The sequence below is a fragment of the Urocampus carinirostris genome, chromosome 15 (genome assembly GCF_059441175.1).
Source record: "Urocampus carinirostris isolate Australia breed hairy pipefish chromosome 15, RoL_Ucar_1.0, whole genome shotgun sequence".
Lineage (NCBI taxonomy): Eukaryota > Metazoa > Chordata > Actinopteri > Syngnathiformes > Syngnathidae > Urocampus > Urocampus carinirostris.
In genome coordinates, this window is record NC_142363.1 from 9,214,913 (window position 1) to 9,359,091 (window position 144,179).

Genomic DNA, 144,179 nt, shown 5'->3' on the forward strand with positions numbered 1-144,179 from the left:
TATTGCAACGAAGAATGGGCAAAACTGCCAAAAGATAGTTGTGCTAAACGTGTGGGATCATATTCAAAAAGACTTGAGGCTGTATTTGCTGCCAAAGGTGGATCAACAAAGTATTAAGCAAAGGCTGTGAATACTTATGTAAATGTGATTTCTTAATTTTCTATTTTTAATAAATTCAAAAAAATAAAAAATAAAACTTTTTCACATTGTCATAATGGAGTATTTTGTGTAGAATTTTGAGATAAGAAATTTAATTAATACAATTTGGAATGAGGCTGTAACATAACAAAATGTGGAAAAAGTGAAGTGCTGTGAATACTTTCCGGATGCACTGTAGTGTGAAAAAATAATGATAAAACGGAAGAAAAAATAAATTAAAAATAAGCAGAAAAATTTAAATAAAAGAAAAAGGGGGTCTTTTTGATCAATGTGTTACCAATAATAATGTAATATCGCGCGCAAGATCCAGTAGCCTAGATGGTAGTGTGCCCGCTTCGAGACTGGGAGGTCGCTGGTTCGCGCCTCGGCCGAGTCATACCTAATTGGTAAAATGGCGGCGCCCTCTGTTGGCTGCGGCTGCATCGACTCGCTACAACGGGTCAGGTGTATCGACATTTCGTTCTGTGTACATTGTTACAAAGAATGACAATACAAAGGAAATTATTATTATTTTACAAAACTATAATATCATTTATTATTTTCAATCCTTACTGAACTTTTAACTAATTTAAACTTTAAATCTTTTTATATTAAGCAACTTCAAAATCAGACAACTGGAATCCCAACACGACACAACGAAATGTCAATAAATGTGTCTTGGGCAAGTACAGCCTGGCGGCGTGCATCACTCTCAGACCAACATGTTTCCACCCTGGACAATATTGAACTCAACATATTTTCCTATGTGAGGATAAGCTCAACACTGCCTTCTGCCGGAGAGAAAGCATAGTTGCAGTTTTGTAAGGTAGTACGCAAAGATGATTTGACGACAGTGAGACCCTGAAGCCAACTTCAGCGTCGTCAAAAAAAGGGCCCAGTGAATTACTTAGCGCCTCCTAGTGCTAAAACAAACCCCTTCATTAATTAAAAAAAACCCAATATTGGTTTGGATAATAAGTGAAAATACATGAACTATCATATAAATGTACATTTTGTAATTACTCGAAGGTCGAGAAAATGTCATTTATTTACATAACACGAGCCTCATCGAGAGGTAGCTGATGATATGGTCCGCCATCTTGTTGCTAAAGGTACTCAAGAGCCCCTAATAACGTCGAGGTCCCTGGTAGCAGTCATCAACGTCATCGTAGATTGTTAATATTGTCACGCCCCGCTAGCTGATTACATTCTTGACGAAGCTTTTATTTTTTCAGCAAACAAACACAAATTATTATTGTTTTTACTCTACTTAGTCCGTCTTGCTGTGAACAGATAGGTGCCACGTTGTTTTTGTAAGGTTCATTATCGCTTAATACACACCTGTCAACATATACAATGTATCCTACACGTCTTTTGATAATTTAAAAAAATATGTTTTTGAAATATCCTGCTACTTATAATAAGCAACACTATATTTACTGTGAGCGGTGGATGAAACAATAAAGATGCCGAAATAATTGGTTGGGTTGTTTATTTGGTAAATAAAATAAACGTGTTTTACACAAGTTGTTTTTATTCTACATAGTCTGTCTTGCTGCGAGTAAATAGGTGCTTTTTTATATTTGGAAGATTTATTATCGCTTAATAAGTTGAATTACAAACATTAAAAAGGGAAGCAATCAGCGATAGATAGATAGATGGGTGAACTCCCACAAATTTCCCTTTGCCATTAGGTTTTAACGTTTGTATTGATTAACATTAGTAATAATTTGTATAGCTGATTTCATTTGTCGAACTGAATGTCTGATGCATATATTGTGGTGTTACCACGGCAACTCTACAAAACGTCACCAAGGATGCGGACATGTACAGAGTGAGGTAGGGATGGGAATTCCGTCTTTTTTAGATAAATGGCTTTTTCAGCTCACCTCACTGCAAAGTGCCGTCTCTTTCGGCTCTCAAACGGCTTTTTAGATTTTTTTAAATGATATATTGCCAATAATATAAAAACATCGTGCCCCAAATTCGTCAATTTTGAAAATGTGTTATGCCACAACATTAAAAGATAAAAGGCAAAAAAATAGATAGAAAGGGATGGAATAAAAGGGAAGAAAAGAAAGACATTGAGAGAAAGTGAGACAAAGACATGGGAAAAGAGACAGGGACAGAGACAGAGGATGAGAGAAAGAGATGTTAAGAGAAAGAGAGAGTAAAAGGGAGACAAAGAGAAAGACATTGAGAGATAGAAAGATAGTGAAAGAGAAAGAAAGAGAGAACAAAGGAGAGGGGTGAAAGCAATCTAAGAGAGAGACAGCGAAAAAAAGAAAGTGTGAGAACTAGTGAGAAGGAGGGTGTGAGAGAGATAGAGAGAAAGAAAGAAAGAAAGAGTCAAAAAAAGAAGGAAAGGAAGTGATGCGATGATAAAGTGATACACCGAGAGAAAGATAGAGAGAAAGAAAGAGCCAAAAAGGGGGATGAATGAGAAACAGACACAAAGGAGAGAGGGGAAGAAATAGAGAGAGAAAATGAAAGATAGGGGAACGAGAGGGATAGATAGAAAGTTTGAGAGAGAGAGAGGGGGGGGGAGAAACCGGCTCCTTATTGATGTGGTTCCGGCACTACACGTTAAAAGTAAAGAGTCTGCTTATGTGAGCGTTTGGTTCACGAACGACTTATCCAAGTGACGGCGAGGGTCTTCGATCTGTGTGGGCGGCGTTCATAACTCATCTAAGAGGGGGAGCGCGCAACAATGCGCCAGGATTTTTAAGAAAACATTGGATAAACGCTTCATTTTGTACTCTATACTTGCTTGGGTAAATGGATGTGCTTTAGAATGCAAGCAGGATGGACACTCGGTGTTTGCGTAAGCCATTTTGATGCACCTGGAGCTTTATTTTCCGGAGCAGAAGAGGCTTCGCGTTCCTCAAGCTGGAGCGATTAATCGGCCACAAATGAAAGACAGACAGGAAATCTCGATTGCTTGTTTGATGCAGAGGAAAATTAACCCACACTATTTATAATTCAAAAGACAACGTCCTTGCATTTGTCTTTTTCTAGTACTTTGAGCGCTGTTGCTGTCATGAAGATGCGTATCAATAAAAAATACAGGCCTCCGCATAAACGACAAATGCATGCGAATTGTTAGCCTTTTGACTTTCTCTGATTTAAAAGTAAAACATTTTAGTGGGGTGACTATAGTGTGATAAATGTAGAGCAAACAGAACAGCAATCAATGAATATGTGCAATGCTTGTCACAGTTACCCCCTTAGCTCTACAAAAAAATGCATTTTTACAATCAACAGAAAGCCTTTTGTTTACTGACAAAATACTGATTCTGTTTACTTACAGTGGGTCAATGAAAACCTCACATGGGACCCATGGAACAGATAAACTATGATTAGCAAAAGCAAATATTGTTTTAATGAGCCATGTGAGTTCCTGGGGATGCAAAAAATATATATTACCATCGTTCAAATTGGATGAAATAAGCAGTCTTTGTGTTACTGTTACACATCGATACAGAATTGAACATCGGGGAAACACTTGGATTGTACTCTCATACTTTCATCAATGGGAGGTAGACTTTTTGACCTAGCATTTCAAACACTATCAATAAACGGAGACAATCGTCCGTTGTTTTGTGAGGGACAATGATGGGGACTGCGTGAAGGGATGGGCCCTATTGTTGTTTTGTTTCTCATCAATGGAGGTGGCCATTAGCCCTGCCCCATTTGGAAGCACTGGCAGGAGAACCACTGACATGTCCGTTTTAAGTGCCACCAACCAGCTGAACACCGATGCCTCAAGGTAATTCCTTAAAATCTTGAGCCCTTGTTGTCAATTTATTGTTGAACGTATAAGCCTGCACTTTGAAGTGAACGACAGAAGACGGCTACCCAAAACACTCTCTTTCTCTCTCTTTTTCTCCTATTTCCTCTTTATCCCTCTTTCTTTCTTTCTCCTGCTTTCTCTGTTCTTCTCTCAAAAAGTCATAAAGATGGTGACTACAGAAGGTATTAAGAAAATGATCACATATTTACGGCTACGCCGAAAGAAAAGTGAAAATGAGGGCTACATTGTGTAAAATTCAAGCCGTATATTTCTAGACAACCATATGGTGGAGAATAGTGCCAAATTGCAACACAGATTGGGTTTTTGTGATGTTGTCATTAGTGGTAACCCCGGTGACAGACCGAATTGCAATCGCTTGTCATCATTCCTGAGAGAATAAAAGCCACTCAAGTGGCCAGACAATGACTCGGATGCTACAGATAGAAAACTTAAGCGTTTTTGATGGATATCTTAGGCTAGGTTCACACTGCAGGTGAAATCTGATTGTTTTTGCACGGATGCGACCTGTATCCGATCAACTTAAGTCTGTCAGAACGGAACATATCCAATTTTTTCACACCAGGCCCAGGCCACCTTCAAATGTGGTCCTAAATACAATGAATATCCGCCCTTTTGAAAAGCGACTTCTGTGTGAACGGTCAAGGCACATTCATGTCACATACACATTATTGATAGGCGGCAGTCGTCACTATTTTGCCTTCAATTAGGTGGGAGGGAGCGGACGTATCAACATCCATGGCGGACGAAAACACTGAGTGTCAGGATTTCAAATATTCATGGTAGATGAACAGTTTTTTGGGGAACTCACGGAACAGCCAACATCCAATCGCATACAACTGGATTCATGACATGTTGACCAAACAACAGCGATAGTACCCTCTAGCAGTAAAAAACAATATTAGCATTAAGATTACACAGCATTTAATGGGAGGAAAGCGAGGTAAGATTTAAGCAATATTTTGGGAAGAATGCTCTGCTGTTAATGCTGCATTCCAGAAAAGTGGAAAGTGGGAAATCTTCAACCTGCGACCAGAAAAATGTCACTGAAATTACACTCTAGGTGGGAGGTCCTAGTCACAAAGTCGTAGCAAAAATATTTACCCTGACTTTATCGATTGCTTCAATTTGACTTCACTCGACAAAATAGTGATGCCGATGGACAACGTACGGAGAGTGATAAAACATAAATTAAGGACCTCAGCCGCCATTATTCCCCATCAATTTGAGCGCTGGCGAGAAGGCAGATGAGCAATATAAGGAACAACTTTTCGAGATCAGCCGTCTTTGCTGTTTACATTCGCCTGGAACGTTAAGGTCGGATCTTGTACCATCCGAGTGGTGGAAATTTGACTTCCTACATTTACGGAATGCAGCATAACATCCATGAGTACTTCCGCAAAGATGAGCGCATCACGCGTGACGTCACGTGTCCTCTTAAGCTCTGGAGTTTGAACCTAGCATTACGCTGCTGTTCAATTCTTACTTAATTATTTTAATTGAGGACTTGTTTGGTTGTTGAAAAAGTTGAAATATTGTAAGTACGTTGTATATATTCAGTAAAGTACTGTCAAACCTCCCATTTTGCTCCGGTTATGTATTTTATAAATTATGTTGGCAAGAATATTGACTAATTTATCCAAAAGGCGTCATTAATGTTTTCAGATCTCACCAACGTGTTTAATATTTAGAGCCCATGCATTATAAAAAAAGAGTAGCTCTTTATTTTTTTCGGCACTGCCACACAAAAAAAGAATAAGCCGAATTTTTTTTTAAAGATGCAGTGTCTGGTATTTAGAATTTACGGTTGTTCTAAAAAGTGAAAACATCACATCAAATTTGACGAAACAACAAAAAAGTCACAGAACAAAAATAAACGTTTATTTTATGACATTTACGCCAATGTTAAGTTTTCAATTCCATTGCCTTATCATAAAATCTCTGTAAGTTTATGTTTAAAACATTTGTAGTGCAGAAAATCCAAAGGTTTTAAGATTCAATTTTTTAATATATTTTAATATTGTCACAACCAGAACAGAAGGAGGACCCAGATGCGTAACGTTTCTCACAAGTTTATTGAGATATAGAGGAAAATCAGTGCCAGCGATCTGGTGCTCGCTGGAAGAGGGAAGCAAGTCGCTCACGGGATCGGAGCGTGTACTTAATGCGAAAGTGCCTCTTCCGGAGCAAGAGATTGTAGCGTGGTTGGACGGTAAAAACAGGTCGTTAGCCGGGACGGGAGATCAGAACGTGGTCGGGGTCAAAAAACAGGACGTTAGAAGGGACGGGAGATCAGAACGTGGTCAGGGTCAAAAAACGGGTCGTAGCCAGAGACAAACGGGGAAATCAGGAACGGACGAGTGGAAAACAAGTGACAAAACGGGACAGACGGGAGTCAGAGTAAAAACATGCTTGCCTCGTGTAAACAGAGGTTCGCTGACGAACTGACAAAGGGCGAGTGAAAGCGCTGAGCTTAAATAGGAGGGGGGACCGATCAGGTAACCAGCAGCAGCTGGTGCCAAACGAGTGGGCACAGGTGAGTGCAATGAGTAATCGTGACAAATATAGATTGCATTTGTGTTACAGGAAGTCAAAAAATGATTTCAACATTTATCTTTAACATTATCTTTAAGACAAAACTACTGAATTAAAGTATTTGAGTAGTGTTGTGCTTCTCGGGTCAAATCCCTGAAGCGTGTGCTGAGTAATGTAGATGTTGATGGCTGTGACATTTGAAGCCCTGCAAAGCGGGTACAATACGTGAACAGAAAAATGTATAACATACTTAGGCATGTCAATAAATGTGGAGTGTAAAACATGCTCTAATTACTAAATAAAACCTAGTTACACAACATTGATATCAATGACAATAAAGACAATTCAACTCTTATCTCGACTGTATGTACTGTATGCAGAGGTGGGTATAGTAGCCAAAAAATTTACTCAAGGAAAAGTACTGTTACTTCAGAATAATATTACTCAAGTAAAAGTAAGTCAAGTCATGTTAATTTATATAGCCCTTAATCAAAAATAGTCTCAAAGGGCTCCACAGACCACAGATTATTGCAAACCACAGACTATTATTACACCATTCCCTGATCAAAAACCTACATGAGGGCAAGGAAAAACTCAAAAACCTCATCATGAGGATGACCAGGCTGCAATGGATGCTGCAATAACAAAAAATACACAGATATTGTCAACATAAAATATAGGTTATTCATATGCTATAGAATACAAGTGTGTTCTAAGCCTAGATTTAAACAGTTCCCCTGAGGTTGGAGATCGAATCTCAGGAGGAAGAGCATTCCACAGCACCCGGTCCCGAAAGGAGAACAATCTTGAACCTGCGGATCCCTTCTTGGCTCTTGGGATCATTAGTAGACCAGCGTTTTCAGAGTGGAAGCTCCAGACCGGAACATAGGGGGAAATCAAATCTGAAAGATATGAGGGAGCAAGTCCATGCATGATTTTGTACCAACAGAACCTTAAAATCACATCTTAAGCTAACAGGGAGCCAATGCAGGTTAACTAAAATCAGGGTAATGTGTTCAAACTTTCTTGCCTTAGTTAAAAGCCTCGCTGCAACATTTTGTACCAGCTGAAGGCTCTTGATTTTGGACTTTGGGAGACCGGAGAGTAGTGCATTACAGAAATCGAGACAGGAGGTAACAAAAGCATTTATTTCAATCCCCGCATCCAACTGAGACAGCATAGGGTGAATTTTAGCAATGTTGCGAAGATGGAAAAAAGCTGTTCTAGTCATATTCTTAACATGTGTTTGAAGGGACTGTTCGGGGTCAAATATGACACCTAAATTTTTGACCAAGTCACTCTAGGTGATATTACATTTGTCAATGTTCAGAGAAGTTTTTGAGAACAAGTCACGGAATTTAGATGGACCGATAACTAAAATTTCGGTCTTCTCAGAGTTAAGGAGCAAGAAGCTGAGTGACATCCATTCTTTTATCTCAGTGAGACAGGCCTCCAAATTTCCACAGTTTAGTGTGGCAGATTCCTCCATCGGAAGATATAGTTGAGTGTCATCTGCATAGCAATGGAAACTTACATTATACTTGCAAATAATATGCAAATGCTGAAAAGAAGGGGGCCAAGTGTCGAGCCCTGCGGAACACCACAAGTAACACTAAAGGGTGTCAGATGTCATTTCAAAACATTTAACACAGTGCGTCTTATCTGAGAGGTATGATCGGAACGATAAGAGGACAGTTCCTGAGAGACCAATCCAGTAGTCAAAATTGCTCATGTACTAAGTAACTGAAGCAACGTCGTATTAATTGATTTAAAAAACAAACCCCCCCAAAAAAACAATCAGATCATCCAATTGCCAAAAAATACATTCATTTTAAAATCAGGTTAAAATAATCAATGTTAAATTCAAGTGCTTTGATTAACAATAAAATGAAAATAATACAAATCAAATAAATAAATTGAGCACATGTAGCACTAAGTACCACATTAAAAGCCCAAATACTTATCTTAAGAGGCTCTGCAAGCAGAACAACAAGCTAGCCTATGAACTCAAACAAAGGAGACATTGCATATTTTAGCTTGTGTTTGGCACCCTTTCTAAGGGGAACATGCTTTTGATGTGAGAGCAGGGTGCTCCTTCTCTTCTGTGTTTCCACAGTTGGAATTATTGGTAAGCAACAATTTCCATCTGTTTCATCCGTAAATAACGTTTCCCCCACTAAAGTTGAATATGGTCACGTGACGAGGCTGCTACGTTTGATTGGTTGAACATGGTAGAGCAGAGACTGACAGACGCTTACTTACGTGAAGGGAATTTATTAAGTAACGAAGTAACGACTTCAATATTGCCTAATGTAGCGGAGTAAAGTTACCGTTTTTGCTTCACAAATTTACTGAAGTGAAAGTAAAAGTATAGGGATTTAAAAATACTCCTACAAGTACAACATTTCCCAAAACTTTCTCAAGTAAATGTAATGGAGTAAATGTAAATGAAATGAAATGATCTGCATTTATATAGCGCTTTTCAAGTCATGGAAGACTTCCCAAAGCGCTTTACAATGTGCTTCACATTTACCCATTCACACACACACACACACTCACACCAATAGCGGCTGTGCAGCCATGCAAGGCTGCCAACCTGCTTATTGGGGGCATTAGGGGTTCAGTGTCTTACCTAAGGACACTTCGACATGTAACATGGAGGAGCCAGGATTCGAACTGCGATCTCTTGATCCCAGGACGAGTGCTCTACCTCCTGTGCGACTGCCGCCCCTAGCTGTCCTGCTTAATGGGACCTTGAAATCACACCAAGACTGATTCTATTGAACAGCGAATAAGCTCCGTTACTACCCACCTCTGTTTGTTAATCTGTCCAACCCAATCTTCAGCGATCCAAAATGTCTTTCATTCCAATGGCTTAAACACATGTCTTTCTTTTTTGTTTTTAAAGAGTTATCTCTTCAGTAACCATCCTCCTGAACACCACCCCAGAGGTCACCGTATCAAGCACTGAAAAAGTACCAGGAGGCCAGGAGTCAACAACTTCATTCGTTCTGAGTGCTGCGGAGGAGAGAACAGTCCTGAAGGGCATCTTGGTGGCAGCTCAGGCCCTGGTTCTTCTTTCAATCTTCCTTCTCTCCACTCTTGGTAACTTTGCAGTCCTAATAGTTATCATCAAACACAGACAGCTGCGGACAGTCACCAATGCATTCATCATGTCTCTGTCGCTGTCCGACTTCCTCACAGCCATCTTATGCCTGCCCTTCTCCTTTGTCATGCTCTTCAACAAGGACGGTGTCTGGATGTTTGGCGAACGTTTCTGCGTGGCCAACGGGTTTTTCAACACCTGCTTTGGTATAATCTCTACCCTGACAATGACTTTAATTTCCTTCGATAGGTACTATGCCATCGTCCGACAACCACGCGCTAAAATTGGACGACAGAAAGCCACAAAGTTGTTAGTAGCCATCTGGTTAAGCGCGATTGTGTTCTCCCTTCCGTGGTATGTTTTGATGCAGAAGTCAACACAAGTCCATAAGCAAGGTTTCTACCACTGTATGTACGTTTTCCACTCCGGGACCTCGCATCTAGGAACGGCATATAGCATTTCCCTTATCGTCATTTGTTTTTTATTACCCTTTGCTTTGATGTGTTTCTGTCATTACAACATTTGTAAGACCGTTCGTCTCTCTGAAATACGAGTCAGGCCGGTGACCACGTACGCTTACTTGCTACGTTTCTACAGCGAGATGCGCACAGCTACCACGGTTCTCATAATGATAGTTTTTATCATTTTTTGCTGGGGTCCATATTGTTTGATGGGCTTGATCACTGCTTTAGGGGACTACACGTTCAACCCTGTGATGGACACACTAGCCATCTGGCTGGCTTGGACAAATGGAGCCATCAATCCCCTCATCTATGCATTGAGAAACCCTAATATATCAATGCTATTAGGACGGAACAGAGAGGAGGGATATCGGACCAGAAATATAGCAGCATACTTGTCCAATCACAACCACAACCGGGAGATTTGTCTCAATCAAGTGGAGAGGATACGAGACCGCTACGTGAGTCGGGTCGGAGTGAATAATAACTGCAGACTGTCAAGCTCAAGTCCGGGAAAAGGTGCTGGTGGAGATGGTGCAATGTGGGCTTGTAAAAACCCAGCAGTGATTTTCTGTAGGGATGTCTATTCAGAGAATAGAACTCTCAACAGCTTTGTTAATGCACCAATGACAAAGACTGCTGACACTAGCCTGTGATGGATGTATTCTTAAGTTATGTCTTATTTTTTGTCTTGATTACATTTTTTTCAGGTTGCGTTTTGTCGTGGTTGAGCGGAGACACATTTCCATTTAAATTTAAGAAGCTGATTTCATCATCTAGATTGTTTTTGTTTTTTTTAATATTTATCTCATCAAGTATTTTTAACCAGTATCTAAATTCAAACTTAAAAGCAACAATGAAAATGTGTTTTTCTCCTTTGGGAAATTCTCTTTGTGTCCTTATGCTGCATTTAAAGTAAACTGACTTTTTCAGTTCCCTGCTATGAAGTGAACATGGTAACACACTTGAGAAGAATCAAAGTTAAAAAGTAGGGTTTTCGATTGCCTTTTCTAATCAAACTTCACTCAGTAACAGTGACCATTCACCTAGAATTTGAACGGCATAACAAAATAAAAACATTTTGAATCATCCATCCATCCATTATCTGCACCGCTTATCCTCAGTAGGGTCGCGGGGGTGCTGGAGCCCGTCCCAGCTATCTTTGGGCAGTGAGCAGGGGACATCCTGAACTGTTTGCCAGACAGTCGCAGGGCACACAGAGACAGACAACTCACTCGCTCATTCACACCAGGGTACAATTTGGACCGGCCAATTAACCTAACGTGCATATTTTTGGAATGTGGGAGGAAACCCACGCAAGCACGGGGAGAACATGGAAACTCCACACAACTCGATCTCATGACCTCAGAACTGTGCCTCACGTGCGCTAACCACTGCGTTGCTGTGCTACCCCATTTTGAATCAAATTCTGTAAATTCTAAACTTCAGTGCAGGTCATCTGTTTTCGGACCATGATGGCGATTACAAAGACAAGCACATATTTACTACTGTGCCAAAAGAAAATGCATATTAGGACTGCGTCGCATAAAATATAAGCCGTATATTTCTAGATGACAAAGCCAATTCATCCATACTATGCGGAATAGTGCCAGATTGTAAATATTGTGTTGCTGTAAAACATCTACCGCAGCGTGAGCTGCGACAAATATTAAAAAAAGAATCGATAATAACCTCATACAATTATTTAGGAGTATAGCCACATTTCATTCAGCAAAAATCCCTTAATTTGTGCACAAAATCCATTCCCATTTCTTTTCTCAATAATTTATTTTCTATTGCTATTCAAGCTAATGCTTGAGGTTTGGCCTGTCCCATTTCTGGCAGAGGTGGTCAGTGTAACTCCAAACTTTACTCAAGTAAATGTATTCTTCCTTCAGAATAATATAAATTATGTAAAAGTAAAAAGTAGTCCTCCCATTACTAGAGTAATAATTGAAGTACTTGGTGAAAACATTACTCAAGAAATGAGTAACGGCAGCAACATCTTAGTTCCCCAAACAACCATTTAATTGGATCATCATATCATCAAAATCCATCCCATCCAAAATAAATTGCATTTAATTATAAAATATATAAAAATAATCAAGGTAAGTACCTCAAAATAGTATACATTAAACAAATAAATTAAGCACAATAGCACATTTAATGCCCCAGTACGTTTTCAAATGGCTCTATAGGCAGAACGAAATCCTAGCCCCTGGGTTGGCAACCCAAAATGCCAAAAGAGCCATATTTGACAGAAAAAAAACACATTTGTCAGAAAAACCTTTTATAAGCCTTATAATAAACTCAACACATGCTGTATGTATATTCACTAACTATCGAAATGAATAAGTGGGATGCAGCACATTCTGTGGAGAATGACGCGACTCTGTTGTGGTTTATCGCCTTCAACTTTGCTATGATATTAAGAAATTACGGAATGTTTCATCCTTTCTATCAAATAAAGAAATGCAATAAAGAGATCTAATTGTTCATGTCATTTTTATTTTGAGGAAAAAAATGTGCATAATGTGCCCCTTATCTGGCCAATAAAGAGTGCAATAAAACACAGCATGCATTTATAGAAATAAAATGGCAATCTTTTAAGAAAAGATCCATCTATCCATTATCTGCACCGGTTATCCTCAGTAGGGTCGCGGGGGTGCTGGAGCCCATCCCAGCTATCTTCGGGCAGTGGGCAGGGGACACCCTGAACTGGTTGCCAGCCAGTCGCAGGGCACACAGGGACAGACAATTTGTTCACTCATTCAGACCTAGGGACAATTCCGACCGGCCAATTAACCTGACATGCATGTTTTTGGAGTGTGGGAGGAAACCCACGCAAACACGGGGAGAACATGCAAACTCCGAACAGGAAGGTTGGTAGTTGGATTTGAACCCATGACCTCATAACTGTGCCGCACATGTGCTAACCGCCGTGATGCCGTTTTGAAAGGATAAAGTGAATAAAATCACAAATACAGTTCTGTGTAGTTATTTTTCTCTTCTTACCTTCGGGGTCCATGGTGGATCACACGTGCACGCACACACACACACAAACAAACAAACACTTTTCTACCTGCACAGCTCCTTTAAAAGGGACGGGGCTTGACCTACACAGCCCGGCTCTCAGTGAGAGCCTCTCACTCAAGGCAAGGGGACACGGGAGAGCATAGAAGGAAAGGAAAAGAAAATAAGCAAAGAAGAAATGCGTGACTTACATAAGAAGCAAGTTCAATTTAGCCTTGTCCTGGTTTTGCACCCATTTTTCCACCTGTCCGTTCCTGATCTCCCCGTTTGTCTGCGGCTACAATCTGTTTTGATCCCGACCACGTCTGCTCTTCCGTCCCGGCTTACGACCCGTTTTTTTATCCCGACCACGTTTTTGTTTTCCTGTCCTGGCTATCGACCTGTTTTCCGTCCCTGACACCGCTACCTCCTGCTACGGAAGATCCACATCCGTTTTCGGATCACGATCCAATTGCGAGAGCGACTTGCTTCCCTTATCCAGCGAGCAACGGTTCTATTCAATAAACTTGTGGTTAACGCTACGCATTTGGTTCCTGATTCCGTTCCGGTCGTGACAATGTCCCTTTAACTTTCTTGATAAGGCAGGGGGCTAAAACTCCTTGTGAATTTGAGACCCCTGCTTTAAATTCTTTATAAGTGACTAAATAGTAGCATCAGTAAAGGTCATGTAGAGAAATAATTCACCAAAGAAATAAATACTATTTGAAAGTTTAAGTTTATACACAGAAGCACACAAACATCCTCCTCTTAATGAATATACTGTATATTTCGAGCTACGAGCCGGTGTGCCCTGCCTTCAAAATTTAAGTACGAGACACTATTTCATTTTTATGGCTTTATAAGCCTGCGTCCTAAAATCCGGTGTGGCTTGTACAAATACAAAATTAAGTTTCGCTCCTACAGTTAAGCACGCGGCTAATAATCAAGTGCGCTCTGTTGTCCGAAATTTACGGTACTAGTAACATGGTTAGTGGCCATGTAGAGAAAAATAATCCACTAAATAAATTTAGTTTGAGGCATGTATTATCAAAGCTGCGGTCTACATAAATTTAATCACAGGCACGCGTGTGCTCAAAACCTATTGGGTGAGGTCGGGTGTGTCTGCCTTAGGCAGGAATGCAGTAGCGTGTGTTTTTTGCTCTCTGCATAATTTCCTGCACTGTCTACAATGTGCTAGTGAAGGGAATTCCAACTCTCTTTAGAGAACCGGCTTTTTTAGCTAAGCTCTGTTAAGAGTGATCAAAAATATGTACTTAATAAAGCTCTTTTGACTCGCGAACGGCTCTTCAGAATTTTTCGTTTTGTTGCTTTAATCCATATATTACGGAAAGTGATGTAATATTAAGCACAGAATGATTGATTCATCAGTTTATTACATTTCATTTCACTACTGTATTACAATATCCTAACTTTAAACTCATTCATACTTTAAACCTTTGTGTACCAAGCAGGACTTTAATGTCAAGCAACACAGAAGCCCTGAGAAACACTCAACACCACAAAATGTAAATTAAAAATATGTACTGGGTTTAAGTATTCTTTTAAGAAAATAATCCTGAAAGCATTTTTATTATTATAAAAGGTTTAGCGGTCGCCACTGAAGATTGGCATTTATAAAGTACTTCATCATTGAGGACAAATTTGGCTTCTTCTGTTAGTGATAGAGAGAGAGAAGTTGAGAGAGAGAGAGAGAGAGAGTGAGAGAGAGACAGAGAGAGAGAGAGAGAGAGAGAGAGAAAGAGCGCACGAGAGAGGGAAAAATTGAGAAATTAACGACAGAGAAAGTGGGAGAGGGAGAGAGAGAGATCAAAAGTACAGAGAAAGGGAGAGAGAGAGAGAGATAGAGATAACCATAGAGAGAGAAACAGAGAGAGAGGGAGAAGAGAGAGACATAGAGAAAGAGAGTGAGAGAGAAATATAGAGAAAGCGAGAGAGACAAACAGATAGAGGGATAGAAACAGAGAGAGAGAAGAGAGAGAGAGAAAGAGAGTCTGAGAGAGAGAGAGTCTCAAAGGGAGCTGGCTCACTATAAAGTGCCAGCTCATAGAGCCGTTTCGTTCCCAAATGGCACATCACTATTACATGCCTTGATTTGTTAGTTTCGGTATATGTTAGGGAGTTAAAATGTAGCGTGGCCAGTTTCAAGAGAATACAGTAATCGAGAAAGAAGAGACATGGATTTATGGAAATAGATTGCATACTATAACTATTCTTTGGAAGTTTTTGGCACTTGTAGACTTCATTTTTTACCCAGGAACTAATTTTATTGGGGTTTTTCTATTTTCCTTGTGATTGGATCTCCTCTGCTGCTCCACTTCACAAGAAATATGTCAGCAAACGCTTCGGAATTGGGAAGTTTTGCTTTTCTTGAGGTACTTGGATGACACTTGTATACCATCCGCTGACATCACCCAACACCAGTAAAACCCTGGGAATGCTTAGGATAAATATGGTATTGCAGTGCATAACATTGATGCAAGTCTAATTCCACAAAGGTAAGTCAAGTCAAGTCATTTTTATTTGTATAGCCCTTAATCACAAAGAGTCTCAAAGGGCTGCACAGGTTATTGCACAGACTACTATTTCAGAATATTATTACACCATCCCCTGATCTGAAACCAACATGAAGGAAGTTGAAATTCAAATTTCATTTTTTTAATTGGTTCGTCTGTATTGTCATTGATGTCAACATAGTAAAACATAGAATGCAACGAGATTAGGCATGGCCCTCCTAGTAAACACGTACTAAAGAGAGAAAAATGTGATAAAAGACTGTCAAGAACATTTTACCTAGTTTGTGTATGCTTATTATTTTTATTACTATTATTACACCATCCCCTGATCTAAAACCTACATGAGAGCAAGTAAAAACTCAAAAACCTCACCTTTCTAATTTTCCAGAAAGAGCGACGTGAAGTTGTATTTCCAGTCCATTCAAATTATTCAATCTTTTTAGGAAATTTGTAATCAATTTGTATATAAAAACACTTACAGTAAAGCAATGGTCCCCGAATCACAGCCCACTGGCCGTAGTCGGCCTGCTCCACATTTGGTCCGGCACCTTGAACAATAGCAATAACAGTATTTTGATGCAAATTGTTTTTAAAAAATAAAATAAAAACTCAAACTCTGGTTTGTAATGAGCTCTGGACCTGGGGTGCCAAGGAGATAGCAACAAACTCTTACCACTGGACTACCAGTGACAGATGACGTGTGAAAAGGCATTGGCCGTCAGACTTTTGGTAAAGAAAGTTGTGTCTTTACAATGTCACCAGTCACATATCTTTGGAAAGTGCAAACACTTGGGGTTCAAGATATGATGACCATTTACTCATCACAGTAACATCACTATCTGTCTGAAACAGGATACCTGAAAAACTATAAAAACGGAATAGCTTACCCAAAAGCGCTGGGAACCTTGACTCATGATACAATTCCCCCAAAATCTGGTCTGGTTATATTCATGAAAGTCCAGTGAATCCTGTATTAGTAAAAAGGTCATGACCAATTCAGTTACAAAGATCTTCAGCGAATAGTGACCAATTCAACATGGATTGACACATTGGTTAGACAATGAACATCCCAACGGAATTTTACACAATGTGATGATCTGTATTGAGAAAAGAGGTGAACGCAGACATGTGCACATGCAACCAGGGATCAATTTTTACACCTGTGTATTAAGCGCAAGTGTGCGCAATAATGGATTGACTTCTAGTAAGAGAAGTCAAACATTTACAACTCTCTGACAATGTCTAAAACTTGGCCACCGTAAAATACACAAATGTTTTTATGGCTGTTACAACTGGTGTCAAACCTGTTGGAGATGTTTCCAGGCCCCAATTGGTTTCATTAGCCACTTACACACACACCATCCTGCCCCTTAAAACTCCTATATATATATATATATATATATATATATATATATATATATATATATATATATATATATATATATATATATATATATATATATATATATATATATATATATATATATATATATATATATATACCAAAAACCATACACTGTCACGACCAGAATGGAATCAGGACCCAAATGTGTAGCGTTAACCACAAGTTTATTGATAGAACAAGGAAGGGCAACGCCCGCGATCCGGTGCTTGCTGGATGCGGGAAGCTAGTCGCTCACACTATCGGATCGTGATCCGAATACGGAAGTGGATCTATCGGAGCGGGAGATGGCGGTGTCAAGGACGGAAAAAACAGGTTGATAGCCGGTACAAGAGAGCAAACGTTGTCAGGGTCAAAAACAGGTCGCAGCCAGAGACAAATGGGGAGATCAGGAACGGACGGGTGGAAAAAAGGGTGCAAAAAGCGGGATCGACGGGAGTCAGAGTCAAAATGCTTGCCTTGTAGAAACAGAGGTTTGCTGACGGACTGACAACAGGTGAGTGAAATGACTGGGCTTAAAAAGGACAGGGAACCAGGTAGCCCGCAGCGGCTGGCGCCAAACGAGCGGGCACAGGTGATCCAAACCAGTCATCATGACACATACCATCACCATTGTCTTGGCTTTGCAGGTATGACAATAAGCTTAGTATGAAGCAACATAATAAGAAACATTCCAGGACCTATTCATCTCCGAGCCACATGTACACATGAAAAGAGCCATTGGTTCCCAACCCATGTGTTACCCGATAAATCCAGTAAAATGGTCTATGAAAATGTATTTTTATTTGACGATTGAACTTCTTTATTTTTAGGTAAACACGTTGATAGGAGCAACGATGAACTATCAAGAACCTCCGCAAGAGCGGAACTTTTTGGCTACCTTATTTTCGTGCTGTTTCAAGAATAACGACCAACCGGAAATCACCCACTTCCAAGATAATGTCAAAACTGCAGCGCTAGAGCCCACTTTACCAATGCCTCCACATGAAGAGCTGGATTTGATGTTCACTGAGCTTGTGGTAAGTATGAGTACACAACTACCGTATTTTACGCACTATAAGGCGCACCTAAAAGCCTATATTTTTTTCAAAAGCTGCCCATGCGCCTTATAATACAGTGCGCCTTATATATGGATCAATATTAAGTCGCAAGGTCTCGCAACAAAGGCAAGCAGCCGCCGACTAGATTTTTCCTCGTAGGCGATGCAGTCCGCGGTGTATGCTGGGATACATATGCCGGCCTTTCATTTCCCAGCCAATGTGTCAATCATTATTTGAATCGATCACTATTGGCTAAAGTTATTCGGAGGTAAAGAAGGCGGATCCTTTTTATCATTTACAGGCTTGCATAGGCTAGAGGGGCGAAACAGAGCCTGCAATTGGCCAAAAAGATGAATGTGAATCACAGTTTGGTTGCACTGCGGCATTTGAATCAGTCACTATTGGCTAAAGTTATTCGGAGGTAAAGGGGGCTGGTCCTTTTTATCATTTACAGGCTCGCATAGGCTAAAGGGGCGAAACAAAGCCTGCAATTGGCCGAAAAAGATGAACGTGAATCACATGTTCGGTTGCACAACATTTTTTGGTCTTGTATTTGTAAATATTTTACTCTCCTGGATTTACTACACTCACGGATATAAGAGGACCATGGTTGCACATTATTATTGAACGCAACGACTTCAGTGACCTACTCCGGCTATATATTTTCCCAGTATCTTCTTTCAGACTGACCTCGATGTTTCTGTGATGAGTCTATTTTTAAATTAAACTCAATTCCAAGTGTTTATTGTCATATGCACAGTAATGTTGCGAGCGAAAAAGAAAATAGAAACTAAGGAATGGTTGGCATTTCTTGAATCCCAAGACTTTAACCTTCCGAGTGATATTTGGAACGATGCATTTGAGTGACATCGTACGGACACCGCATGCGCACGTGTCTACGACACATATTTGCTTCTTTGCAAGCTTTCGGAATGTTAAGGGGGTAATAAGTTTGACTGAACTATCTGACTGTGTTGTCGACGTTCCCATTGTAGCGCCTTATAATCCGGTGAGCCTTATGTATGGAAAATATTGGACCAAAAACTATTTTTTGGGGGTGCGCCCTATAACCCTGTGCGGAAAATACGGTACTTGGTATGCCTTCAAATTGATTCAACCCCAACTGATCTCGTTTTACAACATTTTCATTTATTTTAGGATGAACTGGATCTCTCCGAAGAGCACAGATCTGGCATGTTTGCGTTGCCAGCTGAAAAGAAATGGAAACTTTACTGGAGTAAGAAGATGGTGAGAAGCTATTAACCCTCTTATTATACATGGGGGTGCTTAGGGCCCCATTTCAAAAGCGCTATTTAAATTACCGTAACTCCGTGACCGATGGGCTATAGAGAAAATGGCAACGGTTCTGGGAAGAAGAGAACACGGGCTTTGCGGCAATAAATATAAAAAAAATACAATCTAAGTAGTTCTCTAAATTACCCACAAGGTGGCAGCAACTTCCCACAATGGTATTTCACAGGCATCCACGTGTGCCAACAGAGCAATCACAGGCTAGAAATGATACTGACAGGGCATAATAAACAAGTCCTTTAAAAATTACTTTACTAGTTTGGATTGTCATAGGGGCAATAAATAGGGGTACTCGTTTGTCATGTATGATGTGTGTCTCTATTTAAGGAATTGCTTCATCATCTTCCATACAGGCCCCTGAAAGAGCAAGACTCAAAACCATCCTTGGAATATATTTATATACAGTTCAAATCCCCAATTTATGTTCTCTTACAATGAGTTCATGTTCAGTTCCAGTACCTGCTTCTTTATAATCCTGAACTATCCAAACTCGTTTTTTGTTGTTTTTCATGGCAAACTGTTATTACATTGTCTTAAGACATATGTATGGTAGACAGATATACATAAAAAAAAATCTACTTTCGAAATACAGCATAAGTACTACAGAAATACTGAAAACTATGGAAATAAATACTACATACAAATGACTTCAGAAATACTTTAAGAATGGTACAAAAATAAAACTACAGTAACACAACAAAAAAACTAAAGATCTTCAATAAAATCAGACTTCAGGAATACTTAGAATAAGACCTGAAACAAAACTACAGTAATACTTAGAACTAAATAACAAACAAGGTGCTTAAAACGGGACCCAATATACGATTTTGCTCTAATTGTGGTCGTTTCAAAACCAATTTGATGAAACTAATCTATTTAAAAAGAAGTATAACATGTCACATGCGGCCCCCGGCTCCAAATAGTTGCCCACCCCTGGAGTAGAACATGGAATGAGTTCTCGTAGGTATGCAAATGAACAAGTAATAGGGGGCCCCAAATCCAATTCTGCTTAGGGCCCCATGAAGGCTTGAGCCGATCCTGATGGTGGATGTTGCCTTTCATGGCCAAAATAAGAAAACAATTTCCAAATGACCTGTATGATACTTGGTCAAAGGGTTTAAGTAAATTTGGACTTTTTATTTTTAGTATTACTATTTCTTACTTCATTATGGCAGGGGGGTTTTGGGGTTTTTAAAGGTTATTGATCTATATTCGTTATTCATTATCCATTATCCGTTATCAGTCAGTTCATAATACGCTACAAAACCTAGGAGCCGGGACACTTACTCTCAGCCAAAAGAGAAAAAGGTAGAAGCCTGTACAGGTGACAGTTATCAACATATGTTAAAACGTATCTTTAATATTGAAGCAACTGCTGAGTTATAGTCAAGGGTGTGAATTTGGTCTGGACGGAGTTGACGTGTCTCCACCAAACTAATGTGATCACTTAAAAAAAACAACGATCAATCAACGTCTCCATCACCCAGCAGCGCAAAAAGGGTTAAATAGCCTTTCATGCTAAAGCATTGACGCATAGGACCAACGGGATTGGCTTTGCTTTCCCCTGTTTCACGTGAGACTTATGTTTGGTTATGATTTGGTCCCCACCAACGTCGAAGTCACACTCACATAATTTTTATACCATTACTTCATTCCTCGAGGAAATATTTGCAAAAGACTGTAGTTAATCAGTGAATTACTGCACTATACAAGAAAAACAAAACAAAAGACTGTCCATGATGAGGAAAAACACATGACTTTTTGCTGATGATGAGAATTCAGCCTCTTTTTTGAGAATCGGCTATTGTGGCCCAGCTCACTAGAAAGAGCTACAAAACAGCTCTTCAGATTTGTTTTGTTTCTTTAAACCATATAAAACCATCCATCCATCCATTTTCTGCACCGCTTATCCTCAGTGGGGTCGCGGGGGTGCTGGAGCCCATCCCAGCCGTCTTCGGACAGTGGGAAACAGACACCCTGGACTGGTTGCCAACCAGTCGCAGGGCACACAGGGACAGAAAATTTGCTTGCTCATTCAAACCTAGGGACAATTTGGATCAGACAATTAACCTCACATGCATGTTTATGGAATGTGCGAGGAAACTGAAATGTCCAGGGGAAATCCACGCAAACACGGGAAGATCATGCAAACTGTACAGGAAGGCTGGATTTGACCCCATGACCTCAGAAGTATGCCACTGACGAGCTAATCACTCATCTATAAAAAAAAGAAACAAAAAGATAGATAAGAAACAAAAGAAGAAAAATGTAAAAGAAGGAAAAAAGAAAGGAAAAAAGAAGAAACAGGTTTTTTGGGCGTCCATCTCGTTGGCATGTTACCAATAATAATGGTAAATTATGCACTAGATGAAGTCCCAAAAGGGAAAAAAAGGAAAAGTGAGGGAAAGAAAAAAAGGATGAACATTTTTTTTTTTCAAGAGTTCATTGTGTTTGTGAGCCACACATTACTATCTGGAAGGAAGCCAGCTTCTGATTGGTGGGGAGGTGAATGATATCATTCACTTCAAAGAGACACCATTTTGAGCCGTTGCGTTTGTAAACAAAGCATCATCATATCAAAGGGATCCGGGTACTGGTTGGTAGGGAGCAGGCTCCTGTCGTTGATTTCAAAGAAGCGTCTCTAAGAGCTGTTCTCTTCACCAAGGACAACATCACCAGTTGGTGTTGTGTGGTCTCGGTGCGCAGCTTGTCGTGTTCTCAATGTAGGGATTTCATGCATCACAGGTTTCCTCTAAGCTGCCACGGGACTGAGTGTTGACACAAAGTCTGTGAGCGTAGCTCGGCACAATGGTAGGCAACATCAATTCCAAGTGTGGCAACTGAATCATTATCAAACATGTCCAAAACCAGACATCAAATTCTGCTGGCTTTCCAGCAACACTAATTAGTTCTTCAAATTTAAATGAATCGTCATATTGGAATGGTTGCACGGCCCACATTATTACATAAGATTTCCATCCATCCATTAGCTGCACCGCTTATCCTCAGTAGGGTCGCGGGGGTGCTGGAGTCCATTCCGGCTATCTTTCGGGCAGTGGGAAGGGGACACCCTGAATTGGTTGCCAGACAGTCACATGGCATAGAGAGACAGACAACTGACTCGGTCATTCACACCAAGGGACAATTTGGACCAGCCAATTACCCTGACATGCATGTTTTGGGAATTTTGGAGGAAACCGAAGTGCCCTGAGTAAACCCACGCAAGCACTGAGAGATGCAAACTCCACCCAGGAAGGTTTGATCTTAGGACCTCAGAACTGCGCCGTGCACGAGCTAACCATTGCGCCACCGTGCCACCATATCAGATTTTCATTTTTTAAAAATCATCTAATGTCGTGTAATACTAACATTTTTGTTGATTTATTTAGTCGGTTGCATAATACAGAACTGTATTTAATCGTGAGTACAATGAGCGTTCAAAGAGACTCCAAAATACGTGTTTTTTTTTTATTTATTTTCTTTGTTCTACTCTTAAAAAATGAAAAATTTAAAGAAAAAGTTTCATTTTTTTTCATTTTTCCCAATTTTTCCCCCTATCTTTTTACTTTATTTTCCTTGTACTTCTCTAGTTTCCATTTTTTCTTTTATTTGTTACTTCTTTTTATCATTTTCCTAGCTTTTACTTCTTTTTTTCTTAAGATTCCAAACCAGGTTTAAAGCCAGGGTTACAAATTGAAACAGGGTTCGTTTAGATGGAGAGCTAGGGTTTGGGCTGCAAGTTAAGGTTTTAAACTGATTTTAGGGTTTCAAAATAAGGTTGGGGCGAGAGTCAGGGTTTGAAACTCAGGTTTAGGGTCTCGTTTTTTTGATCGGTGTTGAATTTCTACTTTTAATGCTACTGGTAATGGTACTCTCACAGAAAGAGAGATAAAAGAACGAGCAGATGCTAACAAGCCATGCTAATGTCTGAATGCAAACAAGCATGTGCTAAAAACTACATTATATATATATATATATATATATATATATATATATATATATATATATATATATATATATATATATATATATATATATATTTGCAAACAAGCATGTACTAACAACTACATGCTAATGGGAAAAGGCTAATGAGTAGATCTTAACGAGTCATGCTAACGACTACATATAGGAGCCCAGCATCAACTCTCACATTTGCCCCTGGGATGTTCAAGTTATTTCAGGAAAATTAAAGTCGGCTGCTGTACATTTACAGTAAATGCTTGTTACACTCAGACGGTTATTGAATATAAATTACAATCTTAAATTAGAAGGGATTTTTTTTTAAAATAAAAAAAATGACCTATTAGAGTTCGTTTAAAGATGTGGAATGAGGTTTTTAAAAACATCTCAAAAATTAAGGCCAAATGATATTTACATTTCAGGAAGTAGAGGAAAATAAAGGAGCTACCAGCTGGCCAGAGTTTTACATCGAGCAGCTTCGGTCATTTGGCGCGGTAAGTAAAACGGAGGTAGCAGGAGCCCATTTCAAATCCACTTTTTGATTTGGCCACAGGACAGTAGATTAAGGTGCTTAGTTTTCCTATTTGTTTGTTGTCATGTCAGCGAAATAGCCTATTGGCCGTGGAGAATGGCGAGGATCAGGGAAGACAAAGGGTCGTCGAAGGCCTCAAGACAGCTCTGAGGACACAACCTATGAGGTACCTTGTTATTTGTGTCCACCGCCAATACTCTCATATCGTATTGCAGGGGGTCCCTGACGTGGGTCATTGTGATTTCCTAGTAAAATGTTGTTGTTTGCCTGTGGTTGACTGAGTCAAATTAACCCGACTCCCTACTTATCTCACTTTTCTCTTTCTATCTTTCTTTCTTTCTTTCTTTCTTTCTTTTTTCCCTCTCTTTTCCTTCTTTGTATTACTATTTCTCTTTCGTTCTCATAAAGCAAAAAAAGAAAAAAACACAAAAAACCCCCCAAAAGAATAAAAGACAAACTGAAAATCGGAACAAAAGGTAACTAGAAATGTAAACAGCTTAGGAAATAAAAAATAAAATAACAAAAAAAAGAAAAAAATAGGTAAAAGGCTAAAAAGTGTTGTCTTCAGATTAAAGGACATAATCCACTTTATTATTCATAATACTTTGTTGATATTATCGATATCAAACCTTTACTTGAAAATAATACAATAAACCCTCTTTTTTCGCAGGGGGTTGCTTTCCAGTCAAAACCTGCTAAGTAGAAACTTTTATTTATTTACTTACTACTCAAGAACAAACCCAATTTACAAGATGAAGTATTTATTTAAGAAATAAAAGTACAATACTTTATAACTTTGTTTTTAACAAATTAGTCAAATTAGAATTTTGAAAATAATCTTGCCATTTTATTGCAAAACTATTTGGAATACGGACACTCCACTTTACTTTACACGATACTTTGCCGCTATCATGTGAACGTTATGAAAAACTACATGTACCTCCTAATTCTGTCTTATAGAAACCACATATTTTTCCATTATCAAACATTTTTGAAACTGCGCTAGGGAGCCGATAGGGAGCGCCAAAAATCCGCTTGTGGCTCCAAGTTTAGTGGGTTGGGAAATCCAAATTTGTTGGAGATGGAAAGCATGCTTCTGTCTTTAGCCAATCAGAAAGCAGAATACAATGAAAGATGAAAATCCCCAAAGTACGCAGGGGTACTTTTTTGCATGTTTGTTGCTACCTGATTCATATTATACAGATTGACTTCTTTATTCAATCTTCCACAGGTTTGTCACAAGGTTTATCGACTTGGATGGCTTATCATGTATCCTAAATTTCCTGAAGTCAATGGACTACGAGACAACAGAGTCTACCATCCACACATCATTGATTGGATGCATTAAAGCTTTGATGAACAACTCACTGGGCAGAGCTCATGTCCTAGGACACGCTGAGAGCATCAACATCATTGCACAAAGTCTTGTAACAGAAAACATTAAAACCAAGGTACGCAAATGGACAATTATCGAATCCTATATCATGTTTTACTCCAGGTCCACTTTGGATTTAGAGCATAGCTCAATCTGATGTGGTTGTATTGGGTAGTACAATTAAAAATAAGGGCTTAAAAGCACAAAGAAGAATAGAAACAACAGAGACTCAAAGTGGCCAAACCACATTGATTTTCTTTTGTTGTTTTTCGCCAGGCCTTTCGCAATGTTTTTGTTTTACGGTTTGGTTTCAGATTCAAAATATTTATTGTCCTCGTCAAAGAGCAATGAATCTTTGCTTGGAGCATCCAGTCATTGATTCACAGAAAAAGCAAAGACGCACAGAAAACCCAGAATAAATAGCGCTAAAACCCAATTCCCATAAAAACACTGGTATTAAAAGTGCAAAAATGGTGCCAGCAGCAAGATGGCGAAAAATCCTGTCAGTACCCTCTAGGTGAGCCTCTTGTTAAGTAAAATAATTTGTTTAAATCTACAAGTATTTAAAAAAAATCCCCGATTATATGATGGGTCATGCGCTGGATTTTCCGCACTATAAAGGCGCCCCCCCTACATATTACATATAAGGTGCATTAGACTATAAAGCACATGGACTTAAATTACAGTAAAGGTTAAGGTTAGACAATAAATGGAAGTGCCGTATTTGCACATTTCTAATCACTAAGAATATAGAGATTCCTCGGTTTTCGGATTACCGGGAGAAAAAGTGAAAACCCGCAAAGCAGCGTCACACATTTATGAAAGCCCCCTAAACTTAAACTTACCTAGAGATGACATCATTATTGACTGAGAGTATACAACTGTCACAAAATAACAATTGTTGATCAACAAATAATAATACACAAAAAATAATTGTAGTTGATTGAATAGTTTTATTGTCATTACACAAAAGTCAAACAAAACTGAAGGGCTTCTAATTTTAGTGTAAGAAATCAATTTAGCTCGCATCGGGTGTCCTCGAATGGAGACAGATCTCCGCGATGATTAAAGATACCAGATCTTATCCACTAGTCCACTAGTGGCAGACAAACAGACAAAGACTTTCTTTAAACAGCCCAAAGCCACCCGCTGATCTGTTTGAGGTGCGCTCTCTGTTTTATTTTTTGTTGTCATCGTTATTGCATACAGACTATTTGTTTTTCAAAACGCTTTACCAAGGCAAATTCCTCAATCCTCTACGTTTAGTGAATAAAAAAGATGTTCTTTTTTTTTATCTCTTAAGTAATCATTTCCATTGTGTCATGCCAATTTCCGCTATCTTGGCTACAGATTTCCGCCCTAGAGATTCTGGGTGCAGTATGTCTTGTGCCCGGAGGCCATAAGAAAGTACTTGAGGCCATGCTGCACTACCAGACCTTTGCCTCCGAGAGAACGCGCTTTCAGGTGAGATTATGTTTAATTACACATACAAACACAGCATTATCAATCTCATTTCATATCGTTTAATCAACTAACATGTGTTAGGACGTATCACTTGCAGAAAAATGATTGTACCGTATCTATATTGCACCTGGTTTCTTCATGCAACGAAAAGAACAGGCTTTTCTTTGGCATTATTAAATATTACATTAAGTCACAAAAAGGTTAAATGAATTTCCTGTCTCATTGAATAAGAATGAAATTTGCAAAAAAAATAATAATTTGTTAACTGAATAGGCATTGAATGCAATTATGTATTCAATGTATTCACCTGTTCAAATCCTATCTTTCTATCTATCTACCGTTGTCATACCCCTCAAGAGGGGTGACCGACAGCAAGACAAACACATACAATAACAAAGAAAATAAAAGGGGAAAAAAATAGCAAAAAACACACACACAAATATTTGAACAATGGCCAACCCAATTGCCCAAACACCCAAACAAGTTAGGCACCTCGGCACCTAAGTTGGTCAATTTCGTCCCTCCAGATGAAACGGGACACCAGAAAGGCCATGTCAGTCGTGTCAGGGTGACACAACACACTCTTTTGTTCAACAGCAGGGCCCGACAGCTTTCACTGGTTTACCCCTGCCGCATCATACGGGTGCCCAGCCCATCTTTAAGAACGCGTCCACAATCCCACTATCCTTTCACAACACCTCTCCACTCCTTTCTATCTCCAACAAGAGCTCTAGCTTCCATTTTATTTAGATCTCTTTCCTGCAGTGTTTTCATAACACCATCCATCCACGTCAATCGTGGCCTTCCTCTTGGTCTCCTCCCATTGACTTCTGCTCTGTAAATCCTCTTCAACATTCGCTCCTCATCCATCCTCTCCATGTGTCCAAACCAACCGAGTACTCTCTTATCAACACGCTTGCCCAGTTCCACGACGACTCCAGTTCTGTCTCTCACAATTTCATTTCTAAATCTACATAATTTGTCAATTGCCCTCACCTCTGCTCACCCTTTCTGCCCCAGCTGCCACTAGTTCCTTAATTAGTCCTCCTCATATTCAAGCACGTCATTCTCGTTCACTTCTTGTCAGTCCGTCAGCAAACCTCCGGACATGCAAGGCAAGCATTTTTGACGCTGGCTCCCGTTCTTTTCCTGACCTGTCCTGCCCAATCCCATCCCCTGTTTCCTGTATCAATCCCATGTCCCTGGCTTCCCGATCATCTTCGGTTACCTGACTTGTTCCGATCTCCGACCACACTCTGTTCTCCTGTCCCGGCTACCCGACTTGTTCAGATCTCCAACCATGCTCCGTCTCCCGTCCCGGCTACCCAACTTGTTCAGATCTCCAACCATGCTCCGTCTCACGTCCCGGCTACCCGACTTGCTTCCGATCTCCGACCATGCTCCGTCTCCCGTCCCGGCTGCCCGACTTGCTTCCGATCTCCGTCCACACTTCATTCGCAAGGGCTACCTGCTGCTCTTGCCCAGCGAGCACCCGATTATGGTCTTTTTCTCATCGCCCTGACTTCCCCGATCCCTCAATAAAGCATTGTGTGAAACGTTACGCATTTGGGTCCACTGCTCGTACCGGTCATGACAGGCATAGTACAGAGAGGAAGAGAATGGCGTCTGAAGGAAAGCGAATCAACATTGTTATTATCATTGTTATAATATAATAGTAATAATTGGAATTATTATAACTGTCACTAATTGTTATTATTGTCATTACTGGTGACTGAATGATATTAGGCGACTACTAACACTATAGAGTTAATAGAGGGGTAAAACTAAATTCATCTGGTAGGATAAAAACAGTGATGGAGGTGGTGATGATGGTGATGATAATAATGAAGAGACTGTATCCACAGAGCCAATGTGTCGAGAGGTGTTAGATGTTTGTAAATTCACAAAAGAGCTAACTGTGGGACAATTATTAATGAAGCCAAAGCGGATGGATTTAATAAGCATATGCTTCTTCCTACTCCCTTTCGAACATGTACGATAACATTGTTTGTGTATTTAGTTTTTTCTATTTGTTGTTTTGTTTTTGTTTTGTCATGTTCGAAATAAAAGTTTCATTCAGTCATTCATATGTGACTTAACTATTAGAAGTTATTCAGTATGGGATATTTTTCTCTACACAATTATTTATTTCACGGTGTTGCATAAATGCATCCATTTTGTTGGTGTCTCATTTATTACCATTGCTACATTTACTAACTGTGATCTTCTAACATAAAATGAAAGCGCAACTGAAGTTACAAAATTACGGCTAAATAAATGAAAAAGATAAAAGATAATAAATGAAGAAAGTATATAACCATGACTGAATATATTTCAATATTTCAACACTACTTACACTTACTAAGGCATTCAGCATTCTGGTAAATCAAAACCACATAGCCACGATAGATTATCAGATATGAAAGTTGCACCGCACACGCTGACATCCAAATGATATCCTCTGTCCAGTCAGTTCTTTTGATGGTTTTGCAGCCTACATCCCGTTTGAAAAGGCCTTTTCTACCGAGAATTTCAAAAAAATTACATTACATCTCGTGCATCCGTAAGCACAACAGCTAGGATTGTAGTTTTTTTTAAAAATGCGACTCAATAAAAATGCAACTCAACATTCAAATCTTCACTCGCTCCATTCAAAGTCGTACGTTTTGGGTCAGCAATGTGCATACATTCTGTGGCGATCGGGTGATGACGTAGGCCTGTCTATAAGGAGCTTGATAAAGAGATGCAGGTGTGAAGAGTGAATAAACACAGGTGGATGACTCTCTTTCAGGTTGGCACCCTCTAGGGGGGAATGTTGTGCTAGAACTTTTAAGCAACAGTATTCTTCAGAGAAAAAAAAATAAAGCGGCTGAGATTTTGTATTATTTGAATTTGTTTTGAAAATATGTTAATGTCTTCTTTTCTGTCTTGTATCCAGACTCTAGTGACAGACCTGGACAGATCGACAGGTCGATACAGAGATGATGTTAACTTAAAGACTGCTATTATGTCCTTCATCAATGCAGTGCTGAGCCAAGGACCAGGCGAGGTAAATACGGCAATCCAAACTTTTCACAAAGCGGCCTAAATTTGGTAAGCTGAATATTTGTGAGGGCAAACTATTCAGCCTGTCATGCTTTGAACAGTCTTGATAAGTTCACCCTCCATGAAAGGTTTGCCGTGCCTGATGATTAACGTCGCTACTTTGTAGCTCGCCTATGTGGCTGCCCAGACTATTACAGAATAAAAACCATTATCACACCATCCCCTGATCTAAAACCTACATGTGGGCAAGGAAAAACTAAAAACCTCAGCATGAGGAAAATGAAGAAACCTTGATAAGGGGCTGCACATGAGGTAACCCCCTTTCCAGGATGACCTGGCTGCAATGGAAGTAGTGTTAACAAACAATAAATATAGTATAATATAAAATAAAGAATAAAATAAAAAGGATGACCAGGTTGCAATGGATGTAGGATTAACAAACAATACACAGACTGTGTTAACATGAACTATAAAGTCATTCGTAAGCTATAGAATATAAGTGGGTTTTTAAGATAGATAGATAGATAGATAGATAGATAGATAGATAGATAGATAGATAGATAGATAGATAGATAGATAGATAGATAGATAGATAGATAGATAGATAGATAGATAGATAGATAGATAGATAGATAGATAATATGCAAATGTGGGGGTGTGGTTTAATGTGGGCTTTTACTCCCCTGGGTGGAGTTAAAGAGCCCCATGGCATGAGGAAGAAATAATCTCCTCATATAAAATCTTTTCTTTTTTGTATTGTCTTTTTTGTGAATGTGTGTTTGTCTCCAGAACAGTTTGGAATTCCGTATCCACTTGCGCTATGAGTTCCTGATGTTGGGCATTCAGGCAGTCATTGATAAACTTCGCTCCCATGACAATGAAACACTGGACAGGTGCAACATCCCGGAAATCTTTTTACAATATAAACTAGGGAGCTACCTTCTTACCATGTCCATTTGTTTTCTTTCAGACATTTGGACTTTTTTGAAATGCTGAGATATGAAGATGAGCTTCTGTTGTCCAAACGCTTTAATGTTGTAAGTTGTGGTAATTCTCTGAACTATGAGGGTCAAATCCTTTTCCGCATCCCTAGGATTTAAAACATATTTCTCATAAATTTCTATTTCCCAAAAGGCAGAATTAGGACAAACTCCGACCACTAAAAGGTGCTGTCAAAGTTCCCAAAATTCGTTTTGGTTTTACAATCATAAATGTATAGTTTTTATGGAAATGAGCAAGTATTTCGAACAAGTGAATATATAAAATTGAATCTCTCTCTCTCTCTCTCTGTATGTGATATATATATATATATATATATATATATATATATATATATATATATATATATATATATATATATATATATATATATATATATATATATATATATATATATATATATATATATATATATATATATATATGGGCAAAAACTAAGAAAGTCATAGCCATAAAGTTTGTTTTTCAACATCAAAAATATGAAAGCCACAAGTCATGCAATGCATATTGTACCACGCGATACTCAAAATGTTGGAACAAAATAGTATGTCCCCAGCAATTTAGGATCTATTAAAAGGGAATGATCGCATTTATGAAGAGTAAAAATTGGCGATCAAAGTGGCTGAAACATTCCTGCTGTAATTCATATTTAAAATTGGCACCGCACAGCCTGAGTTTGTTTAAGGTTGTGTAAATACAATGATACATTTTATTTTTGGTAACCTGACCGCATACTGAGAGACAACTTCTAGCTGTATCATTGCTATATGCTTTTAGTTTATATTATTTACCCAAAAATCTTGATTAAACGATTTGCACAGAATATGGTCAAACAAATTATGGTTCTAGCAGATACTAGATAGATAGATATGTCATAAAGTAGAATTTTTTCAAACGTGTCATTATCACGGCAGTGTGGCATTGTGGTTGAGTGTTAAGAATATAAGTGGGTACCAAATATTGCGGTCAATTGATATAATTAAATAGTTGACTCATTTACTTGCAGGGATGGGTTTGATATACTGTATCTATTGAACTTATTCTGCTTAATTATGGTCGTAAGTAGTGAGTACCATATTTTAACAAGAAAAAGGATAAAAACAGACATTTATGTAAAGGTGGCTGCACATTATATGGGATGATTATTGTACAATTTTCGCGTTTCATTTCTTTATTTTAATTGAAACAAACTTACCAATACTAAAAAAAAGAAAATAATGTCTGAGTGAATCCCTTTGGATCAGAACTGATCACCATTTGCTTGTTAGAATTATTTAGTACATGATGATTTGAAAGGCTTAATTGATAATTCCCCCAAAATATTTTGGGGCCGGGTTGCCTATAAGCTTTGGCTTCATCTCTCTATGTGAAAAACTTGTATGCATAGATAATCCTTCTGAATTATACACTGGAAATCAAAATTAGAGAATAAATAATAAAAACCAAAACATTTTGGAATAATACCATTTTCACTTTTCTACATTTAAATGAAATTGTATTGCGTCTATATCTTGGTACTACAAAACTTCTTTCAAAAAATGACTAGAGGCATTTAAAAAAAAAATATTTTAGGAAACGCACTGACAAAAATTAAATAACACACTGATCAATTTTAGAGAACAATTGGCATGTTTTTTTTTTAAGGGTTACAACAGTCAATAATTAGTAAGACGTTGGCAGGCTTCTCCTATGAATGACTTCATCACATCTGCGGCCACAGGATCGCACTAGTCTCTCACACTACTCTGGTGTGATTTTGGTCCATTCTTCTTCCAGCCTCCTACACATTTCAGAGATTGTATGGCTTTCCTAACCATAACTTTGTTACCAAGGATTTTCCAGATGTTCTTTATCGGGTTGAGATCAGGAATCTGGGCATCTCATGCTATTAATTCAATTTTTTTCAACTTCAAGCAAATGTTTTACCCGTTTTGTTGTGTGACATGGATCATTGTCCTGCATGAATACTACAGGCTGATTTGGAGATGAACGCAAGTCAGAAACCATGTGCTGTTGAGGAAGATTCTGATACACATTTGCATTTACTCGGTCATGTAGCTGTCCAAAAGGCCCAACTTCTGCTGCAGAAAACATACCCCACCACGTGACACTTCCTCCCCTACCTGTCACTGACTTTTTTTTTGACACACTTTGGGTTAAATCTTTCTCCAATGTGTTGCCAAACATACTGCTTCCCATCAGACACCAAAAAATTGAATTTACTTTCATCACTAAAGTGAACTCTGGTCCAGTTCTCCTATGTCTGCACAACATGCTCCTCAGCAAAGCTCTGTCTAGCTTTTGATTTTTTTCGCTAATTATAGATTTGATCACTGCAGTGTTGGCCTTCAGTCCAAATGCTCTTAAACGGCGAGACACTGTATCAGCGCGACGGATCTTTACCATGTTCAGCACTGAAATGACAAGCAATTCCAGGTGCAGTGTGGAAACAACTACCCATTGACATCCTCTGCAGTGACCTGTCCCATCTTTCATGGACGACTAGCCTTCTAGGGCAAATTGAATGAGTTTGTAGTTTTGTAAAGATTCAATATTCTTGAAATCACAGATTTGAATGATCAACTTGTCTTGTTATGGTTGATAGGGTCATCCCTTTTGTTTTCACCTGGACAACCTGCTACCGAAAGGCTTTCTGTCACTTTAGAACGGCCCTCCATCTTGCAAAGTCGGTGAAAATGGCAGTTAGAATGCTAGTTAAATAGGGTTTGACGGATGATAAAGAAAATTAGCACTATGTGCTAGATTAGCAACATTAAGTGGGAGGCACCTGAAAGTGTTCTCTAATTTTGATCAGGGCATTTTTGGCAGAATACAGTTTTTCTTTTGTTTAAATTCCTTATCCATTTTTTTAAAAAGTGTTGCAGTAGGATGGTATAGCCACAACAAAATAAACTGTTGAGCAGTAAAGATGGCATTTTTTCACAATTATTCAATTGTTTATAAATTGTCCTCTAATTTTGATTTTCAGTGTATATAACGACTGATGTTGAATTAAGTCACATTTATGATGCTATCACTGCTTTCAGGTTCATATTGAAACCAAGAGTGCAAGCCAGATGTTTGAATTGATCAAGAAACATCTGTCCCACACGGAAGCATACCCTCACCTGATGTCTACATTGAAGCATTGTCTCATGATGCCATGTCAGTCTTTCCATCGTCATGCTATTGATTTAACCGATACAGTGCATTATGAAAGTATTCACAGCAACTCACTTTTTACACATTTTGTTGTGTTACATTATTTCAAAATATAATTTCCCCCTCAAGGTTTTACGCATAACAACCCATCATAGCAACTTGAAAAAATTGAGAATTTTTGCAGAATTATCAAAACAAAAACAATTAAGAAACCACCTGTGTGTATGCACAGTAATACCTCGGTAATTGATCGTAATCTCTTCGAGATCTGTGCTCTAACAATAAATTGTTCGATTTCCGAAACATTCTTTCCTATTACAAAGTAATGGTATTTATTTTCATACGTACTAGGGATAAGTTCAGTAATCTGTGTCCTTATTTGGACAGGGTTCAGTATACAGGAGGTCAGGGGCCAAGGAAAGAACTTTGTTCCGACATTCAGGCAAAGTGTCGATTGTCCAGTAAACTCACTCAGCAAAGGCAACAGTCCAAGGGTTCACTAGGTAGTACTCGCGATTGAGAAGGGCAGGCAAGTGTTTGGTGGACTGGGAAAAACAAGGATGTGAGAACAGAGCTTAGTACATGACAAGATAGGCAACAAACTAGCACAGTTCCAAAGAAGCATACTGTTTAAATAGTGATGAGGGAAAAGTGTGATTGGAGGGTAATCAGGACAAGTGACACTAGGTGTGGGGTACAAATTAGAGCCAGGAAGTGAGTGACCAAATAAGGTAAGATGTATGCCGATCTCACAGGATTTTCTCCAGGCACAAATTGGAGAAAGCTTGCCAAATGAACGAAAAGAGTTACAATTAGGACTCTTCTTAGAGCTGGCATGCCATTAAAACTGAGTTATTGAGTTTTTGAGAAATGCCTTAGTCAGGGAGGTGACTAAGAACCCGATGGTCACTTTGTCAGAGCTTATTTCTAGATGTTATTATTTGAAATTCTCTCTATATATGCATTGACATCAGTGGTGGACTCTGTCAAGCTTTTGTGTTGTTTAGGCATTGGTAATATGTCAGAACAGCACTATTTTCAGTACACGTACATTCACTGGTCCGTGTCTGTATCATCATAATGAAGGCACACCCCAAGAACGTGATTTCAATGAAAACCCTCTATACAGTACTTTTTGAATGCACTGTTTTAGATGCTTAAATCAACAGCTCATCATTTGCCTACTGCTGTCTGTTCACAGTTAAGCAAAGTACAACCATGATTCAATATTGGGTGCTGTTGGATCGGATTGTTCAACAGCTGGTTCTACAGACAGACAACGGGGAAAACCCAGATGTTGCTCCCCTAGAAGACTTCAATGTGAAAAATATTGTTCGAATGTAAGTTGCATCTGGGATTTTGTTTAATACTGACTTTACTTCTACCATTCTTCCACATGTGTTACTAAAGGTTAGCACACAAAGAAAAGAAAAAAACAAATTCAGGTTTGTTCAACAGAGCTTACTTAGGGATCCTTCCGGCAGTTCAGCCTGTATTATCCATTCTTAACAGTTTGTGATTTTGTGTTTAGGGTAATTATTATGTAGGTGAACAAACAGGAATCTTGTTTGAAGAAGAAAACAACAACAGTTATTTTAGAGGATTTTTTTTTTTGTTTGAGTTATTTAATTTAAGTGTGGGACATTAAATTAGTTATGCGTGCAGTTGATTTATTTACCAAGTAACTGATCTTGATGGGAAAATAATGTACAATTAAATGTTTGTATCACAAAGCAATGTGTTCAAAACTTCTCTGCTTCTGTTTTGTCCAAAAGGTTAGTGAAAGAAAATGAAGTCAAAAAGTGGAAAGACCAAGCCGATTCAATGAGAAAAGGTAAGAAATCAACAAAAACGTGACTTCCTTGCTGTTTGACATGAATTGAGACAGCTGCGTAGCAATCACGACTTATAAACACAAACAGCGTTTTCACTCAGGTTACATGTGATAGATAAAAGCGGGCGTATTTGTTTTTCCTTTGAAATAGTCTCAAATTACTATTTTATGGGAACAATTACTTCTACAATTGACAAAACAATCCTAAGAAAAGTTAAACTGTGCAAATAGGGATCACCAACCTTTTTGAAGATGAGGGCTCCTTTTTTTGTATAATTGTTCAATTCAATTAGCATGGCGAGATACACGTTTTGCATGCATTTGCAATAAATCTTCTTGTGATCATGATCACTTGATGATTTGCCACCTTTACAAATGTGTACCCAAATGCAGGGAAGCCGGAGTGCAGGCCAACAAAGGATGGTATTTATTAACATAAACCAGGAACCAAGAAAAACAAAACTGGACTTAAATGAACTAACAAAGTGTCCAAAGCAGGAACATAAAACACTCCCTGACATGGTGAAAAAAGACAGGATATAAGTAGCAAATGCAAAGAACTGGCGCAATGTGGTCTCCAAGCAGTCAATATACGATATTTGGATAATTAGGAACAAGGGTGTGGAGATTTGGGCTCAGGTGGGTATAGTTCATCACCCCGCATCCATTTTGGCGCTTGATCCTGACATTAACCCCTTTCTGAACGGCCAGATGCCGGACGGCCAGGAAAAAAAAAAGATCACAGGCTGCAAGCGAACAGACTTTCCTACCAGAACAGGGAACGGCAGAAGGTCCATGCTGAAAAACAAGGCCAAAAGCAGTCAAGGGCTGCTCTATTAGCCGCCGGGGCAGGGACCTTCTCGCTACGAGGACAAGGGGCAGTCAAGCGTCCTTCCCCTTCCCTGCTGGTAAAGGGACCTAAAACGATTAAGTGACCTCGTCGCCAGGACAAGGACCTTTTTGACTCAAGGACAGGGACTGGAAGGGCCCCTCCCCTCCCCGTTGGGACTGGATACACAAGGGATCATGGGACCCTTCCCTCACCGCCCGGACAGGTTACGGAAGCGGCTTAGGGATCCGGTCATTATGTCACATTTGTGGAAGTGGACCCAAAATGCAAGGAAGCCAGAATATCGGCAGGTGTGCATATCATATGAGGGCATTCATTAACATAAAACAAGAACAAACAAAAACAAAGTCTTAAGAAAACTAGCAAAATGTCCAAAACGGAAACAAAAACAAACCTTACATGAACACAGAAGACAGGATGAAAGTTGTAAATGCAATGACCCGGCGCAATGTCCTGTCCAAACAGTCAGTATAAAGTCCTGGGATAACTAGGGACACGTGTGTGCAGTACAGCAACCTCCCTCCAGTTTGGTGCCTGTTGTAACGATGTTCTTATTATGTTTTCATGATGCATGGATCCCTTAACTGCCTGGGTTATCGTTTACCACTTCCTGTGGTGTGTCTTGGGTTTGTACACCCTGGCACTGCCTATTCCACCCCAAGCAGTTGTTTTGGGGTTGGGGTTTGCTACCAGGTGCAACAAAAATTCCTGGTTTTCATGTTTCCGGTAGAAGAGGAAGCCTACTGATCTGACTCAGACACAGCACCTTTATCATCTGGTCGGCATTGTTTTCTTTTGAAACACGTTCTCCGTTTAAAAAACAACATTACGGTAATTTGAATCAGCGTAAATACATTAACCACTGTATCATATAAACGTGCCTTTTTTAAATACTGGTAGATCTTTTTTATTTTATTTTACGTAACATGAGCCTTACCTAGAATGAGCTGACAACATTGTCCGCCATCTTGCTGCTATGGGTACCTAAAGACCCCAAAATCGTATGCTTGTGTGTCGAAGAAGTCGGACAAGGCCGGTCAAGTAAGTTAGCTTTAAAATGGTGCAGTTTGGTCACCTTGAGTCTCCGTAGTAGGTATTCTTCCTTGTGCTTTGTAACGTTGTCCCTTTAAAGTAGGCTTACCACTAAAATGTCTTTCTTGTGTAAAGCCACTGGGTGATTTACATATATGAATTATAAGCTAACTTTAAAAATATTTTTTGAAAGAATTGCTCATTTATTTAAAGACACTAACCATGTCAATTATTTTTCGTGTCAGTTGGAAATCAAATTTCTTAGGAAATCACAACGAATCATTGGTTAGTCCTAATCATAAATTGTACGTGGGGCTACTCAGGTGTTCTTAGGGTGCACTATGTTAGTGACCCCTGCATTAGAGGGTATCTACAGAGGTTTAACCGCACTTTTTGATCTGGCTATTGTGTCATGAAGACAACATCACATTTAAACAAATAACAACGAATGTTATGTCCTTATGATTGATTCAATTTTTGCTAAATCCTCTCATATAGCAGGGCTCGGAAACCTATGGCTTGCGAGCCATGTACGGCCCCTTTCATGAGTACATAATAAAACTTGTACAATTTTTCAATGTACAACTTCACGGAGAGCCGTCCGTTCAGTCCAGTATATACAACGCACAATTTTAGGGTCAAAGTGTCATACCAACAGACCCCGTTGTGGCTGTATATAACAAAGTAATCCTTTAAATGGAAGCGGATTAAACAATTTATGTTCATTGATAAGACAAGATGGAAAGCCAAACAACAAGCCTTACCTCAAAACAAATGTTTTACCTGGCGCTCTAGCAAAGACCGTAGAGCAATTTTATTGGGTGAGCTGTAGGAATGGGTGGAGCTGTTCACGGCCCGCACACAATTATTTTCCTTTGCCCAGCGCCGTCTGCACTAAAGGTAAATACCATACGTTGGTATCTTCGACTGCAGTATATTGTGACAATTCTACAAATAACTTTGCTTGCACCTTGTTTTGAAACAATTCTTTAGAACAAAAATGACAAATGTCAAAATGAGCCTTAACAGTCTGAAGAAACTTACTACTCTTAAGTGGTATTATTATATTGATATGGGAAACAGGCTCCGGCATAATTTATCATTCATAGACGTAATCAAATCATCTAACATCACACAGTGTAATAAAATGTGTGGAAAAATTAGCTACAGTCAAGAGAGCAGGTTTGGCGGTTTTGTTGCATTTTGTCTTAAAATAAAATATTTTTACTATTATGGCGCTTTGGGTCAAAAAGGTTCCTGACCCCTGTTCCACAGTTTGCTTTCCACTGCTAAACTTGAAAGTGTGAACTATGTATGTAATGGTCAAATTCATGAAGGTAAATTACCTGTTTACGTGTATATTCAATCTAGAATTAGTTTCATACTTTAAAATATTGAATATTTCCTCCCAGATCATCATGAACTGAAACAACGTCTCGAAAAGAAAGAAAGGGAGTGTGAGGCTAAGAATAAGGAGAAAGAAGACTTGATGGCCATGCTGGACAAGTTGAAAGACAAACTGGAGCGAGAGTGCAACACACATAAACAAGCACAACAACAACTTCTGGACCTGTCTGCTCGCCTGCAGCAACTTAGCGCTGTATGTTTACAACACAAAATGGACACTCACATGTAATACATTTTATTTGTATGTACTTATGCACTGTTAAAGTATTCTCTTTTGGCTGTCAGGGTTTTTTTCAAGAATGAAAAAACAGAAACCTTACAAATTACATTTCAACATTAAAAAATAGAATCATTGGGAAAAGCTAAATGCTAATCGACCCAAAAGGCTTGTAAATAGAACAAAAATATATATTGGGAAGATGATCTTTGTTTGTGAATGCATATTTTAATATTTTACCATAGACCAGATACATAAGACGTGGATTTATGGCTGCACATGCACCATGGGAGCAGGAAGCTAGCAGGACAGGATACTCCGTTGTGACAGCAAGCATAAAATATTTCATTCAACATCCATTTTTTTGCTAACTGTGCACTTAAACAGGCGAGTCGTTTCTTTTTAAATGAAAGTGGAATAAGAAAGCTTGATGCGGTTGAGAAAATGGTCAGAACGCTTTTTTTCAGCCACTTTTTACCCAGGAGGAGGACCTCTTGAAGCTCATCTTCCAAACACAACTTTATTTATCTTTATAGTCAAGTCATGTTTATTTGTATAGCCCTTAATCACAAATAGTCTCAAAGGGCTGCACAGACAACAGAATATCAACGCCTAATGTGTAGCTTTGTTTTTCAGTACTATGCTTTATTATTCAGCCTGCTTTGTAACGTTATAGAGCACATTATTTTTTTAACCGTTTATTTTTCAGTTTCAAAACAATACAGGCTACTTATAGAAGCCTTAAACATACTTATATAAACCTTAAACATAAATTCCATACAAAATTAGCACTGAAGCAACTTACGAAAAAATTCAACTTACGAACCAACTCGTTTGTAAGTCGGGCAGCGTCTGCAGTATGTTTTATTCCAAAACGCAAACTACTTCTACTAGTTCCATGTCTAATCTCATTGCATACAATGTTTCACAACGTGACATCAATGGCAATAAAGGCAATTTTAATTCTACTCGCCGAGTAAAAATAAGCCAAGAGTTGCTGTGAGTCCCACTTAATTGGGATGCACAAAGCTAATAACATGGCTAGCAGTAGCAGTCGGAGAAAAAATGCTTAAAACACGATTTGAAAAAAACAAACACAAACACACAATAAATAGTCTTACCGATGCGGCCACTCAGGGCTTTGAGCGAGGATCCAAAATATTTCTTAGTGATGGCATCTACAAGTTGCAGACGAATCCGGAGCATATTTTGTTTTCAACATTCAAAACACCTACCCAGTTTCGGTCGCTTTGGGTGCACATAGAAGCAAGACTGGAGTTAAACACAGCGGCGACTTCTAAACAGGGATTTCACAAACTAAAAGAATTACAAATTTCTTAACTTGTGATTTTTTTTTTTCATGAAAATTGTATGATTGTAATGTATTTTGCTTAGTATTCAAATCAATGTTTTTGTTTGTTTTTTGCTGAAGGAAAGTTTTTTTATACCACAGGCCTATTTTTGACCATTCTCTAATAATACATTGATTTCTAGTCCCCTCATTTACGAAGGATCAATCCAAACATCTATATTATCTATGCTAAGCAAATACTTGGATCAGATCGATACTATCGCCTGGCATCAATAATGTGCTTCTCCAACAATTTTTTGAAAGCCCCGCTTCTCTATGGAGATAGCACAGCCTTATTCTCCCTCACCCAGCGCCCTCGGCCACTCTTTAAGTTTATGCCTGAATTGTGACTGACAGGAACACATTTAGCACCTCTCCCTATCTGGTTTGCTGCTGCATCTTACCTACCAGACTGAAGGGGAGGGACAAATCTGTGTTCACACCCCAAGCCAGAAGCTAAAAATGACCTAGGTAGAAGACTTTAATTTCGAAATGTTGTGCAATTAAAGGATTTTATTTCTCTATTTGACATTGTTATACAGTATTTGTATTTTCGCGACAGTATTATTTTTGGTTCTTTCTCTCTTGTCTTTTGTCCTGAAATAGTTGTCATATGAATAATTATATGTATTATTTAAACTGTTAAATTTTGCAATGTAGTTATTTCATAAAAGATAAACATTTTAGTGCCTAAAATCTTTGTAGTGTGTTTACCTTAAATATAAACTCACTCAAGGAGGGTAGGGTGTCAAAAATTGAACGATCATGAAGTTTCCAAGAAAAAATGTTGGTATCAGATCATTATTGATCAATACTAACAAGTATTTAATGTATTAGATAGATACCAAAATTCTTAGTATCGCGAACCCCAACATTTAACTTAGATGTTGCAGTGTACATGATTCAAATTGTAATAACATCATTCTTCTTCTAATCAGACACCAAGTGTTCCAGGTGGACCTCCATTGACAGCAGGAAGTTTGTCTTCCCTTCTTCCGTCACCTGCTCTTCCTCCGCCTCCTCCGCCACCGGGAGGCCCGCCAACTTTTGGTATTGGTTCATTTGCTCCTCCTCCTCCTGCACCTCCTCCTCCAGGAGCTCCTCTTGGAATTGTAAAGCAAAAAAACATTCCCCGACCAACAAACCCAATGAAGTCATTCAACTGGAGCAAGCTACCTGAGGTACAAACATTGTTGTCGGATCTAATAGTGATATTTGAAATGTGTGCAGGTGTAAGTGTACATGGCTTAACTCTGTGTGTGTATGTATATATGTGCACCTTGGAATAAATATGAGAGGCCAGTTAAGAAGTCTGGATGTGTTGAGTATGGATGTCATTGAATGAGTTTATCCTCCCTACCTTGTTACTGCACACTCATTGACTCACTTGTACTTCGATTCATATTTATTCAGTTCTTCTATGTCCTGAATCACCAATATTTGAGCTAGTTCAGGGGTTCCATTAGGTTTGATATATAATTTACAGTACTTACCCCGATATCCTGTATTCTATTTTATTTCTTTAAGAATCTAGCTTTTTAAGCTAGTTTAACATTTAATCAATTATACATTAGTTCCTTTGAGCTTTCTCCCCTGCTTCATCAGTTCTCTGTTATTCCCTTTGGTAAATCTTCTTTCTCATTGAGGGTGACAAGCTTCAATTGAGTCCATGTTCGGTTTTACGTTTTTAGATGTTAGGTACTCCACCACCTGTTGTTCCGCAGAGTTAGCGTCTTTGCCGGTGCCAGTAGCCACTGCCTTTGCATACGAGTGAGGTTTGGTCTTTAGCCTGGTACCAATTACATCAATTACTCTTGAGTATTGCTCAAGATCTTCCCCTTTTTTTCGGGAGTAGCAATGTTCCTGTCCTGGTCCACAACACTTACTCGCATCTCCTTTACTTCTGTCAACAGATCAAGTATCATGTTTCATTTTGTTATAATTTCGTTACACTAATATGTTTAACACTAAGAAATACAACGTGGTCAAGCTCAGGGATGGACAGAATTATAATTAGAGCTTGTTTTATTAAACAGTGGCTGAAGGTTTCCACTGTCCCATTACCTAACAAACATTTTACCAACTAGGCTTATTTTTAAAAAATAATGTTTTGTTCATGAACACATACATTTATGCCAGGGGTCTTGAAGTCAATTGAGTTGAGGGCTGCTGGAGCTAGGGTCTGGGTAAGGTTGGGCCCAATTGGGTTTCCCACAAGAACATTTCTGATTAAAAAACAAAATCCACTGTCCTCGAATATCTTTTTCAAAAAATGCTTCACAAAATAAGATCTAGAAATATAAAATATCAATAATTAATGTGAAAATATATCAATCAGTAATAGATAAATCCATAATTTGCGTGGGCTGCACATCAAAGGGACAGTGTGTATTATTTGATCACTAGATGTTGCTTTATGGTGCCGTGCAATCGGAAATGAGAGCTTAAAAGAAAGAAGATGAACTGCAGTGACCTAAAGTGACCGAACCACAACATCTTTAAAAAAAAAAGAAAAAAGCTTGGCATAAACAGTGGAAAAAATAGATTTTGTTTTTGTTTTTGGGGTTAGCTATATCAGCAAGATGATCAACAATAATGTCAGGTTCTTCTAAGTGAGGCTATTGGTATTTAAAATAAAGGTACATTTCTCTACCTATGAGTATTTTAAAATATGGGCGTTTTTTTTTTCATTGTTCATGTAGTTTTCCTTATTTTTTAAATTATATTTTTTCCCACCAGGAGGCGATTATTAATACACACTGTCTCTTTAGACTTTCAAGACAGGGGCCTAGAACCATAACCACTCTGGCTGCAATTGGCCCCGGGCCACAAATTTGATACCCCTGATTTATGCTATTTACAGTTAACAATATTGTTATGATATTGATAATATAGAATATTGTTATTATTACTAATAACCTAATTTTCTTTCTCTGTTAGCTCCCCACTCCAACCAATTAGGTTCATAGACCTAACGGGGTGGAACCTTACGGGGTGGAATTCTTGATTGGCTATCCTGGAGTTAGCACCATTTTTGCCGTGTTCCTTGGTTTCCAGGCCAGCTTCCTGTTTGTCGCCATAGCTGTTATTGCTTTCTGTTTTTGTTTACCGGTTAGCTTGGCTGTTTATTGCACGGTTTTTGGTCAACAAGTTTTTTCACCAGGTTGTGGCCACCTTCCATTGATCGGTCCAGGTTGGCGGCTCTCCAAAGGTTTTTGTGCACATTAGACCCTTTTTGGCTGCTCACCCTTTGATGTACCATTACTGCATCAACCAGTGACACACACCTAGCCATTCTCCACAAAAACTACAAACTTTTTGCTTACAAAATTCATAACCTCTTTGACTATTTAACATGTATAACAATATGGCAACTGGCTTTACAGGGTGCCGGTGGGATCCTAAGATAATGTCACAGCAAAAGATGACAAAGACAAGACCTTCTGTCTTTAAATTGGATCATCTCGGAAAATAATTGGAATATATCAATAAGATATTGATCAATCTTATGGAAAAAACATGTTCGATTTTCTTACATTTTGCATTTTTAAGAATTCGGGAACACCTTTAAGGTGACGGCTCTAAGAAGAGTCCATCAACAACAAAATTAAGCAGCATCCAAATGCATAAATTTTGACTCTAAGTTGAGGTCAACCTATCACATATGACTTCATTTTTTATTTATTTATTTTTTCACAGAACAAAATAAAAGGCACCATCTGGTCAGAAATTGATGATCTCAAGGCATTCAAAGTTCTGGATCTTGATGAATTCCAGCAGACATTCTCAGCTTACCAAAGGCCGCAGGTAATTTGGACTTTTGATATTAGACTTTTTTTGTGCTTGGTACATCATACAAAGAACATCCTAATTCAAAACAACATTCTTCTTTAACAGAAAGAAACTGATGATGACAGTGCCATTGTAAGAAGAGTAAAGGAGCTTTCTGTGATTGACGGTCGCAGAGCACAAAATTGCAACATTTTACTGTCCCGGTAAGTGGGTTTAAGGTTTAATACAAAAACAAAAAAAGAACTGCACTGCATACTGATAAAATGTTATGCAGATTTTATTTTTCATTGATTTTACTAGTGTATTAATTAATTTATTTTAATATTTATTTGTATTTTCTTAAACTAATTTCCAGCAAGTGTAACATCAACATTATAAATACTGCAGAGGTGAGGGGAATCAGATCACATGACATGAGTCAACTAAAGTTGCTTATATGTTAACAAAGGCACATCAACTGTTGTTTGTCGTAATTGAAGCTAAACCCTTTAAATTCACATATCAGTTCAATTAACTGCCGGCTGGTCAACTATTCTTTATGTTGACTACATTCAACTAAGCTCTAGCATTGAAACCACACAAATTAGTATTAAACATTAGTATAGACATCTTTTACACAGGGGTTTTGTCTGCCATGTGTAGCAGGGCCCCACTAAATCCAAAACTGTGGTCACACACAAAAGCACTTTTATCTTAATTCGGCCCGTGTATTTATACTGTATTTTACTTTGATCATTTTGAACAAACATTTTCTTCAATAAGTTTTAATACAATCAATACTGAACTATATAACTTGATAAATCGTGTGTCCTTAGTCCACACGTTTGAGGGTATCTACTCACTTTTTTAAAGCAATTTTATTTAAATGGCCCAAACCTCTGCACGAATCATTTGATCAGATGCATCTGTTGACGTCTACTGTAAAATGTGATTTAGATTTTTTTTTTAACACAGGTTGAAATTGACAAATAATGAAATTTGTTCAGCAATTTTGTCCATGGATGATGAAGAGGATTTGCCAAAAGACATGCTTGAGCAGGTAATGATAGTATTCTTAACTTTTGAATAAGTGAGTGGTATTTAATCGTGTAGATGTTGTTCATGTTAATAGAATTCAAAATTGTAACAATATATATATATATATATATATATATATATATATATATATATATATATATATATATATATATATATATATATATATATATATATATATATATATATATGTAGAAATTCTCCGCAATTTCATTATTCCAAATGTCACACGTTAAACGTTTGTCCATAAAGTTAAAGAAATCCAGCGGGCACGGGTGCTTCACATCGGTAATCAAATGACAATCATGTCTTTTGTGTGATTAAGCTTTTAAAGTTTGTTCCTGAAAAAAGTGACATTGAACTGCTGGAGGAACACAAACATGAACTTGAGCGTATGGCCAAACCAGACCGCTTTCTATTTGAGATGAGCAGGTAAGAGATCATTGAACTATTTTCTAACACAACTGTTTTATTCATGAATGCTTTATTATTTTATCCATCTGTAGTCAAGTCAAGTCACATTTATTTGTATAGCCCTTCATCAAAAAATGTCTCAAAGGACTGTACAGGTTACAATCACACCATCCCCTGATCGAAACCAACATGCGGGCAAGGAAAAATTCAAAACCTCAGCACGGGGAAAATAAGAAACCTTGAGAAGGGTCCTCACAAGCGGTAATCCCTTTCCGGGATGACCAGGGTACAATAGGTTTAGCATTGGATTGCAGTAAACAAAACATAGTGAACATCAATAAAAGAAAACAATAAGTAATGGGTTAAATTTTGTCCAGAAAGTGCATGACAACACAACCACAAGCCTGGTATTTCTTGATCTGAGCTTCCTATGTCTAAATCAGGCATGTCAAACATACAGCCCAAAGGCCAGATCCGGCCCATTGGATGATTTCATCCAGCCTACCATAAAGTTCAAAGTATTCTCAAAAATAAGAAACAAGTCTCTAGGTCAATTAAATCAAAAGTTATGATTTTTTGAATCAATGCAAACCAAATGCTTTCTCTGGCTGCTAGATGGTTTGTATAGTGTGGTGGGTCGGTTCAGGTGCATATTCATAGTCATGCATATTTTTCTTCTTCCACTCGGGTATTTCCTATCACCAGGATCTTTAACAAGTTCTAAATGAGCTGATATTTTGTATCACCTGAGTCAAACAGACCTCAAGGACCAAGTTGCCCACCACTGATTTATATAGGGATCAGAATTTTCCGCGGATCCGCGGATTTCCGCTGTTTTTGAACCCCAAAGGTCATTCCCGTAAATCGTCTAAATTCGATGAGAAAATATTTTGGGGGGGTGAGGTATGATACGTGACTGTTTCATCACCCCAAGTTAGCAGTTAGAGATCGCGAGAAAAATCGGCAAAAAGAAGCGCAGCGCATTAGATCTATAACACACAACAAATAGATCGACTCCTACCATTGGTCGATAGGTTCGCTGATAACCAATCAGCGGAGCTTTTGTTCAGAGCATTGGCTTTCTCAAACATGGCGCTCCTTCCGGTCTTTTCAAACGGTGAAATGAGTGTTTGAAAAAGTAAATATGAAAATACTAAGAAGACGAGGCTTTTGTCTCCGAGATTGATAAAGGAATCAAGAATAAATTTAAGTGGTCATGGCTGGAGAAGACTGTCACAGACTGACATGTATTTTCTTTAAGCATGTTCAGTTTGTGCATTCTATTTTCAAATTAATGATGAATGGTTATTAATGTATATATTTTCATATATATTGTTGATTAGTAGCTAAATACAAGGTCCATCTTCATCATCAAAACACAACAACAATGGTGATGGTTGTAACATTGTAATCCCCGAATTGTTTTAAACATCTTAAAACTGAAAAAAATACATGGTTTCTGTTTTGTTGGATTTAATTCATTCTAGTGCAATTTTCACATAGCAAATAAGATAAATGCCGTTGGCTTCGGGTGGGTTTGCCCCCCTGAGCCCCCCACCGGGCTCCGCCCTGGACCTGGCCGGGGCCTGCGGCCCCTGGACCCTGGCTATTTCAGCTGAAAATGAAAATCTCCATTCTGATCCCTGTTTATATGGACTTCCAAACTAAACACAACATGGACTGTTTGTGCAAGTGGGTTTCGCAATGTTCTGAACGAATGAGCTGGATTATATCCCCAAATGGATCAAGCAGGCTGGGCTGATCTGCTACCGACCCTACCCTGCTTCCCCCCTTTGACACCCCAACACTCATGGACACATGCAAAAACACACACATGTAAAAATTTTATGATTTTGAACTGCACTTATTACATGGCCTATAATTCCTATCTAGGATCAACCATTACCAGCAAAGACTTTTGTCTCTTTACTTCAAGAAAAAGTTTGCAGAAAGAGTGGCTGACATCAAACCCAAAATCCAAGGTGAGAGAAAATAAACAACAATGAAACCAAATATGTAAAATGTTTAAAATCCCAAAAAGGAAAGACCCATTAAAAATTCCCTTCCAAATAATGTAAAAAAAAATTTTTTGCACTGACCCGATAAAATAAAAAATGCTTCGTAACTTACTGACATCTTACTAACAGTGCTGGGCGTGTTGCTAAAAAACTGTAACTGTAATCAATTGCTAGTTACTTCCTTTTAAAAGTAATTCAGTTAATCGGGGCCTTCCTCTTGGTCTCCTTCCATTTACTTCTGCTCTGTAGATCCTCTTCAACATTCTCTCCTCATCCATCCTCTCCATGTGTCCAAACCAACCGAGTACTCTCTTATCCACACGCTTGCTCAGTTCCACTACTACTCCAGTTCTCTCACAATTTCATTTCTCCATCTATCCAATCTTGTCACTCCTAACATACTCCTCAAACACTTCATCTCAAAAACAGGATGTGGAAGTAAAGCGACTGAGTGGAAGAAAGAGGAGATCGTAAGGATAAAAAATTTTTTTGCACGTGGAAAATCCCCAAATTCAGCACGCCTTTATTGTAAATTGTGTGCTCATATTTGCCCATTTGAGTTCCAGTTGGTTTGCTGTTCCTGTATAAGCCAAACCCCACTCGCTGCCTACCTTTCGCTATTCCGGTCAAACACAACCAAATATGCGCATATAACCTGACACGCTGATCTAAGTATTTTGTTTTATAGCTTTAAATTTGGCTTGGATGCAAGTATATACAAAAGGAAGCTAATCTAAACATGAGAACAAATTCAGCATTCTCTTACTCTGTGTTTGAGATGGCACCAAGATAACTATTGTATTTTATAGCTTATTATAAAACCCCTTCAGGAATTGCCTATACTGATCAAAGGGTGTATGTGACAATGTAGGTGATGCAAAAGTGCCCCAAAATCAGACGTCACTCTATTCAATGATCTACATTTATAATTTAATGGAATATCTTAGTCAGACATCCAGTAGTAACAAAATAGGATTTACAACATTGTACAATATTAATAACGCATAAGAGTCCTTGTTACCCGAAAAAGTAATTATGTTTCAAGAACGCGTTCCATTGTAACGCTTTGGTCCCAACATTTCTTACCTCAGTAGAAAGTATGTAACAGTGCTTTTGTGTTTTTGTGCTTTCAGCGTTGTGTCTCGCGTCAAGGGAGGTCATGCTGAGCAGATCACTGCGTCAATTCTTGGAGGTGGTTCTAGCCTTGGGGAACTACATGAATAAAGGACAACGGGGAAATGCATTTGGATTCAAAGTGTCAAGTTTAAACAAGATTGCTGACACTAAGTCCAGCATTGACAAGTATGCATTTTAAAAGTATTTTCTACTCTATTAGATAGCAACAGTATTCCACAACAGATTCTTTTTTTCAATTAGGTACAGAACGCGTAAAGGTTCCTTCCCACAATTACGCAAATATGTTTCAGAGTATGCCAAGCGCCGGCGGACTAAAAAAAATTAGTCTCAAAGTTCACCCATCTGGCTTATTTGCTGTGAGCTGTGACATCATTGAAGGAACACAACCCTTCAAAATGGGAAATCACTTTAACACAACATGTGAGGCGTCATCCGAAACAGACGGCGATCATAGTAAACAAGGATTGCATACTTCTTACTTCTGCTTGGAGAAATTGCCTGCCTGATTTAGACATAGGAAGCTCAGATCAAGAACTTTCAAGTCAAGTCAAGTCACATTTATTTATATAGCCCTTAATCACAAAAATATCTCAAAGGACTGCAAGGAGATTATAGTTTTTTGTTTGTTTTTCGCCACATATTACGGTTGGTATCATTTTTTCTGTTTAGCTCCCTGTCAGTGTCTGGGCTGCCGAGGGCTTTTCTGTTTTGTTTGCTCTCGGTTGGTGCTTGTTGGCTGCACAACGTTTGTTGTTCGGCCTGGCTAGTCTGGCATTAGCACCGGTTTTGTCGTATTCCTTGGTCTATTCCTGTATGGCTTTGCGTTTATTGCCACTTTATGTTGTTGGTTCCCAGTTAGCATGGTTGCTCACCTCCTGTTTTTTTGATTGGTTAGCCTGGCAATAGCACCAGTTTTGCATTGTATTTTTTTAATTTCAACTGATATTTCCCAGTAAGCATGGCTGCTCAATGCGTATTTTTTGGTCAGCCAGCCTCACGTTTTCCCGACGCGGCTGTGGATGCCTTTCGTTGATTGTTCCTGGTTAGCCCTGACGCCGCCCACCCCCTACTCCCCTCATCTGGAGTTCACTGTGTGATATTTTTTTTATATCAGTTGTACCATTACTGCATCCACCTGCAATATTTGAATTTTCCACAAAAACCACCAGAACTTCGCTTAAAAAACTCGTAACCTCTTCAATTAATTAACACGTAGAACAATATGGCTAATGGCTTGATGGGGGTTTGTGTTCCTTCGATGATGACGGAGCTCAGGATAGCAAAGATAAGACATTCTATTTTCCAAAGGCATTATCTTGGAAAGTAATTGTAATATACCGATGCAAAATATAGAGATTTTATGCAAAAAACATGTACTATTTCCTGACATTTGCATGTTTAAGCGTTTGCGATTACCTTAAATAATTATTCATTTCATGAATTCATTAAGATGATGGTAAAAAAGTTGTAAACGTTTTTACAAACGCCTCCATTATACGTATTTACAGAGTTGTAGAAACAAAGCTTATCTCAAGACAAATATTCGTTGCTAATATATCATTTCAGATACATGAACAACACATAGAGCAGGGGTGACAAAGACAAATGTACTGAGGTCTGAATTAAAAATGTTATTACAAGCCAGGGGCCCAACTTATTGAATGTCGAAAATGAAAGAATTTGCTAATACTAATTGCTAAAGTTGTGCTTGTCACACATAGCAACCCTTAAAGCAATATTAAACAATGACAACAGCCAAATATATACTAAGTTCAGGCAAAAACAAAGAAAAAGAATATGTAAAATAATGGTAATGCTAATACAACTTGTGATGGAGTCTGCTATCCCAGCTGCTTACGCATAGCTAGTTAATGACAATTCAAATACTAAATCTAAAATGTTCCCAATTCTAAAAAAATATTGCGGTCTAATTATGTAAATTAGTTTTTACCTCTCCAATATTTTAAATTGAGAATATTCATGCCAGAGGTTGCCTAAGTGATGCTAGACGCTATTATCAGTAGCAGATAGTTTCTATATTGGCAGAAATGGGCAAAATTGACTTCCAAGAGAAAAAATAAAACTAGCAGTTTTCTATCATTCTTTTTACTGATGTATTTTTTTTAAATATAATTGGATTGAAATACTGTACAAAAAAGAGACAAATCTATTCACTAGAAGCAACACTTTTTTAAAGAGAACAACAGTAACAGTAAAAAAATACACCATTCTTGGTGCATTATACAAAATGTATCAAGAGCATCTATGGTGCCTTAAAAAAACCTTCTCGCGGTCCATGTCCGGCCCATGGGCCTTGGCTTTGACAAACTTGACATATAGGTATCACAGGATTCAAGGATACCTTAACCACAAGGGTCGTAGGTGCACCACTTTCTGTGGTGTGTCTTGGGCAAGTATAGCCTGGATGCGCCCATCCCTCTCCAGGCTGTCTTTTGGGGGGGGTAGGGTTTTGCTCCCCAACAATTGCCTGATAAAAGTTGGTCATTTTCCATTTTTAGAAATGTCACTCTACTCAACTACATTGTTACTGTGTTAGAGAAGAAGTTCCCTCAGGTAGTGGCCTTGAGTGAAGACTTGCAAAATGTACCAGAAGCAGCAAAAGTCAAGTAAGTACAAATAAACATTTTTCAATGAATTTTAATACTTTTAATGAAATGAAATGATCTGCATTCATATAGCGCTTTTTCAAGTCAAGACTTCCCAAAGCGCTTTACATTGTGCAATAATGTATTGTACATTATTGATATGTACTCTTTACAATTACCCATCAGTATTTTAGGTATGGAAAATGATTGATATTTAATCATTTTGTTGTTTTATGAGTACCGTAAATTCCGGACTATAAGCCGCTACTTTTTTCCCAAATGTTCAACCCTGCGGCTTATTCAGTGAAGCGGCCAATTTGTGTAATTTTTCTAACTGCCACCAGCGGCACTCGAGTACAAAAGGTAAGATTTAGACCGGTGGAATAAGTGCGTCGAGGTAGACGGCATCCTCTTAGTTTGCGTACGAATTGTCAGTCTGACAAAGGTTCTTTCCGATAATAAGGATGTCGCCCTTGATGGCGGCAGTTATAAGGAGAAAGATGAAGACGGTTAACCGTGAATTTCGCAATTGCGGTATGGCTTTTTTTTACCAGATACGCATGATGCGTTGCGAGGGTGTTATTAGTAGCGCGTTGGTACCTTTCACAGGCACGGTTTGGGATGGAAATTATATTATTATTATTATTAAAGCTTAGAAAACTCTCTCAGTGTACCGTCTTTCTTTGTAAAAATGTGTAATCATGTATAATATGTATTTGCAACTGTATATTTTTGTAATGTATTTATTTTAGAGACTTATTGTGATTTGTTTTTTATGGGCGAATCAAAAAGAAGGGGAGGAGCAAACGCGGGCTGACGGGAAGTGGGGTGAAGCTGAGTTAAATCTGTTTGTTGTTGTAGTGGATACCGGTATATATTTTTCCTACCCTTAACTTTGGAAATATACATTTTTTTCATTGGATTACTTTCAACGGGACCCAGACTTTAAATGTCTGCATTAAATTCTAATTACAGATATAATTTTCCGTTTATGTTGCCGATTGTGGAGTTTGGATTGTATACTATATTTATAGTTACAATCGCTGAAGGATGCTGCTTGGGAGGGTGGGATTGAATCCCATTTGAGAAGACAGAGCTGTGCCCTTGCACAATATTATTGCCCGTTACACGTTGGTTAACTGCTGTTAAAAGTGTCGATAAGAATTGTTCAAGAACATGATATAAGGAAATTTTGAATGTTAAAAGTGTCGATAATAACTCTGAAATTGCTTATTTGGTGTTGAAAATGTCAGAAAGAAATGTTAAAACGTCATATTGTCAGATATAACAAAATTGTGAATATGCTTGGTTGCTGTTGAGATTGTCGAGAGGGGTTGTTCGAACCTCACATTGTTTGTTTGCTGCTGTTGGTGTCAATGGATTTGTTCAGACCAAAAAACAATCGCGGGACTTTGGCCTGGACAGATCTATTGACACTAACAAAGATGTTAAAAATGTCAGAAAGAAATGTTAAAACTTCATATTGCCAGACATAACGAAATTGTGAATATGCTTGATTGCTGTTAAGATTGTCGAGAAGGGTTGTTCAAACCTTACATTGTTTGTTTGCTGTTATTAGTGTCAATAAATTTGTTCAAATCTCATAGTTACAATTGCGGCACCTAGTCAAATTTGGGATAAGCTTTTGACTTTGCTACATGTTTTAAAGTGGGCGCATGCGGCTTATATACAGGTGCGGCTTGTGTAAGGACGAAACCAATAATGCCCGTAAAATGCCCGTAAAATTGCCCGTAAAATGTAGTGGGTGCGGCTTATAATTAGGTGCGCTCTATAGTCCGGATTTTACGGTACTTGAATGAAGTTCAACAGAAAAACAGTTGCAATGTCATCATTTGTTTGTCTTTGAAAGAAACTTGTCGCTTGAATAAAAAATTGGAATTTGTTTTTCTATTCTGCATAAATATAATTTACGTGTCATTGTCGATATAAATCAATCACTTTCCATTGTTTGTCTGCTTTATTTGTGTAGCAACCAGGGGGGTAGTGAAATTAACCAATATTAAGGATTAAACCAGGATATGTTTATTATCCTGGCTGAATTTAACCTCAAGTCGGTTGCATTAGACCAGGTTAAATTAGGCTCGGCTCAGTCATTATGGTGATTTATTCTCTAAAGCTACCCTGCTTCAGGCTAGGCTAACAACCAGGCTAGGATAATCTATTGTCAATTGTGTGAAAATGTGTTTTATATTATTTACATGGTCTTTCTTAATATGTTGCATCATTCTTGATAATTTAATTGTAACAGTCATTTTATAGTCATTCATGTAGAAAATGTATTGTAGACTGGCCATGTGTTTTATTGCTATGACAATTAAGAATGCTAGTCGAATTGCCATCAGAGTGTTGATGAAATTGTATGTTATTACTGTTTTTAAGATTCTAAAAAGTGATGCAAAACTTGCAAAGATTACATCAATAAAGTACTTGATAAGCGTAATATTGTATATAAACTCCCATTCACCTGTTCCGTTGTCAAAGAGACAGGTTTGTCTTTTATGAAAGATCAATGGAATAAATCAAACAAACTAATAACCTTGAATAGATAAGAATTCAAATTAGAATACTTTTTATTGTCATCAATAATAGAGTAGAGAACATTGTTCACAATGAGGTTATACCTGGCCCTCCAAGATAAATATATGATAGAAAACGAGATGAGATGAAAAAAAAGAAAAGCATACTCGCAATTTCCTTGATATCAGTGCTCTATTATTTCTCTCACATTTTCATAAACCTTTATAAGAATCTCTTGTTTAGGGTCTGCCAAAGACGATGGCCGACACTTTTTCAATTTCCAATTTGTGGTTATGAGATTGATCCTGAGGGCCCGTTTGAGGAAGCCGTGAATGCGCATGTATCCTAATCGTGCAACCAAATAAGCCAAAATGCGACAGCAAGACAAGATCAAGCTGTGCTTTTCAGTTAGCCTGGATTTCTTTATTACACTTCCATGGAATACCCCCCTGCCTGCCGCTCTCTGGGTTGACACACATCCCTATGCATGAAAATGACTGCCCCAATGATACGTTTAAACGTCAGTTAACACTCAAAATAAGGAGAGAAAACCTGAATGGATTTTAAACTTGCAAGGAGGACAGGGGGATAACCTTCGGATAAGAATGTCCGACCTGTTGTAAAGGCCCTCGCTTGAGTCATTTCTTTTTCATTTAATCTCCTGGCTTCCAAAAGCAGATCCCCCTAAAGTGTGTGGAAATCAAAGACAACATAACTGGCCGATAGTGACAATGATGTAAGAGTGAAACAATGAACAATAGTGTGCAAAAATAATCTTAATAATAAACTGTCCTCCTATAAAGTCTCCTTTGCAGTTGTCCAATATCATGAAAAAAATAAACTTATCATGCTTTAATAAGCAAAAAGTTGTCTCTTGACAATTTTAATTTCTAAAGACATTGGAGGCTTTGTTTTTTTCCCCAAAGTTCCTGTAATTCTTTTTTGTACAGGGAAGAATTTCAATGATGTATAGTGTAAATATTCCTATTTTTTCTTTCTCTCATTGCATACCGGTTTCATTTTTTTGTTCAGTATGGCCGAACTGGAGAAGGACATTAGCAATTTACGGTCTGGCATCACAAGTGTTAACGCTGTAAGTAACCAATTGTTTTCTCAATTTGCTCATACAACAACCCGCAACATGCGTGTCTATGAGCACATCTACAAAGGGGACATTTTTGCGCAAGCATAGAGCAGTACATCTACTTACGAATTGAATTCATTCTGGGAGTAGCTTTGTAACCTGAAAAAAGTAGAGACACCTTTTGAATGTAAATGCACTAATCTGTTCCAAATCCTGCTAAAGTATGATTGCACAAAAAATGAAAGGCACATAATGTAAAAAAAAAACAACAAAAAACACTAAGAATAAAGGAAATAAAAAAAAAATGTATTTACCTTTTAACTGGCCTCTTTCTTTACTAGTCCTCGGCAGTGTTTTGTGCCTGCCGTTTCTTGGAAAACTGATCAATTGACGTCTGATTTTGCCGGCTTTGACAATCCGTCAGTAATGTGCGAGCCAGATGTCAAACCCACACATGCACAAACCTTCAAAAATCAACTCACAAATCTGGATTTATAAATAAGTTTAAAAAACATCCACTGCTGTTCAATTAGGATGAATAAATTCAGGACTAGATTTGTAATGAAAAGTAGAAATATGATGAGTATGTTGTAAATTTTGAATAAAGTACTGTTAAGCCTCCCATGTTGCTGTTGTTATCTATTAGATATATAATTTTGGCCCGTTTTGCTTTTGTTATGTATTACATGAATAATGTTAGCAAAAACATGCACCAATTTCTCCTCATGAAGGGCGTCACAAATGTTTTCAGATGTCCCCTCTCCTTTGAACCACATTAACTTTATTTCAAATGCGGCATTCCAAAGGCCCTGTTCTCATTTGGTCTGTTCAAGGTATTAGGCTAAGTTGACAAATACAGTGGCTCCTCTACAAACTAAATTAATTTGTTCCCAGATCGATCTCGAATCTAGAATTTCTCGTAACTCGAACAAATCTTTCACATAAGATCATCCAAGTTAACTAAAATACATTATACATCCTGCATACTTTGGTGATTTCTCTTCAAATTTCAGATTTTTTCAGATTACTCTCTCGTGTAGTCCATGAGGACCAGGTTGCTCACCTCTGGCATAGACAGAATTTTTGCACTTATGGAACCCCATAGTACACATTACATATGCACATATACTGTATATAAGGGCAGCTGACATTATCACAAGCAACGCCTCTTATCATGTGCAATTAGCAAGTCACGTGACATGCACAGATGGCATGGGCGCATCAAGGAGAATTTTGGCACTAATTGAACCCTATAATATTATATTTGTGAGTGGCATTTGTCCTGGGGCAAAACAAAGCAGCAGGGAAACAAATCTAACACCATGATTACAGTTGACAAGCATGGACTGCAATTAATTCTGCTCTTGCAGATTTACCCACCTGCTTGCTTTTTAAAAAGCAACAAAGAAAGGTAAATCTGACAATTATAATCCTACATCATAATACTATCAGGTTGAAAGAAAACTTACATATGTAACGACAGTTCTATGAGTCACAGATCGACTGTTCTTCAATGTTCCCTTCAAGTACACATAAGTAACATTCAGTGCTTGAAGTCCGACTCTTGTGTTGATGTTCTTTTGTCTGTTACCGTGATTGGTGAAAATAAAGTTTTTGTAATGGCTAGGTCACAGATCCCATTGATTAGAGATAGGGCTTCTGCCTGGACAATACTCCGAAGAGTAATCGAAAACTTTTGCTCCTAAACAGCGTCAATATGAATATGATAAGCACATATCCAAAAGTGTCCTCGTGTAAGCGAGCTTTGATTTGATGGCTTACTTGTTTCTACTTTGACAGGTTGAGTGCAACTTGACTAAAATTACATTTTTGCTCTGCGCCTGACTGTGTTTAAATGGAGTATTAGATTGAAAAATGGATTTTAAAATATGCAAATACCACAAATGTCTCCCATGTTGCAAAATCTGAAAGTAATTACACCTTTTTATGTGTGTTTATATCAATTTATAGGAATTACAGTACCAGCAAGGTCAAACCTCTCTGGGCCGAAATGATAAATTTGTTCCTGTCGTCAAGCAGTTCCTGACTGTTGCATCCTTCAGCTTGTCTGAAATAGAGGAGTCATTTGCTGAGGCAAAAGATATGGTAAGTAACCACTTTTTCAATAGTTGTTGCTTTTGTAAGCTTGATGTTGTATGTTTACTACTGTATATATTTGTGTACAACACACACTCATGTATAACGGGCAGCCCTATTTTTTTAAATTAAAAGTTGGTACCATATTTTCCCCACTTTTTCAGCAAAATATTGTGGTTGATTGCAATGGGAATATAACCCTGGTCATCGTAGTGAGAGCGCCGAATCTTAACTACTAGACCACTAATGAACTAATGAAAAGGCATTCGATTTTATCTCATCGTCACACGATACCCGAACCGAATGTTGATTTCCTTGTGCATTTCACATGTTACAATGACAATAAACTGTATTTAATGCTTCTATTTTAGTCTAAGCATTTAAGTAACTAACGCTGTTAAATGTGGCCATGATTAAAATCATGTATTGACACCGTAAACTATGAACACAATACCAGCACAAAATTAAAAATGTGTTTATTAAATGTCCTTCAAAGTCCGATTTATCACGAGATACACCAAAGAGTTGTTGTCACTTTTTAAAAAAAAATGTAATTATGTCTCTCAGGACGACTTTCTGTTTTCTCCAATCTTTAACATTTGTCTCGGGCACCGTGAATAACAATAGTGTGATGAGGAGATAAAATGTAATGCCTTTTCAGACGTCATCCATATCACTGGTGTTCCAGTGGTTAGGATTCTGTAAAGTGAAAATGGCACATTGCATGTGAGGACAGTGCACAATGCACATTGGGGCTACCGACTTTGGTTAAGTAAAAATTGAACAAAGCAGCAAAATGCAAATCAGAATTTAGGAAAGTCATGCATTGTAAAAACAAGGCTTTTATTGCATGTCATAAATGGACACTCATGAGGATTCAATGTTAAACATCCATCATCTGCACCGCTTATTCCCAGTAAAGTCACGGGGGTGCTAGAGACCATCCCAGCTATCTTCGGGCAGTGGGCAGGGTGCAATGATAGATCAATCGATAAATATAGCACACCAAAAAACACAAAACATTGGATGCAATGAGAAACGAATCCCGGTCGCAGCGGTGAAAATGCTGAATCCTAACCACTGGAACACCAGTGACATATTCATCCATCTATCATCTGCACCGCTTAACCTCAGTAGGGTCGCTGGGGAGCCCATCTTTGCTATCTTCGGGCTCTGAGCAGGGGACACCCAGAACTGGTCGCAGGGCACACAGAGACAGACAACTCACTCCCTCATTCGCAGCTAGGGACAATTTGGACCGGCCAATTAACCTGAAATGCATGTTTTTGGAATGTGGGAGGAAACCGGAGTGCCCGGAGGAAACCCACGCAGGCACGGGAAGAAAATGCAAACCCCGCACAGGAAGGCTGGTCGCTGGATTTGAACCCATGACCTCAAAACTGTGCCACAATGCGCTTACTGCTCAGCTGTATTATTAAACAATCATGAATTAATTAAATTATCAACTGCTATCACAAACATTTTTTTTAATCCCTCGTTATAACGTGATTCGTCTTTCAAAGTCTTGTTACTTCATAGATGTGCATTCATTTCTACATTCTGCTTGGCTAATTACTCTCTGAGAAACTAGTTTTCTTTTAAAAAAAAAAGTACAGGTACAGTATACAGAATTTTTATCAGTAAAACAAATACTTAAGGTAAAAAAAATATTTGGTGTCAATGTATTGTTAAGTATTACATTGTATGCTAATTGAAAAACATAGTGGGTTTACTACATCATGGATATCACCTAAAAAGGGTTCTTTTTGGAATAAAATGAATGATCACTGTACTTGTACTGCAATAATTAAGTCACTCCACTTTGCATTGTCCCTTTTTATGGTTCAAGCTTACCAAAGCTTTGCAACATTTTGGAGAAGACACATCCAAACTTCAGCCTGATGAATTCTTTGGGATCTTCACCACGTTCATCTCGTCATTTTCAGAAGCTAAACAGGCAAATGAGGACATGGCTAAACGCAAAGAGGAGGAAGAAAAACGAGCACTTATGGAGGCTAAGGTTTGAGAATGTTGGCATTAATTGCATTTATTCTTGTATTCAGAAGGAAATTATTTTCATACATCTGAGTGCCGATTGCAGTTTACCCAGATCACGCAAAAAGATACCAACTGTTGATTCTATAAAGATAACTATCAATCGCGACATTTTGAAGGGGCTACACTTATATTATTATTAGCGGTTAATTTATTTGACAAAGTAGTAATTGGGTCAAACACCTACATACAAGCACACATTAATTGGGGAGGGGGGTACGCAGACTTCTCGTAGAGATGTTTTACAGTTGTTACGCACATAGTATAAGCGTGGTGACTTGGGGTCCTGGGGTCATGGGAAAGAGAATGAGAATTTGCCTTGCTGTTGCATTCACGACATGTTGCCACCTAAGTCAATCAGTGAATTATTAAAAAGGACAATCGATAAATGTTAGAAATTTTGAGTTCAAACAAATACAATTGTATTAAGACTTTTCAAAATTGAAGACATTTCGATGCCTTATTTTTAGAATTAAAAATTCAATGCCTTTCTGAGGATCTGGTGCAGGCCTGCCTCCCCTTTCAAAGCAACCTTGTAATGTCAGTGACCCCGTGAAGTGTGTTTTAAGTACCTGCAACGCAATTTTCTATCAAGGCAAGGTACTTAAAGTTTTATATGAAGAAAGTTCTCATCTAGCTGGCAAAATGGGACAATTTCATTAAACATGCTATATTAGAATACTCAGGATTAAAGCATCTTGCAATTAAACTCACGGCAATGTAGGTGTAAATCATGAATCATAAATCATCACACAAAGTCAAATTACCAATCTTTTGATTGTGTGCTAACTTTTGATTTTAATCTTTATTCTTAATCCATCTACGTATGTCATTTTCCTGATACGAACTGGGACTTTGTTGTTGGGATGCGCACTTGTTGATAATTTAGGGATTATCACTTGTGAGGCCTCTTTTCATAGTTCCTTATTTTCCTCTTGCTGAGGTTTTTGAGTTTTTCCTCGCCCACATGGAGGTTTAAGATCAGGGAATTGTGTAATTGTAATCTGTGCAGTCCTTTGAGACATTTTGTGGTTAAGGGCTATACAAATAAATGTGACTTGACTCAACTTGGTGCGCGTTTTTGAAGCTGTCCATCAGGGGACTTGGAAAAGTGGCATAGTTCTGTCGAACAGGGGCATAGAAAGACGGGCATAGTTCCTTTCAACAAAGGGCATTGTTACTCCAATAAAAGAGGGGCATAGTTTCTTCTTTTTGACATCTTTACTGTAGCTTGTGTTGGTAATCAGATAATCCTAGGGGCCTAAGTCCTCCTTGTTGTCTGCAACTGGGGGAGGGGTGTATTGGTGCATATAAGTAGCAAGGCATCACTCTACAATTGTACAGCCAGATGTTGTTTTCTGCCTAATCTACAGTATGATAACTGCTTTGGATAAATTATATTTTGTATTCTGCATTTCACAGCCTGATACTGAATTGGGCCTCATCAAAAAAGGACAATTTGGCTTTGAATAAGTCATGTGCCTTGAGTAGTATTGGCGGTAACGTGTTATCAAGATCTTGATGTCATTGACTACTAACATATAGATGCTCTTTTGAGCAACTATCAAAACTATGTGTACTAATAAAGAACTTGGTAGTGTCGGTAAAGTTATCATTTAAACAAAACAATGAGTTTCTAACTAGTTAGATGTCTGAAAACCAATAGTGTTTTTGCTCCATGCCTGAGATGCCTTGTAATCCAAATATTTGGACTGAATTATATATGTTAAAATAGATGGTGGTCATTGATCACAACACCAAACTCGGTAGCGTTTGGTAATGAAAATGTATAATGCTTTCATTATTAGTGACACTAACGAAAGTACAACCAAAGGCGAGCAGAATGAAGGATATTTCCATCTTAGTCTGGTAGAAAAGCAGTATGCTATCATGAATTCACTGATCGGTGGAAGTTATACTAGCTGGCTCGCAAAACTATCAACCGCATAACGAAACCTGCAAACGCAAATCATACTTTCATAAAGTGTCAGCACTGCTGTTATCACGCTGTAGCACTTTAAAGCTAATGCCACATGGAATCCACAGGACAACTGTTCACACCGCATTTTTTGCCGCTGCGGCGCGTGTTCAGAAATATGCACAGGGAGGGCAGAAGGGTGTCATCAGTTCCCAGAACGATTGCATTAGGCATTACTCGCTCGCACCTGCTCTGGAGATTACGAAAATGACAGATACAAATGAATTATGCCTCATTCGTTTCAAACACTCGGCGAGTCACGTCATAAATAGACCAAGTCTCATTGCGCCTCAAAGAAGGAAGGACTAGGCTTGCATTTTCACTCTAGAACAGTGGCTGGGAACCCGGTCTTCGAGGGCCGCATGACCTGCATGTTTTTGTAGGTCTCTCTTCTTCAACTCAGGTAATACCAAATACCAGGATCATTAACAAGCTCCTGCCAGCTTGATATCGAGCTGATGATTTCTATCACCTTAATTAAAGAAGAGGAGCCTCCAAAAACATGCAGGACATGCGGCGCTCAAAAGCCGGGTTGCCCAACCTTTGCTCCTGAAGTATGGTTGATATTTTTGAGTTCTTCAATTTACAACACATAAAAATAAAGTTTGCCTGTGACAAAGTGTGAAAAATGTTGTGAGAAGCTGTAGGGAACTGTTCAGAACTATTTAATGATTGCTTTGGCGCCAATTCAGATTCAAATGCCTGCCTCGCCCTGACTTGCTTACCTGAAGTGAGTTGTTTGCTCGCAACATCCAGTGGAAAAATTTGAAACTGCAGGTGCCGTCCTGTATAACACTTGGAGAGCTAAACCACTTTCCGTTGCACAATATTTTGAAAATAAAGTCAGTAATGCAAATTAAGTGCAGATTGTCTCACGCTGGCTCTGATGCCGTATTGACAACGGAGTTAAAGGTTTTGTTCAGGAACAGTAACATGTTTACATTTTTGGTTGCAACTTGTTGCCCTCAGTCATGACTTTATGTAAATATGTGGTGTTGACACAGAAGTGCACACATTACCACACAAATTACATCTGGCGTTTTCCTTTCTGTAGTTTAAATTCAAAAAAATCTCCACACCGCGTTGTGCTTTTTGTTTGCCTCTGTCATGTTTAGCTTCTAGTAGGGGCCAGCGCAGTGATTTGGTCCTCTCTTCTACCTGGCAGGCAGGATGAAGCAGCAGGCCAGGTTGGAAGGAGTGCTAAAAGCATGCCTGCTGTCAGTCACACACACAGCCATAAATTTGGTGTGGCCAAGGGTGCTAGGTGAAAGAGAAGGGATGTACCATTTAAGTAGAGGAGCGGCACTTTGAGGAGATTAGTGGAGGAGTAACGTTTTGATATCAGGACAATAGTATTGTCCCCTACAAGTGCTTTCTCAGTATCGATAATCTCTATCTTCATCGCACGCTATACATTTAACACCCTTTTAAATTCTGCATTTTACAAGGTCACTGTGCGTGTTTAATATATGTCTTTTTCTTTTCTCCAGATGAAGAAAGATCGGGAGCTGAGGGCAAAGAAAACTCATATAAATGTGGAGGGAGAGGAAGGGGGTGAATTTGATGACTTGGTGTCAGCACTCCGTTCCGGTGAGGTATTCGAAAAAGATCGTTCAAAAATGTTACGCAAAAAACATCGGCGACAAGAGACTGTCAACAACAACAACAGGGAGAGACTCGCATCTAAACTGGACCAGTAATGAACACAACATCTCTGTAGGACAATGATTTTTGCATATGGAAAAATTAGTATTCGACCTTTCTGTTTATTGAACAAAGATATAAACGATAGGGGTGGGCAATACTATGAATTTTGGTATCGATCCGAAACAAGAAACTACAGGTTATTATCGATAGTGCAAGTAAAGTGTAAACACAATAGAATCAATTTTAAAAATTTTAATGTATGAAAAATCTTATAACCCACGAACAACATTAGTATACTGATAATCAAAATAGGAAGAAAGTATTGATACCAAAACAATAGTATTGTAAGTACTTGCTGAGTATTAATAGCATGAATATTTTGATTGTTCTGCCCACCCTTAATAAATGCAACAATTGGTCTTACCTCTCATATTTGAGGTGGACTTTGAATTTAATGTACAGTGCCTTGCAAAAGTGTTGGCCCCCAGTAACACTTTGAGATAATGCCATATTTCAGGCTTCAAAAATATAGATTAAAAAATTCAAAATATTTTCTTAAAAATAAACAACATGTGCGACACAATGGTGAAAAATAACCAAATGTATTGATCATTTTAGATTGAACTAACAAATAGAAAATAGAAAAGTAGGCGTTGCAAAAATATTTGCCACCTTCGAGTCAATACTTTGACAACCTCATTTTGCCACAGGTCTTATGCACATCTTGAAACATGAATATTTGCCCATTTTTTCTGACAAACCAGCTCGAGTTATTTAAGGTTTGATGGTGATCGTTTATGTAAAGCATTTTTCAGACATTTTCACAAATGGGATTGAGGTCTGGACTTTGGCTTGGCCATTCTAACGCCTTTATATTGGTAGTATTAAACCATTCCAATTGAGATTGTGTTCTATAAGATTGATGCCTGGACTTTGGCTTGGCCATTTTATCTATCTATCTATCTATCTATCTATCTATCTATCTATCTATCTAACTTGGTCATATCCCTCAAGAGGGGTGACCGACAGCAAGACAAACACATAACAAAGAAAATAAAAGGGGAAAAAAAATACCAAAAAAACACACACAAAAATGTTTGGACCCTGGCCAACCCAATTGCCCAAACACCTAAACAAGTTAGGCACCTCGGCACCTAAGTTGGTCATGCTTTCGTCCCTCGAGATGAAATGGGACACCAGAAAGCGGCCATGTCACTCGGGTCAGGGTGACACAACACACTCTTTGGTTCAACAGCAGGGCCCGACAGCTTTCACTGGTTTACCCCTGCCGCATCATACAGGTGCCCAGCCCATCCTTAAGAACGCGTCCAAAATCCACTATCCTTTCACAACACCTCTCCACTCCTTCCTATCACCAACAAGAGCTCTAGCTTCCATTATATTTAGACCTCTTTCCTGCAGTGCACTCATAACACCATCCATCCACGTCAATCGCGGACTTCCTCTTGGTCTCCTTCCATTGACTTCTGCTCTGTAGATCCTATTCAACATTCGCTCCTCATGCATCCTCTCCATGTGTCCAAACCAACCGAGTACTCTCTTATCCACACGCTTGCTCAGTTCCAAGACTACTTCCCTGTGGTGAGGGGCACTCTCCTCGTGAGAGGTCAGAGAATTCTCCCACCATGGTCCGCTGTGTGTCGTAAGAGGCGACTAAAGTGGATGGAGCAAGGGGACTGGGGATCCTCTCCTCTCTATCTCTACTCCCCAAGAGACAGCAAGGCAAAGAAAGGGGGGCGGGAGACCCAAAGGTCTCGCAAACCTTAGTTATAGGGTCACTAAATGTGAGAGGATTTGGAAGTAAAGCTTGGCCATGCTAACACCTTTATATTGTCAGTTTTGAAAAATTATATTGTAAATTAATTTATTGTTTAGGGTCGTTGTCCGGTTGGAAGGTGAACATGTGCCCCATTATCAGGTCAGCTGCAGATTTTCCAACAGATTTTATACCAGATTCGCCCTGTATTTGGCTCCATCCATCTTCCCATCAACTCTAACGATCTTTACAGTACCTGCTAAAGGAAAGCAACCTCAGGGCATGATGCTTCCACTACCATGTTTGACAGTGGGGATGATGTTTCTGCAGGGTGATGTGAAGTGTTACTCTTACGCCAAATGTAACACTTTGCCTTTCAGCCAAGAAAGTTCAATTTTTGTCTCATTTTACCAGAGCCTTGTTCTACATCCTATTTGTTTCTCTTATGTGGCTTCTCGCAAATACCAAGTAGGCCTTTTATGGGTGTCAGGGGTGACCAGAACAGAGCAGGAGACCCCAGAGCGTTCGTACAATTCTTTATTTGGGGGAAGCGTACAGGGTTAGCGGGAGACGCGATGACCGTCGAACGTCAGCAGCAACGCCGTGAAGACAGCTTCGGGACACGTAGCCAGTCGTAGCGTGGGACGGAAGCAGGTCGAGTTTACCGGGACTGAAGAGAAGATCGTAGCGTGGAACGGAAGCAGGTCGGATCGGAGGCATGCAGAATCAGGTAAACAAGTAAAAAGACACGGGGAAATCAGGCGAGTCAAACGGGGTAAAAAGTAATCCTCCGACAAAGAGTTCTCCGCGTAACGCGTTTAAAAAGGGAGCATTAACCAATCAGGAAGCACATTCCAGCGTGCCACATGATTACCCCAGGTGGCTTCACTTGGGTAATCATGACAATGGGATCCTTTTAGAAAGGGCTTTCTTTTTGCCACTTTTCCATAAAGGGCAGATTTATCCAGAGTATGACTAATAGTTGATCATGAATCTCTTGGTTGCTTCTCTGATTAGTTTTTTCCTTGTTTGGACTGAAGGTTTAGAAGGACGGCCAGATCTTGAGAGTTTTGCAGTGGTTGTATGCTCTCCTTAATTTGATATTATTGCTTGGACCGTGCTCCAGAAGATGTGTAAACATTGCAAAATCTTTTTGTATCCCATTCCTGCTTTGAACTTTTATGTAATTATATCCCCTAAGTGGCTGGTGTGTTCTTTTGTCTAAAAAGTGCTGTCTGTTCTCTGAGCACATGACAGAGCAGGTGCATTTAAAGTGAGACTTAATGACACACAGGAGGACTCTGTTTGCCATTGTTAGTCATTTAGGTTGACATTGGATCATTCAAAAGTCATCAGGGAACTTCTGGAGTCAGTTGGTTGAACTGAAGAAAACAGAACTATATTTTGCCACACCTACCTACTTGTTGTTGCAAATATTATATAAAATGTTGGAATAATTTGGTTCCACGTCACCAATGTGTCCCACATGTTGTTGATTTTTAAAATTGTATTTTCAGTTTTTAGCTTTAAGTTGCCTGAACAAAAATGTTTCGTGAGGGCAAGACTTTCACGAGGCACTGTACATACAAAAATGTCTCTTTCCTAATTACTTTTCAGATATTTACTGTAGTGTGCAATTTATCTAATTTATCAAAGCTTGTGAAGAATTTGGTTATGCAATGTTGTGACAAATAACCAGGTGGATGGTATCCGTTTTATATTTTTTGTTCTGGCTTACAAAAATGCTAACAAAAACAACAGCTGTTGTTTATATTTTAGTTCAGTAGGTATAAAGCTGTGTCAAAAATATGTCCATAACCTGTTTAGCAGTATTGGAATTTTATTTGAAATGTGTTTTTGGACATAGATAGCATTTAGTTTCACTTATACAATGCACCGGTCATATTTAGCATTGGGCAATTTTCCACTATTTTCCATAGTTGCCAATGAAGTATATTAGGTAATTATGTACTTTTTTATTTGCTATGCACAGAAAAACATCCGTCAAACACAAAAAAAAAACACAAACCCATTGGTTGCAATCACCATTCAGTATTTAACATTTATGTTGTTGATCACCTGATTACAAATTCGAGTGTTAGAGCTAATTCCTTTTAAATAAATTATTTTTTTTTCTTAAGGGGTAAAATATTTAAAGCATTATTGTGCATTATTGTGACATCAACACACCCTGGGGCAGAGCTGTGGCTGTATATTCAGACCGAAAGTCCATACTTATATTATTCCGAAGCATGAGCAAACTATGAGAGGCCGTTTGAGAAGTAAATCATAATTGCTCTCGCATATGTTGGTATACTCTCGCACATGCACAACTATACTCTCATACAGACATAGTCATACTTATGCACAAACAAAACTATACTCCTTACGATGCAAGTCATTTATTACATCTTGTATTTATATGAAAAATTGTAAGGTCATTCTATTTGGTGAATGTGTTTCACTTTGATATTTATTTTGATGAAGGTAAGAAAAATAAAAAATGAAATAAATGATTTGGGTTTTCAGATTCATTCATTGTTTTAGCTTTTGACTTTACAGTACACTGGTTGAAAATTATCTTTATCCACGCTGAAATGTGATTTTTGATATTTGACAGCTCTGGTACGTGTAATTAATTTTGAAAAGTAGTGGAACAAAAACAAAAGGAAAGAAAAATGTACGTGCCGTGAAGTTGAGGTGGCAAAGATTGACGATGAATGTATGAGAACAACCTCATATTGACCCTTGCACACACGTGACCTAACCAAGTGACGACACCGTGACAGACGGTAGTAAACAGTCGTACACAGTGGACGAGGCCAGTAAACGGTAGACAACGACCACAAAAACGCAATATTATTCAACACCGTTGGCAACGACTAGTCAAATGAATATTGTGCAGCTGTCAGATGATGTGGCTCACCTTGTCAGAAACCACAAAGAGCACTATTAGAAAACTGAGGATAGCATTAGCAATGCTAGCTACCGGCCCATACAGTCTTCCTCCTAACATATTCTTACATCTGACCGAATCATCCAGTCTGCCTGACTTCAGTCCACATAATCTGTACTTTTATACTGTAAACTGAGTATCCCCATACACCAGTGCTGATCTAAAAGTGTCTACAAGTTTGGATGCTTGCCAGTTCTTCGTAGCTGGTACGCATGACTGTGCTTTGCTTTTCCGACAAATGCATAATAATATTTATTTTGGCGAAACGATGCTTTATCCTCTGAACATATGCTTACCGTTTTATCCATTGGTAATTTGGCAGTTCATTCCTGCATGATAAGCTTTATGGTAGAGCATGTTTCAGGCCTCACACGGAGTAGCCGGTATCCAAAAGCTACTTTTTATCTGTTTTCTTTAGGGTGAAGAAGACAGAAGTCGTGTCTTGTTTCTGTGATGGAAGCTTATAATTGTCTCAATAAATCATTAAAGAATATCACATTTACACACAAAAACAATTGACCAAAAAACATGTTAAGTACTCTTGTTTAACCTTCAGGAAATTACATAAACCTAGGCGAAAACACATAAGCAAAACTTGTATTAAATTTTAAGCTAAATTCGCTTATTGAAAAAATCTGGAAGGAGCCATACAAAACATTACAAAATAGTCGCCAGACCGCCATTTTATGGTTTTTACAAAAAAACGTAAAGAGCCTTGTTTTGCCCCTCAAACAGATCACCTGGCGATTTTCCAAACAAAGATTCAATTTACACATTCCAAAAATTCCCCACAATCCTTGTGACTAAATTGTAGTTGTGTTAAACATTTTACGAACCTGTTTTTTTTTTGGGGTAAAGAAAAGACAAGAGTCGTGTCTTGCTTCTGTAATGGCAGCGTATAATTGTCCGAAGAAGTCGTTACACAGCGTACCATTCATAGGCGACGCGCTCCTTGAGTGGTCAGGTTTGCAACCTGGACTCTCAAACCAATATGGCTTCTTTCCCTTATCAACAACAGATGAGAAAAATAATACTTTCAAACTTTTGACCATAGACATAAATATTTAATGCATCACAAGCAAATAACAGTTTTCAATAGATGTGATATTCGAAAAATCTGTTCGTCGATGTAGTAAGAAATTGCAACAGTGGGCCACTAATATTAGCTAGTTAGCACTAGCTAATTTATTTTATTGAGTGTGTTTGTTGTAACTTGTACCTAGGTTACATAAAACTGCTAAGAAATACATCAAACGTACTTTGTAAAAAAAAAAATGCTCGCTGCAAATCCTGGACTAATTTGAGGGTTGGGAGCCCTTCCATTTGATTTGAAGATAAACATTGCCATTGTCACGGTCGCCATGGCTACCAGTCTGCCGCGCCCCCGAACTCAGCTGCAGCAGATCAGCTGATTGCTGGTCTGCTATTTAAGGCTGGATTTTGGGTTTGGCGGGCGCTGGCTCATTACACAACCCCAGGTCTGTTATGCCTTGTCCTGTTTTAGGTTTAAACATTTTCCGTCGGTTATGCCTTGTCCTGTTGAGTTCGTGCCGGAGGAACTCTGTATTGTTCTGTTTTGGTCCCGGAGTATTGGGCGACTTTTATTTTTTGTGAATAAAAGTTTTTGGATCGTTACGCAATTGAGTTCTCCCTTCCTGCCTCCTGCCTCTGTTCTGGTCCGATCACTCCTTCGACCCCACCACGCCTCGTGACAGAATGAGCCAGCCACGACAAGAACTCAGCGAACGATCCCAGCGCGATTTGGGGAGACCTGGAGAACGCAGCTTGGCAAGCGCCCACTGAGTCCGACTTCGACTCCCTGCCCGTTCGAACCACGGCCCCGCCCGTCGTGGCCATTGCTGTGCCTCGAATGGGGTCCCGGGAGGAATTGACGCTTGCCTGTTCGACTCTAATGCCTGCCTGCCCGACTCCCGTGCCGATTGCCTGCTATTCAGTCTCCCCTGCGTGCCAGTCCGACTCCGTCTCTGCTGCCTGCCAGTCCGACTCCGTCTCTGCTGCCTGCCAGTCCGACTCCGTCTCTGCTGCCTGCCAGTCCGACTCCGACTCAGCTGCCTGCCAGTCCGACTCCGACTCAGCTGCCTGCCAGTCCGACTCCGACTCAGCTGCCTGCCAGCCCGACTCCGACTCAGCTGCCTGCCAGTCCGACTCAGCTGCCTGCCAGTCCGACTCCGCTGCCTGCCAGTCCGACTCTGCTGCTCCGGTTTTGCCGGTTCTGATTTTGACTCTCTCCTGTTTTGCCGGTTCTGATTTTGACTCTCTCCTGTTTTGCCGGTTCTGATGTTGACTCTCGCCTGTTTTTGCCAATTTTGTCTGTCCTCTGTGTTTGCCGGTTCTGATTCCCTGTCTGTCCTCTGTGTTTGCCGGTTCTGATTCCCTGTCTGTCCTCTGTGTTTGCCGGTTCTGATTCCCTGTCTGTCCTCGTGTTTGCCGGTCCAGTTTGCCTGCCGCCCCCCCCCCAACCCTGCCGCGCCCCCGAACTCAGCTGCAGCAGATCAGCTGATTGCTGGTCTGCTATTTAAGGCTGGATTTTGGGTTTGGCGGGCGCTGGCTCATTACACAACCCCAGGTCTGTTATGCCTTGTCCTGTTTTAGGTTTAAACATTTTCCGTCGGTTATGCCTTGTCCTGTTGAGTTCGTGCCGGAGGAACTCTGTATTGTTCTGTTTTGGTCCCGGAGTATTGGGCGACTTTTATTTTTTGTGAATAAAAGTTTTTGGATCGTTACGCAATTGAGTTCTCCCTTCCTGCCTCCGTTCTGGTCCGATCACTCCTTCGACCCCACCACGCCTCGTGACAGCCATCTTCTGTCTTAAAAACAGATACAATAGAATTCCAAATTGGGTCCAGAACCCTGCTGATTGGCAAAGCCCAACGCAAAGCAATAAATCGTAAAAAGTCGTGGTTATATTCTTCTGTCGTGGTTATTAATATTTGTTTTAACTCAAATGCTTATTCGAGTGCTGTCTGCTAGGGTGCTTCTTGCCATCTCTCATGGCGCTTATTCTGCCTGGAAAGGCAATGTGACGTAAAGTGCAAAGGGTCAATAGAACAAGAGTAAAATACATCTTTAGTGGGATAGGTATATTGAGGAATAAACTTACAAAAATAATCTCAAAAAAGGGCAGTGTCAATTATTTATTTACTACAATTAATCAAACCATAAACACGTATTTTGGCGGAATTAGATCACAATTTTTTCTAACCCAATATGTAAACAAAAGATTAATTTGACATTGATTCCTGTGATTTTAACAGCATATTTTCTTGTAATAATAAAATAAAAACACTTTTGCTATTGAAAGGATATTGAGCACATAATGATCAAAATAACGTGTTGATCAAATATGTTCTTAACATTTATACCAGAGGTGGACACTTTGGTCCCCGAGGGCCTCATTTCCTGCATGATTTTTGTACATTCTCTGCTCCAATACAGGTAATTTAAATCACCACGATCGTTAAAGAAACCCCTACCAACTTGAAAACGAGCTAATAATTTGTATCACCTCAGTTGGAGACGAAAAACCTCCAAAATCATGCAGGACATCGCCATAGGGCCCTTGAAGACAGAAGTGCGCACCTCCAATTGATACAGGGTTTTCTTTGTCTTGAGTTGCTGTATATTACTGCCCCCCAGTGGAGCAGTACATTTGTTGCTATTGTGACCAGATCAAAATTGCCGCGAGACTAAAGTTTTGATGCATATAATACTTGAAGAAAAGTTATTAGGGAATTGGGCAATTTTGTGCCAATTTAGTGAAGTTATGTGTTTTAAAATTATCTTTGTTGTATTATAATTTCCCCGCAACCCTACTGAGGATAAGCGGTGCAGCTGATGAGATGAGATGAGATATTATAATTTCATCTTCGGGGTAATACACAGTACATGACGCGTGGCATTCTCCACTCCCAGAGTTCTATTCTACCTGGCTCCCGATACGTAAGCGTGAATCCTGGCATGCCCCTCGTATCCTTTTCCCGGCATAAGGAACTGAAAATAAAAAGGGCCAGTTAAAAGGTAAACGAATATTTTTATTATTTCCTTAATTCTTTGTTTTTTGTTTTTTTTTACATTTTGTGCCTCTCGGTTTATGTTTATTGTGCGGTAACCTAATTTTAATATGCCATTGTTTCATGTTTTGAAGCTCTTTTATCCATCTATCTACATACAAATGCCATTGGGTCCTTATGGGAGCTGGGTAGAGTAGAGAACATTTATTCCCTTTCACTTTTCCCAACCTGACACGAACATTAAGCAGCCCACAGCACAACAAAAGGCGAGTTGCTGTGCCATGCAATATTTCATAAACAGAGAGAATCGACAGCATACACTGGTTTACCCCCTCCACATCATATGCATCGATATCAGTCATTCTTTACTATCCCTCGTCACTCACATCTATCCCTAGGACACAATGCTGCATCCAATAAATTGACCAACCTCACATCCAGAGCATGTTTCACCCCATCCACACCACCATATTTGGGCCTTCCTCTCATTATATGTCCCACTTCTTCTGCACTACATACTCGCTTAGTCAAAACAGCCTTCATCCATTTTTTCCATATGTCCAAACCATGGCAGTGCATTTTCATCAACCCTCTAAACAAGCTCTCTCACCACACCAGTTCTTCTCCTTACTTCCTCATTCCTTAACCTATCCAGTCATGTCACTCCACACATACTACACAAACATCTGATTTCAAAGACATTTAACCTATTATGCTCCTTTACTCTCATAAAGGCCCAGTCACACAGTCTTTCATGGGCGTATCGCAGCTGAATCACGGCCAGAAGTTTCTGCCCGTGAACCAGACGCGGTGGAAAATGTGCAAAAATGGCTAAACCCGCTGTTTACCCGTGGTATGCCCGCGAAACAGACACCGGAGACTTTTCCGCGTCCTTATCGCGGGTAACCGGGGCTGCATCGCGTTTGACTGTGCTAACACGCGGTACACACGCTAATGCACGTGATAACACCGCGATACAGGCGCAGAACAAACGTGCTATGACCGTGCTCCACCCGCGATTAACCGCTAAAATTTCGCGTCCTACCCGCGTGTAACCACGTTCACGTCCTAGCACGTTCGTACCGCGTCTTTACCTCGTGTGTACCACGTGTGCCGCCCGCGGTTACCCGTGGTCTAAAGTTTTGAGCAGCGCAAAACTTTTTCGCGCGTCCAACCGCGTGTCAATTTCTTACCGCGTGTAAAGCACGGCTGTATCTCGTCTGTACCGCGATCTCAAAGCGTCCAACAGCGTCTGCTTCACGGGCAGAAATTTCTGGCCGGGATTCAGCCTCGATACGCCCGTGAATGGCTGTGTGACTGGGCCTTAACCCACACCTCTGATCCATACATCACTGTTGATAAAACCCCACCTTCATACAATTCTCGATTTGCAGATTTTTACATTTGAACAATCTGTTCAGCACACCAATTGCCTTGCACCGTTTACCCACCCTCTTCTTAACATCCTCCTCCAAACCACCACCTTCTGCCACATACAAACCCAAATACTTAAAAGCATATACCTCCGGCAACTTTGGACATTGAACAAAATCTCTAATCCACCTACCTCATCATTTCTCAAACACCTCATTACCTTATTCTTGTCTGCATTCACCTTAAGCTCCTTTCTCTTACACACTGTATCAAACTCAACTACCAAAGCACTACCTTACTTTTGCGGGACTTCGAACGGATTAGCGCATTTACATTCAAAAGGCGTCTCGACTTACAAATGTTTCATGCTGCAAAACTACTCCCAGTAGATGTGTGTGTATATATATATATACTTAAACGTATACTTAAAATGACACTGGTATGATAATAAAAACGGTCAAACGTGCTTTGTATTTTACCTTTTTTTTTGTAGATGAATAATTTAATTTTATTTTGTCATAGGTTGCATGGCGCAGTAACTCACCCCTTGTTGTGCTTTGGGATTAATGTTCGGTGTCAGTTTGGGAAGAGCGAAAGGGCATAAATGTTTGGTGAACGTGTGTTCTTGACTCTAGCCACTTCCCACTAGGGGGATATGGTTTTGGTATATAGATGGATAGAATTATATATCCCTTTTTTTCAGTGTTAATGTGTTAGTATAAAATGAGTAAAGATTATTCGTTTTTCTTCTTTAGTCTCTATTTTTTGTTAGTGCAGTTTTATTTTGTTTCTTTCACCATTTTTTTCCTTTTAGTTTATTAAACTCACTTTATATTGTTTGCTGCTGATTGTTATTTTTTATATTGTTTACTGATTATATTTGTTGCACTTCAAGTGTAAGATAAATCTCTTGCTGGTGATGTGCAATCAATATCTCGAGGTCCTGTCTGTTCTCTATTCAAAATGACTTAAATATTGCTTGGAACATTTCAAATTCTTTGACATACAGCAACTTATTTTTAAAGTAATGGCAACAGTTATTTCCCCTGGTAACTAGTTACTTTTACTACAGAGTAACTCAGTTACTAACTCTGTTACTTTTGGGAAGAGTCAATGAGTAACTATATTTTTTTAGTTTTTACTTGGCTTCAAGTTGGTTTCAGATCAAGGGATGTAATGGTGGCCTGTGCAGCCCTTTGAGACTTCTGTGATTAAGGGCTATACAAATAAACATGACTTGACTAATTACTTTTTAAGAGGTAATGTGCCTAATACTGATCATTGGCACATATGAGAGGTACGACGAAAATGCACATTTTCAAGAATATCGCCATCAGTGTGCCCAGAATACCGTATTAAAAAGACTGCAGGGGCGCATGTGGCCCGCGGACCCTAGTTTACTCACGCAAGATCTTGAGCGTTGGGGGTGTGGGGGACTTCGTTCCCTTAGTTGTGAATGAGAGGCTAGCATGACGTCAGCAAACCAATGTCAACAATGCAGCTCTTGGAGGAGAAAAGGCGTTCCATCCTTCATGAGAAGAAAGCCATCCACGACAACCCATTGATGCCCCCACCTCAATAGAAATAAGAAAACAAAAATCTCACCGGGGGATTTAACAAACATGTGGACGTACTTTTCTTTGTGAGAAGCAACGCAGGGCGAGCAGAAAAACGGTGAGTATGTCGTTGTGTTACGGTTACAATGCGTGCCTGTCAGCTTAAAACCAAACCAAAAACACTCACGCGCGTACAAACACGCTAAAAAGGCTTGTTGGTGAGCGAAAAGTCGCTTGTTTCCCTTCACTCGTGAATGTGGGAGCCATGCAGATGTCCATTACGCTGTTGTTTTTCTTCCTTATGGCTTTTTTGTCAGTGCCGTTGATAGCACAGATGCTGAATTAAAGCTGCCCAAACCGCGTTCCTTTCCAGCTATTTCTGAGCCTCGAATGGCGTTAGCTGGTTACTCTTGTCACAAAGCTGTGTTTATATTGTTTGTGAGTGAATTGATTGATGCCCCTGTTTTAGTGTCACATGCGACTGGCCCGCCTTTGTAGAAACCCGAGAAATTCGAAAGGAAGTTGGGTTGTGGATACCGTTGATAGAACGGGAAACCCCTTGGTTCGAACAACAACGAGGAGGGGGACATATATCTAGGAACATGCGGCTGTACCTGCTGTCATTATGGGGCAAAAAGCGATGGCGAGGGACAAAGGAGCTCAGTGGAGCAATCCCCCACCCACGAGCCCCCCTCTTCTTATTCCCGCCCTCTGTTGCATAGCACTCGGTTCACACAACGGGCAGCACGAATAAGAATACGAAAATGGATGTATTCTTCCAGTTTTCGTATATATTTGTACGTCTTCGTACGAGCATCATTCGCTCTCGGATCGTGCTCGTAACTCGAAATGCTCACGTAACGAGCGAATTTTTCCGATATAAAATAATTCAAAACGAAATGGTCCGCTCCTTTCTTTCCGAAATCAACCAAGTGAACCCTTAATACAGGGTTTGTACGGGTGTTTGAAATCATTGAAAATGCTTGGATTTTATTTTTAATACTTCAAGATTTGAAAAGTGCTTGAATTTGGGATTAAGTGCTTGTAAATGCTTGAAATTCTCAACATGCTTTTTGTCAGTCGGACTCAATAAAACAATGTTTTTCAACCTTTTTTTGAGCCAGGGCATGTTTTTTACATTGGAAAATTTTTGACCAAATAAGTTATAAAATGACACTGGTATGTTTAACATACCTGTCAACAAAATGTTAATGAACAACATGTATGATATAACGAAACACATGTACAATATAACATGTTAAATTAATAAATAAACACGTTTGGAAAAAAAATATGGCGTAAGATAATTTTGTATTATGTAAGGGAAAATATGACAGTTTGTAAGGGCATGGAGCCGTGGAGGTTGACAGGTATGGTTTAATTACAATATAACTTATAATACCCCCAGCTTTTACAGCACAGACACTTGACAATGACATCATATTTGCAGAAAATGATTCATAAATGTTTTATACAATTTAAAATGTTAAAAAGTGACATTGGATAATTTCTCACGGCACTCCTGACGGTCTCTCACGGCACACTACAGTAGTGGGTCGCGGCACAGTGGTTGAAAATCACTGCAATAGAACATCATTAGTTGAAGAAAAATAACACAAGTCTGCTTAAAAAAGACAACGACATTGATCTCTGGTGGGTCTGCATTTATTCTTCTTTCTGGATTATCCATCCATTTTCTGCGCTACTTATCCTCACTATCTTCAGGCAATGGGCAGGGGACACCCTAAACTAGTTGCAGGGCACACAGAGACAGACAACTCACTTGCTTATTCACACCTAGGGACATTTTGGACCGGCCAATTAACCTGACATGCATGTTTTTGGAATTGGGCTAGTAACTGTGCCCGGGGAAACCCACGCAGGCTCGAGGAGAACATGCAAACTTCACATGGGGAGGCTGCGGTAGCTGGTCTTGAACATTGGATCCCTGCACCGTTGGGCTTCACACTAACAACCCACCTGCCCTGCCACCCCTCTTGTAAATAATTGCAGTTTATTTTGTATGGTCATGCAACGCGTACTCGCCCCCTACAGATTGCTGTGACGTAGCCGGGATGCGCACATTGGTGAGGCTAAATGGCAGAATTCATGTCAGTTTATACAATCAGATTGGCATAAAAATGGTAACATAAAAAAGAAACACAATGTATGTGCTAGCGACTTAATTATAGTGATCAAAGTAAAAAAAATAAATAAAAAAATAACAGACACTCATTTTTTTATCGATGCCCCATTCAGTGAATGATAGCTGCTGGCTTAATATTTGGCTTAGGACCTGTCAAATGTTCTCTTTTCTTTTATCTACAGACAGCACTCAGTGACCTCATACTACAGGGCTATCGGTTGATTCACACAAGATTACTTAATGTAATGGTACTGGAGAAATTGGAAAATTGGCTTATAAGACCTTAATAAGTGCTTGAAATTGGCCATGAAGAATATGTACAAACCCTGACAGTGGTACCTCTTCATACGAGCCTAATCCATTCCAGAATCGTGGTTGTAGCTTCAGTCGCTTGTGTAACTGTTTAACCAGCAAATTTTACCGATGTGAAGTAATTAAAAACAAATTGGTCTGCTCCCGTCCTCCCAGAAGCATCCAAGTACCCCCAAATTAGCTATAATACATATATTCCCGATAACTTAAAACACATTCACATATTTAGTACACATAAAACAATATGATTTGATACATTACCAAATAAAATGTAAGTTTTTTATGAGCGCCGTAACATGTGCGCGTGGTGCAGAGGAAGGGGGGGTTGCAAGGAGGAGTCACAGAGATTTCATACCTTTCAACTTAAATGTTTTATTTGATTTCAAATCTAATCAAATAGGTCTATTCTAATCGACATTGCGATGTGACGTAGTGTGATTGTCTATTTGTCGATAGACAGCAAACCCTAACAAAGCTCCCCGGAAGAGGGCGCTGTTTACTTAAACTTTACTTCTTAATCCTGAAAAATTCACCCAAGAATCTCAGTCCAAAACGTCCATCCATCCATTCATTATCTGCACCGCTTATCCTCAGTAGGGTCGCGGGGATGCTGGAGCCCATCCCAGCTGTCTCCGGGCAGTGGGCAGGGGACACCCTGAACTGGTTGCCAGCCAGTCGCAGGGCACACAGAGAAAGACAATTTGCTCGCTCATTCACATCTAGGGACAATTTGAACCGGCCAATTAACCTGACATGCATGTTTTTGGAATGTGGGAGGAAACCGGAGTGCCCGGAGAACATGCAAACTCCACACAGGAGGTTCAATCTCATGACACGCGCTAACCACTGCGCCGCCATGCTGCCCCAGTCCAAGACGTGCACAAAGTAAATTGCTGTTGCTGAACCGTTTGGAGAATCTGGATGGTTTTGGTCTCTTTTCAAAGGTAACCCTCTGCCGTTTTGTCCCAAACTGAAATAATCGTTGCAAGTGCTACTAATATGAGCAATCTAAATTGTGACATGCAGAAAAGGTAGGCTTTTATTCTCGCCTGACTTCCTCTTTGCAATCACATGCATGGGTATCTTAGCTAGAAAACAACTGGTACAAATGCATAAAGCCTTACCTGGTCCCAGGTCAAATTTGATCACAATATGAAAAACTCAACATTAGTGTTTTGCAAATTGTTCTAAGGGTAGTGTCTTGGCGTTTCCAAAAATGGCCATTTGGGGACTTCAAAAAGACCAGTGACTAGTGACATCCTACAGACACCTCTTTGCTTCTCAACAGACTGACGGCTCGCAGGCGGGTTAGAGCATGCACTAGTATTAATCCGATGTCCAATTGGGATTAAAAAAAAAAAGATCCCATTGGTTGTTAGTCTTCAAAATCTTAAAAAAAAAATGCAATACTGTCATATTCCAGGTATTCCTCATAAAACATGTGTATGAAATGATGCAATTAGTATTTTTATCCCCCCCCCCAGTAATTATCAACCCTCACTGATGGAAGCGTATATGAACTGGTAGGTCATGCATCCAAGGGTTAAGTACTCACAAAAAAAAGCACAGAAAATGAACTTTCCTTATGAAGTTTTTATAACCACATCGAAATTGCAATACTGGTCTGAAAAATCACAATTTTTATACAGGGATTTAAAAAACAAAACAAGACTGTTGTCTTGCCCATTTGGGCTCTAATCTCATTCGTCTTGGTCACTGGAAGCAGTTGACAACATCATCGTAGATCGCTAATATTGTTGTGGTATTCTACATTGTGTCTGGCAGTGAGTAAATAGGTGCTGCGTTGTGTTTGTAAGGTTTATTATCGCCTATTAAGGATAATTTGCAATTATAAGGGGAGAAAATGGCGAAGTTGATAGATATGAGATTGAGAGACTGTTGATCATGCGTGAGCACTTAAAATTAAAGTTACTGTAACTTTATATGAATATTTTTTACAGCACTTTAAAAAAAGAATCCCGTCGTATTTTGCATGTAAATGTTCGGTGTCAGGTTGGAAAGAGAAAAGGGGAATGAATGTTTGGTGAATGAAAGTCTGTTCTAGACTCTAGCCACCTCCCACTTGAGGGATATGGCTTCGGTATACAGTATAGATAAATAGATAGTAGTTTGAATGCACAAACTGGACAAGCCGATGCTGACAGTAAGAAGTCATGAACAGTGTGCAATCTCAAGCAGTCTCTAGAGGTAGACCCTGCGATTGCTTGTGAACTGTTTTTTCATTTGTAAAGCGAGCAATATTTGTGTTCCTCCCAAAAATCGTATACCAATTTTTTTGTTTTTAGAGGTGCTCATTTAAAAAGGTATTAGAGCGACACAAATACTCAATCTAATCGATATCGCGATGAGACGTGCTATTGTGTTTCTAAAAAATGATTTGTAGTTTGAGTTTGTTAATCGAGTCAAGTACTTGGCCGACAAGAATTGTCACATTTTGGGGTTAACAGTGCTGGCCAATCAGAAGCAGGTTTTAATGGCACTAGCCAATAAAGACAAGACAACGTTTGCAAGATGTGTGTGTGGGACTTTGACATGCTGGTTGATTGGATAACTGAAAGCTGTCAGTCAGTCAAACAGCTCTTGCACAAATGGCTACCAAAACAAACGCAATAGCTTGTAGCTTTAGAGCCTCGATATAAATGACAAGGAATACATCAACTAAATTGGACCCTGACGAAAGTCAGAAAAGCACAAAGAAATGCTGATCACCACCGTGTGCACTCTGGATTTTTATTGCTTCTGGGAATCGAGTGAGGCAGTGTTTGAAGGAGAAGCTAACTGCTAGGGTAACAACTTTTAGGCCACCACTCCCGAACGTGGCCAGTCACCAACGCCAGATCCATTACCCATTAAGCAGATGACTTGGACCTACTACTCCTGAAAACCGCCACATTCGTATTCTAAACCTCACAGAGATCTTGCAGAAGTCGCAGTTATCCGACGCCAGCGTGTAGCTAGCCAGCTGCTCTCTAAATCGCTTTCTTACCCTGGAAGGAGAAGCCCTCCAATTCCGTTGTACTTTTGTACAATGACAATGAATGAATGAATGAATGAATGAAAACTTTATTTTGAACATAAAAATAAAAACATCAAGAGCATATATTCAACTGCAATATTTTTTTGTAGATCTATAGTTGTTATTTGTCACAATCGTATACTCTCAGTCGGTTATAACGTAATCTTGAGGTGAGTTTGCGTGTCACCATGTTTGGGCTCTCCCAAAAAACAAAAGAAGCACACAAATGAACTTTTCTTTTAAAATCGAAAATTACATCAAAATTGTAATGCTGGTCTGAAGAATCGCAATTAAGTTTTTTTCCATATTTGCGAAGCCCTAAAAGGAATCCCTGTATATCATATTCAACCGAGTCAACAAAAATCAGTTAAGACTGTTGTTCCGTGAATTAAATCAATCAAAAGGTGACATGTTTTAAATTCTTAGGATGAACATACAGTACATAGTATGTATAGTTCAACGAGGTGTATTCCCTATAACCTGTCTCCCAGCACACGCTGCCGTTGTCTCCATCCACCCTCCATCTCACTCCTATTATGAGAGCACAGCATCACACTCACTCTGCTAGCAGCACTCTGTGGGAAGTCTGTCTACCTCCTCATGTGCTGAACATGGACTTCAAATGAATGGATTCAATGTGAGTTGCCTGAAGCCCATGAAATATTTACTATACAGTTATCCCTCGTTTTTTGTGGGAGTTTTGTTTTAACAAAAGTAGTTAGAAATATTTCTATTCCAACTGTTTCAGAGCAAAAGCCAAGAGAATCAAACCAAAAAGCAGTGCTGTAAGCAATTACTACTGCAGGGGTCGGGATTCTTTTTGACTCAAGAAGCCATAAAAGCAAAAAAAAAAAATTATTTAATTTTGAGAAAGAGGCTCACCATTCATGTTGAGACAAAATTCAATCATAGATATTGGTTTCAAAACAAGGTGCGAGCAGTTATTTTATAAAAATGTCACAAAATTCATTAAACGAGGATCCTGACGTATTTACTTTCGGCGCAGACGGCGTGAGGTGAGAGACAGGAGCCCCTTGCGCTCTTTGCATATCTCCAACCATCCCTACTGCTCACCCAATCAAATAACTCTGGGTGCTCTTCTGGGTTTTGTTGTATTTACAGTTTGTTTTGTGGATTTTCATCATATCGTGTCTCAACAGTGAACACGGATTATTTAATGTGCTTCCATATAAAGGATTGCATAGCAATGTACATCCAAAACAAGTTTTTTGGTGTGACACCTTGACTGTACACTTTAGTTAAAAATGTGCCCTATGTACAGTACCACTATGGACTTCATGCCTGTATAGCTTTTGGGTGCACTTAAATAAGCTTAGCTCACTTAAATTTGGAAATGAATGCACACAGTACTACCATTAAAATACTTAATTCAAATAGTAAGAACATATTTATCTTTAGCGGTTAGCTGTTAGCTTTAGTACCTCTATCGTCATTGCTTTAGAGATCGCTAGCTGCGACTAGCACAACTTAAGCAACTAGCTTTGCTTAAGCAGCTGACTTTACAGACGCTGTTACTACTTGTATTAGCATTGGCATTGAGCATTTACAACTAGCATTGGCATCTAGCGTTGCTCAATTAAAATATTGGAAAATTGTAAACTAATGCACTGCAAAGAAATCATCCTTTTTCATATTTTAAGTATAATTTGTCGATGTTTTTGGGCTGTCATCAGCCTGAACCAAGCATATACTGGACTGTCTCAGAAAATTAGAATATTGTGATAAAGTTCTTTATTTTCTGTAATGCAATTAAAAAAACAAAAATGTCATACATTCTGGATTCATTACACATCAACTGAACTATTTCAAGCCTTTTATTATTTGAATATTGCTGATTTTGGCTTACAGCTGAAAAAAACTCAAAAATCCTATCTCAAAATATTAGAATACTTCCTCAGACCAAGTAAAAAAATAATTTTATAACAGCAAAACTAAATCAAACATTTGAAAAAGTCCATTGATGCACTCAGTACTTGGTTGGGAATCCTTTTGCACGGATTACTGCATCAATCCGGCGTGGCATGGAGGCAATCAGCCTGTGGCATTGCTGAGGTGTTATTGATGCCCAGGATGCTTCGATAGCGGCCTTCAGCTCATTTGCATTTGTAGGTCTGGTGTCTTTCATCTTCTTCTTAACGATACCCCACAAATTCTCAATGGGGTTCAGGTCAGGCGAATTAGCAGGCCAATCAAGGACAGTGATGCCATGGTCAGTGCACCAGTTACTGGTGGTTTTGGCACTGTGGGCAGGTGCCAGATCATGCTGGAAAATGAAATCCTCATCTCCATAGAGCTTTTCAGCAGATGGAAGCATGTAGTGCTCTAAAATCTCTTGGTACACAGTTGCATTTACTCTGGACTTGATGAAACACAGTGGACCAACACCAGCAGCTGACATGGCTCCCCAAACCATTGCTGACTGTGGGAACTTCACACTGGATTTCAAGCAACTTGGATTTTGCTCCTCTCCAGCCTTTCTCCAGACTCTGGCGCCTTGACTTCCAAATGAAATGCAAAACTTGCTTTCGTCTGAAAAGAGGACTTTGGACCACTCTGCAACTGTCCAGTGCTTCTTCTCCATAGCCCAAGTCAGACGCTTCTTCCGTTGTCTTGAGTTCAGAAGTGGCTTGACCATGGGAATACGGCTATTGTAGCCCATTTCCCGGACACGTCTGTGAACTGTGGCTTTTGATACCTGGACTCCAGCTTCAGCCCACTGTCTTTGAAGCTCCCCCAAATTCTGGAAGCGGCTCTTCGTCACAATTTTGTTAAGGCTGCGGTCATCTCTCTTGGTTGTGCAGCGTTTCCGGCCACATTTTTCCCTTCCAACAGACTTTTTGTGGATATGCTTTGAAACTGCACTCTTTGAACAGCCTGCTCTTTGAGAATTTTCCTTTTGTGTCTTACCCTCCTGATGGAGGGTATCAATGATGGTCCTCTGGACAGCAGTCTTTCCCATACTTGTGATTTAGTTTACTGAACCAAGCTGAGTGTTTTTAAGGCTCAGGAAACCCTCGCAAGGTGTTTCGAGTTAATTAGATGATTCAGGTGATTAGTTGAATAGCCTACTTGTATACTTTTTCATGATATTCTAATATTTTGAGATAGGATTTTTGAGTTTTCTTAAGCTGTAAGCCAAATCCAGCAATATTAAAATAATAAAAGGCTTGAAATAGTTCAGTTGATGTGTAATGAATCCAGAATGTATGACATTTTTGTTTTTTTAATTGCATTACAGAAAATAAAGAACTTTATCACAATATTCTAATTTTCTGAGACAGTCCAGTAATTAGCTTTAATAGTTCGCTGTCAGCTTAAGTAATGTCTAGTATTGATTTAGGGGTTGCAAGTTGCGACAAGTACAAAATTAGAGACTTCAACAATTTATTTGTCCGTCCCTTGGCTTGTTATGAAATTTGGCCCTCTGTCCAATTGTCGTTGACACCCTTGATGTACAGTATCATAGTTTATAGATGTAAAAAAACAATGGTTACTACCTAAGAGATTTTACCTATCACTGTATCCTTTTGGAGCGTAACCCCAGCGAAAAACTACGAATTACAGTTCATTATTTTTCCAACATAAATTTGCTACCTAACATATCCTTCAAGGACATATGTTGGTGAGCTTAATGTGGTTTGTCTTGCTATGGATGCTGGGTTATTTTTATGCAACTCAAGTGTCAGATATGCTGTATGTGACATACAAAGTAATTGAAATTTAAACTCCCTACTTGCTTTGCCCCATCTTTTTTGGCAACTACATTAAACCACCAATCATTATGGGCTATCTAAAGTGTTGCTCTTCATACATTCCTTTTTATATGTTCAAGCTTTGCAGCGGGCCTTGGTTTCAATTGATTATTTGAATAATGAATTAATCTGAAGTGCAATATTTCTATTAAACTCCGCCTTTTGGAGGACCCTATTATTTTTTTTGTCTTATTTGGAAAACAGATTAAAACCGTCGCAATGTTGCAAAACAAAGTCTTGTCTTCACAATGTCACCAGTCACTGAAATACGTCAGGCCATATATCGTTGGAAACCTTAAACTCTTGGAATTCAAGATATGAGAATTAAGATAATTTAGATATGAACATTTCAAAATATACTCATCACAGAAATATGATCAATCTGAAACAAGATACCCAAAAACTATAAAAACGGGTTACCTCACCCAAAAGTCTTGTAATATTTCACTCGTTAAATAATTTCCCACAAATATGGAGTTGTTCACAAAAGTCTAGTGAATCCAATTGTGTGGAAGTAGACTACAAAACAGACAATAATATAATCAGATAAAGAAAAAAAAATCTGCCCAAAAGCATTCTTGCACTGTTTGACTTTTGTAATCAGTTCATTTTGCTCCATAATTCCCATCTAAAAATAAACAGAATCATCAGATGACTTCTGGTGTAGCTTTTATTCTCCCACCTTTTGATTGACACCACTCTTGGGCAATTGCAAGTTTTTTTTCACAGCCCTTAGCTTGTGACAACCTAAGAGGGCCTTTTATTGAAAGAAAAAAAAAACGTCATGACCAACTCGGCTTAAAACATCTTTAGCCAATAGTGACCGATTCAAATGTGGATTGACACATTGGTTAGTCAATAAAATTCCTATCGTAAATATGTACACAGTTTTTACTCTGTGCACATTATAGTCTGGTACACCTCATATATGGAATAAACATCACAAAAGACAAATTTTTGGGGCTGCGCCTTAGCGTCCGGTGTGTCTTATAGAGCGGAAAGTACGGTAATATTGTCAGTTTGCAGATGCTAACGGAAGCATCGAAAATAGTCTGACGAGTCTGTTTGATTTTAAATGGGAGTAATGAAGCCAAACAGACACATTTTAACGAAGATCCTCAACTAATGCAGAAATGCTTTTAGGCAAATTTGTTTTATCTGTCGTCATTATCGTGGTTTTTTTTTTTTGAGTAAATATTTTGCACGGCTGGATTCACTGGACTTTTGTGAATGTAACCACCCTATATTTGCCGGGTATTGTTTCACGAGTGGAATATTCAAAGACTTTTGGGTGAGCTATCTCCTTTTTATAGTTTTGGGGTATCCTGTTTCAGACTGATAGTGATGTTTTTGAGATAATTTCGAAATGGTCAGCATAGCTTGAATCCCAAGAGTTTAAGCTTTCCAATGATATGTGGCATGGCGTATTCCAAGGGTCGCCAACCCCGTGCCCCCGGGCACGCTGACGCCTGCTGCGACATTATCACGTGCCCGTGGGTCCGTTCTAAAAATAGATCTAATTACGTAATATCATCTTTTTAAATTGTGTTGCGATTTTTTAAATTGCTTTTGCAGTGGTGTAAATTACAAATATAAAGTGTTAGAGGGGGGAGATGGGGGGACGCCGGTCCTCGAGGGCCGCATGTCTATTTTCTGGGGTTTCTCTTCTCCAACTCAGGTGATACATATTCTCACTTCATTGGCAAACTGTTAAGGATCTTGATAAAGATTCTGGTGGTATTAGCTCAGGAGGTAGAGCGCTGTCTTGAGACCGAGAGGTCACAGGTTCAATTCCTTTGAGTTAAATGTGTCCTTGGGCAAGTCAATGAACGCCAAATGCCCCTGATAAGCAGGTAGGTGCTTTGCATGCCTGACGCCGCTATTGCTATGTGAGAATGGTTAAGCGTGAAGGATATTGTTAATAAACAACAAAGGAGACTGCTGGAAGTGTGAATTTCCCTACGGGGATGAATAAAGTATCTATCTATCTATCTATCTATTTATATATCTATGTATGTGTGTGTCTGTCTGTCTGTCTGTCTGTCTGTCCGTCCGTCCCTATCGTTAAGCTTTCAGTTTCAGTTTTAATGGTACCACATTCTTATAATGTGATTCTTATGGGTCCATTTGAACCCAACTGATGTGTTGGGAGTCATTAGGTGACCAAACCCCCCAATTCCAACCCCAAATGCCGAGCGCCAAGCAGGGAGGCAATGGGTACCAATGTTGTAAGAGAAACTCCAAAACGTGGCATTTAAGGACTGTGTTTGACGATCCCTAGCCTTAATGTGTTCCTAAAAGATGTTATTTACTCATCATTGTTGTTGTATTGTTATGGAAGACTTTAGACATAATACATTGTGTCACTTAACAGTGCACACATTTGTTCAAGAAGTCAAGCATTTCAACTGTATTATAAAAAACATATATTAAAACAGTGAACAGTGGTACCTCTTCATACGACATTCATTTTGCTTGCGTTGCCCGTGTTACAAAGGGATTTTTCCTGATATGAAATCATTAAAAAACAATTGGCCCATTCCAACCTCTCAAAAGCATCAAAGTTGACCCTAAATTGTTATAAACACATCTTCCTGATCACTATAAAGACATTCATATGGTAAAGAATACAGTAACTTAAGATTGATTTAATGGACATTTTTTTACTTCAGAAAGGTCTAAACTTTAATAAAGTATAAATCTAATAATATGACTAATAATAATAATCTGAATAATTATTTATTCATGGGTATCTGTGGCTGGAAAATGAATGAATGAATGGTTATTATTATCCTTATGCATTAAGGATGGTACTGCATAAACATTCAAGTTATAGATTTAGCTAAAACGGCCATATTTATCAGCAATTCCTTTGTAGTCCTTGCGTTTATCTGGCGCAACCTTGCCACAGATCTGGTTAACCATCTGGCACAGTTGGCAGGGATTGGTGTAGACATAGAGCAGATGGTTGGATGGTCAGTTGTTTTGGGCCTTGCTTAAAACCACACTGTCTAGGTAGGGGTCTCTAATCTGAAACTAGAGCTAAAGCTGTTGTTTAGCTCAGGGAGCATTACAGCCTAAAGTCTGAAGGACACTGATTTGTACATGCAAACAAATACTGTAAACTCTAGAAATGACAATAAATTCAATATTGGACTTAATAGGCACCCTTCCCTATACTGTAGATAGTTTTTACGATGCAAAATAAACCGTGTCATCAACAGTGTTGGGCACGTTAATTTAAGAATAAATTAGTTATAGTTACTCAGTACTTCTTCCAAAAAGTAACCGGGTTATATACTGAGTTACTCAGTAGTAAAAGTAACTAGTTACCAGGGAAAGTAACAATTTCCGTTACTTTGAAAATAATTTTTGCCATACATATTTTAAATTATCTGAGCAGTATTTGAGTCAGTTGAATAGAGAAGAACAGACAGATAGTTGCGTTATAGAACCTTGTAATATTTATTGCACCTCACAAGAAACAGATTTATCCTATTCTTGAAGTGCAAAAAAAGAAACAGAAATAATTTAAATAAATAATAAATAATTTGAAAAAACAACAGTCAGCAGTACACATTATGAAGTGAGTTTAATAGTGGAAAACTAACTTTCACAACTTGAGACAACTGGTCATATAGACCTAGCCTACTGTACTTTAGGTAATTTGTTCACAACAAAAGTCAATGGTAAAACATTATAAATTGAGGTTCACTCCATAGAATGAATCACAATCTCTAGTCAGACAACAGTTCAAGTAAACGTTTTACTGTACTTCAAATATTTTCACACAACAAAAGTAAACAGTTCAACCATATGAAGTGTGTTAACACTGGGGTTTGAAATAAATAAATCAAACTCTCACAACCTGAGACCACTGGTCAAGTACAAATCTGAAACTGCACTTCAAATATTTTGTTCACAACGAAAGTGGACAGTGTAAGAATGTAAAGTGACTATCTAATCCCTCTATCTAGCTCTCTCACTTCTTTTCTCTCTCTCCCACCGTCTCTATCCCCCAATTGACCATTGGGTAATGAATTAAATAATGAACAAACAAACATTAATTTAGGAGATTTTTTTTCATGACAGAGAAGATATCTAACAGGGTTCCTTTATATTTATTTTCTTGCTTAGAAAGAATAGAATAGCATTGCATTGTCTTTTTTGTTATTGATATCAACGTGATGAAACATTGTATGCAACGAGATGAGACATGGCACTCCAGGGTTAATATGTAATATACACTTTAAATGCCATCTTCTGGCTTAAGTCATCATTGCAGCCTCTGTCAGGCTTCTTTTGTGGCGCTTGCAAGTAACGGTACTTGCATTTCTAAGACGTGCTCGAATAAACCTGTTTTAAAATATATTTTTGGGGGTTGGGGTTGGCTTTTGGACTGTATTTGAAACGGGCCTTCTTTGACTTTCAACCTTTTTCATGTTACACTTACAAATAAACGCGGTGACGAGCATAAACTCACCCAACCACTTCTCCCTTTCCTTCAGCCATATGAGTTCCACGGCCAGAACACCTACGCTAAAATTAAGATGATTGCAGATAAGCAAAAAATCATAAAGGTTCTTTGGACTTATTTGGGCATTGTTAACCCATATTTAATAGAAAACATATTTTACTTTTCAGGGAGAGAACTACTATTCTAGTTTGTAAGAAAAACACTATGTTTCTGAAGGGAATCATTTTTAGAATATGAATTTGTCATTAATATCATCATGGTAAAACATTTTATGCAATGAGATTAGACATGGCAGTTCATGGTAAAAATGTAATAAAGCCAATAAGGAGAAAAATAAGATTACTTTACTTTTAAGGATTATTTCTTTAGTTCTGAAAAATAATATAAAAGTCAGAATAAATAGGCAAAATATATACAACGTAGTGCTTAGAGACTGGTCCAAGTTATAATGAAAGAATCAATCGTAACAACAAAAAGTGAAGCAATAACATTAGCAGCAGAAAAAAATCCCAAAAGAGTCTTGAGCTATATATTTTCAGTTTTACATGCTTGTTCATAGTGGTGATTGCCTTGGGGAAGAAACTGTCTCTGAGACTGTTTGTCCTTTATTTAATGGACCCGTAGCACCCACCACAGTGCAACAGATCAAGGAGGTGGTGGCCTAGGTGAGAAAAGTCCCTTATAACGTTGATGGCTTTGCTGCAGAGAGAGACTAAGTCAAGTCAAGTCATGCTTATTTGTATAGCCCTTAATCACAAAGAGTCTCAAAGGGCTGCACAGACCACAGATTATTGCAAACCACAGACTATTATGACACCATTCCCTGATCTAAAACCTACATGAGGGCAAATAAAACACAGATATTGTCAACATAAAATATAGGTTATTCATATGCTATAGAATAGAAGTGTGTTTTAAGCTTAGATTTAAACATTTCCACTGAGGTTGCAGATTGAATCTCAGGGGGACGAGCATTCCACAGCATCGGGGCCCGAATGGAGAACGCTCTCGAACCTGCGGATCTTTTCTTGGCTCTTGGGATCACTAGTAGACCAGCATTTTCAGAGAGAAGGCTCTGGACCGGAACATAGGGGGAAATTAAATCTGAAAGATATGAGGGAGCAAGTCCATGCATGATTTTGTATACTACCAACAGAACCTTGAAACCACATCTTAAGCTAACCAATGATCTTCTGGGCTGTGTTGATGACATTGTTTATTTTTTTCTATCCGCTGCCAGCCCTTTTTGTCTTGATTGGCATGCATGGACATGACTGCTACCCAAAATAAAAATACCTGCACCCCATGATATATGAGCCTCTTTAAATAATACAAGTCATTCCGATATAGATCTCTGCCTAACACTTTTTGTTCTGGTTTGTTTCGCCCAGGGTCCTACTGGAAGTGATGTCGGCAGGCGATGAGAAGGATGGGGAGGCGGCAGTGCCTGTATACGTGTATGAGTCCAAAGTCCACTGTACCAATGTGCTGTTGAGCCTCGAGGAGCAGCGGAGACAAGGCATTCTGTGTGACGTTACTGTGCTGGTAGAGGGCAGGGAGGTGCGAGCACACAGGTCCATCCTAGCTGCCAGTAGCCGCTACTTCCTACAAGCTCTGCTTGGATACAATGGGCCCACAACAGAACCCATCATAAACCTTCCAGACAAGGTAAAGATGATGTATCACAGTGGTGTCAAAGTCAAATGGACAGAAGGCTGAATGAAAAATAACGATGAACCGGGACCTGAGCTTATTGAATGTTAAAAATTAACAAACCTGCTAATGATAGTTGCTAATGTGCTTGTTGCAGCTAGCGACCCCTGAAGCAATTAAGGACAATGCTAAAGCTACAGGTTTCGTACGGGTGCTTGAAATCCTTGAAAATGCTTGAATTTTAATATTGCGTTTTCGAGGTCAAAGAAATTCTTGAAGTTTGGGTGAAGTGATTGAAAATGCTTGAAATTCTTGCCATGTTTCTCTGCAGTCTGTCTCGACATACCATGCAATAAACGGAGAAAAATAAAAACATAAAGTCGCAGAGATTGCTGTGGTTTGTATGGCGTTGGCATATTAAGCGTCATCACCTCCTACAGGTGCATTAGGAAAGGTGCAGGTAAATCACACCCAGATGCCAGGAGGTTGACGTTTTAATAAAGGATGACTCGAAAAAAAAAATACAAACAATGGTTAAAACGTGGAACAAATGCATGCAATAAAAAATAGTTTGTGTAAACAATACGCTTAGGAAATCAATGCTTGATTAATGATAGCATTTTCTAGTGCACCACAACAAATTTATCAATCTATGATGACAACGTAGTCCTAGGCTATGGCTATCTGGATTATAACCGAAATAAGCAAGACGACAACGGTCTGACAAAACAAGTTTAAAAAAATCCTGTGCAATTGTTTTTATACGGCTTATACATTAGTTTTTTTTTTATTTAACTTCACTTGTGTATATATATGCTTAAAAATCTTATATTTATTATTAATACAAGTTTATGGGACTCTGGCGGGACCAATTAAACCCCGACGGCTCGCCATAGACTTAGTATTGTATGGGAAACAATAAAATTGTCGTCTGACATGTACCAAAATCCTCTTCACCACAGGTAACTGCCAAGGGTTTCGCTCCACTGCTCCAGTTTGCCTACACTGCCAAGCTTGTTTTAAGCCGGGAAAACATCCATGAGGTAATCAGGTGCGCTGACTTTCTGGGTGTTCACAATTTGGAGGATTCTTGTTTCCGGTTTCTTCAAGCCCAGCTACAGAATGACAGTCAACTGACTAGCAATGGCAAGGTGGAATATGATGACACCAGCAATCATGCTGACTTTTCTGAAACAATATACACTGAAAGCAGGCAACACACCAGCAATGTAGCAACCACAAAGCCACTTCCAAGTGACATTCCTCAAAGCGCTAAATACAGGAAATATCAGTATCAGCACAACAGTGAAACTCACGATGATGACAAGGATGAAGATGATGATAACATCTTAGCCAACCATACCTCCACCAGCCCAGTGAGCTCACAGCTCACAGACTGCAGTGATGTCACTGAAGCACTTATTAGCACCTCCCGAATCAAAGAGGAACCCAATTTTGAGACTGAAGGAGACGATCGGCAAAGATGCAACCAAGATTTGTCCACGGAAGAGGTACTGGAGATGGAGTTAGAGGTAGAAGGCGTTCCTGTCGCGGTTGAACACTCTCCAAGCAGAGGGTCACCTTCTTCCTGCCTGCGCTCGTACCTTCAAAGAGGAGGACTGGATCTTAGCAGCATCCCAAGCACCACCATAGAGCAGCTGCTGTCCAACAGACTATCCTTAAGCCACTTCAGTGAACTAGTCAAACACAGACATAAGGACAAAAGGGAAACTGTAGATGCACCAGCAACCCTGGCTAATGCTGACAGGTCGATGCCGAAAGCTTCCTCATCCAAACACGACGGAGAGCTAGACCGACGCAGCGTCATTTTCTCTTCAGCGGAAAGTGATCAAATGAAGTCTCACTACACAGACGAAAAGCTCACCGAAAAGCTCCCATGCTTGATGCAGATTGATAATACTTCTTCTGGCAGCTCATGTCTGATTGCAAACTGCAGTGCCCCTGTCAAGATTTCTGCTTATTCCCCTGTGCCGTCCGAGCCCCTGACGCAGACTTCCAGTTCTCATTCTTCGTTCTCATATGCTGAGGATGGAAGAAATGAAAGCCCTCCATGCAACCTGCAACAGTTTGACTTCTCCTTATCCCCACAATCTGGCTGCATATCTGGACTATCTCAGTGCCTATCGGGCACAGAGGAGCTGAGGGACCTCCATAGTCGAGACGTTGTCTTTTCTCAGGGTTGCACTAAAATCAAAAGTGAGCAAGGATTTGGCGCCAGTGGTGGGAACTCGAGCGATGAGTCGGACTCTTTCTCAGAAGGAGACAGCGAGAGCGGGATGAGAGTATCTGGACCCGAGGTGTGTTTTCTTGTTTTTTCCTAAATCTTCACATACTGCATTTTCTGGACTATAAGACACACCCAAAAACCCCAAATTAGCCAGAAATGTGAAGGTGCGCGTTATACGCGGACACAATTGAAAACGCGTTAACACAATGGTGGCAACAGGGATTGAACTCAATAGCAATGGTAATAGCACTTAATTCACCTGGCCGCTAGGGACAATTGCATAACATTGAATGCAACAAGAATCAAACCCAGATTGCTGCGGGGAAAGTGCCGGTCCCTATCCACAGGGTTGGTACGTGTGCTCGAAATCCTTGAACATGCTTGAATTTTATTTTATGTTTTCAAGGTTTAAAATGTGTTGGAATGTCAGGCAAAATACTTGTAAACCCTTGAAGTTATCTCCATTGTCATTTTTTCTCGGCAGATTGACCAAATAGATCATCCATTAAATGAAAATAAATTCAAAAAAGCTTTAGAAAAAAAATGAGGCTGACACGCCTACTCCCTCGTGATTATTGGCAGCTGGTACTAGTGTACGGCGCTGTCATATAAAGCGTCACTCTCTCTTACCAGTTCACCCAAGAGGATCGGTGCATCATACTAGAGATGGGAACTTTGGCTCTTTTTAGAGAACTGGCTCTGTTGACTGTACAAAAAGAGCTGGCTTGTTCAGCTCCCAAACGGCTCCTCATATTTTATTGTATGAGACATTATCAACAATAATAAAATATTATCTACCAAATTGATTGACAATTATTTTTTAAAAATGTGTTATTCTTGTATACCAGGGGTCAAGAATCTTTTTAGATATGGAGGTATAACAAATGCAAAAAGAAAAATCACCAGAGTGTAAGTTCTGCTTGAAATACATCCTTTCACACACAAAAAAAAACGTTTTCTGAAGAGTTTTATTGGAAATTAGTATTTGGAAGAAACTATGGTAATGGTAATTACACACGACGGTTGAAGCTTTCTTTTGATTTGTCCTATGTCTATTTAGCTACAGAACCAAATTTTTAAAAATGAGTCCAAATTTCAAAAAACTGTCTGGTACCCGCACTTTCTATTTGAGAGAAGCGTCTGGCATTGAATAAGTTAATATGTTATTATGTTATTACCAGATTGTTACTTTTAGAGTGAATGTTAACCACAGTCAAACACAAAAATATCATGCCAGTGAGAAATCAAATTTCCTATAAATTCTCAATGACCCATCACTATAAGTTATTTTCAGAACCAGTCCGCCCGGGGGCTACTCATGTGTTCTTGGGTGGTTACCTGGTCCCTGCAGGCACCACGTTGGTGACCATTGCACTATAGAAATTAGGACCAAGGGTGCAACATAGTTGAATTTGGCACGTGGGCAATAATGACAATAGAATAATAGGTTGACTTGTATTTAGTATTGACACATAGTAATTATTTTCTCTTTAGGTAAAACTACCCTTTCCTGTGGACCAGATCACCAACTTGCCACGCAATGACTTCCAGATTCTCATCAAGATGCATAAACTGACCTCAGAGCAGCTGGAGTTCATTCATGACATTCGCCGCCGCAGTAAAAACCGCATCGCTGCCCAGCGCTGTCGCAAACGAAAGCTGGACTGCATCCAGAACCTGGAGAGTGAGATTCGGAAGTTGGTATGATAAGCAACATGTTGTCCTTCATCGTACAAAATCTGTCTTTGTTATCGGCTTACTCTTGTTACTGTTTTCCACGTCTTATTTGGGATGAAATATGTAGCTGTCCTTTTTCCATGTGAAAAAAGTCAAACTTATGCTTGTAAGTAGGGCTGCAGCTAACGATTATTTCAGTCATCGATGGTTAGGTTGATAATTCAGTGGTCTACTTTTTTTTGTAATATAGAGCTTTTCAAGTCAATGAAGACCTCCCAAAGCGATTTACAATGCACTTCACACTTACCAATTCACACACACACATACACCGATACTTATTGGGGGCACTGGGGATTCAGTGTCTTGCCCCGCAGCAGTACACCTCAAAAAGCTTGTTGATTGTGGTCTCTATGTCTTGTTCTTAACTTGGGGATCCATGCATCCTCTGCTGCAAAAGTTTTTCCACAGCAACAGGTTTGTTACAATTGTTTTAGCATGATCTAGTTGACCATTCTCCATGCTGATTGACTATAAGCGCAAAAAGTTTGATTGGATTCATACATTCGCTGTATCTGTGGCGGGTGGGAATCCTTGACTGTTGCACCGCCTGTTCGAACCACGCCGATTCTAAATCAAACGTACAACCACAAAGCCCCGGTTCAAGTTCAGTCCGAAACATTGCAGTGTCAGTAAAACAACAATAGGTAAAAAGTAATGGAACTTATTTTTCTTTCGGTGTGAGCCCGGTACCAAATTACCCACAGCCTGGTACTGGTACGCAGCCAGGGGGTTGCCGACCACTGCAGTAAAGGACTTTGCATCTCGTATATTTTTGTAGCTAGTAAACTTTAAACTTGACAAACACCCGTGTCCAAAAAAATCTCTCTAGTCAATACCTAGCTTACTGTGTTTTCCCCAATCACACCAAATTCTCATTGTTCCAGCCTTATTGTATTGCTTGTCTTCTCCACAGGTATGCGAGAAAGAAAAACTTCTGAGTGAGCGCAATCAACTGAAGATGTGCATGTCTGAGCTGTGGCAGAATCTCTCATTCCTCTCCCAGCAAGTCTGCAGAGACGTCCGAGATAGCCGTTCACCTCCCATGTCGAACAGTATCGACCTCGCGTCCAATCGACCGTCCCCGCCTGCTGACTCGGGTTCGTACCCTCCAAAGTCACCTCAAAGAAACCGAGTCATACGCACTTCTGAGGTTGGTTCTAACGGACAGGAGTTAAATGATGGGCAGCAGGGGTTGGAGGCCTGCGGTCAAGGGAACCCGAAAGGTTCCCTGGTGTTCGAATCAGCAGATGAAAGATTCAGTCCCACTGTAACTGTAGATTTCTGTCAGGAAATGATCAAGAAATGCACAACTGAAGAACAGAAACGACACGACGGCACTTGAAGTTCATTAGCCGAAGGCTCTTTTTGAGACACGTACGTACCTTTATCTAAAGATCTCAAACTCTAACATTTAATGGACAGGGAAATTGTCCTCTCAGCAATACTGCTCCACAGGTATTTTTTCGGTCGGTTGAAAAAGGAAAACGCTGGCAGCTTTGCGTGTCGTTGTTGATTTCTTTGTTAGCTTCTTCCCTCCCTCCATTGCGCATCGCGGGAGGTTCAACTCAGGAATTTCTCAGAATGTTTACCTAAGTCCTTTTAACCACGTTGAACATGCATTTTACCTTCCTGCTTCCAACTTATAATAAGCATGGCAACTTCTTTGCCAAAAACACACTGGTAAGCCTTGCAGGTGCATTCACATCAAAGGTGTTTTCCTAATTTTTTGAACTTTTTTGTTATACTCAGAAGGCGCAGCTGAATTATACAATTTTATACGACAAATCATGGGTCACCAATGTGGCACAATTCACTTTTGGTTTGGAAAAAATGGAGGTTTTGTTCCTTCAATTAGATCAGGAGTCTAAGACTCCATTGAGTTGGGGGCTACTGGAGCTAGGGTCCGGGTGAGGTTCAGCCAAATTTCCAGCAAAAAAAGCAGCATTAAAATGTTCCGTTGTTTTTTTAAAGGGACCGAGTGTAATATGTTCCCACTAGATGATGGTGCATTGTGTGAGTCCTACGAAGCACAAGAATACAAACTACGGAAACTCCAAGTGACCAAGAAACACCCTCTAAAGGCTGCAACTAAGGATTATTTTAATAATCAATAAATCAATTATTCCTTAGATGAATCGATGAATCACACTTTAATTTCCTTCTTTATGTAAATTTTGAGGTTTTGGGCGAACAACAGAATCTTGTTTGTCAAATAACTTACATAAATAAATAAACATAAATACATACAAATGTATGCTATTCACCTGCAAATGTTTAAGATACTATTTTCCTACTATCTTATCCAAAGATCATATAACATTTAGACTTATCATACAAAACAAAAATGAAGAAAGAGCAATCAATAAAATTTTCTTTATAGCAAAAATTCTATCCGCCAAAAAATATCAAAAATGTAAACCCACTTATCAAAATGTTGTCAAAAAAAATTGTTTTTTGGGGGGTTGAGTCTTTGAAAATGATGAACATTTCCAATGTGCAAATTATATATTATTATGCTTAAGAATCTACCCCTTGTGTTAAAATAAAAATGTCATTACGATTATTTACTTTATATATTTTATTAATTTTCTCTGTATTTCTGCAGCACTTACTGTTCCCTTGAAAATTGTTAAGTTTGTAGGGTTTGACTGTTTCATTCCGATTTTGTTTGTAATCATATATTTAAAAAAATGTAAAATACTTTTACAAAAACAGTTAAAGGCCCTCTCTGCTGCACTGTACTAAAGTGCGACAACAACTGTACAACTTCTCAATGAGATCTAATGCACCTATTTGCATTGATTGCTGTGGGGCTCATAAGTCACGCAACACGGCAAATCGATGAAGTAATTAGTTGCTGCTAACGTTTACTTATTTTAATCGATTTGTTGTTGCAGCCCTGCACCCTTTTTCTTATTTAATTTTTTTTTACCAGACATTTCACCAAAAACAAGGTAAAAATAATCAAAATGTAAAAAAAGATATGTAGGGAATAGAAAAGCAAAAAAAAAGAAAAAGGAAGCAGAGAAGGAGAAAATAGAAATACAAAGGGAAATAGGGAAAAATAAAGAAAAAAAAGAAAATTGGGATAATGGATAAAAAGAAAAGAAAACAAAAACAAGAACAAATGCCTTTTTTGCTTTTTCACTTCTTTTCTTTTTTCTTCACTTCTTTCCTTGTTTCAATGTTTTTTCCTCCTTTTTTCCCATATTTACTTTTCCTTATATTTAAAGTAATATGGGGCTGTTTCGTCATTTATGTCTCCGTAGTTCTTCGTTTTCATTTGCACGAAACAGTACAGCGACATCTAGGGGTCAAATAGTACACACTGTCCTTTTAACTTTCGTATTAAGGCAGGGGCCTCAAACTATCATCCTATACAGGGGTCTCCAACGTTGTCCCTGTTGTGATAATAGCTAAACAGTGCAGGGTAATTGTGATTTTCTAGTAAAATTACTAAGTCTATTCCAATAATTAACCTGGTAATAACATAGTAACAACTTGATAAGTTATTATTAAATGGCATATCAAACTGGGTGCCCTTTGTGCTAATGAGTAACAAAAAGTAGCTCTCAACTTAAAAAAGGTTGTAGACCCCTAATTCAGAAGGTCGCAATCTGACCTCGGGCCGCAGGTTTGAGACCCCTGGATGGGATTGTGGGTTTACCTTATTACAAGGATCAATCATTTGAATTTGTCTACTGAAAACTCCAAAGAATATGCATCAGATGTGACTGGCTTGATGAAAACGTTCCTCAAGAGAAAAAAAGTGACAATTAAGATTTGATATATTAATTTTCTTCATTATACAGACGCTTCCCTACTTACAAACGATCGTTCCTGAGTGGAATTTGTTCGTGAGTTGCTTCAATGCTATATTTTGTATGTTTAAGGCTTGTATAATTAACCTGTATTGTTTTGTACTAAGAAATAAACATTTCATAAAATGATCTGCTCAATAAAGATGAATTAAGTTAAGTTTAACTTACTTTTGGAGGAGGAGCTTCAACAGTTTGTCGACTTCCTCCTCCGTGGTAAAAAGTGGCAGAAAAAAGTGATCCAACCATTTTCTCTACAGCATCAAGCTTCTATATTCTACCTTCATTTCAAATGAAACGACTCGCCTCTTGTTTACACTTTAAACCAACCATATGGAATGAATGCACGAGATATTAAACAATAAAAATGTCAAAGTTCCTAGCGCGCTGGAGATACAGAACGTTTACACACGAACTAGTAAGAGGAAGTCAGATTTCTTCTTCGATGCTGCGTGACCTCTCATAGTGCCACACGCCAGTAGAGGCAGAAAGAAGCACTACTGTCCTGTACTCTGAAAAAGGTGCACAATATAAAATCTAACTTACAGCAATGTCCGGATATTTTTCGACATCCTGAACAAAATGTTCGTATCTCCCAGTTTTCGCCAGTCGAATGGTGGTAAGTAGAGGAGCGTCTGTATATGTTTATGGAGGTCTGTCAAGAATTGATGTTGCAGCAAATTGGAAATTGTCATGTGTTAAATGATGGTTTCTTTACAAATCACGTTTTAAACAAAAATAGGGATGTTAAAAAGTTTTTTATTGACTTTCTTCTCTTTTGGTTCCATATCACAATTGTTACTTCCAGACTTGAGGATACTTTGGCCAGAGTTGCTCACATATTTATTTCTATCCGGCCGTATTGGTCTTTGAAAAACTCTAGTGGTTTGCACCATAGAACATATTATGGGATGCAATTTGAACTCTACTACTGTGTTACAGAAATCCAACATACCTCTAATTTGGCAGGACAGTTTATTGTCTAAAAGACGTGTTTTGTTTAACACACCCTTAGAATAATTGCAATTGAATAGAACATTTATCGTAAATTCCGGACTACCTGCCGCTACTTTTTTGCTACATTCTTAACACTGCGGCTTTAAATACTGTTTTCACTTGTTTTTTTTTTTTTTTAAAGGGACAGTGCGTATTATTTGGGCACTAGCTGTATTGTGTAATGCAACCAAAAATGAGTGCTAAAAGGTTCGAAGAAGAATACAAACTGCTGAGACTCAAAGTGACCAAACAGCACCATTTTTCTTTTTTCAATTTTTCGCGAAGTCTTTTACAAGCATTTTGTTTTCAGGTAACCATAGCAGCAAGATGACGGACTAAATTCTCAGCTCCCCCTAGGTGGGGCTCATGTTATAGAAAACAGACACAATTTTCTCCACCAAGTATTCTTTAAAAAAGCACATTTATATGATATTTATGTATTTTTGCACATTATTTAGATTATTATTGCTTTTTGTATTTTTAGATTGATGTTTTAAGCACTAGGAGACGCTTATTAATACACACTGTACCTTCAAACTGGGCTGCTATTGGTTGTCAACAACGCCCTGGGTAACTTTGAGCATTTGCAAGTGTCAAAATGGACAGATTCTAAGGTGGATAAAAATGGGTGGATTTTACTTCTGATTTCCACAGATAAGTTAGATTGCTGTGGCCAGAATAGTCCGAGCACAAATGTTACAATAACTGAGAAGAAAAAATCTTTGGGTTGTCTTCCGTTTAAAAAAAAGTGTTCTTCTAAAAGAATTTTGGGAGGTTTTTATTGTGAGTGACTTTGCCAGGTTTTCGTGGAGCTAAATAAATAGAACACAAAATAATCAAAGGCATGACAATGCTGGAATACTGTTATCACCAAAATACTTTGTTTACGTTTTCTATGGGCACAATACTTACTCAAAAACGTATCGATAATTGTTGAGGGCAATGTTGTGAAACGTGTGTACAGCGCGTTTGATGTGTTTTTAAGACATACAAATACGAAATGAACTCTAAATATGCAATGTTTGAACATATTACTCATTTGTTCTGTTGCGGACCGTGGCTCGGGGTTCGTACGGGTGCTTGAAATCCTTGAAAAGGCTCGACTTTTAATGTTACCGAAGTTTGAAAAGTGCTTGAATTTGGGTTGAAGTGCTCGTAAAGGCTTAAAATTGTTGCCATGTTTCTCAGCAAGTCTGCTTAAAAATTATGTTGACACTGCTCCCTGGTGGCTTCGCTTTGCAGTTGTGTCTCTTCTTCCCTTCCTTTCATTCCCTTCCCTGTCTTTCTATCTCTCTCACTTTCTTTTTTTTCCTCGTTTCTTTCTTTATTTTTCTCTCTTTTTCCTTCTCTTTCTTTCTCTTTCCTTCTTTTTTCTATTTTTCCGGTAATTTATTTCTCTCTTTCTCCCTTCCTTTTCCTCTCTCTCTTATTTCCTTTCTCTTTTTATCACCTTCTTGCTCTTTCTTTTTTCCTTCTCTCTATCTTTCCCTCTTTCTTTATCTATTTTGTTCTTCCTTTTCCTTTTTTTCTCTCTTCCTTTTGGTTTTTCTCTCATTCCTTTTTTATTTCCTTTTTACTTATCTCTCTTTCTCTTCCTCTCTTACCCTTCCTCTCTCCCGCCCTTTCTTTCTTCTTCTCTCTTATTTCTCTTTCACTCTGTGTCTTTCTCTTATTAGTTTTCTTTTTCCTTTTCTCTTTCTCTCAAAATTTTCCTTATTCTCTCTTTATCCCTGTCTTTCTCTCACTCTCTTTTTTTGCCTTCTCTCTTTCTCTCAAATTTTCTTTTTATCTCCCTCTTACTCTCCCTCTCTCCATCCTTCTTTTGTTCTCTCTCTTTTTTAAATTATTTTGCTAGTTCTGGATTAAATTAAAGAGGAAGCTTGTCGTGAAGTTTGGCGCCAACTCCTTAACGCCCTTCAAATAAGACAGTCGAAACAGAAAATGCTGACACTTTTCAAAATTAATTTCTGTGCGGCCCAGTACCAAACAACCTATTGGCTTTCCGTGCGAAAGTTTTGCGAGTAAGCAATCACGGAGTCCATGGACTCGCTGGGACCAGAATCATATATATATATATGTATATATATATATATATATATATATATATATATACCGGAGCCATATTCCCCTAGTGGGAGGTGGCTAGAGTCTTTTTTTCTGACTCTTTCTGGGAGATTGATACAGAGGAGGGGATTCCCAGCCCCCTCGCTCAACCGAACTGATGTGTTGGGAGTCATTAGGTGACCAAACCCCCCAATTCCAACCCCTAATGCCCAGCGCCAAGCAGGGAGGCAATGAGTACCAATGTTGTAAGACTTAGGTATGACTCGGCCGAGGCTTGAACCAGCAACCTCCCTGTCTCGGAGCGGGCGCCCAACCCCCAAGGCCACCGAGCTGGTTAGGGTTAGGGACCAGAATCATAGCTAGACTAATCTAGAGGCGACAAAATGGCAAGTCCCACTTCCCTTTCTCTGTTAGTCAACTTCTGGCAGCATGCATTAGTGTGTCACTCGAAAATCCTACGAAAGCAGGACGCAAACTGGAAAAATTAAACATAACTAAAGTCGTTCCACTATGCAGGATATTGGACTTTCAAGGACCGGGTTGCCAACTTCTGCTTTGTAGATCGGTGGTAATTGAATAGTGCAAAAGAGTGGTAGTATGCTCAATTGTGTTCAATAAGAAAATAATGTAACAACTCATGAAAATATCTAAAATGTTGCAGATAGATGTTTCGTTCCAAGCCTGGGAGCACTTGGCCAAGTGATGGACGTTTCTCTCAATGGCAAATGCGCTTGAACCTCTTTGTTATATGTTGAAAACATCGCATTGTTTCCCATATTGTCGCATTGTAGAACTGTTGGTGTGTGCAGAGGAATTTGACGTTTTATTTGTATTTAATTATTTTTATTTAATTATTTTTATTTATGTATTTATTTGTTTATTTATTTATGTATGTATTTATTTATTTATTATTTTTTAATTCTAAATTGAATAATGATAAGTAAACTGCACGTGGCACTTTGGGGGAAAATGTCAAATGGAAATAAAATTATGCTCCGTGGATATAGTAATACACCAATACGATTTGACTTTTGTACTTTCCAGAGTTAACAATTATTCCCTTGCTAAAAATGCTAATGACAACCTCCTTATTTAGCGCCTCATAGCGGTATAAAAGCCCAATACATTAAAAATGAATAATAATAAATGATAAGGAGCAATACACCATCATCTCAACATGTATTATTTTAAAATACTCACTGGTTGAGAAATGTTTAACTCATTTACATACCATGAGCCTCGCCTAAATGGAAGTGACACGAATATCTGCAGTCTTGCTGCTACGGGCACCCAAAAATCTCAAAAAGGTTGGGCACATTGATGAGAAGTAAAATGGTGCATATTGATCACATTGTTTGTGTTCTTCCTTGTGCTTTCTATCGCTTTTTTCGGTTGCACTCAACCATACAGCAGTTTCTAGTGGTCAAATAATACACACTGTGCCTTTAATTACAAAAAAACATCAAAAGGACTTTGACAGGCCAATTGTTTCCTCTAGGATGAACCGTTGAAGTTAGTGGAAAAACAGAAAACCAACTGTTAGTTAAAGGTTTGTGTTCAAAAGAGTTACATGTGTTTACCGTTATTAAAAATATATATAACTATCGACTAGGGATGGTACCATTACGGCTGGGTTTAATAAATGTACCATTTGATATCTAATCAATAATCAGATGTAAATTTTAAAAAAAATTATCATTTTATGTCTTTTTTGCCTAAAAATATTAAAAAATATTTTTAAAAGCCCCCTTTTAAAAATGTTGTTTGTTTGTATCTTGAAGATTGTTTAAAATTACTGTTCATCTGGATTTTCTAAATATCTCATCAAATTTAACAAAAGCCTTAGCTCTTGCACTTTAAAACATTGAAGAACAAATTAATCGGAAAGGCTTAATCAGATACAGTGGCATTGAGTCTGATGCAGGCAAACAGGAACATGATCGAAAAAAATCAGATTTGAACAAAAACGATGACATGTCATCTTAAGTTCCTATTCATTTTCTTTCAGACGTGATTGCCATGTCACAACTTCTTCTATGAACTTCAATTTCTTGATCAAGTTTGGAGCCTCTACGCTGTCGGTCAGGGGTCGGGGAACATACGTACTTTTCATGAGTACATATGGCTCTGAGATGAAATAGAAATAATGTAATGGTCTTTTAGATTCATAATGGCACCGCTAATTGGCACTTTACTACTCTACATTGGGTTCTGTCGAGTATTTCTAGGACATCATTTTAATTACAGTTTACAGTGAAGTTGTCACACCAACAGACACCATTGTGGCTCTAAATCGCTAAATAATCCTTTATATGGAAGCTCATTAACCAAATGTATCTTCCTTGAGACATTTTATGAAGAAAAAACACAGAACAAACTCTAACCCAGAAGCTCTAGCAAAGCACGTAGAGCAATTTGTTTGGAGCTATACACAAGACAGGACGCAGACACTCCCTTTTCTCGCCCAGCGCTGACGGCACTGAAAGTAAATATGTCAATATCCTTGTTTGCAGTATTTTGAGACATTTTTACAAAAGAACTTTGCTCGCATGATGTTTTCAAACCATTATTTGGGACAAAATGTCAAAATGAGCCTCAAAACTCTTAAGTAACTGTATTAATATGGGCACAGGCTTCTATAGATTTTATCGAATCATCTAACATCATACAATGGCGGTTTTATTAAATTTTGTCCTAAAACATTTTTGCTTTTATGGCTCTTTGGGTCAAAAAATTGCCGACCCCTGCTCTAGGTGTTCTTAATCATTAGACAATAGATTTAGTAAGGCGTCCAACTGTACCCGCTGTTAAAATATGAAAAGCGGTCATGTCCAAACAGTCTGGAGTTTTGCTTCTCCAGACCAACTGAGAACAGTGTTTGGTGTGTTACTAAAAAAGGAATTAGTTACAGTTATGAGTTACTTTGTTTGAAAAGTAAATCCAGTTAACCTTAGATAGCTGACACAAAATATTAGCGCATTACTCTAAAAATAACTTTCTAGTTACTTTTTACTGTAAACATTCACATAGAGCCTCTAAAACTGCTTTAAAATTGCCACACAATAAGAGAAATAGAAGAAAATGTGTAAGCAGTGAATCCTTTTCATATTTTTGGGCTTGTACAATCTAGAGAACTTGGGAACAGACTTCCTGCTTTTTTAATCGAAATCAATTCCATTTGAATGAAATACAAATCAAATGAAATATCTACAAATGACTTTCATTTTACTCCTCGGAATTCAAGCGGTTGTAGATACTAACCACATGAAAGCATTCTGATCACGTGACAAGTCTCCGGTATGACCCTGTAAAGCAGAGGTGGGCAATCCGGTCCTTGAAGGCAACATGCCCTGCGTGTTTTGATGGCAGATCAGTCAGGTTTCCCCCAAGGTCTTAAAAAGACTTGATTTTGATAACAATGGATAAGGCATTGAATATGCCTTAAATTTTGTTTGCAAGTCTTATGATTAACTGCTAAATGTCTCTCTTCCTCCATTCATTTTCCTCCCTCTCTATTCTCGGTTTCTCTCCCTCTGTCTGTCTTTTTTCTTTTTGTCTTTTCCTTCTCCTTCCTTACTTTCTTTCATCCGTTCGTTCTTTCTTTCTATCTCTATCTTTCTCTTTCGTCCGCTCTTTTTTTATTGTTCTTCCATTTTTTCTCTTTCCATTTCTGTATTTCTTTCCCTGTTTTATCTATTTCTCTTCCTCTATTCCTCTATCCCACACTCTCTCTTTCCTTCTTTCTACATCTCTCTTTTTCCCTCTATCTCTCTTTTGGTCTGTCTCCCCTTATCTCTCTCTTTCAAATTTTCTCTTTTTCTCTCTTCCTCCTTTTTTTCTACACATTTCCTCTCAAATGTTTTCTTTCTTTCCCTCTTTCACCCTCTCTTTCACCCTCTCTATGTCTCTTTTTCTCTTTCTGTAACTCTCATTTGCTTTCTCTCATTTTCTCTTTCTTTTCTCTCTTCTTGTCTTCTCTCTTTCAACCTTTTTCTTTAACCTACTAGTCCGACCACCAGCAAAATGTTTTTTCTATTATGTGGCCCACTAACTAAAATGCGATTGAGACCTCTGTATACATGGTACTGGAGAAATTGGAATATTGGCTTTGAAGGTCTTTTTGAATTTGGCCTTGAAAGAGGTGTACGAACCCTGTATCCAGACTGTGGTGAAATGACATCGACATGTGGGGAGGAAGAGTTGGGGGTAGATTAACACTAAATTCCACATCTTCATTTACTAGTCACTCACATGTAGTTACCTGGTTAGCAAGTCTACAACTTTAACGATATGTGTTGCTTTTTTTGATACCAGCTAAATGTTGATGAATTTGTAAGAAAACTAACATATCTCACAAAAAACAATTAATCTGTGTTTTTCCGAGAATTTCCAGGCAAAAAAAAGGGAAGTTTCGGTTCGATTTCAGATCATTTGTTGACTACTAAGTGCATCATCATGCCTGTTTGCCTGACCTCAGAACACACGACAGGTGTTGTATGTAGTTCACTCGTGTGAATATATAGATCAAAAAATTTCCAAAGTAATTTAAGAATTAATCAGACAAAGCAATCTAGATCAGGCATGTCAAACATAAAACCCGCCATAAATTTCTAAGTCGGTCAAAAAAAGAGTGATTTCTAGGTAATTTCTGTCAAAAATTTGGAATTTTTAAAAAATTATTGCAAGACCAAATGTTCTCCCCGGAGAGCGGTGTTTAGTTGGCACAGCGTGGTGAGTTGGTTTAGGTGAAAAACTGTGTTCACTCGACTGTTAAAATCAACCAGTTAACACATTCAATGCCAAAATATTTTTACCTATTGTTTGTGAATAAATGTGTTGTGTTTGGAAAGGATCCCTTGTCATACTTGATTATAATATGTAGGGTAGGTTAACAATATAAGCTGAACAATAAAGCATAATACCGAAACACTAAGCTAAAGATTTGGAGTTAAGATTCTTTTAATGTTCCAGTCCGCCTCAAAACCGAAGGTCTGGATCCAGCTCCAGAGCCAAACTAAAGTTGACATCCCTGATCCAGATGAAGTACTTCCAACAGTTGTGTTGTCTGTCTCTGTCTCTGTCTCTGTCTCTGTCTCTGTCTCTGTCTCTCTCTCTCTCTCTCTCTCTCTCTCTCTCTCTCTCTCTCTCTCTCTCTCTCTCCTCCAACTGGTAGCATTTATACAATATGCCCTCAAGCAGCCAATTATTAGAAACTAGAAGTTAGAGGAGTAATATGTGTTAATGTGATTTTTATTTATTTGTACTCTTTTGTGTCCCCATATACAGTGGTATGAAAAGGTATGGGAACCTTTTGGAAATTCTCACATTTCTGCATAAAATCACCAACAAATTGTACCTTATTGTAGTCAAAATCACAAAGATGACAGAAAGTGTACGCTATAAATAAAAACACCCAAGATTTTTATAGATTTTCATATTGTAATGCAAATAGCATGTAAACAAACTTTACAGAAGGGCAAGGTATAAGTAAATGAACTCTCACAGTCTGGACTTTGACTTGGCCACTCCAAAATGTGTATTTTGTTCTTCTGAAACAATTCTGAAGCATCCATCCTCTCTTTAGCTTCAATTGTCTGACAGACGGCCTCGGGTTTTCCTGCAAAACACACTGATAAACTGTTGAATTCATTTTTCTATTAATGATTGCAAGTTGTCCAGGCCCTGAGGCAGCAAAGCAGCCCCAAACCATGATGCACACTACACCAGGTTACACGGTGGGGATGAGGTATTGATGTTAGTAAGCTGTTCAATTTTTCTTCCACTCATGACATCGTGTGTTCCTCACAATCAATTCAACTTTTGTTCCATTGGTCTCTAACATATTTTTCCAAAACTTCCGTGGAGTGTCCAAGTGCCATTCTGCGAACGTTAAATGTATTCCCAAACAGTTTTTTTTTTCCTGACATTGCTTTGAACAGGAACACAGGACTTTCAAAATGAATGATCCTATTAACACATCAAGTGAGGCAAATTCCGAAACAGACAGCATTTGTAGTAAACAGTGATTGCATACTGTTCCTTTCGACTTGGAAGTAGACGATTGTGACTTTTTGTTTGTATGTTTTGACACGTGTGTCAGGATTGGTGGAATTTTGCCCGTTCTAGCTCCCTGATAGCGTTGGGGCTCCTGAATGCAATCCTGTTTTGCGTGTTCCGGTTGGCACTTGTTGGCTGCCTGCGTTGTGTTTGGCCCTGTCACTTGATTTCTTCCCAGCCGGCTTCGCGTTTACTGCCATTGGTTGTTGGTTCCCGGTTAGCTGAATGCTCACTGCGTTTTAATCTGCCACCGTTGCAGTCGCCTTCGTTGATCAGTCTCAGTTAGCCCCCTGTTGGCGTCTGTGAGACATCCCCTAGGGATACTCCACAAAAATGACCAAAACTTCTCTTAAAACACTCGGAACATCTTTGACTAAATATCGCGTAACACAATTTGGCGACTGGCTTGACAAAGACACAACATGCTGTGCATTATGTTGTAAAATAATTTCAATAAACCGATGATATATATATATATATATATATATATATATCGATTTTATGCAAACACCATGTACTATTTCTGTCAGGACCAGAACGTAAACAGGACCCACTCGCGTAAGTTTTATTGAAGGAACGAGGAACGATCCGTTGTTCGCTCTCGTACTTGGCTTGTTATCCGAACACGGAAGTGGATCTTCCGTAGCAAGCGATGGCGGTGTCAGAGGCAGAAAACTGGTCCGTAGCCAGGACTGGGAGAGCAAGACGTGGTCGGGATCAAAAATGGATCGTAATTCGGGACGGGAGAGCAGACGTGGTCGAGATCAAAAAAGGTCGTAGCAGGAGACAAACTAGAGCAAAATACGGGACTGGCATGTGTCAGGGTCGAAAAAGGCTTTCCTAGTATACACGGTGATTCGCAGACGGACTGACAACAGGAGATTGACAGGACTCGGTTCAAATATGAGCGGGCACAGGTGATTCACATCGGTAATCATGACAATTTCCCAGCATTTTACATGTTTAAGACGTTTGGAATACCATATGCTAGACATCAGTATTTCGGCACACACCTAAATTGTTTGGTAGAAATTTGTTTCAAGGGCTTCTTAAAGTCTCTCTAGGCAGAGGGTCCAGTTACTTATTCCTCCCCATTCTCTCATTGTTTGCGTGCTATCCTCGTTATGATATGAAAAACAATAAATGTTTGAGTGGTTTTAGTTAGAGCAGACACATTTTTCATTTGTGTTATTTTGACAAACATCAGATCACATTTGATCTTGATTTTATAAAGAAATGTGAGAACTTCCAAAAGGTTTTGATACTTTTTCATAACACTGTAGATGACAATTGCGACCCAAACCAATGTCGCAGTCACTTTCAGGGTTTTCTACTGGTCTTAAGAACATTAATTACAATTCTTCATGTTATGTCAAAGTGAAGATTCCTATGTTTGTGCTTTGAAAATATTCCCATTTATATTATTCTGCGGTTTCAATTCCTGCTTTGAACTGATTACACTGATGGATTGCCTTTCTGTTGTACGTGATAATGAGCTTTGATTTGAAATGGAACCTATCGCAATGTCAATTTTCATTCAACTCACATGTTGCCAGCACGTATTCACAATTGATTGTTAGATGTGATTGGACTTGCCTCCGTCATACACTTGCATGGCCTACTGAGTGCATTTATGTTCATATTATGTTTTGAAAACTGGTCACGCCACACCAACCAAAATGGAAACGAATATATGATTTCGGAATAATTTAAGATTCATTGTTTGAAAACTGCAGTGCAGTATGTATTTATTTTGTTCTGGTCTGCCACAAGGGTGTAGAGTTTATCTTAGCATTAGTGGGGACATTTTTTATTAAACGAATAATATTGATGGGGACAAAACAATGATTGCTAGATACTGGTGGGGACAAGTCCCCTCTGTCAAGGCCAGACATGTCAAACATACGTCGCACGGGCCAGGTCAGGCACAATGGATGATTTAATCCAACTAGCAATAAAATTCGGAGTGTTTTAAAAAAATAAGCGAATCTCTAGGTAATTTCTATCAAAAGTTCTGTTTGTTTGTTTTTTTAAATGCAAACCAAATGTTCTCTCCGCCCACTAGATGGCAGTGTTTCATTGTCATAGCGTGGTAAGTTGGTTCAGGTGTAAAACTGCATTCACTCAGCTGTTTAGATAAAACAGTCTACTCACTTTGGCTCTGGGGCCAGATCCAGAATTTCTGTTCTCAAGCGGGCCGGAGCGGTAAAATAAAAGGTCAACTTAAAATGTTTATCTTACTCTATTTTCTAGTAATTATGCTTTATACTATTATACATATTATAATTATGGATGACAAGGGATCTTATCTAAGCATAGCACATTTATTCACAAACAATGGGAAAAATCGATTTTCATGTTTGGCATTGGATGCATTAAATGATGTATTTTAAACAGTTGAGTAAATGCAGTTTTACACATGGACCAACTCCCCACGCTATAAAAAGTCGGAGCTATGAGAAAAATATATATTTTCTTGCCTTTATTGTCATACTTTTTTGAGATGATATCAAAAAATACAAATAAAAGTTGGAGCAGTGCATGGTAAATAAAATTAGATTACATCAGATCCATTTACTAGGTTACGCCTACTAAAGCTGAGTGTATATCCTTTACTGTCCTCTAGTGGACAGACAGCATTAAGTTTGCATTTATATAAGAAAAAAAAATCATAACTTTTGATAGAAATGACCTTGAGCCTTGCTTCTTATTTTTACATATTCAGAAATCCGTAGTGGGCTGGATTAATTCATCCAATGGGCCGGAATTAGGCCCATGGGCCCTATGCTTGACATGACTGGTCAATGCCAAAACTATGCCCTTGGTCTTCTGTAACACTGAAAGAAAAATTTCAGACCTCAGAACATATTGATACGGAAGCTGCAGTTAGCAATTTAGTTTCCAACACCTCCGAATGCATCTGACACAATTGTGACAATTTGCTTTTTGCCTTCTCCTCTGCAGTGGAAACTGCTGGTGAGATATGAAATATAAAGTACTGTAAGTGTTAAGATGATTTGTTTACAAGAATCACAAATCTGATCCATTCCAGCTGCAACAAAAGTCGTCTGGTTCCTGGAATGGTGGCTTTTGGGTAATGGCAAAAACCTCAGTTAAACTGACTCAAAACGTATCTACCTGGATAATTCTGCATACCTCTTGTTTGTGGGTAAGAAGCGTATAATAGACATGTAGTTTCTGTGGCGTTGGTATTAACTTTTTATAGTTTTAATGTTTATTGTATTTGTAGATTGTTGTTGGTACATTTTTTACTTGTCATTTTTTCGAGTACCTGAAACACGACTGTTATATCTTGCCGTTATTGATTTGCTTTTGTATTTCTGAATGTTGAAACGCCACTTTTAGTTGAGATATATTTTGTAAATGTGCCACATGCCACACATCTTTGATATGAAAACCTGCTTGAACAAAAACTTTTCTGTCAGGTTGTGTTATTTTGAAAAATAAAACGCATGAGAATTCTGGGGGAGTTTGTCTTGTTTTTATTTCTCAAAATGCCTTTTAGAAGAATAAAAGTATGTTTTAAAGAACATAAATCTTTATAAAATGTTGAGACTTCTGTGGAGTTTCGGATAAATGAGTCAATGAGGAATTGATTAATTTCCCACTATTTCTTAAGATAAGTATGCCATAGTTGTGGGGTGGGCAAACTGAGACGTGGGCCATTTTATGCTAAAAATGTTTGCATAGGAGCTGGGAGGGGGATTGGGGATGACTGACTGATAAATTAAACGTCTTTATAAATACTGATACCGAGTCTTGAATCCGATATCTCCGCAATGAATAAAAAAAACAAATGACGCAAGCATATCCAATTTCTCATGTTTACATTTACATTCGCATGTTGTATTTAATGTTATATGTAGTTATAAGTAGACTAATTCATCCAATTGTAATTGAAGCAAATTATTATAATATCTCCCTTTTTGTAAATACTATTTAATCTTGTGTCAAAATGGACTAGGGCTAGTTCAAAAGTACTTTTTGCAATAACTGAAAAATAAAATAAATGCATTATAAAACTATCGAATACAGAAAATTGTAACAGGCTATGTTAATGTTGGCAAATGTTAGGGTCTGGTACACCTCCTTCCAGTAGAGAGCGCCAACCTGGTTTGGAATCGTCACCCTTTACATTGACATTTTAGACTGTACGTGTAATTATTTCTGTGCCCCCTTATCCGTGTGCGGTTCTTGGTTTTGTTAATAAATACTGTAAAGGATTCTATACTCTTATACCCAACATACTCTTATACTCTTGCTTTTCTACTACCGTATTTTCCGCACTATAGGGCGCACCGGGTTATAGGGCTCACCCCCAAAAAATAGTTTTTGGTCCTATATCTTCCATACATAAGGCGCACCGGATTATAAGGCGCTACAATGGGAACATTGACAAAACAGATAGTTCAATCAAAGTTATTACCCCCTTAACATTCCGAAAGCTTGCAAAGATGCAAATACGTGTCGTAGACACGTGCGCATGCGGTGTCCGTACGATGTCACTCAAATGCATCGTTCCAAATATCACTCGGAAGGTTAAAGTCTTGGGATTCAAGAAATGCCAACCATTCCTTAGTTTCTATTTTCTTTTTCGCTCGCAACTTTACTGTGCATATGACAATAAACACTTTGAATTGAGTTTAATTTTAAAAAAGACCCATCACAGAAACATCGATATCACTCTGAAACAAGATACTGGGAAAATATATAGCCGGAGTAGCTCACCGAAGTCGTTGTGTTCAATAATAATGTGCAACCATGGTCCTCTTATATCCGTGAGTGTAGTAAATCCGAGAGAGTAAAATATTTACAAATACAGTACAGAATAGTAAAATACTGTTTACTCTATGCCGTAGTTCTACCCAACATGCTATTCACGTTCATCTTTTCCGGCCAATTGCAGGCTTTTTTTTTTGTCCCTTTAGCCTATGCAAGCCTGTAAATGATAAAAAGGTTCCCCCCTTTACCTCTGAATAACTTTAGCCAATAGTGATCGATTCAAATGATGATTGACACATTGGTTAGCCAATGAAACGCCGGTATATAAATCCCAGCATACACCGCGGACTACTTCACGTTCGGGGGAAAATCTAGTCGGCGGCTGCTTGCATTAGTTGCAAGACTTTGCGACTTAATTTTGATGCATATATAAGGCGCACTGTATTATAAGGCACATGGTCAGCTTTTGAAAAAAATTAAGACTTTTAGGTGCGCCTTATAGTGCGGAAAATACGGTATATGTTTATATTTTTTATATTCAATAAGTGTGTGGTTTTATGATTTCGAGTTGTTTTCAGAGGCAATCACCTTCAAGTTCAAGAATAAGTTCTTAATCACGAAAAAGTGTGCCCCTAATTAAAAAGCTACAACTTTAAGGCCATTAGCTGCTTCTCGGGCTACTCCTATCTGTTATCAAACAATGAACTACTGTGGTATCCAAAACTCCTCTTGCTAGCTTATCACATGAATCATCCTGCTCCTGGGAATCGTTAGACAAAGGAATCCGCAAAAAAAAAAGTACGGCCATTAATGTATATTGTTATATCAGCTTGCCCCCTAGGGGAAGAGTGTGCTCTCTTTTTTTCCCTCTTTTTGTAAGGTTAGAGTGTCCCCGAGTGACCAGCAGTGTATTTCACACTATATAACCAAAGAAATCGTCCAATCAGAATGCCCTGAAAAATGGTGCACAAAAAAATTACACATCCAGTCAAACCTGAAAAAGTCCAACATGTCAATATAAAGTGTCAGGATAAATAGGGACAGGTGTGCAGGGTTGGGTAGGGTTACTTTAACTTGATTACTTTCAATTACTTTTGGATTACTCCAATACCAAATATGCTAATAAAAGACAAAATAAACTAAATATGAATGAAATGATGACTCACAACACGTGGTAAGCTTTCTCACCTGGCTTTGATATCTTTGATCTCCGGCAAAACTAACATAAAATGCGACAGAAACAAAATGAAAATAAATCCAAACAGCTTGCCAACATCATTTTTGCCGTTCCCTGTATTCCGTCACTCCCCAAGCCTGCACAAAATTTAGTAATTTTATTCATATTTTGTTTCATTTGTCTTTTATTAGCATATTTGGTATTGGAATAATCCAAAAGTAATTGAAAGTAATCAAGTTAAAGTAATCCTACCCAACCCTGTTGGTGAGTGGACACACCTAGTTCCAACCCCGGTTGGCGCCCTCTGGTGGAAGGAGGCATACCAGACCCTAACACGATTACCCCAATGAAATATATAGATTTTACGTGAGCTCATGAAGGGGCACTTAAAATAAGGAGTCACAAAAAAACCAACACTTTTACTTGGATGTTCGTATTATATTTTTACCATTTTATTTGACAGGCCGCATTAAAATGCCTGATGGGCTGTGGTTTTCCCACCACTGCCATAGTCAAATGCTTCAAGATTCATTTATCCGGCAGTAGTAAATAACTCTGGAGTGTAACCACATCGCATTAACAAAAGAAAGTCCATTATACAGAAGCAATCAAATGTCCTTTTCAAAATGCGCTTCCTAATCCAAAATGTTTGTGATGTTTTTTACCAGCACATGAAGTCAACACAGTGTGTCTAGATATAGAAAAATAATCCTGCTGTATGCCCACTTGCATGCAGGTTAAGGTGCTTCTCTTAACTCATGTGTACTTTGCGAGCCATGTGACTCAAGTCCTCCATTGTCAGGGATGGCTCACTCTTTGATACCACATAGATTCCATGGTCACAACTTTGAGCCCGTCGGGTTACTTCTTCATGATAGATGAAATATCCAGAAACACGCTCTAAAGAAGGAAAATGGGAAAGTTTAGCTACTGTGCCTCACAGTAAAACATTTAGAAACAAAATAAGAAATCATTTTCAATGTTCAGCAAGATTTAGTTACATACAGCTATGGAAAGCATTATTTTTTTAAATCATTGCTGTTGAGCAGAGGTGGGTAACCCGGTCCGGAGTGCCGCATGTCCTGCTTCTTTTTGGGGGTCTCTCTTCTTCAACTCATCCCTCCATCCATCCATCCATCCATTATCTGCACCGCTTATCCTCAGTAGGGTCGCGGGAGTGCTGGAGCCCATCCCAGCCATCCTCGGGCAGTGGGCAGGGGACACCCTGAACTGGTTGCCACCCAGTCGCAGGGCACACAGAGACAAACAACTCACTCGCTCATTCACAATTTGGAGCGGCCAATTAACCTAACATGCATGTTTTTGGAATGTGGGAGGAACCTGGAGAGTCCGGAGGGAAACCCCGCAAGCACGGCAAACTCCACACAGGAGGTTCAATCTCATGACCTCAGAACTGCCGCACACGTGCTAACCACTGCGCCACCATGCTTTCTTCAACTCGTGTGATGCATATTATCAGCTCATTACCAAGCTATAAGGAGCTTGTTGACAATCCTAGTGATTCATACAATACAAAACAGGAGCAAAACAGGAGGTTTGACAGTAATTCACTCAATATTTATGAACGATATTTCAACATTTTGACCCACAAAGTCCTCAATTCATACATTCGAATTCTTATCCGTCAAAAACGCTAGACTTTGCTTCCCGCATCATCGCTATCAATGTCAGTTTGCAGACGTTTCCTTTAATCCTTGACGAACGATAAAAAGCAAATGCATTTTGGTCTGGTACTGTTAGGGTTAGGGTTCATATCATCTTCCAATGACAAACAGAAAACTTCTATGTCTGTGTTGCAATCTAGCACTATTCTCCACAGTATGGTTGCTATGCCACTCTGTTTGTGTTTTCTCTCGGCATTGACGCCAAACTCCCCTGGCGGTCGAAGCCAGGTGAGTGGGCTCCAAAGGTAAGAAATGGACGTGATTTTTATGGTTCCTTAAAGATTGGCTTTAAATACGATCGGACTCTGAAGTCCGGAATTTACGGTAATCAATTTAGACTTTGGGTTGCGATTGTTCCCGTTAACTTAGTTAGATCTATAGAAATCTTACCTTCAACAAAGACATAAATAGCAATAAATACACACTTTATCAATCATATTTTTTTATTAAAAGTGCTATATTTGTCTGTTTTGTCACTTACCATTGACATTCTTCTTCCTGCAGCAGGTGGCATCATTAGAGTGTCCCCCTGCAGTGAGCCCAGTTCGTCCGATTCTTCAGAAGAATGCAAGGAGGAACTTGTGGAGCGACTGACTGATGAAAAACTCTCGGATGGTGCGCGGAACATGTAGCTGGTTTTCCTCTGTTTGGGTATAAGGACCTCACTCCCCACTGAGCCCTTGCGATCTTCTTCAAGGTGTTCAGCAGAAGATGTTTTTGTTGCACTGTGGCACAGAAGACCCTCCAAATGGTCTGCTTCGCTATATTCCCTCTGATGGGAATCCTTGCGAGGGTTTGATGCACGTTCCTCAGCTGTGGACATCACAGATTCAAAACCGTGATGGTTTTCCACTATTGCTGTGAGTACTTCCAAACTTTGATTAGTTTGGGAAACCGCAACACTTTGTGTTGATTGGTGATGAGTTCTGGGCTGAGGGCAGATGTAGTTACTCTGAAAGTGGTCCAGATGAGCAATGCTGTTATTCCTTAGAGCAATCTCAAGGTTTGATTTGAGCCCGGAGTAATTCGGAGGTTCTATGTCTTTTGCTTGTATTACATTGAAGGTTTGAGTCAAAGGTCCATTGTAAGGTGAAACATGACTCATCACACAATGATGTGATGACACTTTCCTCGCGGATTTTAAAGTTAAAATGTCATCTGCTTTGTATCTGTCTCCAGAGAGGACCATTTTTATTTTCCTGATCCCGAGATGTGATATTTCCAGAATGTTGAGGAAAAGTGAAACTCCAGCAATAACTATCATGAAAATCATGAAGATGGTCTTTTCAGTTGGTCTGGAGATGTAACAGTCCACAGTGTTGGGACACGGGAGCTTTTCACATTTAAACAGCGGGTCAAGTTGTACGCCGTAAAGACTGTATTGTCCAAGGATGAAGAACACCTCCAGAACAGAGCGTGTAAGGATATGAATGATGTAGGTTCTCAATAGGGATCCTCTAAGAGGGGCCTTTTTTACCTTTCGTTGTTCGTCCAGTTTTTTCAGTTCCCTCTCAATTCGTTTATGCTGGTCCAAGTCTAATTCTGCCTCATCCATTTCCTCCTTCAACTGTATCCGTTTCCGATGGCGCTCCTTCTCTAGTGCTCTGATGCAGTAGAGCGCGTGACCCATGTAAACCATTGAGGGAGCAGACACAAAGATGACCTGCAATACCCAGAAGCGAATCAGCGAGATGGGGAAGGCACGATTGTAGCAGACTGCCTTGCAACCAGGTTGGTCAGTGTTGCAGACAAATTCAGACTGCTCATCGTCCCATACGTCCTCAGCAGCCGCTCCCAGGATCAGCATGCGGAAAATGAAGAGCATAGTTAGCCATATCTTGCCCACGATGGTTGAATGAATGTGGACTTCTTCCAGGATACTTCCCAGTAGGTTCCAGTCACCCATTGTTAAGTTCTCATCACTTTACTGCTGCATGTCCTGGGCCTGATGGGACAAAAGACGGAGAGCTTATTCACCTTTTCTTCATGCAATTTATAAAGTCAGGGCTTGGCACTGTGTTAAAAAAATTAATATTTTTATCAGAGCTTTTTTGTGAAGAACCTGATGCGGCCTTGCATCACCTAGACTATGTTTCCAGCACCCTCCAGTTTGAGACCCCTGCTTCAATTATAAATAAAAACTGTACTTTTGAGTTTCGAACTAGATGCTTTTCACATTCTTAGTTCTAATGCAATGCCGTTAAAATGTATTTTCGCTCTTCCTGATTTCTGTTTTATGCATATCTATCACTCAAAATGGTTCAGATCATCAAATCAATTTTAATATCACACGGAGAAAACCCAGGGAATACAAAATGCTGGTTTTAATCGTTGATTTCATTTATTGAGTCACCCAAAAAAATGAAAACGTATTTGGCCCTATGAGATAAAGCCATTCCCCCCTGAAACTAATCGCGAGTAGGCCAACCTTTGGCAGGGATAACAGAAATCAACTATTGACGATATTTGGTAAGAAGTCTTCAACCAGTTCAGAGTGTCTCCTGCCCACTGTCCGAAGATGGCTGGGATTGGCTCCAGCACCCCCGCGACCCTACTGAAGATAAGCGGTGCAGATATTGGATGGATGGTAATGAGTCTTTAACAATGCTCTGGATGAATTTTGGCTCATTTCAAATATTGGAGAGTTTTGTCGCGTGAAATTCCCGTTTAAGGTCACACCACAGCATCTCAATTGGATTTAAATCCGGGATTTGACTTGGCCACTGCAGAACCTATATTTTATTTATTTTTAGCCATTCTGGATGAGCCTTTGTCACATTCTTGGAGTTCTCATAGTTGGTCGACCAGCCCTGGAAAGATTTTCCACTGTTCCCAGTTATCTCCATATTTGGATAATGGCTCTGACATTGGTTCGCCGGAGCCCTACAACCTTGGAAATGGCTTTGTGACTTTTTCAGACTGATAGATTTCAATCATTTTTTTTCTTATTTCATTTGGGATTTCTTTGTCAATTGCGTTCTTGAGATTTTGTGATTCAACACAGTTGGTGGGAATCAATTTTGGGTCTGGACTGTGGAATTGAGCTCCGCTGTGGTAAGTCACAGCTACTTGGTGATTTAATAGGTGGTGGGGGACTATTACGTTATCACATAGGGCCCGATAGGAAAAACAAAAATCTTGTGCTTTCATAAATTGAATCGACATTTCAAAACTGCATTTCGTATTTTTTTGGTTTGTCTCTGTGTGATATTAAAATTCGTTTGTGTCACGACCAGGACGGAATTAGGACCCAGATGCGTAACGTTAACCACATGTTTATTGAGATAAAGAGGAAAGCAAGCGCCCGCGATCCGGTGCTCGCTGGACGCGGGAGGCAACCCACTCACAGAATCGAAAACAGGTCGTTAGCCGGGACAGGAAAGCAAAACATGATCGGGGTCAAAAAAAAGAGGTGTAAGCCGGGACAGGAGATCAAAACGTGGTCGGGGTCAAAAAACAGGTCGTAGCCGGAGAAAAACGGGGAAATCAGGAACAGACAGGTGGAAAACGGGTAAAAAAAGGCGGGACTGACGGGAGTCAGAGTCAAAACGCTTGCCTTGTAGGAACAAAGGTTGGCTGACGGACTGACAACAGGCAAGTGAAAGGACTGAGCTGAGTAGGACGGGGAAACAATCAGGAGGCCAGCAGCGGCTGGCGCCAAACGATTCAGATTCAGATTCAGATTCAGATCTACTTTATTGTCATTCTAGTACACGTGTATACAGAACGAAATGTCGATGCATCTGACCCCCACAGTTTCCTTGAATGTACAGATATAAATAAAGTTGTATTGTATTTTGGCTACGTATAGTATTTTACCATAGTGCCGATAGTGCAAGAAGAGTAGCTAACCAGATGTGCAAAATGGGCAGTCAGGTTAACAAGTCAGGTACACAGTAACACGAGGGGGCACAGTTGAAATTAATCGGTCATCATGACAGTTTGATGATCTGAAGCTTTTTTTGAGTGATAAATATGCAAAAAACAAAAAAAAATGAATTCAGGAATGGGGCAAATACTTTTTCACGGAACTGTAATATGAATATAAAGTGTACCTTAACTACCAACTACTACTAACTAGTAATATTACAATTGTAGTAGTAAGGTAAACAGGGCAAAATGGAAAGTAAAATCTAAAATATGTTTTATAATAATACTGTAGGTTCTGTGTTGTACCACTTGCCTGACTACAGCAGTATATATAGTGTATAGTATTGTGTAAAGTGCATAGCAGGGGTATGGAACTCAAATTCAACGAAGGCCACATCAGTGGAATGGCTGTTCTCAAAGGCCTGATGTAATTTATAGATACAACAAAATCAAACTTTCAGTTCCCCAAATTAAATTACGTTTCACTCAAAAGCAAATTACAGATAAATAATAATACAAAAAAAGAAATGAAACGTTTTTTTTTTAACCCCTTGACAATCCAGTAAAATTCACCTGAAATCTCAATCCAAGACGTACCAAGAGTCAATTGATTGTTCTTTAACAGTTAAAACCGAGAATATGGACAGTTTTGGTCTCTTTTGATAGGTAACACTCTGAAATTTTGTCCTAAACTGAAATAATCAGAAACAAGTACTGCTACTTATTGTACATTTACTAATCTAAGTTGGATCACGCAGAAATAAAAGTCTACGATTCTCGCCTGATTTCTTTTCCCAATCGTATACTGCAAAAGAGTGGAGCATCTTAGCTGGAAAACAGCTAGGACAATAGCATAAATCCTTGCCTAGTCCCAAGTCGAATTTGATCACAATCTAAAAAACTAAACATTGTATTTTACACATGTTTCTAAAGGGATGCCAAATTGTGGCGACTGGGTGGTTCGCGCACAGCCCCAGGAGGTCTAGGATTCAATTCCACCTACAGTGTTCATTTTACCTCTGAAAAGCGATGGGTCCTGGGGACTCGCATGCTGAAAAATCTATGGGTCCCAACAGAGATCTACGGGTCCCCAAAATGTAGTGTTATTGGGGTTGAAATTGTAAATTGGCGACAAATATATAATATAAATATATATATTCATTCAGTTTTAATCATCACAGTTTATTGGTAATACAAATCAGTTATCACTTCAAGATTTTTCAGTTCACAACAATATTGTACATTATACAAATAATATTGCTGAAATAATTATATTAATCTATATTTTCATTCAGTTTTATTCATCACAGTTAATTGGTAATACAAAGCAGTTATCACTTCAAAATTTTTCAGTTCACAAAAATATTGTACATTATCCAAAAAATAACATGTTGCCTCCGTTATCATCCTCCTCATAGCGTAACCAGGAATATAATTTAGTCCATTTTGGCAGAAAAGTCCTTTTCTTGCTGGGAGTATTCTTCCGTCGAATAATTCGCTTCAACACACGTGTTTTCTTTGCCTCCGCGATCTTCCGAAGGATTTCTCCACCGTCTTTTCGTGCCGGAATTATTGCCGTTATCACTTTCTGCATTATGTTTCGACTTATTACTGACACTGAAGAAATTATCAATTTTGTGTTAATTGGCACCTAATACTAACTTTTTCAGAGGCATACTTCTCTTTCACTTGATGACAACCACCACAACAATGACGTAAGCTCGAAGCAACGAGATCTCGTTTGCCGAGATCGGCGTGCAGACGAAAACTCGAACCGCGGGACCAAAACAACAATGGCAGATCAGCCTGACGAAAGGGTTGGAGTGCGGTAAATCTTTGTTTAAAAAAAAGTAATCGGGTAATAATGGCAATTTTGTGTCAAAAAAAATTGACGTTGATTTGACACTATGCATCCCCAGAGAAAATTTTGCGTCTAGGACGCAGAGACGTGGGCAAATGAGAACACTGTCTCCTACCACAACCTCCCCGTGCGGAGTTTGCAAGTTCTCCCGTGCCTGTGTGGGTTTCCGTTTTCCTCCCACATTTCAAAATAACATTCATCCACCGCTTATTCTCAGTGGGGTCACGGTGGTCCTGGACCCCATCCCAGCCGTCTTCGGGCAGTGGGCAGGGGACACCCTGAACTGGTTGCCAGCCAGTCACAGCACACACAGAGACAGACAATTCCTTGCTCATTCAGACCAAAGGACAAGTTGGACAGGCCAATTAGAATAGAATAGAATAGAATATACCTTTATTGTCATTGTTACAAATGGGCTAACATATTGTGACAACGAAATTGGGCATGACACTCCAGTTTTACACATAGTGAGGGTATGAGCAAGAAGATAAAGGAACAGAGAAGATAATGTTATAAAACAAGGGGAATAAGGCTATAGTTATAATTTACATGGTATTTACACAACAATGTCAGCATGTGGGATGTTACATACAGGGTTGTCGTGATAACGTTGTATCGTAACGGTTGTGCAATATTGCATTTGGTGCAAAGTCATCATGGTGCAAAAATAGTCCGCATATACATTGGTGCAAGCATAGACATCGTAGTGCAAAAAAAGGAAATGGTCAGACATTGTGCAATTTGAGCATTAAACGTAGTGCAGTCGACATGTGCAAGAACAAGACTTGAGTAACATTATTGCATGTTTTTTGGCATGCAGGACCAAACCGAAGTGCCCAAAAGCACTGGGATAACATGCAAACTCCGCACGGAAGGCTAGTAGCTGGATTTGATCGAATGACCTCAGAACTGTGCGTCAGACACGCTAACAGCTCATCCGCCGCTCAGCCCATTTAAAAAACGTGCACGTCCAAATTGTCCCTAGGTGTGACTGAGGGAGTCAGTTGTCTGTCTCTGTGTGCCCGTTAAGGGTGTCCTCTGCCCACTGTCGGCACCCCCCCACCCCCCCCCCCCAGACACTAGTGAGGATATTCAGTGTAGTATATAGAATTTATAGTACCTACATGACTCTAACACTATTTAGGTTTATGTTTATGGTCACAAGTTTTATATTATTTATGTTGTAATATCATATTTATTCATGTTGACCTTATGAGAAAGAAGCCAATTTGATGTGTTTGAGCGTGCATGTCGCAAATCTGACCACTAGAGGGTACATGTCGCCCGTGCAAGGTTTGTTGCGCTGTGGGATGACATTCTCTAACAATTGTTGTGAACAGAGGATTCGATTCCTGTCTCTTATTTTCCTTGACAAAAAAAGTTTGGTGGGTGTTTTTATGCGACCCCATTTCAGTCATAAAGACGGCTAAACATTTGTTGAATACGTACATTAAGTTTTGAAAGTGAAAATCGCGATGTCTAAAGTGTGAAGTGTAATTTAAAAGTAATTTTGTTTTCTATAAAACACAAGATGGCGGTTCGACGATGGCTTCATTGCGTTAGGCTGTTACCATGGAGGGAGGCAGTGCCCCACCCAACGACACGTGCTGCCCACCCAAAGAAAACTGGACGTATTACTGACGGCAATCTGGGCAGCGCACCTGCTATCCCATTCATAGTATAATATCTGTTATTTTTGTGTGTGTTGTGTGTGGACACTTTGAGTGGACATGACGTTTATTATTTGGTGCTTTCTTTACCACACGTAGGGACATTACCAGTGTTGGGCATGCTACTTTAAAAAAATGATTTCTTAGTCACTGAGTTAGTAATTAAACTACTCTGCAGTAAAAGTAACTAGTTACCAAGGAAAACAACTATTTCTGTTGCTGAGAGAAGCACTAGAGATAAATGAGCTCCATGGCCTCAAACAATGGCTTGCAGTTTTACATATGTCCACTGGATGTTACAAAAGCCAGGCACCTCTTGTAAAACACCCACTGTAGCTGCATTTTAATCAAACAGAGCACAGTGAGGAAACCCATTCAGATATCATTTTACTTGGAGCGGTGGGACATACAGGCGGTAAGATAACAAACATATTTAAGGCAGGGGTCTCCAACCTTTTTCAGGCTGAGAGCTATTTTTTGTTTCTAATTAGCGTCCAGGGTCCCCAGTTTGATATATACTTCTCAAATAACAACTTATTATGTTGTTGCTATGCTGTTACTATGTTATTACCTAGTTAATTATTGGATGCAGGGTTAAATAGACTCAGTTAACCACTAAAAAGCTCTAGGAAACTAGAGCCCTTGTTGGTGTTAGGAATGAGTGGAGAGGTGTTGTAAAAGGATAGTAGGATGTTTAGACGTGTTCTAAAGGATGGGCAGTGCACCAGTATGATGCGGCAGGGGTAAACCAGTGAAAGCTGTCGGGCCCTGCTGTTGAACAGAAGAGTGTGTTGTGTCACCCTAATCCGAGTGACATAGCCGCTTTCTTGTGTCCCGTTTCATCAGGAGGGACGAAAGTATGACCAAATTGGGTGCTGAGGTGCTTAACTTGTTTGGGTGTTTGGGCAAGGAAAAAAGAATGAACTTTACCAATTTATATAAACACACTAACACTGAAAACACAGGAAATTGAATTGAAATATTGATAAATTTACAAAAAAAAGCTAAAGTACAAAATTTGTTAACTTTTTATGCAGAAGAAATTCAAAGTCAACAACACCTAATGCATATTGACCATAAGGGGAAAAAAGGTATCTCTTTGGGAACCAGCTCTTGATTGGTGGGAAGCTGGCTCCCTTCGTTCACTTCCAAGAACCGGCTCATCGAGACGTTTCATTCGCGAACAACACGAGTCGCTTGCGGCACCAGCAACTCAGCCCTCATCGCCTTTTCTTTCGGCGCATTAGTCAATACTATATTTGTAATCACAAACTATATGATAGTTACTATTTTCAATGGTTACATTTCCTAAAAAGACGCAAACAACTCGGAGAGAAGCAGAAAACTGCGCCGCTAAGCACGGCGTCAAGTTTGCGGAGAACGCCGACGATGCCGTTCTGCAGCCACAGTAAACCGCTTTGACTGTCAGTAATGGTAGCGACAGAAAAAAGTAGTTAGATTACTCCGCAACTGAAAAACTAACGCTGTTTCCTATTTATAACGGCGTTATTCCCAACAAGGGGCATTGCAATACAGTGGGACCTCGCTACTTCGCGCTTCGATGTTCGCGGATTCAGAGCTTCGCGGGCCTAAAAAAAATAAATAATGATAAAATAAAATAATAATAATAATCATTATTATTATTATTTTTTAAAGCATTTTTGAAGGGGCATCGCTACTTCGTGGTTCCATGTTCGCGGGTTCAGAGCTTTGCAGGTCTAAAAAATAATAATAATAAAACAAAATAATTAAAAAAGAAAAAAAATAAATAATAATAACATATTTTTTAAGCATTTTTGAAGGGGCGTCGCTACTTCGTGGTTCCACGTTTGCGGGTTCAGAGCTTCGCAGGTCTAAAAAAATTATAATAATAAAAGAAAATAGTCCCCCCCCCAAAAAAAAATTATAATAAAAACATTTTAAGCATTTTTGAAGGGGCATCGCTACTTCGTGGTTCCATGTTCACGGGTTTAGAGCTTCGCATGTCTAAAAAATAATAATAGTAAAATAAAATATTAAAAAAAAATAAAACAAATAGAAAATATATATTTTTTAAGCATTTTTGAAGGGGTGTCGCTACTTCGCAAATCTTCACTTTTCGCGGATGGTTTTGATCCCCATTAACCGTGTCTAAAAAATAATAATAATAAAATATATATATATATATATATATATATATATATATATATATATATATATATATATATATATATATATATATATATACATGTATATATTTTTTTTTTTTTATTTATTTATTTTTTTTTTTTAAGGTGCGCCGCTACTTTGCGGATTTTCACTTATCGCGGGTGGTTTTGGTCCCCATTAACCGCGATATCCGAGGTCCCACTGTATAATATTGTCTATATCAGCGAACACTAGCCTGGACTCTTCCGCCTCCTACAGCACACACTGCAAGCTCAGTCCCCACAAAACGTGACCTTATTTGCATACGTGACTTCGACTACAATATGTGCCTCTCGTTTTATGTTTATTGGCAATAATCTAAATTTAACCTGAATTTGTTTCCTGTTATGATTTTCTTTTATGATTTTTTTTTTTTAAAAAAGGCTCATACTTTTACGGGGCTTGGAACGGATAAGCACTTTTACATTTAAAAGGTGTCTCGAATGTTTCAGGTTACAAAGCTACACCCAGACCTAAATGAACTCGTAAGTAGAGGTACCTCTGTACTGAGGTTTATGAGTACTGTAATTTGACACATTTTTAGTCAAGTGGTTATGTGGGTGTTTATGTAGGTTATGTGGGTATTTTCAGGCTGGCAGCATTGTGGAATGGATAGAAGGGACATTCTGGGTGGATAAGAACACAAGTGGAATATGAATATTTTTGTTAGAAAATGTGGGAAAGTGCAACAATACTACAAAATTACTACAAAACTAAATCAAATTTACTGCCAAACTGAATCAAATTCAGTGATCAAAAACCCAGCGACCCTACAGAAAATGGAAGGATGTATTGTGCTATAAAAAGGGTAAAAATATTATTTCATCTCAATTCTGATAAGAAAAATAGTATTGTACAAGTACTGCAGAAATACTGCTACAATAATACTATGACACAAAAAACACTAATTCAGAAATATTACAACAGAAATTCTACAAAAATACAATTACAGTAATATTAAAAAATGCTTAATAATACAAAAATACTAGTACGGAAATACTTCAAAAGTACTTTGACAGAAATATTACAAAAATACCAACACAGTAACACTATATTACAAAAATACCACTACAGTAACACTATAATACAAAAACACTGCTACATAAATACTACCAACATATCTACAGAAATATTATGACAGATATACTGTACTCCAAAAATACCACAGACTTACTAACAAATAAATACTACGAAAATACTACAAAAATACAACTGTAGAAATACCTCAAAATACTGCAAAATAAAAGTACAATATTACTACTAAATTATAACTACAGAAAAACTACAAAAACCTGACTAAAGATATACGATAAAATGCCAGACAAATACAACTCAAGCAATACCACGAAATTTCTACAGATATACTACAAAAATTCTACTATTGAAATACTATAAAAATAAAACTCCAAAAATACTACAGTAATACTATAGATATACTACAAATATTCTGCTTTAGATAATACTACTGAAGAAATACTATGATGCTTTACTACGAAACCAATGTACTAAACCATTTCAAGGCAGTGGTATATTTCTGACGCTGCATTGTTCAAATTTTTGTTTTGTTTTACTTTTTATTAATTGAGTGTTTTTCTTCATATCTAAGCCTATCCAGTCCTTCATTAAACAAAATGGAGTTTAAAAAAGTGATATACATTTTGGGGGTGCTTGGGTTGAATTTGGGGGTTCTCGATCAATGTCAAGTTCCTTTGAACGACGCTACACATTGATTAGGCCATTTTGTGGAGCGTTTGTGGGTGACTTCTTCACCTCATATCCCGGGAAAGTAATGAGTAAAATACATTTTTATCTCTCCTATTACCATGGGGGCGCCGATGCCCCTGATTTTGACGAGCGCTATTTAAATTACCATAACTCCGCCACGTTGGGCTAAAGAAATAATCCAAATGGTTCTTTGAAGAAGAGAAGACGCGCTTAGAAAGAATACTAAATTCAATCTGAATTGTTTTTCAAAACACCCGCAATGTGGCAGAAACTTCCCATAATGGAATCTTGCAAGCATCCACGTGTGGCAACGGACCAATCACAGGCAAGAAAAGACACATACAGGGCTTAATAAGTAATGTATTTTGTAAAGCATTTTGGTTATCTGTAACCATTTAAAAATCATTCAAATCCTTTGAACATTACTTTATTAGTTTTGATTGTCAAAGCGGCAAGGAATTGCGGTCCTGAGTCTCTTGTCTCCAGGAATTGCTTCACCCACAGGCCCATAAAACGCCTGGTCATGGTGAAAAAGTGGACTATATATGGACTTAAAAACTTATTTTGTAGGTTTTTATAGCAGTTCATATTTCCAATTTATGTTGTGTTCATGTTCAGTTCCTGTTCTAGACTTCATTACTATCCTGAAAAATCCAAGTCCATTTTTAAAAAAATCTATTTTAAACTGTTTTTACATTGTCTTAATACATAGTTATGATAGATATTGCCAGATATTGAAAGTTTGGATTGTTCTGAAAAAATGGGTCAAATGTAATCACTCATGACATAATTTCGGACTTTTTCACAAACGATATTTTTAAGATGTCTTCGGTCCTGCCGCCCCGAGTTCATATGGTGCTTTTGAAAAGGCCTGTTACCTCTTGGTAAAAGTGTGTGTGTGTTTTTTTTTAATTGGGGTTTGCGTACCCGTACACACAACAGATGGGTATCTTGTTTTTGTGAATTGTGACTCTAAACACTAAACTCAACATTCACATTTTCCTTTACTCCGTTCAAACTCGTACTCCTACTCCTGCTGTCTTTGGTCAACAATTCGCATGCATCCTGTGGTGATCTGGTGACGGCGTAGGCTGAAATGGGGTCTATGCTCAAGATCGTTATCAGATATCTGTTCCCTTGGCTAGTAAGCTGATTATTTGAATCAAATGGGTTGAAAGAGGGCAGCACAGCGGCGCAGTGGTTGCGGCACAGTTCTGAGGTCATGAGATCCAATCACCTGTGTGGAGTTTGCATGTTCTCCCCGTGCTTGCGTGGGTTTCCTCCGGGCACTCTGGTTTCCTCCCACATTCCAAAAACATGCATGTCAGGTTAATCGGCCAGTCCAAATTGTCCCTAGGTGTGAATGAGCGAGTGAATTGTATGTCCCTGCATGCCCTGCGTCTGACTGGCAACCGGTTCAGGGTGTCCCCTGCCCACTACCCGAAGACAGCTGAGATGGGCTCCAGCACCAAATCTGCCGCGACCCTACTGAGCATAAGCAGTGCAGATAATGGATGGATGGATGGATGGGTTGAAAGAGGGAATTTTCTCAAAAGTTCAGGACAGGAATTAGATAGATTGTCATGATTGCTAGCCCTGGTCACCTGGAGCAATCATGTGGACGCCTTCTGATTGGCTGAGCTTCCTTCTTTAGCGCGCTGCGCCCAGACCTCTTCGTCGGAGGATACGATTGTAACTCTGTGTGACTCTCCTGATTACCTGTTTCACCTAGAACTCTTTTTATCTGTTTCTGCCTGCCTCTGTCCCGACCAGCTTCCGTCCCACGTTTCGATCTCCTCTCCAGCCCCGGTAAACTTGACCTGCTTGACTTCCGCACTCCAATTGGCTACTTGATCCGAAGCTTTCTTCCCGGCTCCGCTGCTGACGTCTGACAGACATCACGTCTCCCTTAAGCCCTGTACGCTTCCCTAATAAAGAACTGTAACGAATGCTCTGGGGTTTCCTGGTCTGTTCTGGTCTCCTGATATAGATAGATAGATAGATAGATAGATAGATAGATAGATAGATAGATAGATAGATAGATAGATAGATAGATAGATAGATAGATAGATAGATAGATAGATAGATAGATAGATAGATAGATAGATAGATAGATAGATAGATAGATAGATAGATAGATAGATAGATAGATAGATAGATAGATAGATAGATAGATAGATAGATAGATAGATAGATACTTTATTCATCCCCGTAGGGAAATTCACACTTCCAGCAGTATCCTTGTGTTGAAAAATAAAATAATAATAAAATAAAAGAAATAGAATATAGAAATACCTAATATAACGTGTTGATATAGAGTATTTAGCTACATAAAATACACACTGTAATAAAAATAGGGTAATATGCAAATGTGGGGGTGGGGTTTAATGTGGGCTTTTACTCCCCCTGGTGGAGTTAAAGAGCCTCATGGCATGAGGAATAAATGATCTCCTCAGTTTGTCTGTGGAACAAGACTCTGAGAGCAGTCTGTCGCTGAAGGTGCTCTTCTTTTTGGAGATGATGCTGTGTAGTGGATGTAATGAATTGTCCATGATAGACCGCAGCTTTTTCAGTGCCTGTCTCTCAGCTACAATTGTCAGGCTGTCCAGCTCTGTGCCCACAACAGAGCCCGCTTTCCTCACCAGTTCGACAACCTTTCTCCTATACCAGGGGTCTCAACTCACGGGCCATTTGTTCGGCGGGGCTTGATTTGCCTGGATCCTCACATTGAAAGCACAGGATGGAGCTAAATAGTATAGTTGGGCAGATCGAACACAATATCGATATTATCGGTACTAAGCAAGTACTTGGACTGGATTAATACATTTGTCCTGGGATCAATGCTTCGCTCCTCCAACCATTTCCTTAAAGCACCACTTCTCTATGTTGATAGCACAGCCCGTTTCACGCCCACCTTCCGCCCTTGGCCATTCTTTAAGTTTATATCTGAGTGTGTGACTGACAGGCACACTTTTAGCACATGACCTGCTGCTGCATCCTGCCTGCCAGGCATAAAAGAGTGCCAAATCTGCCCAACCCTACAAGCAGCTAAAAATGGCAGAAACAAGCAAGACGCAATGCAGTCGGGATGTTTTTATCTGACTACGGAAAAAGGACTATGCGTGAAGTTAAACTTATAAATATGTTGTCACTGTGTCAACATAGCCAATTAGAATTAACACTTTATCTGCATTACTGAATTTATTTTCAAAATATTGTACAATAGAAGGTATTTTAGTTCTCTAGTTGACATTGTTATTTACTGTTTCTAGTTTAGTTACATTGCTGCTTTTTTGGTTTGATTGGTTTTGCTTTTGTTTAGAAACAGTTGTAATAAAAATATTTCTATTTAGTATGTGTTTATCGGAATTCTAAACCAAACTCAAGGGCGAGGGTTCAATTATTAAACGATGATGACATTTTCTGGCAAAAAGTATCGTATCTATCAATACGACCATATAGTTACTTGGATCGGATTAATACCAAAATGCCCAGTATCGCCCACCCCTACAAAATAGAAAGAACACACACTCAGGGGCTTTTACACAAGACAGACGGAGGTAGAAAGAATATTTAAGATTGATTTTTACATCTGAGTTCAAATATATTTGGCTTGTTACTCTCTGATTTTGAAATCAGACAATTAAATGTGTCATTTAAATTGAAACGTCGGACATGGTACTGCGGGAAACCGCTGTTCAACTGAAGCTTAAAAGCCCTGAAGTTTCAAAAGCAGATCCACCTTAAACAGCTCTCTCTCTTGATCTCTTTACAAACTCAAAATTGTTTGATGTCTCCCTATCTGCTAGCCAGTTAGTCAATGTACTTCAACTCTCAAACTTCTATAAAATCATGCTTTGGGAGAGTTACGCTGCTGTATCTTGGGGCTGCAGTAGATCAGGGTGTAGAGTGCTCATCTTGGGACCTAAAGGTTCGCAGATTTAATTCCCTGCTGATCTGAGGCAAGACACTGATCCCCTAATGACTACGATAAGCAGGTGGGCACTAAAGAAGGATCGTGGATTCTGATCTTGTCCTTTGCGTGTTCATTGAACTTCGTGTGAGGAGAATGGTGGTAAATGTTTCTCAAGAAGTTCTATTGGCAGAATATATTCTGGAGACCTGCGCGATAAAAGTCTTGAATCGGACAATCATAGAATTTGTCTCTCTATGACATTTAAAGCAAGATTTTTATACCTTTTTTTCAGGCGTTGTATAGAACAACAGGAAACCACAACTTCAGTTTCCACCGTTTACACACTTTTGTATTATCAGACAATTCTCAAAGTTTCAGTTTGCACCTTATCCTGTTTTTAACAGCCTTTTTCGAAAATTCTCCCAACCCTTGTTCGCACCTCGGTCTCGTGGTTTCTTGAATTCAGGCTGAACTTTGTAATAAAAGCTGATAAACTTTATGTACAATAGGTCTACAAACCTTGCATGGCTGTCATTGCTATCAGTGTATGAGTGTGGGACTTGAAAAATGCAGACCATTTACTATTCCGAGGTCTTTTTTTTGCGTACCTGATATTGTATATTATTTTCCTGCTGAATGAAACATAGCATTTTGGTAACTTTTTTGTTTTTAACATACTTGATTTGGTGTCACAAGCGCTTTTCAAGCAACAGTTCAAAGAAAGACTTTTTTTGAAAGTGTTATAGCCAACCTCTATATGTCAACGACATTGTCTCGTGTTTTTGTTTTGTTTTGTTTTTATTCACCAGTCAACCTGCTGAGTATGTGTGTGCGCTACTCCATGCAACGTAACATAACTATTTATTTTTAAAAATTGCTTTTATCTTTCTTTTAGCAACGCTGTTTGGGACCTGCAACACATTAGGTATGGAGGAGAGATGGATAGGTTGGAGAGTGACTTTATGCTCTTCATCACATGTTTTTGTTAGTGTAGCATGAAAATGGTAAAAGCAACAAACGGCCTTTTTCAGATACACTCCGAACGCCAACCCAAGCCCCAAAACAGATGAGAAAATAAGAGTTGTTTCAAGCGCGTCTAAGGAATGCATGTACTTGCAAGCGCAACATGAGCTTGACAGAAGCTACATTGATGACTAAAGCCAGAAGATAAATAAGTAGAAAACTTCCAAATCATGTGCAGCACCCTTAAAGTTGTTTTGTTTACACAAGTTAAAATTTCTATTAAAATTATATTCGACGAACTTTATATTTCAACATAAACACAATATTGCTTAAATCACCAAGGATTATTATTTTTTTAACTAATACATAATTCACTTTGAAGTTTGATCAACAAATCACCTCTGTGCACTGATGTTTACACATGAATAGAAACAATGCTTGAATTTGTTATAAAAATTATTGCTGAGATCTTTATTGTTGGTCCAGGTCATTGTCGTTACTTGCTCTCAAACATTGCCTTGAACCTTGACATATGTAATATCATCCAGAGTAGAGGTAAGACCGAGCATAAAAAAACAGCCTGAGTCCACCCGGCGCACTCAAGCGCAGAGCAGCCGTCGAGCATGCATGCTGCGCAGATCCTCAACAAAGAAAAAGAAACATAGAACATAAGGCCGGTGGATAATTAAAAAAAAAAAGCAAGAGAGAAGCCCGGTCCAACCCCAACTGAATGGTTGACCTTTTATGCTAAACTCAGCCCAAAATTGTAGTTATCACCTTTGTTTATTGTTGATGTTGACTATGTGTATTGCTACTCAACGCAACATCTATTGCAGCCTGGTCATCCCTAAAGGGGAATACCTCTTGTGTGGCTCCTTTTCAAGGTTTCTCATTTTGATGTTTTTGACTTTTTCCTTCTACATGGGCAGGTTTCAGATGAGGGGATGTTGTAATTGTAGCCTGTTCAGTCCTTTGAGACTTTTCGTTATTAAGGACTATACAAATAAATGTGATTTAACTTTACTAGAGCGCAAGCAAAACCTTTAGAAATGTGATTTGTTACCAAGGTCAGGAAGGTAAAAGATATTTACTAAACGTGGCTCAAAGGCAAAAACTCACCAAAAGTCATATGCAAGGTGCTATCAACAACGGTGACTATCTCCCTTTCTTTCAATGTTGAGTGGCAGGTATCATACATATAAAATTTGTGCGGGCAGCACTAAAATTAATCTTTCATATTACAATGAAGGCCTTAAAATATCGTCCAGTCCATCTGCCAAAAGTTGGGCACTTCAAAAAGTTTCAGTTTTTTTCTTGATTTTTCACTGTTTCAAATTGGCATTTGAGCGTTTCTGTAAAAACGAGCAGAGCGCAAATATGTTAAAACAGCACACCGACAAGATTCGAGAATCGATGGAAAATTCATAACAGTAATTTACATCAAATAAGTTTTAAAACAACACCATTTTAGTTTTATCAGTCTACAGCACCTTATTTCAGAATACAACTGGCTTATCTAATACCTCAAGCAGAATGATAAAACTAAAATGGAGTCATTTTGAAGGAACAAGATGTGGTATTGGATTTAAATATCTTAGAGCTGTCATATCAGAAATGGGGTCAGAACAAGAAATCATGGCCAGAATAGCTCAAACTACAGTCGCACTTGCCTGACTTAAACCCACCTCAGGGGTCAAAAACATCCAAGTGAAATCAATGTTCAGATTCATGCAAGCGCCAGTTACTTCCATCTTCCTCTAGCTTGCGAGACATTGACTCTCACACCAAAGCTGGAAAGGAAAATCCAGGCCATGGAGATGCGATGCTGCAGTAAACCTCTAGGCATCAGCTATTATACATAGCTGCTGTGACAAATAAAACATCATCAGAAGGCACATTGGGCCCGTTGAAGAACCGTAGTTAACTGTGCGCAGATAAAAACTGCAGCAGCATGGTCACCTCACAGGGTCTATAAGACTGGCAAGATCATTCTGCAAGGCACAGTCAAAAACGGCGGGAAGAGAGTAAGACGGAAAAAGAACAGTGCTGAAAACATCAAGGAATGGAATGTTGCCAACTTTGCCACGACCCAAACGCAGGCCAGGAATCGTCAGTTGTCTAGAGTTGCATCCTCAGTGGTGCCCCGAAGACCCAGGCAGTGAAGGGCCATGAACAATGGACCATAAAGGTGTGATATGCATGGTGGAAGAAGAACACGGCATACCAAAACAAACATTTGTGACCTACATAAAATTTGTTTGTGGTCCGATCATGCTGTGGTTCTGTTTGGCCAGTGCTGCCAATGGCAAACTCATTCAAGTTGAAGCCCGCACAGATTCCAGGAATCTATAACAAAGTGGAAGTTGTGCTGGATACTTCAACAAGATTAGACCCAAATTCTCAAATTCTACTTAGATATTCATGCAGAACAACAAGTAAGCAAGTGCAACTTTCTGGAATGACTATTCCAGTCCCCAAATCTGAATATCATTAAAAATCTTTGCCTTGATTTAAAGCGGGCTGTCCTTGTTTGGAAACCATCAAACTGTCCTGAACTGGAGATTTTTTTCGTCAAAAATGATAATAGATACCTTCAATCATCTATCCATCCATCCATTTTCTCTTCTGCTTATCCTCCCTAGGGTCGCGGGGGTGCTGGAGCCCGTCCCAGCTATCTTCGGTCAGTGGGCAGGGGACAACCTGAAGTGCTTGCCAGCCAGACGCAGGGCACAGACAACTCACTTGCTCATTCACACTATTTTAACTGGCCAATTAACCTGACTTGCATGTTTTTTAGAATGTGGGAGGAAAACGTCGTGCCCGGAGGAAACCCACAAAGGCACGGGGCAAACATGCAAACTCCACATGGGGCTCCTGTGGTAGCTGGACTTGAACTCTGGCCTGCCGCACCGTAGGGTTGCTTGCTAACCACCCAGCTGCGGTGCCACCTCTTTTAATCAGAATTCATTCAATTCAATCATTTTCAGTCAATTTCAGTCATTTGAAGCTATTGGCAGCAATTAAAGCAGTAGTTCTTAACCTGGGTTTTATCAAACCTTAGGAGTTTGTTGGAGCTTCTGCCGGTGTAATAAAGACACACTGACTTATCCCGTCTATATGGTATGACACACCTTGCTTGGTCATAAATGGCTGCAGATGATCACGTGTCATTGCTTGGTCAATCTCAAGTCTGCGGAGAATTTAGAATGCTTAGGAGTGAGACAACGTTCTAATGTCATCATAGCCCCTCTTGTAATTACTTTCTTTTTGTTTCAATTCATACTAAAAAGAAGGTGGTCCGGCAAATATGCTCCACAAAGGTTCACAAACTATCACCTTCTTGAGAAATATGTAAGTAACATTGAAGATGTGTCTGGACATTTCTATGCATCTATATTTCCACACACTTGGATATGCTTGCAAAGTCTTTCAACGGGTACTTCCTCGCACGACCCTTATGCAGTATGGGTGAGACGTCCATTTATGTTTTAAAATGAAGCAGCAGAAGTCAATGATGAATACCTTGATGATATCATTGCAGAACCAGGTTCAACAGCAACTCTTCAGAACAACAATGCTCTCAATGTTTTTGTGTCAACAAATGGAAACGTATCCAGTTATTGCCAAGGAAGCCCTGGAATTTCTTTTACCATTTTATTACAGAATATCTTGATGAATTACCGTTTTTAAGGATGCTGGAAACAAAAAAAAGAAAATGAACAGACTTTGCTGTAAAAATGACATGAGAGTAGAACTAGAATGTGGAGCCACACATATGGACTAGTCCCTCAATGTCAACAGCTAAGGTCACAATGATTTGCAGTTGCCTAATTTATTGTGAGCTCATGCACAGTGTTGGTTTCGTTCTGCATGGTTTGTTTAGTGCAGCGGTAGTAAAATCATATGTTTAGTATTTGAAAAAATCACTGGTGGGGTTCAGTAGCTCCAACAGGGTTGAGAACCGCTAGTTAAGAGGCTGTTATTTCTGAAAAAGGAGGAACTACTTCATATTCATGTATTTTTTTCTGTTGGGGTGCCCAAATTTATGCACCAGCCTACTTTTGTTTGTACTTTTGTTTTTGCAAACTTGCTGTAAATTTTCTAGACTTCATTTCACTTCTCAAATATGACTGGGTTTCTCTCTCAAGTCAAGTCACGTGTATTTGTATAGCCCTTAATCACAAAGAGTCTCAAAGGACTGCACAGATCAAAGACTATTGCAAACTATTATTACAGACTATTATGACACCATACCCTCATCTAAAACCTACATGAGGGCAAATAATACACATATTATCAACATAAAATATAGGTTATTCATATGCTATAGAGTAGAAGTGTGTTTTAAGCTTAGATTTAAACATTTCCACTGAGGTTGCAGATCGAATTCCAGGGGGAAGAGCATTCCACAGCACTGGGGCCCGGATGGAGAACGCTCTCGAACCTGCGGATATCTTCTTGGCTCTTGGGATCACTAGTAGACCAGCGTTTTCTGAGCGCAGGCTATATTTAACTTAAGGTCTGCTGCTGGGAACTACCAATGATTTATAAAAGAAAATCTTGAAAATAATCAGGGACACCTAACCTTTCATACGACAGTACTTACAAATTTTGGGGATCCTATTTCACCTCTGCTGTCCTTCATGATGCACGTTGCAATATCCACAGAATCCGCTGCATTTGTGGTGCTACCCCATGGAGGTCCAGTGTTAAATTTGCATAGATTCCAAGCAATAATCCGTGATGTTGTGTGCTCTGGTATTCTGATTGTTTTGTCTGGCTTTACTGCTCCAGGTTCTCCCTTGTTACATACTGGCCTCACAGGATGTGTGCATTGATTGCATGTGCTCCGACCCCAAACCCCCCACGTCGACCCCGTCCAACGCCAGCAGTGCCAACTCTTTATCAGTGCCATCAATATCATCCTCTCTGACTCAAAGCTGTGATTGGTAATAGTCCATCTCTCACATGTTACTTTTATGTCTAAGCCAGTGGACTGCAGAAGAAAAATCAATTGATTTTAGCCATATCTTTTATATTTTGTTTTAATTTAGTTATTTTTATTTTAGTCTTTCCTTTCCTAATTTATGAGTTTCAAACTTTGGCATTTTGGACCCTCAATTGTCTAGCAGACTTTCACTGGCACTGAGCGAGATAAACCCCAGAATTTTGTTTTTGTTCAATTTCGCCCAGTTCCATTTAATATCAATTTGTAGTAGATTGGCACTTTGAGGACTGTAGGCAAAGGATGCTTCATGTCCTGCTGCATGCGCTGTTAAACAACCATGGTTCTGCGAGACTTGGAGGACGAATCAAAAGCTGAAGAAAGCAGTTCTGTTGAAGACTTTTATTCATATTGTAACAAAATAAGAAATAAACAGAATACTCTGGTCTTTTTAACAGAATGTCCTTGCCAAACAAGCATCCCAAAAATGGCTGACCATTGTTTTATAAGAAAGGGGTGTGTTTTGACAAGAACGAAACGTAAATGAAAGGGGATTTTCCAGACGAAGTCAGAAAGTCCAAGATTCACAACAGACCTTTAAGACTGTATCCAATTTAAATTGACCAGGTGGTATTATAAGATTAAGGAAGAACTCCCTGTCAACGGTAAATAGAATTCATAGAATGAGACGTCAAATGAATACAACAAGAAGTAAATACTTCATTCAAATAGATGGATACGCATAAGGTGCATTCATTACAACTAATTGAAAAATGTGATGATCAAAATAGTGATAATTGAATAATAAAACGAATATAGTTGGAAAACTCGTGCAATCGTGACTTATACAGTGATATATTTTAATAATCTAGCGGGATGTAAATGAGCAAAGTTGTTTCAGTTATCTGTGATAAGAAGTTGTTTCCAAAAAAACAGGTATTATACGGTCTATTTTGTTAATAAAACCCACGAAACTGCACATATTCTACCATTTTTTTGTCCAGAGTAGAGAGAGATATTTTATGGGAAACTCATCTTCCACTTCAGTCTTAAAAAAATCATCACAGTCTCCCTGGAAGTAAGGCAGTAGTGGCCAATAGTGACTTCATTTGCGACCTATGGTGGCTCCATTAAACAACCAGCTGTGCCTGGAGGGCCTTCAACTGGGTTTCCATTGTGTGCTGACATAGTCAATGGAGCATCAATTTGATTTTCCCTTCAGATGCTTGCTGCTGTTGCTGAGGCCATAATGTTAGATGTCACACCAGGATCATTCGGTTACACAACCAATGTCCGTCTCGTCATAGACAGTGTTGGGTGTGTGAATGAAAAACAAGTAAATAAAGTTACTACTTACTTCATTTACAAAGTCGTTTACCCCAAACGTTACAAATTACCGTATAAACTGTGCCCTGCAAAAGTATTGTCCCCCTAGAACATTTGGACATTTTGCAAGATTTAGGGCTTCAAACTTATAGGTAAAAACGTAAAAAGTTGTTGTAAGAATCAATAATATGTTGGGAAACAATCTTGAAAAGAAACCAAATTTTAATCAACTTTTTAAATTGTTTCGATAAATTAAAATATAATTCATAAGTAGGCGTATTGGGCCCTTTTGAGTTAATAACATGTACAACCTCCTTTTGCTGCGATCACAGTCACAAGTCTTTTGAGGTATGTCTCTATAAATTTTGGACATCTTGAAATAAAACTATTTGCCCTTTCTTCCTTTCAAAACAGCTCAAGTTCCTGTTGTTGGTGATTGTTTGTGCAGAGTATGTTTCAGATCTTTCCACAAATGTTCAACAGGATTGAGGTTTGGAACTTGGCCTGGCCCTTTTATCACATTTATAATGTTAGTTTGAAACATTTCCATTGTATATGTTGCTTTATGTTTAGGGTCGATGTCCTGTCGGAAGAAGAACCTGCACCTCATTCTTAGGTCTTTTGCATTTTCCAACTGATTTTCTGACAGAATTGCCCTGTATTAACTCCATCTATTTTCCCAACAACTCTAACGATCTTTACAGTCCCTGTTAAAGGAAAGTTACCCTGGAGCATGATGCTGACACCACTATGTTTGACAGTAGGGATGGTGGGAGGCTGATGTTCAGCGTTACTCTTATGCCAAACATAACGCTTTGTATTCATTCCATAAACTTCAATTTTGGTCTTATCTTGTTCCAGGTGTTATATGTGTCTCCTAGGTTGCTTGAAATGTGGCAATGTGCGAAAAGTACTTGGGAGCCAATACATCTGCAAGGCACTGTACTCACATTGAAGCTGACCCCCTAAAACATCTTAAAAAGTGCTACATAAGAAATCAATGGAAAAAAATGTGTACACCAAACGTTGGAAGCAGTGAAGCATTCTTATTTCTGGGCTTCTGCAACCCCAAGAGCTTGCAAACTAATAGCCGAGACACCTTATATCCATTTTGTTTTTTTGACCAAACCACTCGAATAATTCCTTCTCCGTTTTTAGGTAATGTTCGAGACACTTTCTTTTTTTTCCAACACTGGTGCATTGCAAAATTAATTTTACAAGGAAAAAGCCCAAAATTCAGCACTGTTTTACCATTTGCCCCATCCATTCATCCATTATCTGCACCGCTTATCCTCAGTAGGGTCGCGATGGTGCTGGAGCCCATCCCAGCTATCTTCGGACAGTGGGCAAGGGACACCCTGAACTGGTTGCCAACTAGTCGCAGGGCACGCAAAGACAGGCAACTCACTCTCTCATTCACGGCAGATAAACCTAACATGCATGTTTTTGGAATGTGGGAGAAAACCTGGAGTGCCCGGAGGACAGCCACGCAGCCATGGGGAGAACATGCAAACTCTGCATAGGAGGATTCAATCTCATGACCTCAGAACTATGCCGAGGACGCACTAACCACTCAGCTGCCGTGCCGCCAACCATTTGCCCCATTGACTTGAATTTTATCTATTTATCATATGCCTGTACCTAAAAACTGAGATTTATTTATATATTTATATCTACTGACTAAAGACAGTGAGTAATTAGCTTCAGATAGGACATTTCTATTTAATTTCTGTACGAATCTGGAGTATGGTAAAAAAAAATGATTGTTAAAAGATTCTGTGTGCCCATTTTGCTTGTTATTATCATTTTCCTCATAAATAAATCAACTTCATGCTAAATTTCAGAAATTAAAAAATGAATAACTATTCGATTACTTGACTAATCGTTTCAATAGTCGGTGACTTGTCGACTATTAAAATAATCTTTAGTTGCAGCCCTAGTGACTGTTAGAGGTAAGATCGGGCCAAAAAAAAGCACCCGAGCCCGACGCAGGCCCGAGGGGTATTAAACCCGACCCGGACCGAGCCCGACTAATTAACTGGATTTGCTGGCCCGGCCCGAAAGGGGCCCGAAATTACATATTTTATTTATAAGGAGGGGTGATTTATGATAACAAATTAAACTCTGCCTTTTGTTACAACATCTAGGCCTAAGTTAAATAAAACTGTATAAACATTTACATCTTTTATATTTCTGTGTCTGCACTGCAGATGTTACATTAAGCGACAATCTGTCATTGACGTTTTTTTTTTTTGAGGTAGCGAAAACATTTAAGGGCGTCCGTCAGTTTGACGACTTGATCATTGGGCCATAATCCACAGCAGCAGTAGTAGTACGTCATTAAGATTTTAGCGCAGCACTTTCATTGAGGGGGTGTTGACGTGTTGTGCCCTTTTCCGACTCCTATGCAAATTCCCCCCCCCCCCCCCCCCCTGATCATATTCTATATAAAACGCTTATTAAAACAATAAAGCGAGCTAATTATAATAATTGGGAGATCCTAGTCTATATAACGCGTTTATTTAAACAATAAAGCGTGATTTTATTCTGCAAATTGCGTTTTTTAACGCGGATGAAAATGTCACCAACGTCAATGTACGCTTCCGACAAAAGCGATCGTATTCTTTATAAAACGCTTATTAAAACAATAAAGCGAGCTAATTATAACAATTGGGAGATCCTAGTCTATATAACGCGTTTATTTAAACAATAAAGCGCGATCGTATTCTACAAATTGCGTTTTTTAACGCGGATGAAAATGTCACCAACGTCAATGTACGCTTCCGACAAAAGCGATCGTATTCTATATAATACGCTTTAAAACAAAATAAAGCGAGCTAATTATAATAATTGGGAGATTCTAGTCTATTTGCGGAGGGGAAGATTATTAAGAGGACAGCATTCACGTCACGTCACGTGCACAGAGCATGCTCTGGCTCCGTTAAAAGCAATTACAGCTCCTTCTCCGTTTTATCCAAATTATTTATTTTATAACAAGTATTCCTTGGTCTAGTATCCATACATAGTTTAAGTATATATTTTTAATGAACATATATTTATAATTATTAATTAATTTAAAAAAAAAAAAAAAAAAAAAAAGCAGGACCGAACCCGACCCGACCCGACCGTATGACTGACATTTCAGGCCCGACCCGGCCCGAAATTGCCTCGGGTTCGGGTTCGGGTTCGGGCTCGGGCCATAAATCTTAGGTCTAGTGACTGTTGCTTGAGGAGCTTCTGCTGCACTCCTGCAGTCCGGCAGCAGAGGTCATTAGAATCCCGGAGGAATATAAAACCCCCTAATATAGACGTGAGGGCTCGATGCTCCTGGTAGGAGATTTTAGAGAGAAAGAGAGAAAAAAAAACAATGTTTTCCAGGAAATGATAGAGGCATTTTAAAAGGTTTTCTATGTTTTAATCATGCAAAAAAAAAAAAAGAAAAACAGAATACAGACGCTGCCCTACTGACGAACGAGATTCTGAGGAGGTGGCAAACTGCACTACTGACTACATCAACTTCTGTATGGACAACCCAACCCAAAAACCCAAAAAAGAGGGCCTTTAAAGATGGTGATCAGCCGGAGCTAAAACGAGTACAGAAGGAGCTCAGAGTCCAGCTCCGGGAAGGGAAGGAGCAATAGAGGAGGAAGTTGGAGAAAAAAACTGCAAAACAACAGCATGAAGGAGGTGTGGGAAGGGATGAAAATCATTACTGGCTGCAGAACCAAGCAGGGTGTGGCTGTGGACGTAGATGTGGGGAGAGTCAACCAGTTAAACAACTTTTTCAACAGGTTTGACCACCCCAACTCATACTCACCCCAGAGTACTGCAGCTGTCCCTCCCCCTCTGGACCCTTGCACGGAGGACATCCCCCCACTCAAGATAACTGCAGCCCAGGTGTGTGGAGAGCTGAGGAGGTTGCGAACCAGCAAGGCAGCTGGTCCAGATGGAGTATCCCCCCGATTGCTGAAGGCCTGTGCGTTGGAGCTGGGAGACCCTCCACAGCGCATCTTCAACCTGAGCCTTGAACAGGGGAGGGTCCCTCAGCTGTGAAAAAACATAATACATCATTCCAGTCCTGAGGAACTCAACGACTTCAGGCCGGTCGCCCTGACATCACATGTGATGAAAACAATGGAGAGGATGCTGCTGCACCACCTGAGGCTACAGGTCCGTCACGCCATCGACCCTCTGCAATTTGCTTATCAGGAGAAGGTGGGAGTGGAGGATGCTATAGTCTACATGCTACACCGATCCCTCTCTCACCTGGATAGGGCTAAGGGGGCTGTGAGGATTAAATTTTTGGACTTCTCCAGTGCCTTAAATACCATACAGCCCCTACTACTTAGTAGGAAACTGACAGAGATGGGAGTTAGCTCACACCTTGTAGAATGGATTACGGACTACCTGACAGGCAGACCCCAGTATGTGAAACAGGGGGGCTGTACATCGGACACTGTGGTTAGCAGCACAGGATCTCCACAGGGGACCGTGCTCTCTCCGTTCCTATTAACTCTGTATACATCGGACTTTCAGTACAACTCTGAGTCCTGCCACGTGCAAAAGTTTGCTGATGACACTGCGATTGTGGGATGTATCAGAAGTGGGCAGGAGGAGGAGTACAGGAAATTGATTCAGGACTTAGTCCAATGGAGCGACGCTAACCACCTGCACCTGAACACCACCAAGACCAGGGAGATGGTGGTGGACTTCAGGAGAACTAGAACTCACCCGGTTCCTGTAACCATCAAAGGAGAATTTGTCCAGACCTACAAATACCTGGGTGTGCAGCTGGAAAACAAACTGGACTGGACTGCCAACACAGAAGCTATATGTAGGAAAGGTCAAAGCCGACTTTACTTCCTCAGAAGGCTGGCTTCCTTCAACATCTGTAAAAAGCTCCTGAAAATATTCTATGAGACAGTTGTGGCAAGCGCCCTCTTTTATGCGGCAGTGTGTTGGGGAGGCAGCGTCATAAAGAAGGATGCCTCTCGTCTCAATAAACTGGCAAGGAAAGCAAGCTCTGGTGTGGGCACAGAGCGGGACAGCCTGACAACAGTAGCTGAGAGACGGGCACTGAAAAAGCTGCGGTCAATCATGGACAATTCATCGCATCCACTACACAGCATTATATCCAGACAGAAGAGCACCTTCAGCGACAGACTGCTCTCACTGTCTTGTACCACGGACGGACTGAAGAGATATTTTCTTCCTCATGCCATGAGGCTCTTTAACTCCACCCGGCGGAGTAAAGGCCCACATTAAACCACACCCCCTACATTGCATATTACCGTATTTTATTGCAATTTGTATTCTGTGTAGCACTATCTAGATACTCTATATAACACGCCACAGTGGGTATTAGCACGTCACATTGGGTATTTGTATATTGTATTTTTTTGCTTTATTATTGTATTGTTCTCAGTGCAGGGATGCTGCTGGAAATGTAAATTTCCCTGCGGGGATGAATAAAGTATCTATCTATCCATCTATCTATCTATCTATCCATCTATCTATCTATCTATCTATCTATCTATCTATCTATCTATCTATCTATCTATCCATCTATCCATCTATCCATCTATCCATCTATCCATCTATCTATCTATCTATCTATCTATCTATCTATCTATCTATCTATCTATCTATCTATCTATCTATCCATCTATCTATCTATCTATCTATCTATCTATCTATCTATCTATCTATCTATCTATCTCTCTATCTGAGGTTCCGGACGATCGTTTGTCAGTTGAATTTATTTGTAAGTTGCTCCCGTGCTATATTTTGTATGGAATGTATGTTTAAAGTTTATACGAGTAACCTGTATTGTGTTGTACTAAAATAATCAACATTTCATAAAATAAAATGCTCTATAAAGATGAATAAAGTTAAGTTCAACTTACTTTTGGAAGATGGGCTTCAAAAGTTAGGCTACTTCCTCCTCCATGGTAAAAAGTGGCTGAAAATAAGCAATCCAACCTTTTTCTCAACCACATCAAGCTTTCTTATTCCACTTTCGTTTCAAAAGAAACGGCTCGCCTCATCTTTACACTTTACACCAACCATATCGAATGAATGCACGAGATATTGAACAATAAAAATGTCAAAGTTCTTAGCACGCTGGACATACAGTATAGAATGTTTACACACGAACTAGGAAGAGGAAGCGGATTTGTTTTTCTTCCGATTGGATGCTGGGTGACCTCTCACAGCGCCACACGCCAGTAGCGCCGGAAATAAGCACTACAGTAGTGTCCTGCACTCGGAAAAAGGTGCACACAATACAAAATCTAACTTACAGCAATGTCCGGATATTTTTCGACATCCCAAAAATATGTTTGTATCTAACGTTTTTCATAAGTCGAATGGTCTTAAGTAGGGGAATGTCTGTAGTCAAGACCCCCAAAGTATACACCTTTATTTATCTATTTATCAAATGTTCTGTTATACATTAAAACCAAATAAAAATCCTCTTTACAGGCTCAAGCATTTGTTTAAAGGTGCGGGATTTGAAACTTTGTGACTCTGCCTCCATCTCTGGCTTAAAGTCATGATTGCATCTTTAGGCAGCCTGTACATGATGCGTGTGCAAATACATGCGTCACTCAGATGTGTAATGACAAACTCTTCTGTTTTCATCTTTTAGGGGGTTTCTGTTGGTGTTGGGCTAAACTGGAAGAATGCCTTTAATTACTTTTACCATTTTTATGCCCTATTGACAAAAATGAACATGCAGGGATAAGCATAGCATCCCTCTCTGGCACTCCCTCCAGCTTCCTTTCCTCGACTCTAATATGTTCTGCCATGAACAGCTATACCCCTTTTGAGCCCCCCAAAAAACTTGATGTTTAAAAAATCTTTAAAAAATAATTCCTGGTACAAGTTGCAGGTTTTATGTGGTTCTTATAGTTTGAATTTTCATTTTACTTAAATTGACAGTATGGCATTTTTCTGAACATTTGTGGTCACTGTGGCATAGGGGATAATGCAGGTTGGCCCCACCAGACTGTACTTGCCCAAGACACACCACAGGAAATGGTGCCCCTACGACTCTAGTGGTTAAGGGATCCTACTAACCAACCAATAACCTAATACACTTTATTAGTATCTTGTTTTT

The 144,179-nt window shown here is 39.1% G+C and overlaps 4 protein-coding genes across 5 annotated transcripts; 3 read left to right on the top strand and 1 right to left on the bottom strand.

Annotated features, from left to right (window-relative positions):
* The first annotated feature begins 2,815 nt into the window (after nucleotides 1-2,815).
* On the top strand, nucleotides 2,816-13,037 carry gpr135 (G protein-coupled receptor 135). Of its 2 annotated transcripts, XM_088355045.1 has the most exons (3): nucleotides 2,816-3,907; nucleotides 9,393-9,589; nucleotides 9,689-13,037. In XM_088355045.1, exons 1-3 carry the CDS (start codon nucleotides 3,804-3,806, stop codon nucleotides 10,705-10,707), a joined length of 1,320 nt encoding a protein of 439 aa, XP_088211171.1. In that variant the 5' UTR covers nucleotides 2,816-3,803; the 3' UTR covers nucleotides 10,708-13,037. The 2 variants fall into 2 exon arrangements, with proteins under 2 accessions (XP_088211171.1, XP_088211170.1); XM_088355044.1 differs by having other exon boundaries at nucleotides 9,393-13,037.
* A 2,205-nt stretch (nucleotides 13,038-15,242) lies between these two features.
* On the top strand, nucleotides 15,243-67,242 carry LOC148351486 (disheveled-associated activator of morphogenesis 1-like). The gene is made up of 26 exons (XM_088354321.1): nucleotides 15,243-15,579; nucleotides 17,812-18,018; nucleotides 19,198-19,287; nucleotides 23,733-23,804; nucleotides 23,914-24,008; nucleotides 25,074-25,293; nucleotides 26,568-26,681; nucleotides 29,620-29,730; nucleotides 30,516-30,619; nucleotides 30,697-30,763; nucleotides 33,773-33,890; nucleotides 35,089-35,227; nucleotides 35,663-35,721; nucleotides 39,016-39,203; nucleotides 41,517-41,759; nucleotides 44,278-44,385; nucleotides 44,476-44,573; nucleotides 45,325-45,409; nucleotides 45,731-45,837; nucleotides 47,713-47,801; nucleotides 48,971-49,139; nucleotides 51,494-51,601; nucleotides 55,151-55,211; nucleotides 57,174-57,308; nucleotides 59,149-59,319; nucleotides 62,823-67,242. The coding sequence occupies exons 2-26, from the start codon at nucleotides 17,836-17,838 to the stop codon at nucleotides 63,030-63,032; spliced, it is 3,144 nt and encodes a 1,047-aa protein (XP_088210447.1). The 5' UTR covers nucleotides 15,243-15,579; nucleotides 17,812-17,835; the 3' UTR covers nucleotides 63,033-67,242.
* A 7,374-nt stretch (nucleotides 67,243-74,616) lies between these two features.
* On the top strand, nucleotides 74,617-95,549 carry LOC148351487 (transcription regulator protein BACH2-like). Its single transcript, XM_088354399.1, has 5 exons — nucleotides 74,617-74,791; nucleotides 89,810-90,086; nucleotides 91,034-92,389; nucleotides 93,814-94,020; nucleotides 94,970-95,549. The coding sequence occupies exons 2-5, from the start codon at nucleotides 89,826-89,828 to the stop codon at nucleotides 95,396-95,398; spliced, it is 2,253 nt and encodes a 750-aa protein (XP_088210525.1). The 5' UTR covers nucleotides 74,617-74,791; nucleotides 89,810-89,825; the 3' UTR covers nucleotides 95,399-95,549.
* Nucleotides 95,550-113,372: 17,823 nt separating this feature from the next.
* LOC148351488 (gap junction Cx32.7 protein-like) lies at nucleotides 113,373-135,584 on the bottom strand. The gene is made up of 3 exons (XM_088353765.1): nucleotides 135,395-135,584; nucleotides 115,078-116,541; nucleotides 113,373-113,811 (listed from the first exon to the last, which is right to left on the bottom strand). Exons 2-3 carry the CDS (start codon nucleotides 116,500-116,502, stop codon nucleotides 113,773-113,775), a joined length of 1,464 nt encoding a protein of 487 aa, XP_088209891.1. The 5' UTR covers nucleotides 116,503-116,541; nucleotides 135,395-135,584; the 3' UTR covers nucleotides 113,373-113,772.
* Between the last annotated feature and the right edge of the window lie 8,595 nt (nucleotides 135,585-144,179).

What these genes read in the sequence shown, in the direction of transcription:
- LOC148351487 (XM_088354399.1), top strand. Translation starts at nt 89,826, where the DNA reads ATGTCGGCAGGCGATGAGAAGGATGGGGAGGCGGCAGTGCCTGTATAC. An exon ending in TCATAAACCTTCCAGACAAG is followed by an intron (nt 90,087 to 91,033) that starts GTAAAGATGATG and finishes TCTTCACCACAG; the next exon opens with GTAACTGCCAAGGGTTTCGC. An exon ending in TGAGAGTATCTGGACCCGAG is followed by an intron (nt 92,390 to 93,813) that starts GTGTGTTTTCTT and finishes TTTTCTCTTTAG; the next exon opens with GTAAAACTACCCTTTCCTGT.
- gpr135 (XM_088355044.1), top strand. Translation starts at nt 3,804, where the DNA reads ATGGAGGTGGCCATTAGCCCTGCCCCATTTGGAAGCACTGGCAGGAGA. An exon ending in CTGAACACCGATGCCTCAAG is followed by an intron (nt 3,908 to 9,392) that starts GTAATTCCTTAA and finishes TTGTTTTTAAAG; the next exon opens with AGTTATCTCTTCAGTAACCA.
- LOC148351488 (XM_088353765.1), bottom strand. Translation starts at nt 116,502, where the DNA reads ATGGGTGACTGGAACCTACTGGGAAGTATCCTGGAAGAAGTCCACATT. An exon ending in CAGGAAGAAGAATGTCAATG is followed by an intron (nt 113,812 to 115,077) that starts GTAAGTGACAAA and finishes TTCCTTCTTTAG; the next exon opens with AGCGTGTTTCTGGATATTTC.
- LOC148351486 (XM_088354321.1), top strand. Translation starts at nt 17,836, where the DNA reads ATGAACTATCAAGAACCTCCGCAAGAGCGGAACTTTTTGGCTACCTTA. An exon ending in GACAATGAAACACTGGACAG is followed by an intron (nt 30,620 to 30,696) that starts GTGCAACATCCC and finishes GTTTTCTTTCAG; the next exon opens with ACATTTGGACTTTTTTGAAA. An exon ending in GCCTGCAGCAACTTAGCGCT is followed by an intron (nt 39,204 to 41,516) that starts GTATGTTTACAA and finishes TCTTCTAATCAG; the next exon opens with ACACCAAGTGTTCCAGGTGG.